At 37.6% G+C, this 144,179-nt stretch overlaps 7 protein-coding genes and 1 pseudogene across 8 annotated transcripts; 2 read left to right on the forward strand and 6 right to left on the reverse strand.

Annotated features, from left to right (window-relative positions):
- Positions 1 to 3,014: 3,014 nt before the first annotated feature.
- On the forward strand, positions 3,015 to 10,182 carry LOC141618471 (uncharacterized). Its single transcript, XM_074435587.1, has 5 exons — positions 3,015 to 3,980; positions 5,652 to 5,846; positions 6,202 to 6,231; positions 7,366 to 8,472; positions 9,117 to 10,182. The coding sequence occupies exons 1-5, from the start codon at positions 3,507 to 3,509 to the stop codon at positions 9,666 to 9,668; spliced, it is 2,358 nt and encodes a 785-aa protein (XP_074291688.1). The 5' UTR covers positions 3,015 to 3,506; the 3' UTR covers positions 9,669 to 10,182.
- Positions 10,183 to 12,342: 2,160 nt separating this feature from the next.
- On the forward strand, positions 12,343 to 16,589 carry LOC141618474 (phosphatidylinositol 4-kinase gamma 3-like). The gene is made up of 3 exons (XM_074435589.1): positions 12,343 to 12,737; positions 13,767 to 15,180; positions 15,934 to 16,589. Exons 2-3 carry the CDS (start codon positions 13,798 to 13,800, stop codon positions 16,318 to 16,320), a joined length of 1,770 nt encoding a protein of 589 aa, XP_074291690.1. The 5' UTR covers positions 12,343 to 12,737; positions 13,767 to 13,797; the 3' UTR covers positions 16,321 to 16,589.
- Positions 16,590 to 16,827: 238 nt separating this feature from the next.
- Positions 16,828 to 18,518, reverse strand: LOC141621911 (putative pectate lyase 22; the record flags this gene model as incomplete). The annotated part of the gene is made up of 3 exons (XM_074438044.1): positions 16,828 to 16,881; positions 17,052 to 17,190; positions 17,848 to 18,518. Coding segments are annotated over 3 exons (864 nt in total), but the record flags the coding sequence as incomplete, so codon positions are not given.
- Positions 18,519 to 19,513: 995 nt separating this feature from the next.
- LOC141618472 (serine/threonine-protein kinase TIO) lies at positions 19,514 to 34,065 on the reverse strand. The gene is made up of 22 exons (XM_074435588.1): positions 33,658 to 34,065; positions 33,488 to 33,562; positions 30,958 to 31,050; positions 30,660 to 30,734; positions 30,417 to 30,509; positions 30,233 to 30,296; positions 30,000 to 30,084; positions 29,773 to 29,845; positions 29,614 to 29,682; positions 29,450 to 29,524; positions 29,245 to 29,350; positions 28,929 to 28,997; positions 28,391 to 28,526; positions 27,468 to 27,636; positions 26,479 to 26,577; positions 25,279 to 25,803; positions 23,663 to 24,805; positions 22,748 to 22,978; positions 21,430 to 21,573; positions 21,252 to 21,332; positions 20,756 to 20,944; positions 19,514 to 19,990 (listed from the first exon to the last, which is right to left on the reverse strand). The coding sequence occupies exons 1-22, from the start codon at positions 33,745 to 33,747 to the stop codon at positions 19,745 to 19,747; spliced, it is 3,930 nt and encodes a 1,309-aa protein (XP_074291689.1). The 5' UTR covers positions 33,748 to 34,065; the 3' UTR covers positions 19,514 to 19,744.
- A 2,752-nt stretch (positions 34,066 to 36,817) lies between these two features.
- Positions 36,818 to 43,637, reverse strand: LOC141618475 (uncharacterized). The gene is made up of 5 exons (XM_074435590.1): positions 42,249 to 43,637; positions 40,064 to 40,976; positions 38,464 to 39,766; positions 38,286 to 38,369; positions 36,818 to 37,524 (listed from the first exon to the last, which is right to left on the reverse strand). The coding sequence occupies exons 1-5, from the start codon at positions 42,916 to 42,918 to the stop codon at positions 36,949 to 36,951; spliced, it is 3,546 nt and encodes a 1,181-aa protein (XP_074291691.1). The 5' UTR covers positions 42,919 to 43,637; the 3' UTR covers positions 36,818 to 36,948.
- Positions 43,638 to 50,019: 6,382 nt separating this feature from the next.
- LOC141618476 (uncharacterized) lies at positions 50,020 to 57,585 on the reverse strand. Its single transcript, XM_074435591.1, has 5 exons — positions 56,278 to 57,585; positions 54,325 to 55,243; positions 52,696 to 54,004; positions 52,518 to 52,601; positions 50,020 to 50,762 (listed from the first exon to the last, which is right to left on the reverse strand). Exons 1-5 carry the CDS (start codon positions 56,939 to 56,941, stop codon positions 50,067 to 50,069), a joined length of 3,672 nt encoding a protein of 1,223 aa, XP_074291692.1. The 5' UTR covers positions 56,942 to 57,585; the 3' UTR covers positions 50,020 to 50,066.
- An 18,270-nt stretch (positions 57,586 to 75,855) lies between these two features.
- LOC141620808 (external alternative NAD(P)H-ubiquinone oxidoreductase B2, mitochondrial-like) lies at positions 75,856 to 112,724 on the reverse strand (annotated as a pseudogene).
- Positions 112,725 to 130,924: 18,200 nt separating this feature from the next.
- Positions 130,925 to 140,538, reverse strand: LOC141618481 (splicing factor SF3a60 homolog). 2 transcript variants are annotated; one of them, XM_074435595.1, is made up of 12 exons: positions 140,165 to 140,538; positions 139,971 to 140,084; positions 138,160 to 138,264; positions 136,416 to 136,558; positions 136,196 to 136,292; positions 134,441 to 134,602; positions 133,868 to 133,939; positions 133,474 to 133,635; positions 133,148 to 133,225; positions 132,930 to 133,058; positions 131,600 to 131,746; positions 130,925 to 131,487 (listed from the first exon to the last, which is right to left on the reverse strand). In XM_074435595.1, the coding sequence occupies exons 1-12, from the start codon at positions 140,336 to 140,338 to the stop codon at positions 131,341 to 131,343; spliced, it is 1,530 nt and encodes a 509-aa protein (XP_074291696.1). In that variant the 5' UTR covers positions 140,339 to 140,538; the 3' UTR covers positions 130,925 to 131,340. The 2 variants fall into 2 exon arrangements, with proteins under 2 accessions (XP_074291696.1, XP_074291697.1); XM_074435596.1 differs by lacking the exons at positions 139,971 to 140,084; positions 140,165 to 140,538 and adding an exon at positions 139,080 to 139,467.
- Between the last annotated feature and the right edge of the window lie 3,641 nt (positions 140,539 to 144,179).

Raw genomic sequence — 144,179 nt, forward strand, 5'->3', positions numbered from 1 at the left:
GTTTGCTTTCCAGGTAGGTTTTCCTTACTCAGTATTGACTACATAAATTTGTTGGTGATTGTTGTTGTGATTGTTGAATAATTATAATGTTGGATTGGTTTTGGTGATGTTGATAGTATATTGTTGATTGATTGTGTAACTGTCTGTGAACTTTGGGGTGCGTCCCTGGCTGAGTGGAGTCACTTGCGGCAATGGCTTCACGCCCTTGATTCGCCCCTTGTGGTTCCCGTCACAAGGGGGATGTGCACATTAATGAACTTGGGTTTATCGCTCGATGGAGATGAGCGGGAATTAGGTGGGAACGGCTGCGATCCCCCACTGGTGGCTAGGAGTACTTGTTGCGATGGGTATTCTGGCAGAGCTACACACTTTAGTGTGTAGTCAGTTGTGTGGAGATTGGAGATGTAGACTGGAGATTTGTTTGAGCTGTTTGTGATATTGTTCCTTTATGATATTTGTTTTATGTAATCAGTACTGACCCCGTTAATTGTTTTAAAAACTGTGGTGGTCCATTCGGGGATGGTGAGCAGTTGTTGAGCATGTATGATGGCTTATGCGAGGGATAGCTAGGATGGAGTCACCACCGGTCTTAGAGTCTTCCGCTGTGTTTATTTAGTTGTTTGAGTACTTTGGTTTTTGGAGAACGGTTGTATTTCCTTTTTACAGTTTTTGGAACTTTGTTGTATCACCTAAACTTTGTTATCATTTCAATACGTTTCGTTATCGTTTATTTGAGTATCATTGCCTCGGGTAACCGAGATGGTGACGTTCTCATACCTTATGTGGTCCTGGTAAGGCACTTGGAGTATGGGGGTGTCACAGTTTTAGAATAAAATGTAGGTTAGATTTCCTTTATGTTATTTACATTCCCTTTAGTATTTCAATATTGTATTACAATTTCTATTCAAGCATTGTTCTTCAATTCCAATTCCATTTCCATTGTTGAGGTAATTTATTTCTAGTATTATTTCCTTATCATTATGTTTATCATTTTGTTCATCATTAGCTTAATTTACATAATGTAAGAGTAATATATCTTGTCTAGGGGATAAAAGAAGCCATGCTAAATAACTAATCACATGTGTTAAAATGAGATGTCACGATATTAAAATAGTTTCTATAACATGTTTGCATTATATTGTTTAATCTTTGGTTATTGGTCGTAATCGTAGATTAAATTTGTTAATTCATTCTATAAGTCGAGAGACACGAAATTGAATTAGACTAAACATGTGTAGTAGGACGACCTAGTCATAAACGAGAGTTTCTCGAGGACCCGGTCTATGTTTGACACTAATATCGATAGGTGGGTGTCTCTAAGCCTAAACAATTTTTCATTATCAATGCATTTCTAAATTAATATAACTAATTAGTAATTTGCATGTGTGACCCGATTTCCCTAGACGCTTTCTTTATTATTGTTTTCATTTTATTTGCATAACCAACCAACCAACAACCGATAAACCGACTTCAATAGAATTCAATCCATATCAACTTGTTTAGCAAACTTCCGTCTCCTTGTGGTTCGACCCCTATTACTACATTTATTTGTGTTTAGAGAATTTATCTTTGCATAGGTGTGCGATAGCCTATCAGTTTGAATGAATTTTATTTAATTTATTAATGCTTTATTTGTTTATTATAGTTTGAAGTTAGCATTTATGATTAGTGGTGATGCCTTGTCGGATGGGCTGGTCGTTAGGGTGGTGCACGGAGGTCAGAGTGGTGCGAGTGTGGTGGGAGAGTCACGGGTGAGGGTCTGTGGTGGTGCTGCGTGACGGAGGAGAAGAAGTCGTCATGTCCGGTGGTGCACGGTGGTCAGAGTTGTGTTGTGTGAAGACTGAAGAGTGGTCGTCATCTGGGAAGAGGGTGGTCGACTGGGAACGTGGCGGTAGCCAGGTGGTGGTTAGCTTGGAAGGGGGTTTGTGAGTTTGTCGTGGGAATGTGGGGATAGTTTAGTTTCTTTTTTTAGTTTGTGTTTAGTACTAATATAATTATATTAATTAATAATTAGACCTTCTTATTTTGTTATTTTTGATTTTTGATTTTTGATTTCTTGTTTTTTTTTTCCTTATTCATTGTTAATATTTCGTTCTTTCAATCATAATTGATCGATGGTGAACGGAAAATTTCAGATCAGAGCGGTGTTGGTGGTGAAAGGAAGAAAAAAAATGGGTTAGGGAAAAGAATGATAAGGGTAAAATTGTAAAATACATATGTGAAAGAGTAAAATCCGTATATGAAAAAGCACGTCCCTTACCAAAATAAGCTACCTTTTTAGTTAGTTTGTCAATTTTTTTTTTTTTTTTTTTAATATAATCAATTCCTATTTCAGCTCATAATTTTCAGTTACATTTACAGGTTTTAGTTACCTTTTTCAGTTTTCAAATACCTTTTCAGGTTTCTGATATCTTTTCAGATAATTTTATCAAATTGCCTAACAGTCTAACACCAACGTAATTGCTAAATCCAACACGCCATTTTATTCGATCCAACACATTTTACTGGTTTTTTCCGCCACTACCCTTTATTTTTTTTTTAAAAAAAACACACACACAATTCCTAATCCCGACAGCCCTTCCCACAGTCCCAATCACCTTCCACCAGCACCAACCTCTTGCCCTCGACGCCAACCTCCCGCCACTATCGGCGCCAACTCCATCCTAGCCTCGCCGTCGATCTAATACCTTCGTCGCGGCTGAAGGTGGATTGAATGACGATTGCGGCTGAGTCGAGGCAACAAACATGGTACGGAGAGGGTGATCGTTGCGGGTATGGGAGCGGGGAGCGGAGATCGGCGCGGGAATAAGGCGGTGAGGACTGGTCGGCGGTGGTAGGGGTGAGGGAGAGGGAGAGGTTGTTGGCTGGTGGGTGTTGGAGGTTTTTTTTTTTTAGTTTTTGATTTTTTCCTGGGTGAGGGTGAGGAATTAGGGTAAGAAATAAAAGGGGTAAATTTGGAAAAAGACGAAAAAATGTGTGGAATTTAGTAAAATTGTATGCGGGATTTAGCACGTCCCCACACCAAACAAAGTTTAACACACTTGTTAAGAATGAAAGGAATTTAAGGAGAAGATAACCATTGACTGAACTATTAAAAAATTGTAATTATCACTCAACTTTTAAAAAGCTTTTTTCAAGCTTTACAAGTTACCTGGGATTCTCCAAATCTAAATCCAATTTGATTCCATTTCCAAATCAATCAAATCAAATCACTGTTTAATCCCTAATTCACATACAAAGTCCATCATTAATTCCAATTAACATCACAATCACAATTTAACTCAATCTTTCACCCCTTTCATCAATCCCAATTCCCAATTTCTCAAACATTCAATCAAAAATCACAATATTTCCCCCAATTTGATTGATAAAACCCTAAATTTTCAATCTTTACAACTTCCAATATCAAATTACAAAAAACCCATATCATAAATTCTTCAAAGATTCAATCTTTTTATATATTTTGATTGTATTAGTTGCATCATTACTGCAGTAATGTTTCTGTAATGCACTCTGTTGAAGCAAACCCTGAAACAAGAAAAACCCTTAAACGTTCTAGATCAAATTCATTAATAATGCCTGTTATTACTGATAATAATACTATGATTAATCAGAAATTGAATGATATTAATGATGATTGTTCTTCATTTTTCCCAATTGATGAAATTGTGCAATACCCTTTACCTGGATATATTGCACCAATTTCAATTAGTTATAGTCCTGATGATAATATGATTGCTTATTTATTTAGTCCTGATCATAGTTTAAGTAGGAAAGTTTATTGTTTTAATAGGGAAAATGGTAAGCATGATCTTGTTTTTAGTCCTGTTGATGGTGGGCTTGATGAAAGTAATATTTCTGAAGAGGAGAAGTTGAGGAGGGAGAGAGCTAGGGAACGAGGTTTAGGCGTTACGCGGTATGAATGGGTTAAGATGGCTTCTTCTAAGAAGAAATTGATTATGGTTCCTTTGCCTGATGGGGTTTGTATTCCAATTCCGCTTTCCTTTTGATTTTAGCTACTTTGCATTGTGCTTGTTTGTTTTTTGATGGAAGTTTTGATGCATCACTTTGGTGAATCAATGGTATTTGTAGATTGTAGTACTCCCTTGGTCCCAGTCACTTGTTTACCTTTTATATTCTTTGTGAGGGTATTTTATCAACGATAAACAAATGATTGGGACGGAGGGAGTAAGTGGCATTGTTGCATAGAAGCTTAAATTTGTATTCATGCTTGCAATTATGTAGTGAATCAATGGTACTTGTATTGAATGGCATTGTAGCATAGAGCTTTAATTTGTATTCATGCTTGAGATTATGTAGTGGATCAATGGTATTTGTATTGAGTGGTGTTGTAGCATAGAGCGTAAATTTGTATTCATCATTGTCATTGCATATAGAGCTTAAATTTGTATTCATGCTTGCGATTATGTAGTGAATCAATGGTAGAGCTTAAATTTGTATTCGTCAATGTCAAGTATGTATGAAGCGATTAAAGTTATCCAATGTCAATATGAAGTGTTTTTTAGGCATGTTTTGTGTGGTGGGACTCCTGGAGTTCTTGTGTACTTGATCATGCTTACATAAATCGAAAAGAAAACGATTCCATAGCCAACATAAACTATTGGCAGTGGCAGAGAGAGTATCCGATTTTGAAGAGATGTAAATTTTTTATCTTTGACAGTGAATTTTATTGTGAAATCACTGAAATGTGACTTGTAACAGTGATAAGTAGTGTTTATGTCTGAGTGGTTAAAATGTCGTTCACTTTTCTTATTTACGTGATTAAATTTGAGACGATCAACAGGCTTTAAAATATTATCGAGCAGTAAGCAGTATCTATATCTTAAATGAATAATATAGTATTCACTTTTCCCCTTTTCTGTGCTCTATTGCCTGATAAATTTGGTAATGGCCTTTCTTGAGAATCGTTTTATGCCTCATTCGGTCGTAACTATTGATTGTACCCTGCGTTAAGTCTCCATTGCTCATGCATATGTTTGGTTGGTAACCATATCTTAGGTTTCTTTGCCTCTTTCTCAACGAACTTAAGAAATCGTCTTCTTTAGTATCTAGCTGCAACAATTGTTTCTATTTCTAATGCTTTTATGGCAACCTTTAATGAAATAGTGTCTCTTTCCCATAGAGTAGGGAAGAGTATGTCTTAGCCTTCACAGTTCACAATTCTTACACGTAGGTCAATCAATCAAAGGCAGCACTTACCACCTTGGATGTCTGTGTCCTAAATTTTATGCTCATTTTTGTTCATTTTCATACATCCTGCATGATGGTTTCTGCATAACTGATCGAGAGGTTATGCCTTTCGTGAGGATGTTACTGCTTTGTTATAGAGCTGTGGCCTGTAGGTTGGCGGGCCCAGCAAAAATTCAACCGGGCTCTAGTCTTCTTCCTGTAAAATAAAGGAGAAAGACTTTTTAAGCTTGTGAAGGATATGAAGTACTCCATCTCACTTATATTATCTTCTTTGACTTTGGTAGTTGTACCGCTATTGTTTTACAATATAAGTCGTTTACAACTTCTGTTTTGATAAAACAAATGTGATAAGTTTAATATTATATCTTTACATAGATTAGAAGATATTAGTGATAAATTTAAAATTATATCGATACTTATAATCTTCTCATGATTTACAGGTCTATATGTATGATCTTTCTTCTTCAAAAATTGATCGTAAGCTCGAAAGCACTCCCGCATCACCAGTTATTGACCCACATCTCTCTCCAGATGGTTGTATGCTTTCTTTTGTAAGAAACTACGAGGTGCATGTTCTCGATCTCCTGTACAACAAAGAGAAACAATTAACATCTGGTGCCAAGGGAAACACGCTAGTAAGATTCTGACATCTCTTATAGATGCTTAAGTTACGTAAAATTCTGTTCATTAATTCATAGAAAAAACTGTGGAAAGGATTTCAAAGATCATTTTTCGTAGGCAGTATCTTACTTAGACTCAAATGGATTCCAAACTTTTATTTGAATCTTTGCTTCGTGATTGTGGCTTTAGTTGTCAAAGATAGATATTCAAGCAACTATACTATGTTCTTACTCCTTTATAAATCTCTAATTTAGGACGTTAAATGGCTTGCTAATCTAAGGTGAACATAGATATGCCGCTGATTTTTTATATTCTTTGAGATCTTCCTCCTCTGGCTGGATGTAAAGCTGCTTTTTTTCTTTGTTGCAGACACATGGTCTAGCAGAATACATCGCCCAGGTAATTTTCCAGTGCCTCTCTTTAGTTTATTCTTACTTGAACTTGTCATTTCTGATAATTGTTCCATATGTGAGGGTTGACAACTAAACTCGTTAGATAAAAATAACTTAGATTTGAGAATAATAGCGTATATCTTCAGTACCTCTTGCACCAAGTTTTTTTCTTATTTTTATCTAGTAAAAAGATTATTAATGCCATGAATCAGGAATATAGGACAAGGTATTCCCGGTTGCAATTAATTACGAAGAATTCCAATTTCATTGAATTAGCTTAATGAAATACCCTGAAAAGCACCTCAGCCTTAGTCCACAAAGAAGCTAAATATGACCTTTCCCACATATAATTTAGAGCATGCCTATTCCTGAGAAAGTATGAGATTGCGCTCCAACCTAATGCACCAAAAGATAGGCGGCTAACTTCACTCACTCTATAACAACCCCCCCTTTTTTCTGTTACTTAAATCATGAAGTTTATTATACATGAACAGTAGTTGATCCAAATGCACCAAAAGATTGCTAACTTCACACATTGCCCTAATTTTTTTATTTTTTTTGTATTACTTAAGCTGTGAAGTTTATTGTAGGGGAAACTATAGTCGAACATGTGCATATCCAATTCTCTTTACGTAATCCAATTAACCTCAGCAGTCAGCACAAAAGAATGAGCAACATTGCGATGAAGGATTATATAACGTTGTCTCACAAATTTTCTAACACCTACTTCAAACATTTAGACGAGGAGTAGTATGAGGTTGATGCCTTTAAAGTTATCATGAGTGTAGTTTTACCCAAAACCATAGTTCAGCAACAATATCCGTCATTTTATGACAATAATATAGTAGAAGGAGCCATGGTTTAAAATATCGGCTGATCGTATCGCCGAGATGTATAGTATTGGAAGAAGCCGATACAAGACATCATCATACATTAGATGGTATGAACTTGTAAGAAAGAAACAAACTATTGTTATCATTTCTAAATAGCTGTAACCGGCGTATTTTGTGAGAACTTATCGGTTGAAGTTGACATTTTTTAACCCTCCAAAGTCAAATGGAGACGATGGTGGATCCCTTATAGGTAGTACTAACCGGGGTTGAGTTTTTAAATATCAAATCTTCTTTTGTACAATTTGTAGGAGGAAATGGACCGCAAAAATGGATATTGGTGGTCACTGGACAGCAAGTTCATTGCATTCACACAAGTTGATTCAACAGAGATTCCACTCTTCAGAATTATGCATCAAGGTAAAAGTTCAGTAGGCCCAGACGCTCAAGAAGATCATGCATACCCCTTTACAGGAGCTTCGAATGTGAAAGTGAAGCTTGGTGTCGTGTCTATTGCCGGAGGTCCGATCACATGGATGGATCTTTTCTGTGGGGACAAAGATGGTTTATACAGTGAAGAGGAATATCTGGCTAGAGTAACCTGGATGCCCGGAAACATACTGACTGCACAAACACTGAATCGAGATCATACTAAATTAAAAATTCTGAGATTTGATGTTAAGACAGGCCAAAGGAAAGTTATATTGGTCGAAGAACACGAAACCTGGATCAATCTGCATGACTGTTTCACACCGCTTGACAAAATCCCAAATGGGAGTTCCGGGGGCTTTCTCTGGGCTAGCGAGAAGACGGGATTTAGACATCTGTACTTGCATGATTTAGACGGGAATTGTTTAGGACCATTAACTGAAGGTGATTGGATGGTTGAACAGATTGCTGGAGTTAATGAAGCGTCTGGGCTTGTGTACTTCACTGGCACACAAAATGGCGCCTTAGAATCTAACCTCTACCGTGTTCCATTGTTGCCAAGTACAGCCCACCCACATTCTCCGGTGAGATTGACCCTCGGCAACGGAAAACATAATGTTGTGCTCGATCATCAAATGCAGAGTTTCATTGACATCCATGATTCTCTAACTTCGCCGCCCAAAGTTTGCTTGTGCTCTTTACATGACGGAAGTTTAATCACTACACTATTTGACCAACCATCGGGTGTTCCAAGAGCTAAGAAGCTTAAGCTTGAACCCCCGGAATTAGTGTCAGTTAGTGCACATGATGGGACTGTATTGTATGCTGCCTTGTATAAACCTGATGAAACAAGATTTGGACCTCCACCATACAAAACTATGGTTAGTGTCTACGGTGGTCCGGGTGTGCAGCTTGTGTCCGACTCTTGGATTGGTACAGTTGACATGAGAGCTCAGTATTTGAGGAACAAGGGCATCTTGGTATTCAAGGTCAGTTTTCATACCTAACTTGCCTCTGATGCTGTTAATACTTCCTCTGTATCATAATAACTTATTTTCATGTAGAATCGGATTTGAACTTTTGACCTGAACTATTATCATTTACTGATCAATCAATGGGCTGGCAGGAGCCAAGTGCTACCTAATGTACTCAAACGTACAGAATATATGCTGATTATATTAGCTTTAGAGGCTCAATTACTATTAGGAGAAAATAAAGCCCTAGTCTATTTGCTTTTCCTAAATATAGGTGATATTCCGACTATTGTTAATTGTGATATCTTAGAGAATGCTTGTGATGTGAGAAGATTTTTTAGAAATTATTCCCTATAGTTCTGTGGAAATGACCATTCTGTTTGGGCACAATTATTATGAAATGCGTCTGTATGGTAGGTCTTAGGAACAAGGTAGGGAATTCTTTGCTTTCAACTAGGCACCTTAACAAAACATGCCTAATATAGAAATGGAACAATTCTAATAATGGGATAAAACTGGAAAATGGGCAATTCTAGAGAACTACAGCGAGTAATTTTATACGCGACCTCCCTTACCCTGCGCATTTACACTGTACTAAATGAAAACTGCAGTATATATTTTCTCTTGGAGTGACCCCTTTTTGCTTTTGCTCGCTGCAGTTAGACAACAGAGGATCATCTAGGCGTGGATTGAGATTCGAGGGTGCCGTCAAACACAGTTTTGGCCGCTTAGATGCGGAGGACCAGGTGGCAGGGGTCGAGTGGCTCATCAAACAAGGGCTAACCAAACCTGGTCGAGTCGGACTATATGGGTGGAGCTATGGTGGATACCTATCAGCAATGGCATTATCCCGGTTCCCAGACGTGTTCCGTTGTGCAGTTGCGGGGGCCCCGGTAACTTCTTGGGATGGTTATGACACGTTTTATACCGAGAAGTACATGGGATTGCCATCAAAAAACCCAACTGGCTACGAGTTTGGCTCGGTCATGCACCATGTTGCCAATGTCAAAGGGAAGCTGCTGATAGTCCACGGAATGATCGATGAAAACGTGCACTTCAGACATACTGCTCGGCTCGTGAATGCTCTTGTGGCAGCCAGTAAAACGTATGAGCTGCTTGTTTTTCCAGATGAGCGCCATATGCCTCGACGACTGAGAGACAGAATGTACATGGAAGAGAGAATCTGGGAATTCATAGAAAGAAACCTGTAAAAGAGCTTCAAACTCATAGACGTGACAAACAGGTGATTCACTCATTCGTATCTGGTACAGATCGAGCTAGTTTGGGGGCAAGATCAGTTTGGTTGTGTTGGGATTTTCTACGTTTCAGGTGTGTTATTATCGAGACATTCTGCTGGGAACGGTTAGTTTGGGTTCAACAAAATTCACATGTGAGACCAACTCAATTCCTCATATAGTCGCGTAGGGTTAATGAGTTGGTCTGATGTCACATAAAAATGGTGGTTCGAGGATACTCCACACATTTCAGGGGAAGATCCCCATATTTGTTGTGCCTTAAAATAGAAACCTTTCTCTTGTAGAACAGAATAAGATCATAAGCTAAGAGGTTACTTCTCCTTCTTGTAATGCTTTCCCTTTAATAATGTTTTGCCTCTTAGCGAAAGCCTTTTCTGTAATTCATACTGCTAAGTGTTTGTTACCTTTCCTTTTTAATATTATTTAAATTGGGTGTGTGGCGTCATAAGCTTGTGACCGTCGCAAGTTAGACTCGGTGTTTGTAAATAGTTCTGCATTGTATGCAACTTTTGAAGCATTACCAATCCAGTGAAGAGCGTATCTCTAAATATTTCGGCATTATAACATTTAGGGTTGTGTATCGGTCCAAATCTTGCTCGGATTAATGAGCTAAACCGAAGAGTTCGTATCTAGGCTGAAAATACATTAAGCTACACATTGATTGATCTACTCACTTTGGATAGAAAAGTTCGGTCTTGAGCCATTGAGGAATAGGTTCAATAACACATCGATGATCGATCTTCAGTTTGGATTGAAATTTTGGTCTTGGGCTATAGATACATCATCGAAACTCTAAAAGTTGAAAGACCTCATAATCCAAAACGGTTAGTCTTGTGTAAGACAATTTTACATAAAGATAATATACGGAGTAAAATGGATCTAACACAACCATATTGATTGGTAAGGGTAATAGAAATAGGGAATTTATAATGTCACTGGCTAAAGTTATAACGCCACGAACATCTTACTAAGGAATTGCAAGTGGTAATTAATTGATGCACTCATACAATTCGTGGCATTAAAGATTCTTACTCTGGCATTATAAGCGTCCTAAAAATATCTATAACTTATATAAAACTATTTTACACAAGTATTCAGGAATTCAAAACAAATGCCACAAAAGTGGATATGATAAAAGGATAAGTCAAGATCATTCTAAGCCCTAATAATGACAACCATTATGCTTAGTCCTTGACTTGTAAGAAGATCCCAAGAAGTTTGAATCAATGCTTTTTACAAAAAATGTGTGATCCAATAAAAAGAGTAAAAGTCTCAACATAGAACCCCCATGAATGAAATACAAAGTATGGACAAGAAGTAATGATCCTAAGGAGGAGAGGAGTCTAAGGGGATATGCTTCCTACATCCTAAACACCATGAACCTTCTCTTCTCTTCATTTCATACCTTTTGTACACCTCTTTTCATCTCCCATGATTATTTCTCCATTTGGCTATTTGACTCAACATTTGTTGCTTTTCATGGTAGCTTGAGTGAGGTTTTTGAGTGAAGGGCTACCTACCAAAGTTGTTTGATCATCCCAAAATTGTACTCTCTCTGTCCGGTCATTTATTATTCTCAATCAATTATTATCATTTCTATTTTAAGAATAAACTTGATTATCAATTTAATCATTCTCACACAATTTGGTCCACTTGTCATTTAATAATTAACACTCTTCTCTTTTTTTGGTATTTGTGCCAAAACCAAAAAATAACAATTGATCGAACGGAGGAAATAAATCTCACAAAGCACATCTAAATCAACTAATTCTAATTAATATAAAAATGTTGACTCGGAAATTTTTTGTTTTACTCTGAACTTGTCACCTTGGTAAAAAAAACGTGATTAATTAATATGCGTAATTTACAGGTTATCACGTACGTTTACACTGTTAAAACACTGTTAAAAGTAATTATAAATTCCTCATCAATATAGAAAAATACAAAGTTAAATGCACAACTTAATCCAATAAGAATGTCAATCTTCAATGTCATGAATAATATATTATGATTACTAATTGAAGTTAATAGTTACTTTTAAATTTTAACTATACACATGCTAAGTCCTTAAGAAATTATCACAAAAAAAGTTTCTAACAAATCATACATTCACACCAACATTGCTTTGCAATAAAAGATCAACTTATTAATACGCACCAAGCCACCAATGATATACGAGTATCAATCAATTTTTACTCTCCATTTTCTAAAATATGAATTGATCCCAATTTGACGTTAGAGTTAAAATCTCATCAATGTCAGAATAAAATTCAAATAAAGCCATTATATATACATAACATTTCCGTTTTACATTTTATATCTCCATTTTTCAACTCTACTGAGTCCAAACATCTTCTTATAACTAATTAAGTTTAATTAACCTCAAAGAGCACAAACCCAACCGATAATCTCCCATAGAACAATCATATCCGTAATAAGTATAAAACGAATTTAATACTATTTTATATAAATAGATAAAATAAGAGTTTATTATTCCACAAACATTCTACTTTTTGCCTCGTTCACCTAATCAACTCATTTTTTTATCTCTAGTCTTAAAAAAAAAAAATCGTGCAAATCGAAAAGGAAAGACGTTTAAAAGGCGGTAAGCATCGTTTAAAAACCTTCCAGAAAATGCCACTAAACTATTCTAAAAACGAAAAAAAAAAGTAATTAAATCCAATCAACAATAATACAAGTGGGTCCCATTACTATAAATACCATCCTATGATCACCATAACTGTCTTCTTCTTCAGAGCTTCCATTTTTTTTCTTCGCTCTCACTCACTCTCTCACTGTTTTCCCCAATTTTTTTTCTCTCTCCTCGTAATTTCTCCGGAAATTAGGGTTTCCGGTGAGAAAATTGTACCGTTGAACGCACGATCAAGGAGATGTAACACTAGGATTGAATCGATTTCATCATGTTTGTAACAAATTGATTTGATTAATTTGTTGTTTTTTGTTGATTTAGTTGAATTTTTCAGGTTCTCGACTTCGAGCTTCGTCTTGCTATCTTTTCCCTTGGTATGTTGATTCAATTATTTACATTTTACTGTTTTTTTTTTTTTTTTGCTTTGATCGTGTTTTTGTTGTTGAATTTATGTGTGATTTGAGTAATTTTGCGAGTTTTAGTTTCGCATTTTAGTGTTTTGTGTTATATTTGTTTGATTAGTCGCCGAAATGAATGTATGATTACCGAAGTGGAAGCGCGTTGTGTATATGATTGAATTTGTGAAATATGTTTAAATTTTGCAATGATTTGAGCAATTATTGCGGTTTTAGTTGTCAAAGTGATTGATTTTCTGGTATATTGGTGAAATGATGATTTTCTATGTGTAAGTAGAGAAATGAAGGAGATAATTAGTTTGCGTTTGTTGTCTGTTGAGGAATTATCATATTCTTTGATATTTCTTCGAGTCTCGTTTGAAATGTTAATATAGGACTATGAACTCCTTCTGCTTTGAGTAGTATTATTATTGTACCTAAGAGTGATTTTAATTGTGTTTCGGAAATTCATTGTTTGGAAAGAATCAAAGAAACGGGTGAATAAATGAAAGAAACAAAGGGAGTAACAAGTTAAAGATTAGTTTTTGTATGTAAGAAATGAAACAGGATAAGTTACTGATGATCAGTTATTGAAATATGTGATTAACTGAATTTCTTTCCTTAGATTTTTCGGAATTAGGTTTAGTTAGAAATCAGTCATGTATTCAGAATTATGCGAAGAAACGTGATAGTTAGATTCTGCTAGGTGATAGTGTAATCCTGGTCGGTGTAATGAAGTTAACAGTAAACTTTTTCTCAACAAGTGTCCTAAGCGCACATGTTCGAAAAACCGTATAAAGTTATTTCAGAGGAAGGTTTGGCAATAAATATCTTGGAAAAATGAAATAGGTAATCAAGTTTTCATTTTTAATGAAGTTATTGTCGTAAATTTCAAGTAATTTTAACATGTGCTCTTAAGATTAGCATGTTATCTTGAGATGAAAATAAGGCTAAATTTATTGTGATGTGATGGCTAGTGTGTGAAATCTTTGTGTTGTGTGGCTGTAGGTAGGGAGGGTTTTGAACAATTTGGTTCAGAATGTCGATGGCAAGTGTTGCTCTTAGTCCAATTTCCAATGATGCATTGACCATTAGGAGCTTTCTTTTGGGCCAACATGGATGTTTGGTAGATGAATCGATCCGAATATACTTGACAGTGGGTGGATCAGTTGTTCCAATTCGTGTACTGGGGTCTGAAACTGTTGCTTCTGTGAAGCTGAGGATTCAAAACCGTAAAGGCTTCTTTATAAAGAATCAGAAGCTGGTTTTTGATGGGCGAGAACTAGCTCGGAACAATTCCCGGGTTTGGGAATACGGGTTAGCTGATGGGACTGTTCTGCATTTGGTCCTCCGCCTATCAGATCTGCAGGCTATTACTGTCAAGACTGTGTGTGGGAAGGAATTTGAATTCCACGTTGAGAGGAGTCGAAATGTTGGGTACTTGAAGAAGCAGATTGCCGAGAAAGGCAATGACCTGCTTGACCTAAAAGATCAAGAATTGATTTGTGATGGAGAGGAGCTCCAGGATCAATGCCAAATTAAGAAGTATTGTAGAAACAATGATTCCGTCATTCACTTACTGGTTCGAAAGTCTGCCAAAGTCAGAGCTAAGCCTGTTGACAATGATTTCGAATTGTGGATTTTGGCTTCTGATCCAAATGCAAAAGAAGCTAATGGAGAAGAGAAGGGTGTGCGCCGATGGGAGATGCAACCTGATAATCCTATGGGTTCGCTCTCTAAGCACATCTGTAGAGATTTAATTTTAGAACCGTTGACTATTAACCCTAAGATTGAGCTTCCACTAGTAGTTAGACATCTAATTAGAACTACTTTTAGTGGGTTGTATGGAGGTAATCAGCCAGTGAGGTCTTCCGAGGGCTGTGGAGGAGCTTATTTCATGTTCGATTCTTCTGGTCAAGAATATATCTCTGTATTCAAGCCTGTGGACGAGGAGCCAATGGCCATGAACAACCCAAATGGTTTACCAGAGTCAAAGGATGGCGAGGGACTGAAGAAGGGAACTCATGTGGGTGAAGGTGCTATTCGTGAAGTTGCAGCTTACATTTTGGATCATCCTCGGACTGGTCCACGTTCCGTATATCATGCTAATAGAGGATTTTCTGGGGTCCCGCCTACTACTATGGTGAAGTGTTTACACGGCAGTTTCCATCATCCTGATGGGTATGATGGATCCACTGAAAATTTGAAGATTGGGTCATTACAGATGTATATGAAGAACATTGGGAGTTGCGAGGAGATGGGTCCCAGTGCTTTTCCTATTGAGGAGGTACATAAGATATCGGTTTTGGATATTAGGTTGGCCAATGCTGATAGACATGCTGGTAATATCCTGGTTAATCGAGATAATGACGGTCAAATCAGTCTGATTCCAATCGATCATGGATACTGTCTGCCAAGCAAGGTAAGACTCATCCTTTGCTTTATTTGTTTGTATATTTATCAGCCAATACAATTCATTTGTTTATAAGTAAATTCTCAGATTGGTCTGCTTCTACCTTGTCTATCAAATTGTTCGTATTGCTCATCTTTATTAGATTAGGAGTTAGATGACATTCACTGTTCTCTAGTTCTCACTTACTAGGGGCACTGAACACGTTTATATTCTGCCTATTCTGCCATGTGTAGCACCAAAATTGTGATTCCGTCGAAAATTTTGTTGTATTATTCCTTGAGATACGAGTGGAAGCAATTTTTTGCGAGCGTACTACAATCACAGCAAATTCAGGTTCCTTAGTACTGAAAGCCTACATGACTACAACACTGAGTACCTGTATGCCTACACTTTGAAGCCTTCATTGTGTTTCTTAGATACGGAAACTGTCGGCCTTTGCAAATTGTAAAGGGTGTCGTGAACTTAGAGCTTTCAATCCTGTGAATTAGTTATTCAAATTTCAGTCATGCATACCAACATACATGAGTAGTTGGATTCTAGCCCTTGCAGTAGATGAGATCTAGGAAAATTTGTGTATGGTATCCTGTTGAAAATTTTAAACCCATTAAGTAAATGTATTTTAATAATTTTATAATTTGTGATAAAAAATCGGGAAATTTGGAAAAAAAAATTGAGTTTTCCCTGTCCAAGGATCCCGTGTCCATCAAGTCGAATTTGCCGATGCTTACAGATTTTCTGACCCATACATCACTAAATATGCAGTTAGAGGACTGCACATTTGACTGGCTCTATTGGCCTCAAGCCCGTCAGCCATACTCTATTGAGACCCTCGAATACATAAAATCCCTTGATGTTGAAGAAGACATTAAGCTCCTGAAACTCCATGGATGGGAGTTACCACCTGATTGTGCTCGACTATTTCGAGTTTCCACCATGCTCTTGAAGAAAGGCGCTCAGAGAGGACTTTCCCCCTTTGCCATTGGAAGTATGATGTGCCGTGAAACCTTGAAGAAAGAGTCTGTGATCGAGCTGATCATCCAAGAAGCCGAGGAAGCTATGGACTCCGGATCTAACGGAACCACATTTCTGGAAGCTGTTGCCTCTCTCATGGATCGCCACCTTGACGAGCTGCCTTCACCAAACCCATGATGGTAAAAATGACTATAGATACAGGTATGTACGATGCAAATATAGCGTGTAACAATCAAATAGACTTGGCTCTCTATCCTATATTTTGACGGCAGTCGAGTGAGTCTATGTAACTGTGTAGAATGCTAAAAGTTCGAGTCCTATCTTGTTACGCCTCTCGCAAGGAACAATATCGTTAACCTCGTATGTTTCTTGCCGGAGATGACTGTGTTGGATAATATGAGGTACAAGTATTAAGTATATGAATAAATAAATGATGGCTATGAATCTAATTATTGTGTTTCATCTTAGTAAGTTTCAGTAGCTAATGAACTCGAACTTCTCCTACATTTTTGTGTTTATTTGAAGGCGAGACATTTATTTAGCAGCATTTGCCAACTTTGCACAAAAGAACACCTGCATCTCTTGTCAATAACGGGACTAGTGAAGCGTGTAGAGCAGGTAAGCTTCTTGCATTTTGATACTTTGTGATTGATTCATTTCCGGATTCATCAAAGTGTGTTCCATTTAAAAGTAAATCGCCTTCAGATCTCCAATTCCATGTTTTCCATTCCTCTTCTGCTGCATTCATATGTTTAGTTACCTGTCATAAGTTGTCGTGGCATTAGTTTTCATAGAACCAAGGGCGTTAGTGTCAATATTTTGATTCGGGTGAGAACAAGGTGATAATTATGTTGAACCAACACGGGGCAAGTCCCCTGAGAGACCGAAATGAAAGCTTATCAGCTTACCGTTTTACTAGCTAGTACATCACTGTTCAGGAATCTATTGCCTTGGCTATAGATCGTTGGAGCTGAGCTTCCACCAATGGCGTATGTCAGCCAGTGAGTGTAGTGATTATTTACGATATGGAAAACACCAAATCTACACCTGAAAAAATCATTTGATAAAAAAAGAACATTGTTAGCCACATTTGAGTTTGTTGCGAGTTATAGCGAGCGAGTGTCAAACTAAGGTATTCTGGTAGCACTAATGGTGGATTGTTTCGGATGAATCATGTCCGACTGCGTCATGTTGGGTCGGATGCAGTTGTAGCTGAACTAGCTTAATTGAATACACCGAAATTTTCTTATGTGCTATAGTATTCATCCGAGGTAGCAACTTGTTAAAATGTTATTTTATTTTGATTAAAATACTTCTCATAATGAATATACAACAACAACAACATCAGAGACTTAATCCCAAAATGGTTTGGGGTCGGCTGACATGAATCATCCTTTATAATCGTCCCTGGGTGAACGCACACCTCAAAATGCGAATAGAAAAGGGAAAAATGAAAACAAAAGGGGGAGCGAAAATGTAATACAAAGTCAAGGTAAACTTACCGGTTTTAAAATTGAATTCCGGATTTCTTTTATAAAAACTTTAAAATTTAAATCGAGAGAAAAGATTAAAACGATTTTGAAAACTGAAATAGAATTAATGATCCGGAATGCCTTAAAATTCCGGATTTCTTTTATAAAAACTTCTCACAATGAATATAAAAGGTAAAAAAATGATTGAGACGGGGAAGAATAGTATGAATACCTTGGAAGTCTCTGATTAAGCCCTTCACCAAAATGGTTGAATGCAACGGTAACTCGCATTTTCTTATCGTCTACATTTTCATCGCTGTTCCCCAAGAGCATGACCTTATTATGATGGGTCAAGTAGTTGTTAGATATGGTTACCATTGTCGAACCATGGACAACATCGAGCAACCCATCTCCGCATCTTGACAATGAGCAATGATCTATCCATATATGGCTCGAGTTGGTAACGGTCATCCCATCTTCAGAGCAGTCATGTACCCGAAGACCGTGTATGATTACATTGGTCACGTTTGTCATGTCTAAGCATGTACTTACGCTAGACGAGATGGTAACTTTAGCTCCTCTGCCATCTATCGTCTTGAATGAATTAATCTGTAATTGGTATTCAAGCTTGATCGACATATCCCTCGCAAAAACGATCCATAATGGTCGATCCTGCATGGCACCGTACCTCAATGTGCCCACTTGAGGGTTATGACGGTCATCCCTCGGGTCTGTGACCACATAGATCGAGCCATTAAAGCCACCTTTCGCCCTCCTGCCAAAACCAATGCTGCATTTAGCCAGGTCTTGTCGGTTTTTAGCCCAGTGACGGTCATAACGCCAGCAATCATCGATTGGGTTTCCTGTCAAATTGTTTCTACACAATTCTAAATCCCTGCAAATTTAGAAAGTTAAGGGTGAAACAAGTGTGAGAACGTCTCACGTAATAATTACCCTAATAAAATAGGGTCGTATAATATAAATACAATATTCTTATATGTATGGTGGTTTCATACTCTTCTCCGGGTGGCGAAGTAGGTGATGTGCATGGCCTAGGAGTTTGAGCTGGAGAAATGCTCAGCTTGGGTCCTTGAACAGGCGAGACGCTTGGCTCAGGTCCTCGGATATGCGGTATAGATGTCGTAAATGCTAGAATTGGTGATGGACAAGTGAAACATATATTAGATAGAACAAACACCAAGAACACAAAAAAGTTCATTTTTCCTATGTTCATTGGGTAAAAAATATGTTGCATTTGCAGTGAAAATACTAGAATTTACTGCCACTGGAAATTACTGTGGCTTAAGATTGAATTTTTTTTTTTTTTTTTTTTTTTGTTTTAACAAATGTTAAGCTTTTGTTAAGAGAAAGACTAAAATTACTCCATGTGTGTCTTAACATCCAGCTACATTAATTAACAAGAAAAGAAGGTAAACTTGTAACTACAGATCTACGGAGTTATATCTTCTGAAAACGTTACTACCATTGTAAGTTGTAACGAAAACTGATGTCATTACGCCTCTAATTAACAAAAAAAAAAAAAAAAAAAAAAAAAAAAAAAAAAAAAACCAATGTTTTACTAACTTTCTTCAAAAACAAGTTTTAAGGACACAAGCTTAAAGACGCGTCTCGTATAGAGATGCGCAAAGGGGTGTAAATGTTTATTTTTTGCAAGCTACTCCTATATCCACCAACAAAATTGACTTGACCTAAATGACGCGACCATAACTCCCCCTGATAGTCAAGCTGAACCTAATATGAAGCTTTCGACTGATAGTCAGCTCAAGTTCTCTGGAACTCATATTGGCCCGGTCCAAAATGAACTGATAATAACACACCTAAAACAAACTAAAACCCGAAAATAACCCAATCACAATTGATGTAATTGCTCATGGATAGAAAGAAACCATTTACCACATCTATTAATACTGCCTTCTTCATTGAAAGCATGAATAGACGATTTTCCATAATAATAAAAATATATATCCATAGAGAAGCGCACAAGTATATGATTACAGAGACGGTATTATGTACACTGAACAGGTTGCATCTGCCTAGCTTCATCGTGTATGAATTATGATTGATCTTCAGCATCACTCTCAGTAGTCCTACTGCAATTCATATTCTCTTCAAACTTCATTTGCTTTACGATAGATTGAGGCAGCATACTTGGCGATGTTAGTGTCAGGTGATTGACGAAGTTGTCCCATGACTGGGAACAACTCTGACGAACAAATACACTGCCTGCAAGAAGAATGTGCACACATCTTTCCTAACGCAAATAAAACGATCTTTAGAGGAGATTCATTTATCGCGTCCTTTCTTGGGGGATTCAATGCTGCCACTGAGCACTCCGAAACCACTTGAAGTAAGGCCTGTGTGGTTTTTAGATAAGTTTGAGTTAGTCTCGTAAGTCATAAGTGATGATCTTCTATTAACCTAGAAACTGATATCAACAAACATATCATTTAGATTCTTCAATATGAAATTTTTTTGGGTTTTTCTACATGGTACCCCTATACTCCTTCGAATTCTATGTGACACCCTCGCTTTTCAAAAATATCCGTGGTACCCCTAAACTTAATGAAAACATCTTAAAATACCCAAAATGCTCTAATCTGCCTCTTTTAAATGTTTATTTTATGCATGTTCGATTGACTTTGTGGCAATAATTTGTCATGTGGTTAACATAAATATCATTTAATCAATCATAAACCTATTTTCTTTACAAAATTTAACTGTTTAAAAACTTGATTTTTAGTAGTTTGGGTATTTTAAGAACATTTTACTAAGTTTAGGGGTACCACTAATATTTTCAAAAATTTAAGGGTACTATGTAGAATTCAAAAAAATACAGAGGTATCACGCAGAAAAACCCAATTTTTTATATGGTTTATACTCTCATTGTCCAGAAAAGATGACCGCGTTTCCTTTTGAGTTTGTTTCAAAGAGTGATAGACGCTTAAAGATATTCTCATTATAGGGTTTGATCAGAATAAACATCTCCGTTAACATGGAAGGGAGTTTTGGTTTTCCCTTGTACCTTTAAAATGAGCTCAAAGCAAAATTCTTCAGTTTTTTTGGGATAGATGAACAGAAATAGTTTTACATTAGAAGTTCAGTATATAAAGACGACAAACCTGGATTGCACCCTTAGTCACCATATCTTCACAGAGCTTGTTGGAGTTGCGAACAAGATTGCTAAGCGCACCAGCAGCATTCGCTTTTATTTTATCTTCCTCCGGTGAAAGTAGCAGTTTAGTTAGTTGAGGTATGGATCTTCTCAGTTCTTCATACAAGAGTTCGTTATGGAAAGCTGCGTTTCCAATCTGAGAGGCCAATGAGAAACAATCCTTGTTAATCTACAGTACTGAAGAACTTCGATGGCAACACTATTGAAGAATATAACATGAATAATCACTGAAATGGTAAACAGCACATAAAAGGAAATGACAAATAGTTTAAGTATGCAAATAAAGCTAAGGTCGTCGTGAAAATGTAGAGAACATATTTTTTAGACAAGAAAGTTGATTATAAATGTCAAAGCTATTTAAGATTCAGAAAAGAAAAATGTACACGAAAGCATCAAAGTACAAACAGTAGAAGATAGATGTCCTTGAGATTGGAGGATCTTACAGCAAAACAGGCGTATTTCCTTGTAGGCTTATCTGGGTCAGCGCATCGATCAATGAGATGACCGATGATACCGTGCCTTGACTGTAAAGAAGAAAAAAATACATTTATGAAGAAATCATTAACAAGTAGAGGGGCTGACAGCAAAAGTAAAGAGCATAAGCAAGAGACTGTGAGTTACCAGAGAATTATAGAAGTAAGAGCTATGCCGACACATATTGCCTATAGCACTACAGGCCTTTTCTCGTAAGGTATGATCTTCACAAATGAGTAACTCCTTTAGCCGCATCAGGATACTTGCCTTGTCAATATACTCGTAGAAACCCTGCAAGCAAACATGACACCTTTAACATACAGGTGTGATGCCTTGGAATCCACATCAGCAGGTGTGATTTATTTTTAAACGACTAAGAAAGGGACTATATGTCAAATGTGGTATGAGGGACAGGGAAACCTTCAAACATTCAGTGACTGAAAAGACCCTAACAAAGAAAACTCTCAATGTGCGCTGTTTATGTTCCAAAATAGCAGTTGGACATTCTTATACAATTTTCATTGTAGGTCATCCGCAAACGATCTCTCAATGTTTCTTTAACATAAAAATAAGGAAGCACTATTTTAGGCGGAAGCCTTTGAGAGCTAGGATAATGCAGTATTAGTTGCTGACTTGCTGTAGCCTGTATGATTGTATGTGCCAAATCTCTAAGATTTGAAAGGTTATTTCTTAAACTATGCACAGCAATGCTATTATACTTGCCTAAAGAAATTCATGTAGAATGTATAATGATTAACTTCATACAAAAGATAGTTAAAGTCTTGAGAGGAGAGACATTAATTTTGAACATAAAATCTTAGGCTACAATGTGCATTAAGAGTTAAAACTCAAGGATGACTCTAGATTTATGATGGAGAGGGTGTTTCTTGGGAAACTGACTTTACCATCTATGGAGTAGTTGCCTCTAACATTATATATGCATTGAGTAATTGGACGGAGGTTAGATATCACAGGCACCATGCACAAAACATGTTAAACTGGTGATACAGAACCTCTTGATATCCATATTCCATCATAGCACAACAGTGCGCATTTCTTACTGAAACATATAAAATTGTCGGCAATGACAAAGTTGTGCCTTTAGGATGCTTAACACAACTACACAAGCCATGGCAAACTGCTAATACATCATCTTATAAAAAAAAAAAGGGGCAGCCCGTCCGGGGAAGGGTCCCACCAGAAGGGTGTAATTGGGGCAAGCCTTCCCTTGCCATTTTGGCAAGAGGCCGCTCCAAGGACTTGAACCCGTGACAAAATGTCATCAATAATCCATCATAGCACGACAGAGCATTTCTTAATTATTACTACTGAAGCATAACAAAATGTCAGCAATGACAAAGTTGTGCCTAAGGAACCTTTAAGATGCTTATCACTATCATATTGCTAGTAAAGAAAGCTATGGCCCTACCATATATAAATACTTTTGCATGGTAAAAATACTGACCTTATCAAAACGAGCAAGATCAGATACTATCATAAGGACATTAAGAATGACATCTCTAGGAGAGGAACCATCAATCAATCTCCTTATTCTGTTAGTTTCTAGTATTCCCTTTCCCACAAGGATTGTCAATCGTTCATAGCTAACCATTTTAGCAAGGAATGCCACAACCCTTCCTGTGTCCTTCAACTCCAAACCATCAGCACATCGTAGAACTCTGGCGGGAACTCCAGCCTGCAAACTCATAGCCATACTAGTTAAAAATATGCAGAAAAATAGTACAGCATAGAAGAAAGAATGTAAATAACAGTAGATCTTATGGACTAGCTTCTGCAGAACATATATGGGAAAACATATATTTGATGCTTCATTACCATCAGTCAGGCAACAATGCAGCAGCAATACTGCGACACGGGCCACGGCTATTACTACTTATCTGACAGCAGCCATATCAGGAACTAATGCCCAACAGTCAACTAGATACGTGTTATACACACAGAAATGCAGGTCAGACAATTTCAATATAATGCCAACCAGTGATCAAGTACTGGTGTCATCCCATTGTGGAACAACCTGACCAACTGACCTTACCCAAAGCCAACTCAAATCCGAAAGTATACAACCCCAACATGAAATTACTCGCACACATCCAAAATGACTAATTTGAGACAGGGACCTTAATAAACAATCATGACCCGAAATGACCCCACCTGTAAGCTGTACCCACTACCCACCAGACCCAAACCGACATTTAGCCAAAATGATCCAATCTGTTATCGCCTGACCTGAGGAGATGTACTCAAAATGACCTGACCTGAATTATCCATTTGCCACATGATTTCAGGAGTAGTAACGGCCAAGAACTTTGGAAGAAAATAATTCATTAAGAACATGCAAAATGAGAAGAGGCCATCTAACCTCTACAAGAATCCCAGTGTACTTATCAACGCTTTCCTGTATAGCTTTCAGAGTATTAAAGTCCTCCTTGCATACTCTTGCACCAGGGGAGCCCACATTTAGAAGAAACCCGCTGCTTACCGAGGCAGTTGGGGACGGAAAACCAGAAGCACTTTGAACAGCGACAAAAGGGAAAGCAAGAAAATCAATCACCACATTTATTGTATCCCTCACTCCATTCTTCCCCCCTCCAGGCCCAAACCACGATTTAAGGAGCCTAAGATGAGCATCAGAAACCAAATCACTGATACATTTGACATGTTCATTCCTCAGAAGTATTTGTCGAAAAGTTAAAGCACCACCTGAAAGACAAAAGCTTAAAGATGAAACGGCCCATGTAACCCCAAAAGGAGACAGCCCAACAGAATCCTTTACATGATTGGTTCCTTGATTTTGGACATGAACATTGTTTCCCAGCAAATCTAGAAGAAATTGTGGGAGTCCACTAGCACAAACTTGCTGAGCGGCTAATGGTCCTCCCTGTTTCAGTTTATACTCGAGCAAGCCAACACATCCATCTCTCATCCCATGCCACTGTGACAGCATACAGTTTGTTGAACAGTTGCTTTCATCCAATTCTTTATGATTTATTTTGAGGTGTTCATAAAGTGTAGTAGTACAAGGGACTAGGGGCATTGCAATATCTGATAGAGAAGCTCCAGAGTCGAGATATACAATAGATGCAAAAGCAAGCATAGCTGATGCACAATGAGATTTAAATAAGCTGGCTCCTCCATCTTTACAAGAAAAAAGATTGGCAAGTGATGAAAGTCTTGATTGTTGGTTTCTTGAAGATGCAGTAAGAATAAACGATGAAGAATTTCTTCCTGCTGACTTAAAAGATTGGGCAATTGTCGTAAGAAGCAGACATGATTGCAAAGCAAGCTCATGAGGATTGGTGAACTTGCATGTCAAGCCCTTAGCATCAACAGATGGTGAGTCTTTGTTCATAGAGAAACCACATTGAGAGATTATGGAGAATATCTCGGGAATAAATGATGAATCCTCGCCACCACTTACAACAGTTGTGACAGGCAACGAACTGGGAAGGCCACAAAGAACACTTGGCATTTTGGTACTGTGTGTGCAGCACCGAACAAGTAGCTGAAATAAAAGTAGTTTCATGTTTATATTAATAAAGAAGATACAAGACAGAAAAAGCAAGAGGGTATAGGTATAACAAAGCTCGGGACTTGCAATTGCAGAAACTATTGCCAGATATATTTCTGAACTTAACAAAAACACGACATTGATGAACCTCAATAAATTGAAGCCCACGTAATATTGCTTTCTTCTTTCTATCAAGGCCAAGATTACTAGATCTGATTTGCTATCATAGCCTGTTAAGCTGTAGCAAGGCCTCCTTGGAAAAATTACATCTACCTTTTTCAATAAACTGAAGCAAATGATGAAAATCATCTTAAAAAAAAGCATGGTTTTAATGTCTCAATCAAGCTTTGTCTGCTAGCTCGGGTGTATTGATGAATAATCAAGAGACAATTTTCCATTGCTAGGCATAAATACCAAAGTGCCAATAATGCACAAAGATGTAAACAATGAAGAGAAGGTAATCAAACCTGAATAGTCGCTAGGAGTACAGCTTCATTACGCTGGCGGAGGCAGTAGTATATCGCAACAAAAACCGGTTTGGATTTGAGGAACATTCCTGTTAGAGCCTCAATAATCTTTTTACAATCAGTTCCAGTATCAGGAGACCAGTCAAGGTCCTTGATGTCAAGTCGAACTAACGAATGGCTCTGATGCAAGGTGAGAGGAAATATCCAAGGTTTAACTTTGTTGGACATATTTTCCAAGGCATCTATCAGAAAACAAAGCGCTTTGCACCCTTCAGAAGCAGAACGTTGAAAAGAAGGCGAACTAGTGAGACCTGTCCCTGCTGTGGCCAGACACATGCATAGGTGATCAACTAAACCACTCGTTTTTGCATGGTCAAGAATTTTCTTTAAGGTATCGATAGTTTCTTTGGGCCCAGAAACATCAGTTGCTTTCAAAGCAGATGAAACTTGATTCAACATAATTGCAACGCAAGAGGTGGACTCATACAGAACTCTGCCACTCGAATCTTCTGAGCTACTAACAACCTGTCATGGTGTTTCATGTGTGTGAAATGTGACGGAAAGAAGATTAACTATCTGAAGAGAGGAAAGTTCAGTATGATAGGAGTGCAAAGCATAAAACCTAGCCAGTCAGCTATGATGAAGTAATAGCCATAAAATACAGTATCTACCCAAGGTTTTTAGTTTGATTGTGATGAATTCAGTCTGCAACAGATATACTCCATAGTGAAATGTGAGAACCGACGAAAAAAAATTATTTAAATTTTCCTGAAAGGCTAGAAGATAGGCATGTGCATGCACACTATATATGACACGGATTATGGACAACGAGCTACACACCTACAAATAGTTCACTAATGGAATGGGGCATCAAAAGAAAATGAACATAATAAAATCCATATAAATGATGCCAATTGCCAAGATCATAGTCTAGTTCCTACTAATTATTGCCATACTCTAAGAAAAACAATAAAAAGAAATAAAAAATCTACAGCTCAAACCAAAAATAAAGGTTGATTGTGGATTTTCAGCTTAACACTTCAGGTTTTGAAGTTTTGAACTACTTAATTACAGTACCTTTCTCAAATATCTGGGCATTTAAAGTTGCAAGTTTTGCACTTGTTCCAGGAATTAAATTGTGCATGTAAATTATATACTTGCAACGAAAAAGTGAAAAAGGAAGAAGCGTAGATATATTACCTGCAAGAACAACTCGACTAGGGTTACCCACTGAGTGAAACTTGAGCTACCATAGTTGTCCCCACCGCCATCAACCAATCTCCTTATGATTGAGAAACTCTGCAGAGTGAAATCGCATAGTAACAATCCACAAAAAGATCTCAACACTCTACACATCACAGATAGCTATATGCAAACTTCTGAAAGCTCATATAAAACTGAGGCTTATGTTTGAATATATAATAGTTGTAACAATCTGAGAAGAGTAAGCTAAAGTGCCAAAAACATCACACAGAAGCAGCGCATGCAATATAGACAAAAAAAACGAATGCTGTCTCGCTTAAAATTGGCCCCTGACTCATTAATGCCTGAACCGCATTTATCACCAGGACTTGGCTGTAATTTTCAGACATCCAAGCTCATACGTTAGAAACAAATCTTGATTAAAATTTTTAGGATAATAAGATTGTTATGTGACTTCCATTATCAAAAGAGAGGTTAGAGGGGAGTTTATTTCTAGATTTTTTCTATAATGATGCTCTCCAGCAATGATACTTATTCAAAAGCAATAGAGTAGTTAAGAGATAATCGCCAATTACACTTGCACGCAAAATAGGAGCGTCAACTCTTACTGATGTTCATGCATTCTACCAATAAGATTGAAAAGTGCATCACCTAGTTGTGTTCATTGAGCAAAGTTGCATGAGGCACTAGGTCTAGAAGCAATTAGTAGCTTGTGGTGGATTACTGTTCCAAGGAAAATTCTTCGCAGGCTTAGAATTACATTGGTGCGGTGGTGCCTACCTAGGCTGCATCTGAGACTTGACTGGGCTTTTTGTTATGCAGCTAGTGACTCAGTCAATGTCATCTTCCTGATGACTCTTATTACTAAAAAGCCTCTCACCTATCAAGCAAATCCGCTCCACACGATACAGAATAAATGAACACACACATGCTCAACAGCTCAAGTACATACACATACGAGAAAGAAAGAAGTTTAAATTGCATACCTTAGCAATCACGTCATAGTTATCAATCTTCTTTTGGCCAAGAAGAGCGGACGTCAGTCCAAGAAGCTCAAAAATAATTTCATCTCGGTTAGCATGTGCAATAGCATCAGCAGCTACTAAGTTTGAAAGAATTCTGAATGATTGATTTAAACGAAGAATATCCTCCTTCCTAAGAAATACGGGGGGAAATAATGTTAAACTCTTGGTAGCCAACTTCATAAGCAATTCAATGATTTCAATCATTAATTTAACCTGAAAAACAATGTTTCATTGTCTTTAGGTACCTGTTTTCTACCATAAGACTAGTCTACAGAGGTTTCTATTCTGATCTAGTAATCCGTCACTACACAGGGCAGATGTATAATACATTCTTTGATGATTCACTGAACATCACATAAATGGAATTCCTAGAACTACATCTTCCCCTTAGCAATTTCATACATATTCATGAGTATTGCCAATGCTATTTTTTATAAATCAAAATGTTAACTATCCTTTCAATGTTTTAATCTTTTTCCTGCAGAAAATTAGCCATGGCCCTTTTTGCATGGTTTAGTGTAAAAGTCAACATTCCGCAGACTAATCATAATCGTATGATACATTAACATGTCTTTTTCTTCATCATTTTTTCCAAAGATTTTAAAGCTTAAGACTTAAATTCACCACCGACCCGCCAAAATATAGCTGTTGATGAAAAAAGGTGTAAAGGACAAAGGCATATGGAGCTTTTTTATTTGACATAGAAGGCAAGTGGTCATGAAATTGCCGTGACCGGATAAATTTTGCTGAAAATGACCTAGAACAATATGTCATATCTATTTCTGGACTAATGCAACTTTGAAAGGAAGCTCACGTAGATAATTCAGATTGCTAGTTATCAAACATATGTCATCCATATTCAAAAATTGACTATGTTCATTCACCTGCCCGAGTTGATGCCTTTAGATAAAAATCTAACTGGTTCCAGAATAAGAGCCAGCGCCTCTTTTTCTTGGCCTAACAACTTTGCACTCTTGACAGTACGTGAATTACTTTCAAGTCGATCCAGGGGAAGGCTTCCTGAACAAAGGGTTGAAACTTGAAATAAGTGAACACTGGTGATAAATTAACAATGTTAATACATGCTGTGACAAATACAGCCATATAGGTGCCAAAGAATTCAGAGGGGGAGAGTACTCAAAATGATAGCAAGCTATGATGTCCTATTTAACTTGTTAAGCCAAAAAAAACTTGGATATGAGAGTACTTGCTTCAAATATTAGTTATAAGGTGTGAAATTGCCCGTTGATCCTACTCCATATAAGCATTGAAACTCAACATGTAATGGATTGAAAAAGAAGACATATTTGAAAATCAAGAGAATGAAACGTTGATATGATCAATAATATTTTGCCATGAAATGTACAGGAGATTAATCAAATGCGCAAGACGATACAATGTGATTGGCATTGGTTCGAGTACCTGTAACTCCAGTTACCTCCTCAGTCAGAACTATCTCAGATGCACTGGGTTCAGAATCACAGTGACCGCCTGAGAATCACAATCAGAATAAATAATGGTCATTAACTCAACCTCAATTCCGTTCACGCCAATGACTCACTGTTAGTTCTTTAACTGTAAAGTACTAGATTAAACGATCCAAGTCTTACAACAATTTAATCATGAGAACCTCTTTGTTGCTGACATTGGGGTAAGAGTATGAGACTATGAGATAGTATGCTCAGAAGTATTTAATATGCTTATAAACTAATTATTTAAGATACTGTTGAGGCCTTACTACTAAGAGTAGCATTGTTGGGGCGAACAGGCAAAGGAATTTTCGGAGCTTCTACTTTACATGCAGCTTCACACCTCGTTGATGACTTTTCAGAAGAATGCAACCCCTGCGAAAAATCGGAGTAGACGAATGAGCTGCTAGACAGTTGATGCAACAATTTGTTATAAGCACTCACTTGTTTACAGAATTATCAAATAACGCTTGCCTGTGTGCCTGCAGAAGTTTCTTTAACAAAAGGGTGCTCGAGAAGAGCTGGCCAAGAAAGTCTCTGTTGTGGGACCTAATTTTTAACAATTTAAAAATTGATTAGCATCATCACGATAAATTCATGAAATGATTTAGAAAGCAAGAAAGAAATTTAATAACAACCTTGTTCAGCAGTCCCTTTAAGAAGCTTTTGAAATCAGGGCTGATGTTTTCCGGATATTTAACTGGGTCCTGCAGAAAAGATAAAGCCAAATCATTCACAATTATGAAATTCTCTGTTCTGTAAACTTTTTTACTTTTAGGAGCTCGTTCTGTATGTACCTTAATAATATGCCTAATAAGTGCATAAACTGAATTCGTATAAAACGGAGGTTGACCGACAAAAAGCTCATACCTGCATAGATATTAGCAGCATAAGTATGAATGAATGGTGCATTATGCACTTAGTATTCTTACAAACTTTAAAAAATATCTTACATATAATCTAACAAACATAAGTAATTTTGTACTTGCAGTGACAGGAGCAATATAATGCACAAAGTACTAACAGAATTACTCCGAGAGACCACAAGTCAGCGGTGTGGTTGTATGGCTGTTCACGAACAAGCTCTGGAGCCATGTACAACGGAGTACCTGGTACAATTTTTAACATAAATAAAAATTAGACAAAATTTGGTGTCCTTCTCTTCCTGAGACTGTAGAGAAGTTTGTTAGAAAGGAACAAAAGGAACTTTACTTAGAAAACAACTTGTGAAAATAATGTACAAAACAACAGGCTAACCTTTGATTGACCGGAGAACAACAGTGTTCATTGACATGGCACGAGCGAATCCGAAATCACAGAGCTGAAGTGAACACGCACAAAAGAGATAAGACAAAAGGTTAAACGGCAAGGAATATGTCATAAATTAATGGCAGTATATAAAATAAATTGTGGAATAAATGAACACTTGAGTCGATTCAACCTTAACAACAGAGCCTGAGCCAATGAGTATATTTTGTGGCTTCATGTCCCTGTGAATGATTCGGTTGGAATGCAAGTAATGCAATGCTCTAACCTGCAGTTGCAGATAAAACCATATGAACATCAGGAAATTTCATATAGTAAATGTGTTGAGCATCAAAATCATAGATTGTATGCCAACATTGACAACTAGTTCTAAAAGATCATAGGAAGATAAAAGATAACTTGATCAGACAGGATTTACCAATTGCTTCGCAATTGCTCGTACTTGCTCTTCGGGTAGGCATTTATCATCCTCGAGAATCTCAAATAGTTCACCCTAGAAGACGAATTTTTTTGTCAGATCCGCATAAAAACAATGTTGACACTGAAACATCCCATTTGTTAAGTGCTTTATTTATTAAACTACACTAGCTTGCATTAATTAAGGTCCAGAAGTGACAGTCTCTCTAGAGTACCACATTTTACATAGCCTAATAGGCCGGTGACAAGCACTTTCAGTTCAGCCTTCGAGAAGGTAGTTAGAATGGAGAGAAATAAACCTGGGCAAATTCAGTTACGACACAGAATTCTTGTGGAGTCTCAAAGGAGTCCAGCATTTCTATTATATTTTCATGTTTCAGCTTTCGGAGAATCTGCATTTTGAACCAAACAAAAGTAAAATAAATAACGGATTATCACCTAGTGACATAAATAGTGATTGTAGAATATGTAAATAGCAAAATGAAGAGTCAAAACTATCAACTTGAAAACATATACATAGAAACCCGCATAAAAATACATAAAATATCCAACAAGTATTGTCAAATACACTGATCTCTGACTCAGTGGCATTTTCATGTTATCAATCTCAACTAATTTAATGAATAAATAATTGAACACACAAAACTCTAGGGAGTAAGACAAATGGCTATTCATATTTTCACGGACACAGATTCTAGTTTCCTCTGCAATAGGCCTTCCTCTCAAAGTGAAGTTTCGCACAAACCTATGCAGCTTTACTAGAGATCATAGGCCTTTTCTCAGTTTTTGTAGTCACCCTTTAAGGCCTTGGTGGATTTCCTCCAGTATGATGTATAGAATTGATCTTGATTTGGTATGTGGTCTCTACAGCAGAATTCTCAAATTCCAGCTTAAAATCTGACGAGTGTAAACTGTAAACTGTAAAGTCTTAGTGTCTAGAAGACTGCCTTTTACCGTAGAATTGAGGGGGGAAGGAAGTGTTCCTAAGAGGCAAGACCTATGTCACATGACTCACATCAAAAAGTAGTTCTAAAAGTAAGTCCAAAGTCCCACTCTAGGAGCGTGTCTGGTTCATGATCATGATCATGAAGGGGAGGTAAGAAAAAGGAAAGCAAGAGAAGCAGTGTTTCACTTGTTTGGTCCAATTATCAGAAAATAGATCGTATATGGAATGGAAGAATAGAAAAAGAGAAAGAGATGGAGAAAACAAAAGAGAATCAGTTTTTCAGCTGTTTGGCTCAACCAGCCGTATTGAAGGAAGGTCACTTAGTTAACTGATCATAAAACTAAATAGACAAAGGAAGCCTGAAGTGAAGCGAGAGGAAAGCGAGGAGAAGCAGTTATATGGTTGTTTGGTACAATAAACATTAGTTGAGGAAATCTCTTTGTTTGGTTGGTTGATCAAACAGGGATTAGAACATAGAGGATCCTAAAAAAGCTCTTGTGTTGTTAGATTTCTTTCCATCTAAAATCATCCAATCTAAGAGGAAAAGAAATTGATACTCCCATGAGAAGGCTTTTTAAATCCTATCCGTTCCCCAAATCCGATTTCAACCAGAAAAAGGAAAATGTTCTAGTTCCTCCCTCTATCTTTCCTTTCACTCAATATATCCCTGCCAAACTGCTTGTTGGCCATGCACACTTCTAACTGTAGTGTTAGAATCCAAACAAAATATACTTGAGTAATTTCTCATCCACATTAGATTTGGAACAGAATCTTGGGGATAACCTTGCTTCAACAATTATACGGAGTATGTTGGGAGCAAGAATCCACCAAAGGAAGGGGCCTAAAATAGAAACTAAGGCATCCATTCCAAGATGGTAAATAAATATCGTCATATATTGGAAACTTTTTCAGCAATTTCCAAGCTGGTTTTCAAAGTCGGATACATGCAATCATACTTAGGGTGTGTTTGGATAGCAAAAGTGGAGAGAAAGGGAGGGGAGGGGGAAGGAGGGAAGGGAGTGGGAGAGAAGGGAAGGGGAGGGGGAATGAGATGTGAGTGTTTGGATACAATTTCCCTCCAAATCTTGCCTATTGTGGAGAGATTTTGATTAGGCTTGGAAGAGGTAAATTGGATCCCTCCAAATCTCTCCCCCTCCATTTCCCTCCACCCTCATTTGCTATCCAAACAAGGGATTTTAAATCTCTTACTCTCCCTCCCTTTCTTTTCCCTCCAATTCCCTCAATCCAAACATACTCTTAATTAACAAAAGCTACATCCTATTAAACCAATTACTGAGTACTACACTAGTCCTACTTAAATCAGCAAAATCTGCATGCTGCTGGAACAATCAAGATCTTGTTACAAAAGAGAACTTGAACATTCTTCACCATGCTACTGGATTAATCGTATATTGCAGATATCAACTACATTTAGCTGATAGTTCAAGTCTTCAAGATTATTTCCCAGAATGTTATCAGAGTAGCTACACTAGCTAGAAACAACTTAAACTCTCCCCTCACGTACTAAGCAAAAGAGTACAGTACTACGCATACTTTCCCAGTAAGGACGAGTACAAGATTCATGAACAGGTGGTTCAAGATTACTCCAAACAGTCGTGACACAATTTACAGCACAATTCAGAGTTCAGAACACGAACAATCCACCTCACAAGTTGTACTACAGCCAAAACCTAAATTGATTAGGCAAAAAGACTTTTAAAGTCCACACCGCCTCACTTTAAGACCGTCTGACCCGAAAACAAACTATTTCCTCCAATTTCCATCACAATACAAGCTATCTACCCTAAATTTTCAACTAATCAACATCCAGATTTAGAAACTAAACAAAAAACAATGCAATCAATTAAACATCATTAAACGACCTCGATTTCCTGACGGAGATTATGAAGATCTTTATCACTCTTTCCATGCTTCATTATAAACTTCATTGCAACTGTCTGAAATTCCAAATCACAAAAACATCAATCCTCCAAAAAATTAAACACATACAATAAATGAAGTAAATGACTGTAAAATTGAACGATGTATTTACCTGTCCACTAAATTTTCGCCTTCCTTTATAGACCTTACCAAATGAACCTTCACCAACAAGCTCAATTACATGGTAATTTTCAACCCCCATTTTTTTGAAATTTTTCGATTTTTTTACCTAGAATTAAACCGTTAAAGTAAGATTTAAATACTTTAAACTGAAATTGAAAGTTTCAATAATTGTTGAACGATTAAATCGCGGCGATTAATCAGCTTAGGGTTTTGAAATTGGGGAAAAAATTGAAGTTGAGAGAGAGAGAGTGGGTGTGTGTGATGTTTGGAATATGCTTTCCCGCTCGTACGTTTTGTTTAGATTTGGTTTTTGAAAAATAGTTCAAGGTTTACGTTAGGAAATGAGTCAAATGACTCAATTTGAAATCGACGGGTTTTGAACTCGGGCTTTTTGTATGACTGTTGTGAGTTATTAGCAACGATTTTATAGCATTTTGTGAGAAAAATACTTTTTTTTTAATACCTTTTTATCTTTAATAAATTTCTTATAAAGGATAAAATGAGAAATTAACGTTCATTATATGTTATTACACTTTAAAACTAATTGGTAAAATAGTACGAAGTAGTAGTTCATTGGTTGAAAAAGTATTTGATTCTTTAGTATTTCGTCGATTTCGAGAGACAAACATAGAACACCCATCAATCAATATTAATTGTTTTTTATGAATTTCAAACATGCCTCAAAGCGAATATTTTTATCTTGTATCATCTTAACTTAGGAGCTTGAAAATCTTCAGTATTTGCTCATTTCAGTTACAAGCTAAGTCGATCCGTCAAAATCCAATTTCTATTCTATGGAGCCAGTTTATTTGCATCCTTAACCTTATCAAATCTATATAGTAGAGGCATTAGCTCCAAAATTAAGATTGAATATCAAATAGAGTATGTAGTTTTTATATTCTTCTTGAGTTCTCTAGGCTTCCATCAGCTCCATCCAACTACACATAATTGTTACATGATAAAAATTGCGGTAAAACTAGAGTTTGTTAACAACCAACGACATCAAGAACAATAAAACTTTTCAATACCGGCACTAAAGTTGGAGGATTGTGACCAGGGTTGACTCACCTGATCTTATTGTCATCTGTTATCGCTAAAAAATTTCCGTGTTTAGTAAACCCGAAAAATTTATCGACACACGTAAAACCAAGTGGTTCCCAATACATATTAGACAACTTAGTCCATGACTCCCAATCTCCATACTCTTTTAGCATCCTAAGTGTAGTCATTGCGAAACTAGGTTTTTTCCCATATCATACAAAAACCATATAGGGGTATATTGAATGGTAGCTCTACTTTTTTGAACACTTCTTTGACCAAGTCGAACCCGAAAATGATACAATTGTCGGACCTAGACTCGGTCTCCCAATGCAACGTTTCACTGACCAATAACGCTGAAATTCCCGAATATTTCGGAAAATCTTGTTCACTAAATTGACAAGCTATTCTCCACTTCTTAGAGTATAAGGAGTACACCATTACTAGGCTTCTATCCCCCCTGAGAGCTCAGACCGACAATAACAAGCTTGTAGTCGTCAAGAGACGACACGTATCCAAACCCGAATATGAGATTGCACCCTTCGTAATTTAAAACCAAGTACGGGTCAGGAACTCGGTGGGACTGACCCGTACATGGGTTATAAACGTGAATGTCACACTTTTCAGAATTTTGGTCACGATCAAGAACGCGCCTAAACCAAAAGTATTAGACCCAGAGTGAACTAATGAATTAGAATCAATACCTATACTAGTATCAAAGGTATCCTAGTCGAACATAAAGATAGTTTCAGAAGAGATGATCAAGGCGCATTTTGTTAGAACACTCGGGTCAGACATCCAACGACTATTGTGCATTTGGATGAACTTGGGACTCGAGAAGTCGAGATGAAGGAATACCATTTCTTGCAAACCAATTTGAATCGAGCTAGAGTTTTGACAGGCAACAAGATTAAAATCTCGGAAAAAACAAGTTCGTATGGAAGGTGAGGCACGATGCTTAAGGATGTCATGGCGTTGTATGCAGTAACAAGGAAGGGAATGATTTTGAGACTAAGTTGCACAAGGCTTAAGACGTGCCTGTGATGCGCAAATTTAGGCTTTACTTATATACGAACGCAAAAATGGCAGAACACTGAACACATGATACAACCGCAACGTAAATCAGAGTGAAAAATGTGACCCAACTAACACTAGCTAGCATACGATATATGTGACCCTGGAATTACCGAGTGTGTGGCCATTTCACGCAATAAAATAGGCCATGTACTTATCGGAAGAGGACTAGTTAGTAGCGGATCCAAAAAAACGATTAGATGAAACATTTAGAGTGAAATTAAAATCATTCAAAATTTACAAGACAATTCTGTTCAAATTTTGTGGTTGTATTATTCATTTGATAATGATGTTAACACACATTCCACAGACTCGTTATAATCATACCTCCAAAAGCTAATTCCACACGGATAATCAAACCGAATAGTCATAACAATATGTAAAATTAAGTTAATTGTGTTCTAAATGTCAAATAACGTGAAAGCGATAAATTGATAACGTGAATATAGCCACTGGAAATGCACGACGATCATCTCCATTTCTTAAAAAAAATTGAGGCTTCATTACTCTAATATGATAAATGTGCGACAAGTGAATTTCTCATTAATTTCAGGAAAAATGTGAACACTAGATAAAATTAAATACTGTATATTTTTTCTGGTTCATTTATATGTACTCCGTTACTCTATTAAAAACTTATACAGAACACAAGAAAAATCACAAGTTTTCGGTGATAACGACAAAAACAGTACTCGACAGTACTCGTACTATTTTGACTGATAAGCGCATAAACAAAAAATAAATAAATAATTTACTCCTTATTAACTTCCAAGATTGAATTAAAGGAGATATTTAAAAAAAAATGGTAACTAAAAAGAAGTTCGAAAAAAGATCCAATTGTGTTAAACGAAAGTACGACGCAACAGTGAAAGATTCATACTTGTTGATATATGCAGAATAAGAGAGGTTTCAAACAAGTTTTTAACCAAAAGGCCAAAACATAAGGCTCGTTAAGACTTAAGACCAACTGAACAAATTCAAACTTAAACCGGCAGTCGAAAGGTCAGCCAGCAAAAGAAATGAAGGAACTATCTCAATGGAGGAAAAACACATTTTCATTTTATTACTTTGACAACACCCTCATCTAAGGGTGAAATGCGATGGGAAGGAGGGGAGAGAAATAACTCGGAATATAAAGCAAATTTTAAAAAAAAATAGCAAAATTGTTTTAATGTGTACTTTCAGGAGCATGATGTATCCGACTTAAAACAACTGACTCCGACTCATTTGACACCGGGATTAAACCCTCACAATCCTTAACAGCATCATTGAAAATAATTAATGGACCACTTACGGCATCATCAAGCTGCTTTCCAGAATCAGAATTGTTGCCAACAATCTTACCATCATCGACAACAATATCTTTCTTAGGATCTGAATGATTCGCACCCGTGTAGGTGCTATCGATACATCCTTTATCAGCATTCCCTGCCATCAACTCAGGAGAGCTTTCTTCCTCTTTTTTCTCTGCATCAAAAACTGGCATCTGTGTTTCATCGCTAGCATTAAGCGCCAAATCAAGTTTCTCCTCGTCCCTTTCGGGAACAATTTCTTCTGGATGCGCCGAAGTGGGGTCTTCTAGCTGGATACTGCTGCAATCAGCAGGAATAACTACTTTTTCCTCTAGAACCAAATTTTGTTCTACCTCTTCCTGGGAAGGTGAATGATTGCAAATCTTATTTCCGTCAGGTACCATAGGAATGATCCTGTCGCTGATTTGTGTCTTGTACAAATCCATTGCTCTCTGAAAAAAAAAAACATATAACATGTACATGAGAAGACGAATAGATAAACAACAAAGCCCCATTTCCCTCAGCTCTTCAGCAGTGGCCCACGTACCAAACATAACTCGAAAGGTTAAAAAAATGAAAAATAATCATAATCATCAATCTCCAATCCATGTAAATGATATCTACGTGTACAGAGAAACGAGGCACACAACGTTGCGCTTCAACAGATTTATAAAGCCTAACAAGTTCACATTTTGATGGGTATCAGTCGCATTTATGAGACCACGGATCAAGTCCAAATGACAAAATCACCATGAAACCTCAAATCGAGATTAAAATTCTTGGCTATCCCGTGTTATTAACATCCTCAGTGAGAGCATGCACTAAGAAGCGACAATTGGACCATAAAAAGTTTGACACACTTACATCAGGAAGTAGAAAGTTCAGAAAGGCTTCCCAAGATGCCGAACAAATGTAAATGCGTTTGTTGTGCATATGAGGTGACCATTTCAGATTCCAGATAGTACTGGAATCATGAATTAACCCAGGGTGAGAATTTCAGCACAAAACAATTAATAAAAATGACTTGCAGCAAGACCCACTTAAGATGCCAAAAATAGAAGACTGGATGTTTGAGTCTCTCTGTCATAAAAATCAATCAAACACCCCAAGTAGGCAAGTACCGAGCAAGAAACAAGAAGACATCCAAATTCCTAAATACTAGAGTTCTAAACCCAAGATTTGCTTCCGTTGGATTAAAAAAAAAAAGCTTTACCTGAAAGATATTATCTTCTACAGCAGGAAAAGGCTTCACGTCCACAGTTAAATTTGTGATCTCAGACTCCACATCAGTCTTTACCTGAAGATAAGAGAAAAAGAAAGTAGACATGGTGTACTTAGTTTAATTATTAACTCTCAATATTGCACAGAAAGGGTTGAAAAAAATTCAATACCTCCATAAATTCAAGATCAGCTTCATCCTCTATATACTCACACACTCCCTTAACTGCCAGGCTGCATTGATTGTACAGTTCTGGATCAACCAGATCCATTGAGATATCAAGTTTAAGGAGATATGCACACGTAGACCGTGCATTATCATCGGCACCAGATGACTCGGGAGTCTTGTCAGTAGTCCCTTTAGCCGGTGTTAATGGAATTTCCTTCATAGGTGACAGATCACTTGATGCGTCCTTAAAGCTTGTTGCCTGGTCATCCGGGCAACTACTTTCAACATTATGCTTTGAAGCACCATGTGCAGATGACGCTTCATCAGCAGATGCTTTACTAGCAGGCACATCTTTCAGAGACCCAGATACAACCTCAGTATTTATGTCCCCATTTTGCTTCCAATTATCTATATTCATTTCCATTCTTTGAGCAAATTGACCAGGCCCTGGACCATACATCGCTGGATCAGTCCTATGTGCATTCCATCCATGAAAAGGAGGCAACAACCCTTCTGCCATATTCGGCCAACCAATAGGCCGTCCATGACCCATAAGCCGATCTCCCTCAGCCAGATGATAAGGTATCCCCTGGTGATTAATATCCAAAGTGGGTCTAGCCCCATAAAAGGGAGGAAATTGGGGTATAATAGGAGGAAAGCCCCCGTGATGTTGTCCAGGAGGGCCAGGTGGAAACGGCATGAATCCATTAGGTAGTGGAGAAGTCCAGTTAGGTAGACCATTCCACGCATTTCCAGGACCCCTTCCAACATTTGGATCAACACTTCTCCTATAACGATTCCCAGGGCCTCTGTTATTATCACCATATGGAGCACCAAAAGAGGGACTGTCTGGTCTAGACCTGAAGACAGATGGACCAGGACTATGAGAGGAAACATTACCCTGGCCAGTTTTATGATAAAATGGCGATTCTGCTGGAGGATGATCTTCCGCCACAGAATTCCTGGAAGGCAAATCTCTTCCCTGTCTATCCTCGGTCACATTCGTATCTCTGATGTCAATAGATCCACTACCCCTCCTCTCGGTATCATTCGCTTCAAGACTCCCTCTCATTGTATTTCTTCTTGAAAACCTACTGCGATCAAAACTCGCTGAAGGAGACCTTTCTTTCACAATTGCAGGTGGCACTTTGTTGTTTGGAGACCTTTCAGAAAACTCTCCAGTACGACTATCATCAAACTTAGATCGCTTCTCCCCTGTCTGATATTTGACGGGATACTCAGCTGATTCGGGTATACCAGTATCTCTCAAAGAATCTTCATACTTAGTTTCATCTTGGATGCCCTCTCTGCAAAGAAAAATTTGAAGGAATAAGAAAATTTTCTGAACAAGGTTCTACCTTCTTTTTTTCTTTAGTACAGGATATCAGGATTGTAGTGTTCATAAAGGAAACCAGGGGTGACACCCAGCTTCAATAAGACACAATGGGTGAAATCCATAAACAATAATTGTGACACATAGCCTCGGACTACTACTCCTTCCAAAGAAAGGAAAGAGAGCAGTAGACAAGGCACTGCCGAAGTGGTAAAATAAATAATTAAAGAAATGAAAACATTCAACTTCAGGCTAATATAAAATGCATCACCTATAATTATCTTCGCCAACATATGCCTTGGAGCTCGGCGAATCCCTATGCCGACTGCTACGTGTACCACTGTCCACATTAGGCTTGCGTGAGAGAGATCTTTCCTTGTCCGCCTCGGTTTCCACTCTTCTCAGTTTATCACCCTGATAACCTTCATAATTATCCGGAGATCTACGTCGCCCTCTGTCATCTTTGAATCTAGAACTTTTCTCATCTATATGAGAGGTATAATCATGGTCATGATCGAAATCCCGTTCTCGTCCTCTTTCCGGATCACGAATCCCGACCCTATCTCTAAGTTCTCGACGATATCGTTCCCGCCCGTGATCCCTAGTTCGTTCAAGTCCACGATCTCGATCATGGACACGTTCAAGGTCCTCTTGTTCTCTATCATGGACAAGGTTATGATCTCGATCGCTGCGCTCCCTATCATGATCGAGTTCAACTCGACCACGTTCACGATCTCTGTTACGAGCTCGCTCACGATCATGTTCACGATATCGTTCTCTATCACGATCTAACTCGCGATCATATTCACCACCGTGAGGCTTAGAAAGCTTATGTGACAAGTGCAAATCCTTGTCGTGTCTTAAATGCTTATCATCAGAGTAGCCACCAGTATAATCTCTTGTAGACCGGCTATCCCTCTTCTTTTCATCTTGACGCGCTATGTCCTTGTCTACATCTTCTACATATCTGTCTTTATTTCTCTCATCCTTATGACCGTCATTATTATTTCTTCCAGACCTGGCAATCTCCTCTCTAGAAGAACGCCCTCTATCGTCTGTGTCTGGAACAGCACTATGATGCCTGTCAGCATCACCATCACCAGAACCATCTCTCTTCCTTCCAACTCTTCTGTCAAGATCTCTTGCTGGTTCTGGGTTCCTAAAATCCTCTTGAACTTCATAATCTGAGAAAAATAGATAGCATATATATTTAAATTTCAAAAGGCGCCAATGCCATGGAAAAGGTCTAATATACATGGGAATATAGTCTCCTAACTGACGTTGCCGAGAGTATTAATGCCTAATATGATAAATTCAAAATGCCAAAGGATTTGATCAAACATTAATTAATTTCAAGCAAACTTTGTATGATAATTACAAATACAACAAAAAAAAAAACAGATATGGCAGGGATCCCAGCAAGACCCTTGACCAGCCACGTCAGAAATATGGCGGGGCCGCAGCAAGACTGTTGACCAACCTTCACTATCACCTAAATTATTTGACTTCAAACATTATAATTTCTCATGAAGGACAACCTTCAAACACAAGATCCACGTTACACAGAAAAGAAGGGACCGTGTAAGATGTACGAATAAGAGCATCAACATAGCACAGGAAAAAAAAAATAAAAAAAACAGGACTTGATCACTGCAAAAACAAGTCTTATAAACACTATACATGTTAAAACGCAAATTTCACATTAAGCCGGCTGCTGACAATCCGAACTTACAAATAAAGCACCTTTGCACTATCCAAACAGCAGAACACGGAGCAGTGTAAAGTACAAAAATAAGTTTGTCTCCCCATAAAACTTGAAAAGTGCTCGCTCAATTAACTTCTCACTGCAAAATTAAAATATCTGAGATAATGCAAGTAAAAAATGGGAGTATGATGAACACAGATAAGATGTTCCTTCTTTTCCCCATCTTAGACTGATCATAAATAAAAATACAGGCATGTGCATACATATAGTCACAAAAACATATGATGCTCCAAAATGATATCATAGCTCAAACACCTGACATTCAATGTTTCTCACTTTCTCTGACAATACCAACAATCAAACAGCTTTCCTCCAGCAGAACATTTGTATAATGACTAATTGTGACCAGTTCGACAATTGCGCCAAATTTCCACATTTTGCACTAAAATGAATCCCTCAAAATCCAGTGTTTTCACGAATTTGTTGCTATAAAATAAGCATCTTTATCGCGGTTTCAGAGGTAGCCAACAAGCATTTTTCTAGGTCAATTCATAACAGCAACATAGTAAACAACCACAACAATTAACCATACACCTCTGACCTTGAAAAATGGCTTTCGCTCAGCAATGTACAGATTTCCATAGTAAAAATATACCAAGAAACATTTACAGCAACTATATCACACACTAATAAACATTATACCATCAAATTAAGCATAAATAAACAGAGACACTGAAACAGGTTACCTTACCAGTATTACCAAGACTGTGTTTTCTACCACGCTCTTTATCAGAACCACTTTGTTTCTTATTCCCTTCAGTGCCCGTATTCTCACTCACCGAAACAATATCAACCAATCTCTCACTCTTATCGCTTCTACTGCTCTTCCTTTCACGGTCTGAACCCCTTTCTTTCTCGCCCCTCTCCTTCCTCTCAGATCTATGGTGCTTACTCTCAGTCTTACTCCCACTTTTCTTTACTTCTTCCACATCAAATCCCGAAACACGACTTCCATCCCTTCTACTAGATCTTTTTGAATCTGCCGAGCCCTTTACCACCTCTTTCTCTTTCATTTCACTTTTCGACATCTCGTGATCATAACTATAGTCCCCTCCAACCCACCTATCATCAACTACAGCTTCCTTCCTCTTTTTCGAGGATGAAGATACACCACCCCCATATTCATCATAGACTTCAGCATTACCACGATCAACCGTATCCTTGCTCAAACCACCCGATTTTGAATCAAGCTTACGTTTTTCACCCGACGACACATCCTTCAAATGTCTGCTACTACCACCACTTCCACCATCTTCCCTCCCTTTTTTCTCCTTCAAAACACATTCTTTCTCCGAATCCGAATACTCCCTCGCATCTCTCGTACTATGCTTGCTCGATTTATGCCTCGAACTCCTCGGCATTATTCTTACTTAATTAAATCACCAATTAAACAACACTAAAACAAAACCCTACTTGCTGAAAACCCTAAATTCTTCCCTTTAATTCAATTCAAATAGTTTATTAATTAATACCAATAATCGCAAAACCAACCTTCCAAAGCAACGGCCACTTAAATTCACCCCTCAAATCAAGTTTAAATTCAAACCCCCAAATTGAATCCAAACTTCAAATCGGAAGAACCCTAATTACTCAAACCCCTAATTTTTCTCTATTTTCAATTCGTAAAATTAAATAATAATACAAACCCAGATAACAAACCTTCCACAGCAAGCTAAACTTGACGAAACTATTCAAATCTGGTGTCAATTCGAAGCCAATTGAAATCCCAACTTCAAACCACAAGAACCCTAATTTCTCGAATTCGTCCGACAACAACAATACATCAAATCAAGTTGTCGGAAATCGATTGCGACGATAGATAAAGAGGAGAGAGAAATAAGAGAGAGAGAGAAATAAATTGGGGGAATTGCGAAAAGAGAGAGAAAGACGACGGTTTGTCAATTGAAAGGGAGTCGACTTTCCCCCTATCGATAATGCCTAATTTTTTCCGAAATTGTTTTGAGAAAAATATATTTAATATTTAATATTTTAAGTGGAAATTAAATTTATTTATCGAAATGATGTTTAGTACCGTTGTAAAATCTTAAATCTATTTAAGACACGGTAGACACGCGTTATTGCCTGTATCTAGTGTAACTCCTTGAGCATGAGAAAATGCATATCTAACTACATACATTGTACACGTCTCTTCTTGGTGATCACGTTTTTTCCGCATCCAGTGATACAATGTATATAAGGTTTGTTTTTTCGGTAAGTTATTGACATTGGTAAAGGTAAATTATATCCTACTCCCAGGAGTAGGGGGTAGGATACTCCTAGGTAGTTATTAAGGAAAAAAATAATAAAAATAAATAAATAAAGAATAATAAAAATAACTACCCATTATGTTACCACTCACCACTTCAATTAAACTTCCTCCCCTTTAAAATACTTGACAAAAACGTTGTAATAATCCCTACACAAATTCATAAGTTGCATATTTTTTTGGCAAAATTAAATTGCATTATGTGCTTTGTTATGGTCTCAATTGATTTGAGTAAGTCTACAAAGGGAGATATCGACATTCATAAAATATAATTAACTATTCACATGTTATATATTGTGAATATGTGGTTTATGTTTTATGTATATGTAATTTATAAGTGCTGAATATGTAAATAATATTTGTGAATATACATAATTTATTGGTGTGAATATATAGCTATACTTTTGTGAAGTAGCTATATTCTGTTTGGGTATTGATAATCAACTCTATGAATATATTTGTTATTGTTATGAATATGTATTTGTAAATATGTTCATTTTATTGCGTAAATATCGTTATTAATTGGGTGATGTGAGTTTTATTTTGATAATATGATGTTTAATTTACAAGACTTTGTCAATTATATGATGTGAATATCTACGTGAATATGTCAATTATGTAATATGAATATCTCATTGTTATGAATACGTCAATTATATGTTGTGAATATGCGAGTAAAATTAAAATAAATGCCAAAATATATCAAATGAGATCTATAATTATAGAGGAATAAAAATTATGAATAATGATGCAAATTTTATTATTTTTCAATTTATCAAATTTATGTTATAGAACTTTTAAATATTAGAATAGAGGAGGAGTATAATGTACCATACACCTGGGTGTATGGTATAAGAATTGCATTGGTAAATGTACAAATGTTGCTCTAACAACACATCGATAAATAAGCCGTCATCCAAACCAAGTTATGTATTTTTAAGTATATTATTTCGAAAAAAAAGTATTAGTATAAACATCTAACTAAATGAATTAAAAATTTTGTCATGCACAAAATTCATGTAATAAAAGTAGAAGATATAAAAATGGTTCTGACCTACTCTCTTTTCTCTTCAATGAGTTTTTGTTTGACTTACTAATGTGTTTTGCTACCTATAATATGACAACGAGCTTAGCAATTCATGAGTTTGACTTAATCACTTTACTAGTCTAGAACTCTAAGTCCTTGTAATGAATGTGCAGTATATATAGAGTGTTTATTTTTAACTGTATCAATTATCTTATCTATATTAATGCAAAAGACAATGCTCAACACAGGATGCGCCACGTCATTCATCCAATTTTTCTTTTTCTTTTTTTCTTTGGAAAATTTAGGTAATGGTAGGTCCCGTTTACGTGGAAAAAGTTTATTTCTTTAAATCGTCTCTGACAAACATGCGACAAATTATGTCATTGAAAATATTTTATGAAATAAATAGATAATCGGCAGAAGTAAAATTAATTGCATATAAACGGAATGAATTAAAAATCGAAATAAATGAAAATAATTACATATAATCGGACTGAATTACATAGTTACTAATAAAATTACATAATTATGTGAATAAATTACATTTACTTACGGGATTGAATAACAAATAATGTGAATATTTTACAGAAATTAATGAAATAATTCGTCTTTGCCTTTATGCTTGACGAATATAGGTGTTCATACCTTCAAGAAACTTGGTGATTACGGAAAATACGTAACAATCAATGTCAAATCCCCGAGAACTACTATCATGAAAATTTTCAATTTTTAGAATAGTTTTCCTATGTTAAAGTTGATTATTAAATTATATTTCTTTTTTCGGGATGTAAAATTTTTTATGTATGCAAATTTTATTTACAATAGTATATTACGTTATTTCCTCTTAAACCATTGCATGTGAACACGTATTTGAAAGAAGTGTAAACATTAATTATGTAGATCGTTGATTTAGACCAACTAGATAATTACAAAAAAAAAAAAAAAATACATCCAAAAACATTAATACCGGCCGAAATACATACCCGTGCAATTTTGCACGAGTTTAAAACTAGTTTGTTAAATATACAAGTAATTAATTTTCATCACTAAAACTTGGAAAAGACGGTCTTTTAATAAGTTATTGAGAGATCAGTCTTCCGTACTCTTTAATTTGTATTTCGTGGCTCTTTTGTTATTGATAGGCACATAGTAATTTTGTACCTATGTACATAATAAACATACCCATGTTATCATTAATCATGATTTGTACCTATTTTATTAACTTCAATAACACTTTTTCTTAAAATTGTAAAGTAGTTTCTCAATAAACTTAACATGCTCTTAGGAGACCTACTCAATTTTCATATTTCCTACTCATTTTTCATATTTCACGCCAATGTATTTTGATTTGAGAAAAAAAAAATTGATATGCAAAAATAATTAAGAAAATTGAGTAATGTTATGAAATGTGTATTTTAATGAAAATATTTTACGTTTATACCAATTTTATTTTATTTTAATCAAAATATTATAGTTTAGAGTTTAATAACAAAATTATAGTTTGATGGAAAAATTATATTTTAATGAAAGAATAGTGGTTTGATGAAAAAAAATCAATTTCATTTGTTTACATATTTAAGGAGTGCTTTTAGAGGAAAATCATTTCAAATTTCTTTTTTTTTTTTTGACAACAATAAACTTTGATAAATAAAATAGTTCAAACTACATAGGTAATCTTAAAGTACAAACAAAGGAACAGAACCAAACCTAAAACTACTTGATACCCAAGTAACAGAAGAAACAGTACAAGTAGTTTCAAGCGAAGAAACAAGACGACTCTTTTTGAACGGTGGATGGTAATGGGCGTCGAACTCGATAAAGTGGACTCCCTTCCGCTTCATTCGCATAATGGCAATTGTACTTCGGGTGTACTGCAAAAGAAACCGACAACATAGACCTTTTCTTGAAGTGGCGATTGCGCGACCGTGAAACCTTTAGTGAGGGAACGATCCTTGGAAACCGTGGTAAGTGAAACATCTCGACGGATGAACGAACTCGAAATGGGTGATGAGATCTTAGTAGGATAGGGAGAGTCGGAATTAAGACGAGTTTTTTTATCAACTTGTACGTCAATCTCCTCCTTAACCAATGCATCATTTTTAGGCTGGTCAACATTACTAACATGAGAAAAGCTCTCCTGTGGAGGAGAGGTGTTGGGAACTTCTGTCGTCCCGTGAACGACGTCATGGGGAGTTCCGTCTGGATAGTTTTAGAGATGAGGGACGAACCCTCATAAAAGACATAGACCTTGGGTGGTAGAAACCCAAATTCGTGCCATGTAGCAAATTTTCGTAATCTTGAGATGATAAATGAAGCGTGTTATGAGATCGTTTCTGGTTGGTGAAGCTGAAATGAGGAGATTTTGTGGTAGGAGAAGAGGAAGAATTACAGACCTGTGTATCATTCGAGGTTTCGGCGTGATCACGGTGCCACTATCGAAACCATGGGCTCATCGGTGAACTAGAAATAGGACAAAACAATGCAGGAGATGAAGTGAATACGATAAGGTCATCTTGCCAGATGCTTCAACTTCAGAACAGAGCGACGATGCATTAGTTACAGACTCGGTTATCTTTTCGGCCACTTCAGCAAATTGTGGTTGGGTAGAAGAAACTTTTTCCGGAATATGAAGAGAAGAAACAAACGACTTTCTGCCCGAGCATCATCGTGACTAAGGAGTCCATGACAACTCGCTTACCATTTTTGTTTATCACTAAAGACCGCTTAATGTCCTCCAGCTCATGTGTAATATCTTTATTATTAGGCTCAATCGACATTGCCTCCTCCAAAGTAGAACATGCCTCCGATAACCTGTCCAATTTTTTAAGGGCAGCAGCCTTACGAAAAAGAGCTTTAGCATGGCGTGGGAAGAAGTTCAAAATCATTGAGCAATATGTCAAAGCCACCTCAGGAGCTTGAAGCTTATTCGCACACGCTGCCAAATTTAAACACAAAGAAACAGCGAGCGGCAAAATTGCATTTAAATCAAGTGCATTTTTTGCTTTGAGAGACGAACTGAGCAAACGACATGCCTTATCATAACAATCACCGGCCTGATCAAACTGATGCTGACGAAAAAGGTTATTACCCAAATCTTCATTTCAAATTTCTTATTCCGTTAATATATAGGGGATGGGGGATTTAAGGTGTGCTTTTGGATGAAAATCATTTCACATTTCCTATTCTTTTACCCTAGTATATAGGGTATTCTACTCGACTAAAAGACGGGTTACAATTAACTACTCACTCTATTCATATCAAATACATCACTACCTTCTTTGACATTATTTATGGACAAAGAGAATGTTCAATATTACTTGCAATATACTCCTATAAGAAAAAATATAATCATGCCGAATCTTGTTTGATTCGCCTTTACACCCACATTAGGAATATCAAACTTTTACTCGTACATTTTTTTTAATAGTGTATAATAAAAGATACTTATGCTATAATTGTAAATGTGTAAAAGGAAAATGATTTTAGATACGAATGGAGTGAATACGTGAAATAGCGATTTTTTTGGCAAATAGGTGTTGATTAGCAAAATAATTTGGGAGTTGGGGTTCATTTGAAACTATTTTGCTCAATGGTGTCCACGTCATCAGTTTTTATTTTATTTTCCAGTTTTTATAGTAAGCCGCTAAGTTTTTTAGCGGCTTAATTTTATTTATTTATTTTTTTTTTCAAAAAAAAAAATGACAAGGAGACAAAGCCGCTAAGAAACTTAGCGACTTTGCCTAAAAATTGAAAAAAAAAAGGAAGTGATGACGTGGACACCATTGGGGCAAAATAGTTTCAAAGAAACCCCAATTTCCTAATTATTTTGCTAATTAACTCTAATTTGCCAAAAAAATTCTAAAATAGCTGCATACAACGAAATCGCGATAAGCTAGTACATGGTAAACTCTTTGTCACACCCCTAAACACTTCGCCTTACCATGAATTTGTTACGATGTTAACTAAGAGCGAAGACTCGCAATATCGACTATAGTTTACCACAAAATCTCATTGAAGACGGGCCATATCCGTCACAAGCTTGTGACGGATACCGTTTCCTCTCACAAAATACCCATTGAGTGGTGAGTGGGAAGCACATGGGGGATGCCCCACCTTGTCCCCTCTCCCTTTTTGTGAGAGGTCTTCATAGTTTACGTATGATTATATGAAGACTTGTTGAACAACTTTGTGAAGACTTGTTGAACAACTTTGTGAAACTAGGACGAGCTTCTAAAATTTTCTCAGACTTAATTTTCAACAAGCAACAAAATTCTGCTTCATTAGTTTGAGATTACAATTTTTCTCCATCCGCGGTGTTTCTAGGCTTGAGACGGAGGAAATGTAAAAAGGATTTTAGACACAAATTTGTTGTTTAATAAATAAATAAATTATGGGGACAAGAAACACGTAATCAATCACAGACTTTAATCTTTCAAAGTCAATAATATGGTTTACCAAAACTAATTTGAACTACGAGTAGTAACTTCAACCCGGGTTGGGACAGGGTTGATCCTCCCTGAACCAGACCTCAACCTGCCATTTTATCTTTTAACGCCTTCCAAAAAAAAAAAGTGTACGAACACTGCCAGCAACCTGTCCCGGGGCCAAATCACAGTCACTCAGTCAGGCCTAGGCGTTAGTCAACCTAGCTCATCCCTCCTCTCCCTTAGGGCTAGGTCAAACTGCATTGTCTAACCCTGTCCCACAACCCGGTGTAGCCCGAGCCAGCTCTACTAAAATGTCACCAAACGAGGCAAAGGACCTTCTTGTGGACCATTGCCATTGGAAATTAAGGCATGTACATTGTTTAAAATGCTTAAGAATGTGATTTACCAAATATTTCAATTAAACTATCAGCTTCTCGGACGAAAAAAAAAAAAGACGACTTAACAATCACAAGGCGAGCAGAACAGAACCAATATGGCACTACCCCGCACAATGAGATGTATTGGCAGTTTGGCACCAAGCACCAAATCTCGCTGCCTTCGGACTATGTACATCTGAACAGAACACAAATGTCCAAAATGCCTCAACCAAATACAAGCAAAAGGTAGACCAGCAAATGAATTGGACGGATTTTCTCGATGGAGGAAAAACACATTTTCATTTTATTACTTTAACGACACCCTCATCACAGGGAAAAATGACCGGAAGGCGAGCAAACAAAAATAACTCAAAATATAAAGCACATTTAAGAATTATAAAGCAAAATTGTTTTAATGTGTACTTTCAGGAGCATGATGTATCCGACTTAAAACAGCTGACTCCGACTCATTTGACACAGGGAATAAACCCTCACAATCCTTAACAGAATCATTGCACAAAATTAAAGAACCACTGACGGTATCATCAAGCTGCATTTCAGAGACAGGCTCGTCGCCAACAGTCTTACCATCATCGACAACAATGTCCATGTCGGGATTTGAAAGAATTGTACCTGGGTAGGTGCTCTCGACAAAGACATCACCTTTATCAGCATTCCCGGTGAGTAACTCGAGAGAGCTTTCTCCCACTATTTTCTCGGCATCAAAAACTGGCATTTGTGTTTCATTGCAAGGCTTAAGAGCCAAATCAATTATCTCATCTTCCCTTTCGGGAATAATTTCTTCTAGATGCACCGGAGCTGGCTCTTCTTGCTTGACACTGCAATCAGCAGTATCAACCTTCTCCAATAAAGTTTGTTCCACCTCTGGCAGGAAAGGTGAAGGATTGTAAATCATATCGACCTTTTCCATTGGAGTTTGTTCCACCTCTGGCTGGGAAGGTGAGGAATTGTAAATTTCATCGACCTTTTCCATTAAAGTGTGTTCCTCCTTTGGCTGGGAAGGTGCAGGATTGTAAAACTTATCTCCATCAGACACCAAGGAAATATTTCTCTCGCTAATTTGTGTCTTGTACGAACTCATTGCCCTCTGCAGAAAAGCAAAAAACAAACATGTACATGAGAAGACAGTATTAGCCGAACGCCTCGAAAGGTTCCTGCCTAGCCGAACGCCTCGAAAGGTTCCTGCCTACCTATGGCTAGGTAAAGAGAGCTGGAAGTATGCATCATTTACCCTAATGATAAGAATACAGAAGGTTGCTTCTAGATAATATATTAATATATTAAGTATGCATCATTTACCCTGTCTTGTGTTAGTCTAATGATAGAAAAATAAATAAACAAATACAAATCAGGGAGGAGATAAGCTGCTTAAAGCTCTCTCCTTGACCCTGGGAGGTTCGAGTCTCATCTCATGCAGAGTGAGGAAACCCATAACATCCCCTCTCGCTATCCCTCACCATTCAATTAAAAACTAAAAAGCAATCAGCAATCCATGTATCAACTTTCAACCATCTAAGGGTTTTAAAAAACACGAAAATCTAATATAATCATGAGCAATCTCTACCCCATGAAAATGATGTCCCGCCAAATTAACAACCTGTGTGTGTCAACATTAGATTGCTAAATTAACTTAAAGTGACGATGGTTCCTACATAAAACAATAACTTGTTCCTTTTTCCAGTTTTCTTCCCACTTTCATCTTGGGAAAATATTATTTCTCCCCACTTTTTTTTCATTCCTTTTTTTTGGCAAGGTTTCTGCTTTTTTTACTATGAAGACTATTGTCCTCATGAACGAACTGACTTAAACTACAAAAAATATCCTAATCCCAAATAATAAAATATAATCGCTGCCACCACCATTACCACCCACTACATTTCAATGCAACCATAAACTAACTCACAAACACATGCACCACTATCACTCTCCTAGGACCTTCTCTCTCATCACCAACCACCACAACCCTTCCCCAAGCTCAGCCCACTAGACCGGAAAGCACCTTCAACCACCATAAAAAAAAATCCAAACACCCTGAAACCCCATCTCCAAACTCCGTAAACCCATTCAAAGCCCACGAAACCCCTCCCCCACCCACAAAAAACTCTAGATCTAAGATTTTGTGGGTGGAAGAGGGGGTTCAGTGGGTTTGGGGTGGGATTTCAGGGCTTTCGGGGTGGGGTTTCATGGGATTTTGTAGGTAAAATGTACGTGTCTCTGCGCCGCTGCTCTGTCGCCATCAGCCATCTACGTGCATGGTCCTGAGGTGGCCAAGGAGGAGGGGGCGACGGTGGATTAGACCCTCGACGAGGTAGTCAATGGTGAGGGGTTTTGTCTGTCGTTAAGTGGTGTTTTTTCGTGGGTGGTGAGATGGTAGGTGGTGTAGACTGATACTCGGTTGAGTTGGTGTGTGAGAACCAAGATTGGTGTGTATTATTGTCAATTTGTCATTTACATCCATTTGTTCAAAAGTGCCAGAAATGAATAGGGAGAATAAAAGAATGGAGGGAGACGGGGAGTAATAAAAATGAAATAATCACAAAACAAAATATATGCAAGCAATCGCCACAAGAAATCTGTTGCAGCAAAACCATCTTAAAAGCAAGATTTTTGGGAAATCCCTTTAATGCCCTAAAATCAGTCCATTGGTCAAACTTGATCGATTAATATTAGACTCGTTGATTTTAATTACCCTATCAATTTAATTACCCTATCGCGAAGAAAAAAAATGTAATTAACACCCCCAATACCATACAAATAACTGGAGGAACCAAGAAATGAGAAAAAGACATTGAAAGAATTAATACAATCAAGATAAATTGCTCCTTGTACTAAAAAAAATTACCTGAAAGATCGATTCTTTGGCAGCAGGGAGAAACTTCACATCCACAGTTGAACTTCTGATCTCTGACTCCAAATCGGTCTTTTCCTAACAAAAAGAAAAAAGGAAAGTAGGCATGGTGCACTCACTTTTGAATATAAACTCTCATAATGCAAAGAGAAGAGTTGAAAAGGTTCACTACCTCCAAAATTCCAAGATCAGCTTCATCCTCTACATACTCACATCGTCCCTTAGTTGCAAGGCTGCATTGATTATACAGTTCTGGATCAACCAGATCCATAGAGATATCAAATTTAAGGAAATACGCACACACAGACCGTGCATAATCATCGGCACCAGATGACTCGGGAGTCTTGTCAGTAGTCCCTTTAGCCGGTGTCAACGGAATTTCCTTCATGGGTGACAGATCACTTGATGCGTCTTTAAAGCTTGTTGCCTGGTCATCCGGGCAACAACTTTCAACATTATGCTTTGAAGCACCATGTGCAGATGACGCTTCATCAGCAGATGCTTTACTAGCAGGCACATCTTTCAGAGACCCAGATACAACCTCAGTATTCAAGTCCCCATTTTGCTTCCAATTATCCATAATGTCCATTCTTTGAGCAAATTGACCAGGCCCTGGACCATACATCGCTGGATCAGTCCTATGTATACTGCCTGCATTCCATCCATGAAAAGGAGGCATCAACCCTTCTGCCATATTCGGCCAACCAATAGGCCGTCCATGACCCGCAAGCCGATCTCCATCAGCCAGATGATAAGGTATCCCCTGGTGATTAATATCCAAAGTGGGTCTAGCCCCATAAAAGGGAGGAAATTGGGGTATAATAGGAGGAAAGCCCCCGTGATGTGGTCCAGGAGGGCCAGGTGGAAATGGTATGAATCCATTAGGTAGTGGTGAAGCCCAGTTAGGTAGACCATTCCATGCATTTCCAGGACCCCTTCCAACATTTGGATCAACGCTTCTCCTATAACGATTCCCAGGGCCTCTTTTGTTATCACCATATGGACCACCAAAAGAGGGACTGTCTGGTCTTGTCCTGAAGACAGATGGACCGGGACTATGAGAGGAAACATTACCCTGGCCAGTTTTATGATAAAATGGCGATTCTGCAGGAGGATGATCTTCTCCCAGAGAATTCTTGGAAGGCAAGTCTCTTCCCTGTCTATCCTCAGTTATACCTGTATCTCTTATGTCAATAGAATCACTACACCTCCTCTCACCATCATCCGCTTCAAAACTCCTCCTTGTATTTCTTCTTGAAAACCTATTGCGATCAAAACTCGTTGAAGAAGGAGATCTATCCTTCATACCTGCAGACAACACTTTAGTATTTGGCGACGCCTCATAAATCTCTCCAGTGCGATTGTCATCAAACTTGGCTCGCTTCTCCCCTGACTGATACTTAGGGACTTTCTCAACTGATTCGGAGATAATACCATCTCTCAGAGTATCTCCATACTGAGTTTCATCTTCGATACCCTCTCTGCAAAGATAAAGTAGAAGGAATAAGAATAAGAGAACTTTTGTTAACCAGCTTCTATTTTTTTTTTGTTTTTTTTAATGATAAGCTTGAGATAGTAATATTCATTGAAGATACCGAGGGTATGATCCCCAGCTGCAGGAAAAAAATGGGGTGACACCCATACAAAAAAAACATTTTGACTCATAGCCTTATACTACTCCTCCCTCCAAAGAAGGGGAAGAGAGGAAGAGATAAAACCATGAAGGCAGTGCCAAAATGCCATCACAAAGAATCAAAAGAAATGGAACAAAGCATTTCAGACTAAAATAAAAATGCATAACCTATATTTGTGTGCACCAACATAAGCCTTGGAGCTCGGTGAATCCCTGTGCCGATTGCTACTTCCACTACTGACTACATTGGGCTTGAGTGAGAGAGATCTTTCCTTGTCCACCTCAGTGTCCAGTCCTCTTAGTTTATCTCCGTGATAACCATCGTAATTATCAGGAGATCTACGTCGTCCTCTGTCATCCTTATATCTAGAACTTCTCTCATCAACATGAGAGGCATAATCATTTTCATGATCAAAATTCCGTTCTCTGCCTCTTTCATGATCACGAACCCTGGCCCTATCTCTGGGTTCTCGACGATATCGTTCACGACCATATTCCCTATTCCGATCAAGTTCATGATCTCGATCATGGACACGTTCATGGTCCTCTTGTTCTATATCATGGACATGGTCATGTTCACAATCTGCGCGCTCCCTATCACGACCTCTGTCACGATCAAATTCAAGATGATTACGTTCACGATCTCTATCACGACCTCGCTCACGATCATAATCATGATCACGATACCGTTCTCTATCACCACCTAACTCCCGATCATATTCACCATCGCGGTGCTTAGAAATCTTATGTGATAAATGCAAATCCTTATCGTTTTTCAAATGCTTATCATCAGACTTGTTATCGGTATAATATCTAGTGGACCGACTATCCCTCTTCTTTTCATCTTGACGCCGAATGTCCTTGTCTATATCTTCGAGAAACCTGTCTCCATTTCTCTCATCCTCAGGACCATCATCATTATGTTTTCCATTTCTCTCCTCTCTTGAAGAACGCCTTCTATCATCTGGGTCTGGAACAGCATCATGGTGCCTGTCAGCATCACCAGAGCCATCTCTTTTTCTCCCAACTCTTTTACCAAGATCTCTCTCTGGTTCAGGGTGCTTAAACTCAACTTGAACATCAAAATCTGATGAAAAAAGAAAGGATATTTGTTCAAGTTTCAGAGAGCATGGAAAAGGTCAAAATTATACATATGAATATAGTGTTTTACTCCCTATGGCATTTATGGCTACTAAGATCAATTTCATATGCCACAGGTAATCCATAAAACATTTAACTATAAGCAACGATAGTAACAATTACAGCAATAGTAACATCAATAACAAGAGCAAGAACATTATCACTATAATAACATATAAGCCATGATAATAAAAATAATATTATACGTAAACAATAGCGATTTTAAGGATATAGTAAAGACAACTGTACAGGTTGTAGAGGTGATATACCACATGATCATCGTGCGTGGTGATTACGAGTGTATTATAATACGTCACATCAGAAATTTTGGCAGGGTGTGAAGGTCTCAACTAAGGAAAGATCTTGACCAGCGTTCACTATCATCTTTCATTCTTTAACTTCAAACAATACAAATTGTCATGAAAGAGATCCTTAAACAGAACACCCACATTACGTAGAAATAGACCATGTAAGATGAACGAATAAGATTATCAACTGACAAAGGGAGTATACTGATCCGAGTTAAGATGTTTCTTTTCTTCCCCAGCATAGATTGGCCCGGTAAAAAATTGTGCCCCTTCACGTTAAAAGTCCCGCAAGGTGCACACATAATACACACAACAAATTTGAGCAGAAATATTATCATAGCTCAAATCCCAAGATTATAATTTCCCTGGACATATCAACAATCAAACTTCTATGCTTGACATTTCCCTCCATCAGAATATCTATATTTTACCTACTTGTGACCAAAGCTTTGTGAATGTACCCACCAAGCAACTTCCGCGATAAATTAATAATCGCAACAAACTAAAAAAAATAAAATAATAATAAGCACAGACCGCTGACCACAAAAACATGGTTTTCTCTCAACAATGTAGAGATTGCTCAAAGTGATAATGTACCAAGAGGTCCAAAAACATTAATAGAAACTACCAGGCAATAACAAACATTTTAACACACTGAAACAGGTTACCTTACCAGTATTACCAACGACATGCTTTCTACCACGCTCTTTACCCGAACCGCTTTGTTTCTTATTCCCTTCACTACTCGTATTTTCACTCACCGAAACAATATCAACCACTAATTTGTCACTCTTATCGCTTCTACTACCCTTCCTTTCGCGCTCTGAACCCCGTTCTTTCTCACCCCTCTCTTTCCTCTCAGATCTATGGTGCTTACTCTCAGCCTTGCTCCCACTTTTCTTCATTTCTTCGACATCAAATCCCGAAACACGACTGTCATCTCTTCTACTAGATCTTTTCCCATCTCCTGAGCCTTTTAACACCTCTTTCTCCTTCATTACACTTTTCGACATCTCATGAGCAGAAGTATCATCCTCTACAACCCACCTATCGTCAACTACTTTCTCTTTTCTCTTTTTCGACGATGAAGACAGCCCACCCCCAAATGCATCCTCAAATTCAGCATTACCCAAATCAACTATCTCCTTGCTCAAACCACCTGATTTCGAATCAAGCTTTCGTTTTTCACCCGCGGTTATATCCTTCAAATGTCTAGTACTTCCAACACCTTCCCTCACTTTGTTCTCCTTCAAACCAGGTTCTTTTTCCGAAACTGAATACCCTTTGGCATCTCTCGTACTATGCTTGCTAGATTTATGCCTCGAACTCTTCGGCATTATTCTTAATCGTTTCTACAGCCAATCAAACTAAACCCTAATTCACTACTCAAACAAGAACCCTAATTTTTCTATACTTTCAATTCGAAACTTTGCTGCGCTTGATAAAACTCTCCAAATATGGTTTTAATTCAAGAAAAACGGAATCCCAACTTCAAATCGGAAGAACCCTAATTACTCAAAACCCTAAACTTTTTCGATTTTCAATTGAAATTTTTTGCTAATACCATAAACCGCATCACCAACCTTCCTCAGCAAACTGCACTCAATTAAAATCTTCTAATTGCAACTTCAAATCATAAAAACTCTAATTTTCCTCTATTTCCAACTCGAAAATTTGCTAATTGCTAATAAAATAAACCGCAACACAAACCTTCGCAAGAACCCTAATTTCTTCAAATCTGAATTCAATTTGAAGCCAGTAGAAATGTAAGCCGGCAAAACTCGTCGGAAAATGTAATGCGGCGGCGATAAATGGAGAGGAGAGAGAATGAAGGTGGTGAAAATTGGGGAAGATTGAGAAAATTGAGGGTTTGTCAATTGAAACTTGAATGGAGGCGACTTTCCCCCGTACGATAGTGCCCGATAATTTTTGAGTGATTTTTATTCGATTCGGTTTATTTTGGTCATAGTATTATCGTCTTAAGACTCCCATAATTAAATCCATTGATAAGGTATTGTTATTAGAGATTGCGTTTTTTTTGTAAGCCAAACTAGTTAAAAACAAATAATGAAAAACAAACTAGAACGGAAATAATGGAACAAAACGAAGTCATGCAACCCCGCCCATGTCTTCCTGAACAAGCTAAAATAACTTAGTCGGTAGATTGGTATGATCGAAGCGGTATATCTTATGGGCTTGTTGAACACCGAGGTTCGCCATCCAATCAGCACAAGAGTTCGCTTCACGATAGACATGTTGAATCCTAACTTGCCAAACTGTATCATTGATAAAAGCCTTAGAAATTTGCATCAGATGTGAATGAGCAAATGGGTAAGCTTGGACCGTCTCCGTTATGTTAGCAACCATCAACGAGTCCATCTGTATGATAAGTCTTGGAATTTTTCGTTCAGTTGCTATCATTAAATCTCGTCTGGGAGCCATAAATTCCGCTCTTGTGGTCGTCGCAACCCCCAGTTTTTCAGCAAAAGCCTCAATAACATGATCAGCCGAGTTATGGAATATTCCACCTACCCCGATAGTCCTGTGTTACCTTTTAAGGCTCTGTCAATGTTCAAAGTCACCCATTCAGTCGGAGCTGCAACCCATCAAACAAATATCTCCCTGCTTATTCATTCCCTCGATCTAAGACCCAAGTCCGTCACCTCCTTAGCATTAATAACTTCCCATATACCCGCATAATAATTGTGAACAACTCAGTTGGGACGGTATCATCTCATCCAAACACCCTACAATTTCTCCAACGCCAAAGCCACCATACAATTACCGTGAAAGTAGTCGCCCAGGAACGAAGTTCAACACACCCATTGTGTTTTAAATTAAAGACAACCCATTCTCTAACTTCCATAATTTCAAGAAATTTTCGATCTTTAGTGCTAACCTTCATGAGGTTCAAGAGGAAAAACTTTTAAAAGTCCTCAAGAATCATAGAAAGGCTTTGGGTATAATATTGATGACATCAAGGGATTAAGTCCAAGTTTGTGCATGCACAGAATCACCTTTGAGTAGGGAAGTCGAACACGATCGAAGGTCTAAAGAGATTAAACCCGAAAATGGCGGAAATTGTCAAAAATGAAGTTTTGAAATTGCAAGAGGATGGGACTTATTTATCTACCCGTCCGGTGACCGGGTGGCGGATGTGCATAGACTACCGGAAGTTGAATGTCGCCACCCTCAAGGACCATTCCCCCATCCTATTTATAGACCAAATGTTGGAGAGATTGGCGGAACATGCCTATTATTGTTTCCTTGATGGTTACTCCGGGTTTTTCCAAATAAACATTCACCCGGATGTCCAGAGAAAACAACATTCACGGATCCCATAGGAGTATATGCTTATAAGAGAATGTCATTCGGGTTGTGTAATGCACCCGACATCTTTCAAAGGTGCATGATGGCTATCTTTGCCGGTTACTTATAGAAGAGTATGGAGGTCTTCACGGACGACTTTAGTGTCCATGGAGATTCATTTGATCATGGTCTAGTTAATTTCTCTAATGTCTTGAGTCGATGTGAGGAGCACAACTTAGTCCTCAATTAGGAAAAATGCCATTTTATGGTGGAGGAGGGAGTTGTGTTTGGTCATGTCATTTCCAATAGGGGAATAGAAATTGACGGAGCCAAAGTGGTGGTAATAGAGAACTTGTCACCCCCTACAAATGTGAAGGGGGGTGAGAAGCTTTCTCGGCTAAGTCGGCTTCTATAGAAGGTTTATCAAAGAATTTTCAAAGATTGCAAAATCGTTAACTTCACTTCTCCTCAAGGATGCCCCATTTGTATTTGATCAACTTTGCCTTGAGTCTTTTAATAGGTTGAAGCTCGCACTAGTGACGGCTCCCATCATTCGAGCACCGGATTGGAGCATCCCCTTTGAAATCACGTGTGACGCTTTCGTCTACGTCGTGGGGGCGGTCTTAGGCCAAATCATCGACAAGAGGCATCATGCAATCTATTACTCAAGCAAGATCAAGTCCAATGCAATTATTCTACAACTAAGAAGGAAATGTTAGCTATTGTCCATGCCATTGAAAAATTCCGACCTTATCTTGTTGGGTCCAAAGTGGTTGTCTACACCGACCACACCGCACTTCGCCAATTGATGCTCAAGACCTGCAAAAGTATATCGGGATGCATGAGAGACCTACAGTTGACCTAATGGAGTATTGGATGGACCAAGTGAGTGCACACTAGACCTAGTAGGGCAGAGCACGATTCGGATATCCGATCCGAAAGCGCTTTCGGATCGGATATCCGTATCCGAAAATCAAACTTTTTACTATCCGTTATCCGATCCGAATGAATCGGATATCCGAAAATTAATATCCGAAAAAAGCGGATGGGATATCTGAATTATCCGATCTTACTTCAATCCTTAATTTTTTTTTTTTTAATTTGTGATGCCTATTAAGTATGTAGTTGTATTTAAACATTAGTGATGCCTATTAAGTATGTAGTTGTAATTTAATTAGCATTTTTCTTAATTAATTGTAGTTAGGGTTAGAAATTGGGGGTTTTGTTAAATTGTTAATGTCATATTAGTATTATTGAAGGCAGTAACTTAGTTTTAGTAATATTGAAGGTAATATAGTGTTAGTATTGTTGAAAGTAGTATAGTGTTAGTATTGTTGAAGGTACACTACAAGGATAACACGGCATAGTGACAGAACAGTAGGGACAGATGAAAATCCCGTCACAAAACACGGGTTTGTGACGGACTTGTGACGGCTTTGTGACGGACTGACATTTGTGACGGACTAGCCGTCACATACCGTCACAGGAATTTGGCGGGTTGACAAAAACAAGGGCGCCAAAGGCTGTGACGGATTACCCGTCACAAAAGAGGAACTTGTGACAGAAAGTCCGTCACAAAAACAAGGATTTGCAACGGATATTCCGTCACAAGTCCACTATATGTGACAGATATTCCGTTACAAAAAAAGTAAACTTGTGACGGAAAATCCGTCACATAGTCAATTTAAAACACGGGAATGGGACGGATTTGTGACGGATATTCCGTCACAAATTTTCTTTTTCTGACACACGTCACTTCTTGCAGAGGGAATCTAAAAAGTACACATGTGACGGAATAAATATAACTTGTGACGGATATTCCGTCACAAAAGTCTAAACTTGTGACGGATATTCCGTCACAAAAATTGAAAAACACGGGATTGAGACGGAATTTGTGATGGCTATTCCGTCACAAGTTCCTTTTTCTGAGAAAACAAAGCCGTGACCCATTTACCTTTCTCATTTCCCCCAAATCAATTTCCCTAATTATTTACCCCAAAATATCGACCACCACCATTGTTCACCCCATCAGCCACCGTCACCTGTTAAGACTGCCGCCGCCATCTTTATCCGCCGCTGCCGCCACCCTCCTGCCGCCGCCGCCACCTATTCCCGCTGCCATTGTTTTTAACCACTACCATTTTCAGTTTTAGTTAATTAGGTAATCTTTTCTTACTAATTATCTTTTTAAATTACTAATTACTATTTAAATTATGCTAATGAATCTAGGATAGTAGCCATTGTTGTTGTTGATGTAGTTGTTGTTTATGTTGTTATAGTTGATGTTTTGTGTATTATTGTTGTTGATATTGTTAAAGTTAATATTTTAGTAGAATATTAGAAATTGGTTTAAAATGTTGGAAATTGGTTAAAAATGTAAGTTAGAAATTGTTATGTTTGTTAGAAATTTGTAGTATATTAATAGTTTATAAATTGTTATGTTAGTTATAAAAGTTAATATATTAGTAAAATGTTGTAAATTGGTCAAAAACATTGCAAATTGGTTAAAAATATAAGTTAGAAATTAGTAGTATACTAGTAGAATATAAATTGTAAGTTAGAAATTGTTTTAAAAATGTAAGTTAGAAATTGTTATGTTAGTTATAAAATTTAATATATTAGTAAAATGTTGTAAATTGGTTAAAAATATAAGTTAGAAATTAGTAGAATATAAATTGTAAGTTAGAAAATTGTTTAAAATGTAAGTTAGATATGATTATAAACTAATGTCAAATGATGGAAATTGGTTTAAAATGTCATTTACAAATTGTTATGCTAGTTAGAAATTAGAAGAATATAAATTGTAAGTTAGAAATTGGTTTAAAATTAGTAGCCATTGTTTTTATTGTTGATGTTCAAATTATTGTTTGTTTTGATGTTGATCGACCTAGTACCCGTTCAAGAATTTCTCATTAGGAGCAATTCTTGAATAATCCCCGTTTTGGGACTGTCTTTGTACGTTTCAAGTCACTTAGGTAGTAAACACGTACTTGTGAATAATGACGTAACGATTCCTTTAATGTTCTCTAAATACATATGTGGAATAATTATTTATTCTACATTGTGTATTTGGAGAACTAAGGGGAATTGCTGCTGAATTTTCTTCTCATTAATAAATAACAGGTGTGTGTTTACTAGTGACTTGAAACGTACATTGACGGGTTTAGGTTGGAGTGATAAGGACCCAATTCGAAGATGGAGTACTTGTTGACAATAATTATATATTTGTATGATATGGAGTAATATTTATTGTGTATTGTTGGTTGCTATTATTCTTATTTTACTATTATTTGTTTATAACATATATATATTGAAATGTAGATACATAACATGAAAAGATTAGAACGAGCGTGGATGTATGAAAGATTAGATGAACAAAAGAAACCTAAGGTTGAATTTGCAAAGGGTGTGAGGGAGTTTATTGAATTCACGGAACAAAGTATCGTGTATAAAGATGTAGGTGAAATGAAGTCTCCATGTAAAAAATGTAAGAATATAGCTTATAGAGGAAAGAGGGATGTTCTAAGTCATATTTACTCGTATGGTTTTGCCGATAATTACTATGTATGGACGCACCACGGTAAGAAGTTGCCTATCCAAGAAAGTACGAGTAGCGTAGTTAGTGGAAATCCTTACCGAGAGATGGTAGAAAATGCATTACGCGATAATATTGAACAAATATTGGAAGATCAACTTAATCCCGACGACCTTAGCGATGAAGAAGTGCGTTATGAAACCCCAAACCCCCAAATTTCAGGCTTCTTTAAAATGCTAGAACAAGCCGAACAACCAGTGTATAAGGGAAGTAATATGAGTCTGTTGCAAGCGGCCGCTAGGTTGGCAACACTCAAATGTGAGAACAACATATCTCTTAGATGTGTTAATGGTTCTATGTCGTTCGTTGGTGACATTATTCCAAAGGATAATCAAATGGCGTACAATTTTAATGAAGGTGCTTAAGGGATTGCAACTACCCCATGAGAAGATTGATGCGTGTCCTACTGGATGCATGCTTTTTTGGGAGGAAAATGCTAATCTTGAGAAATGCACAAAGTGCCATGCAGATCGGTATAAGAGTGCAAAGAATTCAAGTGGGAGACGAATTCCTTGTAAACCACTAACTTATTTCCCGCTTGCACCAAGGTTAAACGACTATATGCAACCAAGCACATAGCAGGTGAGATGAGTTGACACTATAAAAACTCTAGATTAAGAGAAAGTGGGACAATGGCACACCCAAGTGACGGAGAAGCATGGAAACATTTCGATAGAGAACATCCAAAATTTGCAAGTGAGCCTCGTAATGTTCGTCTGGGTTTGTGTACAGATGGATTTGACCCTTTTGGGCAATTTGGGAGGAATTACATATGTTGGCCCATGATTGTCACTCCGTACAACTTACCTCCTTGGTTATGCATGAAGAGACAATTTATGATCTTATCTTTGCTCATTCCAGGTCCTAATAACCCTAAGGCAAATTTGGATGTATACCTCCAACCGTTAATCAAAGAGTTGAAAGAATAACTTTGGGAAATTGGCGTGTACACCTATGATGTCTCTAAGAAACAAAATTTTCAATTAAAGGCCGCATTAATGTGGACGATCAATGATTTCCCTGCATATGGTATGCTTTCCGGTTGGTCTACAAATGGGTACCGTGCTTGTCCTTATTGTCAAGAAAAAGACCATAAATCGTTTTGGCTAAAACATAGTAGGAAGGTTTCTTGGTTCAATTGTCACCGTGGGTTCTTAAAACCTGATCATCCTTTCCGCAATAATTGTAAGCATTTTTTAAAGAAGAAAACTGAAACCCGCATAGCCGCAACGAAACTAACCGGTGACGAGGTGTGGGATACGGTAAAAGATTTACCAAAAGTAATTGATGCTTCTGATCAAGAATTAAAAAGATTGAAAGACAAGAAGAAAGGTTGGTGGAAACAAAGCATATTTTGGGAACTTCCTTATTAGAAAACGTTGTTGATTCGACACAACTTAGATGTTATGCACATTGAGAAAAACTTTTTTGAACAGATTATCAACACGGTGATGAATGTACCAAAGAAAACTACATTTGGACCTAAAGGTAAAGCTGACTTTATTGAAATTGTTATAAACGGCCTATAACATCTAGGTTTGTTTTAACAACTGCTGAAAAAAAGGCTTTGTGTGATTGGGTTTGTTCTTTGAATTTCCCGGATGGTTATGCTTCGGATTTGAGTAGGTGTGTCGATCATGTGAAGTTGATCTTGCATTCGATGAAACGTCATGATTGTCATGTCTTTATGGAGCGTTTATTACCTGTTGCTTTGAAACATTTACTCCCGACGGCTTCTTGGAATGCAATAACGGAGATAAGCCAATTTTTTAGAGACCTATGTGCATCTACAATTAAGGTTGAATCTATGGAACGTTTAGAGTCAAACATTGCGGACATAATATGCAACTTAGAGAAGATATTTCTCCCATCTTTCTTCAATTCAATGGAGCATTTGCCCATTCACTTACCTTATGAAGCGAAAGTTAGAGGACCTGTTCAATATCGATGGATGTATCCATTTGAGAGGTAATATATCACTTATTTACTCCTTTAATCATTTATTTCGGATTGAAAATAATAACTAATTATTAATTTACAAATTCAATATATTTTTAGGTTCCTTAATCATTTGAAAAAAAAAAGATTACCAACAAAGCCCGGGTGGAAGGTTCCATATGCAACGCTTTTTTGTTAGAGAAAATTTCCAATTTCTGTTCTTTATATTTTGAAGATCATATTGACACAAAAGCGAAAGACTTGGATGTTGGTTTGAATTTAGAATACCATCTAAATTCAAACCTACCCACGTTATTCAATGATGACATGGGAACTACAACCGGGAAATGTATTGAGAGATTCTTGGATGAGAAATAGTTCGAAGAAGCTCACTTTTATGTGCTAAGGAATTGTGAAAAATTGTTAGAGCATTATGAAGAGTAAGTTACGTCTTCTTTACTAAATTCATTCTTAATTATTATGCTTGGCTTAAATTATAAATAATATATAACAAAAATATGTTATTGATATAGGGAGTTTGAGACACATATCAAACTAACATTTCCCGACGTTGTTTCGTCGGATGACGTTTAGAGCAAACGTGACAAAAGTTTTACGCAGTGGTTCAGAAATGAAGTAAGTTATACATTTTATTTAAAATAGACAACTAACATATTGCTTATTTAAGAATGATAAAATTATAACACGTTAAAACATTTCTTATTGAATAGGCTTATAGATTGAAGGATCCTTTAATTAAGACTCTAGCAATGGGTCCTAGTAACATGGTGAGGACTTGGAGACGATATTCTATCAATGGTTATAAATTTCGTGCTTTTAAGAAGAAGGTTGATATTCCGAAAGCTACCTTAAGCAATGGGGTTTGTGTAAGTTCTACAGAAGGGTTGGACTACTATGGAATTCTAAATGAAATAATTGAGCTTGCTTATTATACCGGTCCAAGGATTTATAGGGTCATATTGTTTAAATGTGATTGGTTTTATAATTCTCCACAAGGACTCAATATCCATAAGGTTTACGGACTTGTAGATGTAAACCAAGCAAAGAGACTTCGTGGACATAATCCTTTTGTGTTAGCCTATCAAGTCGATCAAGTTTGTTATTCTCCTTATCCAATCACTAAGCAAGATAATCAATGGTCTGCGGTTTTTAAAATCAAGGCTAGATCACATGTCGACGCTCTTGTTAAAGAAATTGACTTTCAAGAAGATGTTGATGTTGTCAATGATCATTCCATTTCACCAATTTTGGTGGAAGACATCCGGAGTGAAGATGAATACGAAGTGGTTATAAAAAGCGGCGAAGAGGATGAAGATAATGATGAAGAAAAAAGAAGAGGGAGAAGAGTGGGAAAATGAGGAAGAAGTGCACGAAGTCGGAATGCTTTTTTCAGGAGATGAAGCTCTTTTAATTCGTAGTAATTTTATTCAGTTTTTTTGGTTAACAATAATGTTAATCCATTTGTGTAAAACTATGATCTTTATTTTGAGTTACGGTTAATTTTAAGACAATTTATTGTGTGATTTATTTTTGTTGACTTTCTTGTGTGATTTAGACATATATTGCGTTATGTATCACATATTTGACTAACAATTTGGAATGTTTATAGTTAGTAATTATGGTAGGTCGTGGCATAATGAGACGGATGTTTGGAGGTGGTAGTCGTGCACGACGTGACCGGGAGGAGGAGCAGGAGGTAGAGGAGAGCGCTACTGACCACACCACGGCGGCGGCGGCGACGAGAGGACATGCAAGTTGTTCTATCAGAGGATCCTGCCAGAGGATCCTGGTAAGTAATGCTTTCCTTTTTTATTTTTTATTGACTTTCTTGTATATTATTTAAATAATGACGCATTTCAAAATACTACCCATTATAGTCCATATTTTTCAAAATCCTATATATTATACTTTGAAAATATAAGTATAATATGTGATATTTTGAAAAATATCAACTATAATAGGTCACATTTTGCAATTTTTCCTTTAATAATTTCATTTTAAATCACCTGATCTAATTTATGTCATTTATTTCAAGGTGGGAGGACAAGCCGATCCGCGAATATTTGACCAAGTCATTCACTCATACGTACGTGGAGTACGTCACCAATTGGAGTGAGATGACTCTTGAGCAGCGAGAGAGGATGTGGCAATATTTTGAGGTTAATTCTTTAATAATATTTTTATTCTAATAATAATTTAATTCTTTAATAATATTTTTATTTTTTAATAATATAATTAAATTTATTTATCTACTAATAACAATTCATTTTTTTTAATTTCAGGGTAGTGTTCGGGCTGACGAACCAGGATATCCCCTTAGGACTGAGTGGGAGAGCCGGATCAAGAGGCGTATTACCCAGTGTATCACCCATGCCGTCATCGCAAAGAAAAAGTCGGAGTGGCTTACCGTCACAAATTGGGAGAAATTGAAGAAAAGGCCAATAGAGAATCCCGAATTTGCTAAAACTTCAAAGTCGGGATCGAAAGATGGGAAAGTATTAACAACCCACACTCTCGGAAGGAAGAATGCAGTTTTGGCTTTTAAGGAATTGGTAAGTACATTTGAGTTCCCAAATTTATAAAATTTCTTATTTCATTAAAGTATTTATTTTTAGTGTATTTCATAACTTTGTTTTCTCATAACAAAGAATTAACGATTATCGATCTATAATACGGAGTAATATTTTTTTCATATAATTTTTCAGTCTTTGAAGCCACACCGTACAAGCTCATGGAGAAGTTCAAGAAAGATAAGCATGGCAACTGGATTAACCCTCGAGCAGAAGAGACCGATGTAAGTTTATTTAATTAGAAAAATCGATTTAATTGTTATTTTATAAATTAGTAAGGTATTATTCAATTTAAATTTTAACCAACACTTTTTTCCTACTTATTACTTTTTCAGGTTGGTTACTGTCGACTTATGAACCAGCCAATGCCCGAGGGAGTGGAACCAAAACCGGATTCACTCGGCCCCGATCGGGGTGGCATGTACCCGATCGGGGTTTGCTTGCTCTCGGATTTTTACGTTATGCCCCTATTTCACTATAAATAGGGGTCTTAATCCGTCACTGTAGGACATTTTTCTTACATCATTTTTCACTCTTTTAGCCTTAAGCACACAAATTCTCTCTTAGTTTTCATATTAGTTTTAATATTGTTAAGCATTTGGTTGTGTTAAACAATTTACATTTGGTTAAGCTTTTGGTTCTTATTTCAATAAAATCTTTCCTGTGAAGTTCATTTGGGGTTTTTTATTCTCGTTCAAGCTTCAAGTTCTTGTATCATTAATTTCGTTTCTAGTTTATTACGTTATTGCATCTTCCATTATTGTTAATTCACGATTTACAATTTAGTTACTAGCATTTCATATTAGTTTGTTATCACATTTTATTACCAAGTTTATCATTAGAATTTCCTTACTATATTTCTCATCATTAGTAATCTCACTTTCCATATGTTGTCATTACTTAGTTTATTTATAATTTATACAATTTCATTTAGTATATTTACATTATTAGCATGTTTATTATTTCATACATTGTTGTTAGTTTCATTTTCAATATGAGTGAGTAGTTCCTTTTGTTTAGGGATTAGGGAAGCCATGCATGATTAATATTTGTAAATGTAAAATTAGGTTAATGTAATATTGTCTATTTGTTTCTATCAGATGTTTGCATCGACATGATTAATCTTTGTTTAGTGGCCATATTCATCGATTAAGTTTGTTAATTCGTTCTATAAGTCGAGAGGCACGGAATCGAATTAGATTAAGCATGTGTTAGTAGGACGACCTAGTCATAACGAGAGTTCTCTAGGACCCGGTGTAACACCCCCACATACCAAAGTGCTTACCAAGAACCACCCTAGCATGAGAAATTGTTACCATCTCGGTTGCCCGAGGATAGTATATAAAAAAAACCATTCCACAACATTTATTAAAGTATAATGTTTAAACGATTACAATGTCTTAAAATAAAACCAAATGAAAGTGTATATGAATCTCAACAACTGAAATCAAAACAGCTAAACCCGTAACAGCGGAAGCTAGACTCGAAGTGATGACATCCCATCTCGTCCCCATAACTAATGATAACCATCACCTGTCACAATCTGCTCACCATCCCCGAATGGATCACCACAGTTTTACAAAACAACAATGAGGCCAGTTCACTGTATAAATAAGATAAACTATACAAAAGCAATGGCAGCTATTTCGCAACCGTTCCACATTCCCAATCATGTCTCAATACTGACAACACATTAGGTATGTATTCCTGCCAGTGGGGGACCGCAGCCTTGACCACCTAAGCCCCACTCATCACAACGAGTAACAACTCATGTTTCTTAATGAGCACATCACCTCTTATGGCGGGTTCCACAAGGGGCGAATCAAGAATGTGAATCCACTCCCGCAAGTGACTCCACTCAGCCGAGGACGCACCTCACCATCATCATCAATCCACCACAACTCAACAATTAGGCATACAATTCAACAACACTACTTATCGTATTAATTAAATCACATCATCACAACTTAAATCAATTATACAATCAACTGAGTAGGAAAACCCTACCTTAGCACATATCCGATTACGAGTCAACACAGGAACCTAGAATTGCTCTTCTACAAATTCTCCACCTAACAACAATCATAGAATCCAATTACCACATGAAATTATCCCCTTCCCCAATTCCCAATACTAGGGTAAAACCCTAAAAGACAAAACTGACAAAAGGTATAAGACTAGTGACTTACCGACACAATCGACGCAATAGAGAAATGAACAAGGACTCACGAACAATCAAGATCTTGGAAGAGATTAGAGATTATTAGAGTACGTAGAATGTTTTAGATTTTGGTAAAAATGAAAAGTGAAATTGTTAATCGTAATTTATAACTCTAATCCTCTTTAATCAAACCGCGAAAATAATTACCGTCAGACCGGATACTCGGTCGAGTATAGAGAATACTCGGCCGAGTATTCCCTACTAGGAAGAGTATTCCTGGACAGTAGCCTGACCAGAAACACACGACGCATTACTCAGCCGTGTAAGCCATATTCGGCCGAGTAACAGAACTTAGAAAAACATGGCATTACAGTCTTCCCTCCTTAAAAAGAACTTCGTCCTTGAAGTTAATACCATACAAAAAAAACAAACATTCAACACAACGCTAACCGATCAAAGACGACAACACAAACTACCCAAATGTATCAACAACTCTAACACTACATGACAAAACACTCAACTCGAACTCGAAAGATGACAAAAACACAACTATGTTAACCTCAACTAACTCAAACAAGCATGCGACCATCTCCTACCCTCCTTAAAAGACAACGGTTATGTCCCCGTAACCAAACATACCTGATCGAAAAGGTGAGGAAAATGCTTTCTCATCGACTCCTCTGGTTCCCATGTGGCCTCTTCCATATTGTGATTTGACCAAAGCACTTTTAGTAAGACGGTCTCACTGTTCCTTTTTTTTGCGCACTTTCCGGTCGAAGATCTCTTTGGGAACCTCCGCATAAGTTAGAGACTCATTTAACTCTATGTTCTCAATCTCAAGCACATATGATGGATCGCTCATATACTTCCGAAGTTGCGAAACATGAAACAGATTGTGCACCCGAGCAAGCCATGGTGGTAAAGCTAGCCGGTAGACTACTTCACCTATGCAGTCTAGGATCTCATACGGACCGATAAACTTCTGGCTCAACTTCCTTTTCTTGCCAAACCTCATCACCCCTCGAATAGATGACACTTTCAAAAGGACCTTGTCACCTACTGTGAACTCAATGTCCCTGCGGTGAAAATCTGCATAACTCTTTTGGCGATCTTGAGCCGCTTTCATCTTTTGATGAATCATGCGAACTCGCTCAATCATATCCTGCACCATCTGTGGTCCTAAGACCACTGTGTCAGCATTATCATCCCAATATATCGGAATCCTGCACTTTCTGCCATACAAGGCCTCAAACGGTGCCATCCCAATCCTGGTGTGATAGATGTTGTTCTATGAAAACTCGATCAAGTCCAGCCTATCCTCCCAACTCCCATCAAACTTTATGGCATAAGCCCTGAACATATCTTCAAAGGTCTTGATAGTCCTTTCAGTCTGACCATCTGTCACAGGATGAAAAGCTGTACTCATCTTTAAGGTCGTTCCTGTAACACCCCCGCACACCAGGATGCCTTACCAAGGACCATACCAAGGTATAAAGGTGTCACCCTCTCGGTTTCCCGAAGTAGTAGATCAAATAGACAATAATAGAACATTGTTAAAACATTAATGTGGCCTTTACAACGTAACTTGATACAAACACTTATACAAAAGAGGAATACTACTATAATTCATTATACAGCACTTCTAGATTGGTAGCGTGATAACTCGATCCCTCCCATCCTAGCAGCCACAGGGCAAAAACCAACTGTACCTGCTAAGTAGGGGAGTATGGATCAGATATCTGATCCGAAACCGATTTCGGATCGGATATCCGTATCCGAAACTCACAAATTTCATTATTCGATATCTGATCCGAAACATTCGGATATCCAATTTTTAGTATTCGAAAAGTTCGGATCAGATATCCAAATATCCGTTACCTATCCGAAAAAATCAATTTCGGAATTCAAAACGATAATTTTTATTACCTTTTAATATCCAAAACGAATTTAATATCCAAGATAATTTTCATTATCAATTTCAGAATTCAAAAACATTAATCAATTATAAATTAAATATTCAAGTGTGTTGAATATGAACAATCAATACACGCTCAACACGGATGGTGATTCGATTGCTGAACTCTGGTGGTCCGCGGTTGCTGGGCTCGGTCAATTGGTGATGATGAGCTCGGTTGATGCGGCGTCGGCGTTCGGAACACAGAGCAACTTGTTGACTTGTTGCTGCTGACGACGGAGTCAGGTCTTCTCCTGGTTGCAGATGTAAGACGGAGTAGCGATGACGCCTGAATTGCTCGTGATTGATTTTGTTGTTGCTCGTGATTGGTTTTGTTGCTCAGTCGGTGGTTGGGTGGGTGAGATGCTGATGGGATGGTGGTTAGTGATGACAGAGATGAGAGGAAGGAGATGAGGGAGGCAGATGGGGAACAAAGTAAAGAGGGATTGAGGGATTGAATTTTTAGGGTTTTGTATTGGGTTGGGTGATAAGGCTAAAGTCGTATCACCTTAATCAAAGTAAACCTAAACTACTACTAACAAGATAGCTAGTGGTAAGTCAGGGTCGAATCCACAGGGAGGCGGTGATTATCTAGTTTGTTTATATTTAAATCCGTCTTAAGTTAACCAATTTTGGGGGTTTGATTATTTGTATGCTAATCAACTAATTGCAAGTAAAATAAAGATGATAAACAATAATATTAAAAGTCTAGGATTTCCGGTTCACTAGGTCAATTATATGGGGTCTATTAATCAATTGCTAGATCTACCAAGCTGTCTAAGGTCATAAGATCGGTCGACTCTATTATGCCCTTTAGATCGATTCTAACATGCGGTCGCTATAATTAGATACAATCTATTTGATTATCGCAGCCTATATTAATTCTAACCCGGTCGGCGAAAGGATTAATTTGCTACACTAATTAACAACTCAGGCCTAAGTTAATTAACTAGAAGAAGAACAATAATCAAACGGCAACTTAAACGATTTCACTAGCAATTAATCAATTTCCCCTTTCTAATTAACCTAGATCCCCTTCATCCTAGATGAGGAATTTAGCTACTCATACTAATTATAATAACAACAATAATAATAATTAAAGACATGATTAAGAATATGCAACAAGAATAACAATTGAAGAACATAAACTTGAATGATTAATTACTAAGGAAATATTAGTACCGTAGTAGGGAAAGATTAAAGCTAGCAAGAGTATATAGCCGTCTCAATGTAAAAATAAAGCATAATAACTTAGGGTACGAGTTTTGGTATTTATAGCAATACATAACCGACTTAAGGAAAGTTGCGGGAATTATAAAACTGGAAGGTTCCTCGATCGAGTCGAGAGTGACTCGATCGAGGCACCAAAGTTCAAGAACACCCAACTCTCGACATTGCGAAATTTAGTTGATTAGGTTGGTTCCTCGATCGAGTCGAGAGTGACTCGATCGAGCATGAAGTTCCTCGATCGAGCCAAGGTTGACTCGATCGAGGCACCAATTTCCTGCTTCGCGCACTGAACTTCAAACGGCCGTCATTTCTTCGTTACTTGTGAGAAACAAGCGATTTTCGCGGCGTTGGAAAGCTAAGAGGATAAGCTTTCACCTCCAATTGGAATCACTTGAAAATATATTGTAGAACTCGAGATATGGCTCTTCAAAGTAGGCACTTGTAATAAGAAGCTCTTTTCTTCGTGTTTTCTTCTTAACTTCTCTTCCTTCGTTCTTATGGATTCTCGTGCCATGCTTCGTGTATCCCTTCATGCCCACTCCACGATGCTCATTTCATTCCTTTGCTCCTCAAATGCATCATTCCTGCATCAAACATCAAAAGGCGGAAGTATCGACATTCTAACATAAAAGGCATGTAAATGATATAAACTAGCACGAAAACCCTATCAAAAGCAATTAAGGGGAGGCATAAATATGTATATAATTATGACTCATCATTGGGTGAATGGGCTTTATTACGTCAAAAACAAAGACCCACATCCATCCAAACAACCAAAATGAATGTTTTTTTACTTTTGGTTTGGATACCGGATATCCGAAATTTTGAGAGCTGATATCCAATATTTGATCCGTATCCGAAAGTTTCGGATCGGATATCTGATCCAAATTGCTTTTCGGATTGGATATCCACTTTTTCGGATCGAATCCAGATCAGATATCGGATCAGTTCGGATAATCGGTTTATTTGCTCAGCCCTACTGCTAAACCAACTGTTCACCATCCCCGAATGTATCACCACAGTTTTGAAAACATAACACGGGGTCAATTACTGAGCAATCAAAATAAGACAAGCACGATAAATAACCAGCTGATCATCCACCAACCCCGGTCACCCGACCTCACACAGTAACTGACTACACACCAGAGAGTGTAGCCCTTCCAGATTACCCATTGCAACAGGTAATCCTCACCGCCAGTGGATGACCGCAGCCCATCCCCACCTAGTCCAACTCATCAATGAGCGACTAACAATCCATGTCCCTTAATGTGCACATCCCCTCCCGTGACGGGTTCCACGGAGGGCGAACTAGGGTGTGAAGCCACTCCCGCAAGTGACTTCACCACAAACACACACACACAGCATCACAGCTGCCACAACACCATAACCGTCGCAACACACCCACACCAACATCATCACCACAACACTCAACCTCCGATGATCAGCAGATGACAATAATTACAACAAACACAATCTTAAATCAATTGACAGTAACCTGAGTAGGGAGACCCTACCTCGTCGCAAATCGTGAAACACATCCATACATAGCCAAGCAAGCCTCCAAAATGCATCCTATAACCATAGTCATCCCCTATTATATAGCTATTCTCAAATCTATCAAAGAAGACACAAGGCAGAGACTTACCTAATAACACGCATCGACGCCGTTGTAGACAACAACCACGCACGCAACCTTCCTAAGTGAATCCCGTCTTTCCCCATGGTGGAGGTGTAGGCTACCTTATGAGAGTGTATAGAGATAGGTGTGATAGGAGAGAGATTGGCAGGCTAGGGTTAGAGAAAGAGAAACTGTCGAAGAAAATGAGGAAATGAAATGAATCTCGCGAACTTGCGTTTTATATTAATACGTCGACAGCAGCACCGAGTACTGGAGTACTCGGCCGAGTAGGCTCTACTCGGTCGAGTATAGGCGATACTCGGCCGAGTAGCCTCTGGTTGGTTGAGTAAACAAATCCTATAAGGCTCATGTTACAAGCCCGATCCCTCACCCGTTCCTCCCTACGGTCTATCTTGGTCAACAGGGTCGATCAACAGAGTCCTTGAATATCCTGGGTATTAAAGTCTTCCCCCCTTAAAAAGAACTTCGTCCCCGAAGTTCAGCCCACACGTCACTCACCACAAACTTTGGCCATCCTTGATACTACCACCACACCACATTATTCAAACAACAATCATACCATCACAACTATTCTTCCATGTATTATCGGCCAACAACTATCACACACAAAACTTACGGGAAATAATCCCATCATAAATTCATAGCAAAATACGTTCTTATCCCATACCACATGTCTTTCATCTACCATCTTAGTACAAGAAACACAACGACCAGTAACGATACACAACCACAAAAGTACACGTCCCACACACCCCTACAGAGTTGTTCAACGTACGTTCATATCACTTAAAATATAACATCGATACAACTTCAAGGAAACGTAAATGTAACTTCAATAACATGTAACATGAATGTAATTCCGAATACTAACATACATATCATACATGTGATTTCAAGTATTACAGACATAATTTCATCATTTGTTTCCGCGACATTACTCTTCCCCTCTTAAAGGAACTTCGTCCCCGAAATTCACCACTAACCACTTCCCGTACCCACAATTAACACCTACATCATAACTGTGACATTACTCACAAACTGTAAATGACCTTAATTCATGTTACAAAACTTGATCTACGACATTACACACTTGTGTACATAGCAACAGAAAGTGACGGCAATTAAGTGTTCTCTATACATCTAAAGATGTTGTTATCAAATGATAACAGCTTTATTCATTATCTGTTATTTTAGTCGCATACTGACCACCAGTTTCACTCATCCAGTTGGACCCGTTATAACTGTAACCAAACATTGACACCACGAAAGGTTACATTAAATAACCAAACATATATACGTATAAAACTTGTGACAGCTACAACACTTTCCTTGTTGTTGCGTTAACATTCACCTATCATATATAGACTCATGCAGCACCTTGAACAAGTGAAGTTCCTTCATTTCAACCACGGCAATATGACTAACTTTCAAAAATCGATATGTTATCCAAGCACATACGCACCTGTAACGTGATCATAGCCCATTTTTGGACAATGGATTACGCTAAGCGACACTATAAAGCACCCACACACTCCGTCATACAAATGTTCACATAAATCTTACAATTCGTAATTATCAAACACATATGGTCCCTGTAACAGTAATATTAGGCCGAGTATAAATGGCTACTCGGTCGAGTATAATTGTATACTCGGCCGAGTAAGCTCTACTCGGTCGAGTTGTGACAGGCAGAGAGCTTTTGATGCAGTTCTCACAATGCATTCACGAATTCACCTGCAACCAAACTCACTACTACAATACCAAATATAACTAAATCCAACACGTCTCCACACGATAAGCTAAACATAAGTAACGGCCTTATAGCCGATTACAGTCATCCAACAGTAAGAAATAAATCTGGAAAATAAACATCCAACACAAAAGAAACCAATCCAGGAAATACAACAAAAGATCAAAAGCCCGGACCCTCCTCCATGTTATCGTCATCACCTGCGCCATAAGTACCTGCACCTGAGCTACCTGCTCCTGGAAAACCTGCTGCTGAGTAATCCCCTCCTAGCTGGCTGCCGTAGTTGGCTCCCCGCGGTCCCGCGAGGCAGCCAAACTCTATCTCCTCCGGTGGTCTCCAGAAACCAGGATCAACTCCGTAGCTGTAGAAGACTCCCGTGTCCAATACAGGTCCTCTCCACCAGACAGACTGTGCTAGCTGTTCCCCTATGCCCTAGTTATGGGCCATCTCATGCAGGTTGCGGAGCACCAAAGTAGTGGAGATCCGCTCAGACAAGTCACTCGGCTGCATCCTAGGGTCATGCACGGTGGGATAGGGCGAGTAATGGTAAGAGTAGGTGTCGGGGGCTGAGTAGCAAGGCTCGGTCATAACCGGGTCTGCTCTAGACTGTCTGACCCTACGACGCTCACGTGGTGCGGGAGGTGCCTGCTGCTGTCCCTCAGGCACGGTGACCGGCTCAGGTAGGTCCAAAAGAATGGTAGGATCTATCAGATAGGCCTGGGGCTCAGGCCTAGGTATAGCACAGGGTTCCCACTCAGCCAAGTGGTCAACAACAGGGAGATGGGCGAGGTCAGGAAGTACCATCCACATAGATCCCCTCACCCTCCAGGCATAAGACCCATCATCCAACTTCCTCAACCATCTGTTCTGACGCCAATACTGGGTGTCCATGGTAAGAACAGTCTCCACATACTCATCCCCCTCTGGAGGTGGGGTCTCAAAATCAGCCAGACGCTGAGCTAGGCAGGTCACTATGTCCCCGCAAGCAATGTGTCGGGTCTCAGACTGTGCCATGCGCTCCAGACTAGAGCACACTATCCCTGGAGCACTATAATAAAACGGCTTCCTACGGTGCAGGTTAATGTAAGACATAAGTAACATGACTTCATGAGAATTAAGTTTACTCACATCATCTCTCGCATATAACAAACAAGTCATCATCCTCAGGAACACACGAAGGGAAACATGCTGCACATCATTGATCAGCATAGCACTGGCACTAGGGGCAGGTCGGCCGGTCAGAAAAGGAAGGTAAAGAGGGGCACCACTATTCTTATCCACGTCACTCAGGTATCCCGTTCCCTCCTCCTTCAAACCCAGATGGCCCGCAAACTCATCCAAAGTCAGCTCGTGATCCTCATTCATGAGGTGGAAGGAGACGGTCTTCTCCTTCTTATCATACTCGTACGAGCTCAAGAATTCTAAGGTCAGATGGGGGTAGGACTTCTTCCTTAAATGGTATAACCCCTCAATTCCCAAAATCTCAAATATATGAATTATGTCTCCCTTAATCCCCAAGGTCTCTAAAATCTCGGGGTTCACACCCAGTAGGTCGGAAAGGACGCCTCATCAAGGCTACAAAGGCCTTGCGCTGCTTGAAATCAGAGAAAACTACCGATGGATATGCTTCCACCGGTGGAACTACGGGTTCACTGCTTGACTGACCCGTCTCAAGTTGGACGTTAGGACGGGTCCTCTTGTTGGGTAGACCTCTGGTTTTCACCATGCTGCAAAAGACAAGTCTTTAACAAAGGTACTAGGCACACCAGAACTTTACAAAAGATGGATTGTTTTTACTTGTATAAAAATTTTGAGACGAACATTTAAGGAAATTTTCTCAGCAAATCACCAAGTATTTTACTCAAAACACCAATACTTTGCTCAAAACACCTTTACCAACATCAAGAGGCTTAAGACAGTATGATAATCAAACAAAAGATAAGGTATTTCGATTTTAGCAAGACCCTAGAACTCAAAATTCCAATTTAAACCAAGAAATTGCTCTAATAACAGTATAATCGAGGTTTATATACAATTAAATCCAAAGAATAACATGAAGAAGACTTAATTTCAGTTACTTATGATGAAAATTCGAAATCTTAGCAATATCATACCATAACTTTGAAAACAAAGGGATAAATTGAGTTAAAACCTTACCTTGAACTGATTTGTGGCAATCAAGAACAAGTTGAATGTAATACTCCGTATTTATAGTCTTGGGGGTACTCTATAGAGTAGCCCTTACTCTGTCGAGTAAGGGTAAGTGTCGCAGCAAAATAGTTTCTGACCTGTTGGGCACTCGATCGAGTAGCTCGGGCACTCGATCGAGTAGGGGGTACTCGATCGAGTACCTTGGGTACTCGATCGAGCGCCCGGTTTTACGGGGGAGTTTTCGCGGGTTTTGTTAATTATGCGATTAGGGTATTTAAACCAATTCGTCTTTGTTTTAAAACACTTTTACCAAAACCTAAAACCTGTTTAAGAGAGAAAGCAGCAGTTCTTCTTCCTAATCGCATCCTTAACGATTCCGGAGTTCGACGGTCGATTCTCGTTGTTTTTCGTGTTGTTGGATTCCTTGCGTCGAGGGTAAGCTTCTAGCATAATTTTTATAATGTTTTGCTAGTTTTGGTCAAGCCCTAATTTAGGGTTTGGGGATTTTATGAGTAGGAATTGAATAGTAGTCTTTATGTGTTATGTATGATAGGAGGAGAATTCGTAGAGGAGCCGTTTTGAGGCAATTGTTTAGATCGTCTGCGTATTTGCTTTCCGGGTAGGATTTCCTACTCGGTATTAGTCCCATAATGGGATATTGGTGATGTCTTTGTAGTTATTTGTTTGATTGTGATTGTGATTGTGATTGTGATTGCGGTTGGTTGTGATGGTTCTCGAGATGCGTTCTCGGCTGAGTGGGGTCACTTGCGGGAGTGATCTCACGCCCTAGTTTCGCCCTTCGTGGAACCCGCCACGAAAGGGGATGTGCACATTAATGATACAGGGTTATCGCTCGTACGATGAGCGGGGCTTAGGTGGGAACGGCTGCGGTCCCCCATGGTGGTGGGTCCAAGTGGACGGTCGGTGTTGAGATGATGATGGGAGTTGGTGTTGTGTGTATGTGTGTGATTCATTTGTCTGTTTGCCTTATTGTTATTATCTATTTTGGTTGTGTGATTAGTCGACCCGGTGTTGTTTTGTAAAAACTGCGGTGATCCATTCGGGGATGGTGAGCAGATATTGAGCAGTATAGAGATGGTGCTGGATAGTGGGGATGGCCACGACATGACGATAGAGTCTTCCACTGTAGTTTAGTATTTATTTACATTTCATTTGAGAAACGATTAGTTGGAATAATGTATTGTACTTTCGATTGGTTTGAGGATTGTAACTTATTCATTAAATTACTTATAATAAATGTTGTTTCTATTTTGTCTATTTGATTATCATACCTCGGGCAACCGAGATGGTGATGTCTCCATACCTGAGTGGTCCTGGTAAGGCACTTGGAGTATGGGGGTGTTACAAATGGTATCGAGCGACGATCCCAAAACTCGTAACCAATGAACTTAATGAACATAGGGAGTCAATTAAAATGAACCCGGGGTAAAAGTCGTAGGAGCTAGTGCAAAGGCTTGGGAGACGTCCTAAAGTCGCAAGGGGTCGCCCTACAGCTTTGAACCGGTCACGTGGGGTAAATATGTGTTGAGTCATGTGTGTGCTTAGTAACTTATGTAACAATGTGATGGAATGTGATGATGGATGGATGTTTAAATTGAAAGTTGATGAGATGAAAGGAAGGTGATGATATATATATAAACATTGTTGATAGCATACGGAATTTTTATAACGTGGCAATTAATAGCATGAATGTTATGATGTAATGTGATTTTATAAAGTTATCATGTTAGTATATGACGTAATATGCGGGTAGCTTTTACGTATTAGTAATACTTGATCGAGTAAGACTGACTCGATCGGATAGGTTTTTGGCGAAATTGAGTCAGAATCGCGTTTTGGGGCACTCGATCGAGTAACTAGGGTACTCGATCGAGTAGGGGGTCACTCGATCGAGTAGCCTATATACTCGATCGAGTGGGTTAGTGTGAGAAAGTCCGTTTGGTTCTGGAGTTTGGGTACTCGATCGAGTACATAGGGGCACTCGATCGAGTAGCCTGTCACTCGATCGAGTGGGTTTGGGTACTCGATCGAGTGGGTTCTGGGCATCGTGTTTTCGTGTTTTGAAGTTTAGTACGTATGTTCATATCTACCCTTTCTTATATATGTTTAGTTTCAAGATGCCGCCCAAGAAAAATGCCTTGTACGCTAGAGCAGAGCTTATGACTACGGATGACATCGTTAAGATGTTAGAGCACCAGGACGCTCTTACTGAGACCCTGAAGAGAGTGAATGAGGACAAGGATAAGAGTAAGGAGAAGGAGGTTGACCATGCTAAAGTCAGCCTCTATATTGCGAGGTTTAACCCGAAGGAGTACAAGGGAGTTGAGGAGCCTAACCGTCTTGATAGTTGGCTGAGGGAGATGGAGAACATACTAGATTTAGTCCCTTTGTCCCGATGAGATGAGAGTGGATCAGGCTGCATTTTATCTGAGGGAGGCAGCTGGCAAGTGGTGGGATTCAGTGAAAGTAAGTGCCAAGGAGATATATACCAACCAGGAGTTACCTGCTATACCTTGGGAGGAGTTCCGTAGGGCTGTGAGGAAGGAGTTTGTGCCGGAACATGTGAGGAGTAAGTTGAGGGAGGAGTTTGATAAGTTTAAGATGATCGCTTTGAGATGTCCGTGGCTGAGTATTACAGCGAGTTCAATGAGAAATCTAGATATGCGAGAGGACATGGGTTTGAGCGATGAGAATTTGGCCTTGAGGTTTGAGAGTGGACTAACCACGAAGATTATGGACAAGTTACCCGTGGGAGTCCTCACTGATGTAAAGGAAGCGTATGAGAGGGCTGGGAGAGCTGAGAGACTAGTGGAGATGGCGCAGGAGAGGTCGGGTGGTGAGAAGAGGAAATCGGAGAGCGAGGGTGGTGGCCAATCTAATTACAAGAAAGGCAACCACAATCAATCTAAGGGGTTTTCTTCTGGATCCGGGTTTAGTCTTTGGAACTTCCTTTGGGAGAGGTCGTGGGAGTGTGAGCAACAGTGGGGAGTGACTGCTTTGGGTGTGGTGGCGTAGGCCACAAGAGGCATGAGTGCACGAGTGCACCGGGATCTTTCGAGAGACCGCACGAGCTTCGCGAGCAACAGGCCGGGCTGGATCATGGCCAAACCGAGGAGGCCGAGCTACAGAGTGGAGGCAACCGCAACGGCGGTAATTCTTATCGAAGACACCGACGAACAACAACAATCAAGGGTCGGGTGCTAAGCCGACCGCATCGGCTAGTAATCTTGTCCCGGGAGGTGGGCGCGAAGACCGATGGCAAGTTGTTCATGATGGAGAAGAAGGCGGTGAGGAGGATGCGCATGTTATCAGGTACATTCCTTGTTAATGGTATTCCTACGTTTGTTTTGTTCGATTCGGGGCTTCTCAGTCGTTTGTGTCTTCGAGTCATGTAAAGCGGTTGGGTCCGAGAGTATATGAGTCGGTTAAGGAGCAAGTTTTCATACCCTTGGTGAGTCCGTATCGTGTGGGAGGTTGTTTAGAGATGTATCTTTAATAGTTGGGCAAGTCGATTTCCCTGTAGACTTGCTAGAGTTTCCTTTTAATGGTTTTGAGATGATAGTTGGGATGGATTGGTTAGGAAAGTATAAGGCTAAGATAGACTGTCATCAAAAGAAAGTGCCCCTAAGAGGTCCTAAGGGTGTTAGTGTGTCTTACCGTGGGTTTTTAGTCAAACCCAAGGTTAAGTTGATTCATTTGTTACCTTGAAGTCTTATCGAGGAAGGGATGTCCTTTGATCCTGTGCCATGTGAGAGATGATCGGATAGCGAGTCCAACAGTTGATGAGATACCCGTGGTGGGAGAGTTTGCGGATGTCTTTCGGAGGAGATTCCGTGGTTGCCACCGAAGAGGGAGATAGATTTCACCGTTGAGTTGAAGCCAGGGACGGGGCCAATCTCTAAGGCACCGCACCGTATGGGTCCTAAGGAGATGGAGGAACCGGAAGCGGATTGGACGATTTGATAGAAAAGGGTACATTAGACCGAGTGTATCGCCCGGGGGAGCACCGATTCTGTTCGTGAAGAAGAAAGATGGGAGCTTGAGGTCCGTGCATAGATTACAGGAGCCGAACGTGTGACGATAAAGAACAAGTATCCTTTGCCAAGAATAGATGACCTGTTTGATCAGTTGAGTGGTGCAACAGTCTTCTCTAAGATTGATTTGAGGTCGGGGTACCATCAGGTGAAGATTAGAGATGTGGATATACCGAAGACGGCTTTCACGTCGAGGTATGGCCACTATGAGTATGTGGTGATGCCGTTTGGATTGTCTAATGCGCCGGCAGTGTTTATGGATTTGATGAATAGGATCTTGACGTTCTTGGATCGATTCGTAGTGGTGTTTATCGATGATATCTTAGTCTATTCTAAGACTAAGGAGGAGCATGAGGAGCATCTGAGGATCGTGTTGCAGACCTTGAGAGATCATGAGTTGTATGCTAAGCTGTCCAAGTGCGAGTTCTGGTTAGAGGAAGTTGCTTTTCTGGGGCATGTAATCTCTAAAGATGGAGTAGCTGTGGATCCGGCAAAGATTGAAGCTGTGACAAAGTGGGAAGCACCGAAGAATGTCGCTGAGGTTAGGAGTTTCTTGGGTTTAGCTGGATATTACAGACGGTTCGTGAAAGATTTCTCCAAGATAGCTAGACCGATGACGGCGTTGATGAGGAAAGAGAACAGGTTTCGTTGGGATGAGAGTTGTGAGACGGCGTTCCAAACCTTAAAGGAGCGTTTGACCCACGGCTCTGTCCTAGCATTACTGAAGGGAGCGAGAATTTCGAGGTTTATACGGGACGCTTCAAGAATGGGTTGGGATGTGTGTTGATGCGAGAATGGTAAAGTAATTGCCTATGCTTCTAGGCGATTGAAGCCTTATGAGGAGAATTACCCTACTCATGACCTGGAGTTGGGTGCAGTGGTGTTTGCTCTCAAGATTTGGAGGCATTACCTTTATGGAGCAATCTTTAAGGTATTTTCGGATCACAAGAGTCTCAAGTACATCTTCACGCAGAAGGAGTTGAACATGAGACAGAGGAGGTGGATGGAGTTGATTGGAGATTATGACATGGAAATCATCTACCATGAAGGGAAGGCCAATGTTGTTTCTTGATGCTTTAAGTAGAAAGAGTGTGCATTCTTATGTACAGCTCTATCTTTGATGAGGTCAGGGGAGGAGGTAGCGAGTTTTGGGATTCATATGATGCGAAAGGAGATGCTATGGGTGATATGACAAGACATATGGAGTTTTATGATGACATTCGGGATAAGCGGTGCTTTGGATCCTAAGATAGTTGAGTGGAGAGTGGAGTAGAAAAAGGGACGGTGTCCCGATTTTCCATTCATACGATGGTAGTTTGAGGTTTGATGGTAGGTGGTGTGTGCCTAATGATGAGGAGTTGAAAAAGACAATCATGACAGAGGCTCATTGCACACCATATTGATTCATCCAGGTGGAGACAAGCTATATAAGGACTTGAAGAACACGTTTTGGTGGCCTGGGATGAAGAAAAGAGACAGTGAGTTTGTGTCCCGTTGTTTGACATGCCAGAGAGTTAAAGGGGAACAGAGAAGACCACAAGGTAAGATTGGTCTTTGGAGGTGCCGAGTGGAAGTGGGAATCCATTTCCATGGATTTCATTGTGGGTTTGCCGAGGAGTCAACAAGGTAACAATATGATTTGGGTGATAGTGGATCGTTTGACCAAGTCAGCTCACTTTGTTCCAATGAAAGATACATGGACTAAGGCACAATTGGCTATGGCCTATCGAAAGAACGTGCTTAAGTTACATGGAGTCCCTAAGGACATAGTGTCCGACAGAGATGCGAGGTTTATATCGAGGTTTTGGAAGGAGTTGCAGGAATCGTTGGGAACGACTTTGAAGATGAGTACAGCATTTCATCCCGCGACAGATGGGCAGACAGAGAGAACAATCAAGACCCTTGAGGATATGTTGCGGGCCTGTGTGATGGATTTTGGTGGTAGCGGGATCGAGGTTGGATTTGATAGAGTTTTCATACAACAACAGCTATCACACCAAAGATAGGTATGGCACCGTTTGAGGCTTTGTATGGGAGGAGATGTAGGAGTCCGATCTGTTGGGACGATAGTGCTGAGGCAGTGGTTTTAGGACCAGAGATGGTACATGAGATGGTAGAACAGATTAAGATGATCAGAGAACGGATGAGAGCACCCCGGGATCGGGTAAGAGTTATGCAGATCTACATCGTCGGGACATAGAGTTTCGGGTTGGGGACAAGGTTCTTTCAAGGTATCTCCGATGCGTGGAGTTATGAGATTTGGGAAGAAAGGCAAGTTAAGTCAGAAGTTTATAGGGCCTTATGAGATCTTAGAGCGAGTCGGGGAAGTTGCTTATCGTTTGGCGTTACAGTGCATTGGAGAGAGTGCACAATGTGTTCCATGTATCACAATTGCGGAAGTATGTGAGCGACCCGTCACATGTGTTAGAGGCAGAGAGCTTAGAGTTGGATGAGTCCCTATCATACCTTGAGGTGCCTAAGAAGATCCTAGACCGGAAGGTTAGGAAGACCAGGAGTGGTGAGACAGTGTTGCTTAAGATCCTTTGGTCTAACCACGAGACTGAGGAAGCTACATGGGAGGCAGAAGATATCATGAAAGAGCGTTACCCTTTTCTCTTTGATCAGGTATGTATGGTTACGAGGACGTAACCTTGTTTCTTTTAGGGGGTAGGAGAGGATCGCGAGAGTTTTTAAGAGCTTTTACACCCTTCTTTTTCATGTTGTGTCGGTATGTTGTCGGGATAAGTTGGGTTAGTGTCATGCTTTACGTCGTGTTTTGTTTGACCTTCGAGTCGGGAGACTTATGGGAGTACCTTTGTTTGGTAGTGGTTTGAACTTCGGGGACGAAGTTCCTTTTAAGGAGGGAAGACTGTAATACTCCGTATTTATAGTCTTAGGGTACTCTATAGAGTAGCTCTTACTCTGTCGAGTAAGGGTAAGTGTCGCAGCAAAATAGTTTCTGACCTGTTGGGCACTCGATCGAGTAGCTCGGGCACTCGATCGAGTAGGGGGTACTCGATCGAGTACCTTGGGTACTCGATCGAGCGCCGGTTTTACTGGGGAGTTTTCGCGGGTTTTGTTAATTATGCGATTAGGGTATTTAAACCAATTCGTCTTTGTTTTAAAACACTTTTACCAAAACCTAAAACCTGTTTAAGAGAGAAAGCAGCAGTTCTTCTTCCTAATCGCATCCTTAACGATTCCCGGAGTTCAGACGGTCGATTCTCGTTGTTTTTCGTGTTGTTGGATTCCTTGCGTCGAGGGTAAGCTTCTAGCATAATTTTTATAATGTTTTGCTAGTTTTGGTCAAGCCCTAATTTAGGGTTTGGGGATTTTATGAGTAGGAATTGAATAGTAGTCTTTATGTGTTATGTATGATAGGAGGAGAATTCGTAGAGGAGCCGTTTTGAGACAAATTTGTTTAGATCGTCTGCGTATTTGCTTTCCGGGTAGGATTTCTACTCCGGTATTAGTCCCATAATGGGATATTGGTGATGTCTTGTAGTTAGTTGTTTGATTGTGATTGTGATTGTGATTGTGATTGCGGTTGGTTGTGATGGTTCTCGAGATGCGTTCTCGGCTGAGTGGGGTCACTTGGGGAGTGATCTCACGCCCTAGTTTCGCCCTTCGTGGAACCCGCCACGAAAGGGGATGTGCACATTAATGATACAGGGTTATCGCTCGTACGATGAGCGGGGCTTAGGTGGGAACGGCTGCGGTCCCCCATCGCGTGGTGGTCCAAAGTGGACGATCGGTGTTGAGATGATGATGGGAGTTGGTGTTGTGTGTGTGTGTGATGTGATTCATTGTCTGTTTGCCTTATTGTTATTATCTATTTTGGTTGTGTGATTAGTATCGACCCGGTGTTGTTTTGTAAAACTGCGGTGATCCATTCGGGGATGGTGAGCAGATATTGAGCAGTATATATAGAGATGGTAATGGATAGTGGGATGGCCACGACATGACGATAGAGTCTTCCGCTGTAGTTTAGTCTTTATTTACATTTCATTTGAGAACAGTTAGTTGGAATAATGTATTGTACTTTCAGTTGGTTTGAGGATTGTAACTTATTCATTAAATTACTTATAATAAATGTTGTTTCTATTTTGTCTATTTGATTATCATACCTCGGGCAACCGAGATGGTGATGTCTCCATACCTGAGTGGTCCTGGTAAGGCACTTGGAGTATGGGGGTGTTACATTGAACCCCAAGAATTTACCTAAAAAGCTTGAGGAAGGAGGAATATGGAGTTTTTAGAGAGAAGGAGATGAAGAGTTGGGAGGCGGAAATAGGAAAGAATGGGACGAAAATAAGGTTTTTGTATACCTGGTTAAGTCCCGATAAAGCAGTACTCGGTCGAGTACTGAGTATACTCGACCGAGTATTGACTACTCGGTCGAGTATTCTACTTACTCGGTCGAGTTTTCGAAAACAGTAGCGATTTTAATTTCTACAAAATTGGCACTCGGTCGAGTACCTTCATACTCGGCCGAGATGGTCTATTCGGTCGAGTACGAATTTCTACTCGGTCGAGTTTTCAAGAATTGAGACGGAATTGATTTTTTTTAATGTTCCTGCAAAATAAATAGCATAGTTCGGAGCTCCGTGCAATCGGCTCGTCACTGTTAGTGCTTACTTCTACCACATAGACACGCATCAATACGAATTTCTTTGCACATCCATTACCAATTCAATCATCATCTCTACCTACATATCTTGCTTTGCTATAAACAATTTACATGTCAACCTCAGCACACGTAACTATTAACCACTGTACCTGCAAAGTTAAACTCACATACCACATCCTTACACATCCTGCTAACCCCATTACACTTACCTTAAATCAAACATTTACAAGATAGAAATCATCACATAACACAACCATTATCAAGCACATCAACTGACTTACCCCTGGTCACACCTTGCAACAATTCATTCACAATTTCTAGACTTTCCCACGCACATAGAGACACATCATCCTAACCTCAAATGCACACAACGACCATCACAGAGTAACAACTCTTACTAGCTACCCTTTTTCCCGTGTCTGGCTTAAGCTCGATGGGGCCATGATTTTGAAATGAGGGCGCCTACTCACCCAAAATCTAGCATCGACTGGGACTCCCAACGCACATACACCAGGTTCATTTTAGTTGACACCCTACATTCATTAGATTCTTTGGTTCAGGTTCCAAAATCGTCGGCTCTGATTCCACTTTGTAACACCCCCGCACACCAAGATGCCTTACCAAGGACTATACCAGTGTATGAAGGTGTCACCATCTCGGTTTCCTGAGGTAGTAGATCAAATAGACAATAATAGAACATTGTTAAAACATTAATGTGGCCTTTACAACGTAACTTGATACAAACACTTATACAAAAGAGGAATACTACTATAACTCATGATACATCACTTCTAGACTGGTAGCGTGATAACTCGATCCCTCCCATCCTAGCAGCCACAAGGCAACAAACTGTACCTGCTAAACCAACTGCTCACCGTCCCCGAATGGATCACCACAGTTTTGAAAACATAACACGGGGTCAGTTACTGAGCAATCAAAATAAGACAAGCACTATAAATAACCAGCTGATCATCCACCAACCCCGATCTCCGGACCTCACATAGTAACCGACTATACACCGGAGAGTGTAGCCCTACCAGATTACCCATCGCAACAGGTAATCCTCGCCGCCAGTGGGTGACCGCAACCCATCCCCACCTAGTCCAGCTCATCAACGAGCGACTAACAATCCCTGTGCCTTAATATGCACATCCCCTCCTGTGGCGGGTTCCACGGAGAGCGAACTAGAGTGTGAAGCCAGTCTCGCAAGTGACTCCACCACAAACACACACACACACAGCATCACAGCAGCCACAACACCACAACCGTCGCAACACATCCACACCAACATCATCACCACAACACTCAACCTCCGATGATCAGCAGATGACAATAATTACAACAAACACAATCTTAAATCAATTGACAGTAACCTGAGTAGGGAGACCCTACCTCGTCGCAAATCGTGAAAGACATGCATATATAGCCAAGAAAGACTCCAAAATGCATCCTACAACCATACCCTTCCCCTATTATACAGCTATCCTCAAATCGATCAAAGAAGACACAAGGCAGAGACTTACCTAATAACACGCATCGACGACATTGTAGACAACAACCACGCATGCAACCTTCCTAAGTGAATCCCGTCTTTCCCCGTGGTGGAGGTGTAGGCTACCTTATCAGAGTGTATAGAGATAGGGGTGATAGGAGATAGAGTGGCAGGATAGGGTTAGAGAAAGAGAAACTGTCGAAGAAAATGAGGAAATGAAATGAATCTCGAGAACTTGCGTTTTATATTAATACGTCGACAGCAGCACCGAGTACTCGGCCGAGTAGGCTCTACTCGGTCGAGTATAGGCGATACTCGGCCGAGTAGCCTCTGCTAGGTCGAGTAAACAAATCCTATAGGGCTCATGTTACAAGCCCGGTCCCTCACCCGTTCCTCCCTACAGTCTATCTTGGTCAACAGGGTCGGTCAACAGAGTCCTTGAATATCCTGGGTATTACAGTTCCCATCAAATCCTTTAGCACACCATGTAACTGAATCATATGCTTCCTATAACCCAAAACTAACTGTATCTTGGTCCAAGTGTCCTTCATTGGAATGAAGTGAGCTAACTTTGTTAAACGATCGACGATTACCCAAATCATATTTTTACCTTGCTGAGTATATGGGCTCATTCTCTATGTTTCCCTCAATATCCTTTTCATTCTTTAAAACAGTTTCTATGGTCTCACCCACCCTCATCCAGGTATGGCTGAAATGAAAAAGTGGGTTTAATACATTCAATAGCAAGCTATTCAAAGAAAGAAAGGACATCTTCAATATTCTTACCACCAAAATCTCCCATACCTATGGAGTCAATATAGGCTTAGGTTTGTCTGTTCATACCTTTTATGATGGTAAGGCACATAGTAAGCCGTGGAATTTTGGCCTCGTAATTCCGGGAACGAATCCAATCATTCCATCTATGCATGTAATCATGGAAGTTGATACCCGTCGTTGTGAGTACCAAAGATAAAATTTATAATCTCCTATTAAGACTAACCTAGGCTAGTGGTAACAGGGTCGAACCACAAGGAGGCAGTTGTAAATTTTAGTTGATTTATGTTCAGTCTGAGGTAACTATTGTGGGGGTTGAATTGAATTGGTCTACAGCTAAATGTGAACAAAGATAATAAACTAAATAAACGAATTAAACAGATAAAAGAAGGGTACTAGGATGATCGGTTCATTATAGCTTCGGCGGCAGCAAACTAAGTCGGTCTGAATCAAACACAGGTAAGGCGGGAGATAAAGAGGTCCTCTCGGTCCACTCTTAACAAATAGCATCTTTCGATCTCGCTATAGGTCCCTAATGTCACTAATACTAACTTTCGTCCTGAAAAGTGACTAACGGTCTAAACTATATCTATCTTTCGATCTTAGCACAGTTTAGTCGATTTAATTGATGGTCAAATAACTTTCCCTATCTTTCGATCTAATGGGTCGGTCACAAAATAGGTATCTAACTGGTCGCATGCATTCGATTCGTTAAACACAAGATTAAATTCAATTAAAACGAAAATAAAACCCTACGAGGTCGGGTCGATCGACCGACAATGTTAGTCGATCGACCAACACGCGAGACATAGTGTAAAATCTATTGCCGCCTATGCCATAAATCGCCTACATCCTAGCACTATAGAATTAGCTACTCATGATGAAAGTGATAACAACAATAAAACTAATAACGACATGAATTCATGCTTAAAGTAAATAACAAACAGCGATAATACGATAATTGGCTTTTGGGATACTAACTAGCAAATCTATACTAATGATGAAAGTAAAACAATAAACTGGAATTAGGGCAGAAGGAATACCGAGATTTCAGAGGAAAGATTAAGAACAAGAACAGAATTCCAATGCTAAAACGATGATCCAAACCCTAATTACTCGAATGAATAAAACTGAAAGTTACTGTGTGAAATTGTGATAAAAACTTCGATGATAAACTCAATGTTTTATGTTACGTTATATAGCAAATAACGTAACATCTTATTTCCTAAACCTAGCATCATGGGCTTGCGCTTTATCGGTCTTCTAATTCTAAATGCGGAATAGCAATCTAGTCGATCGATCGATAAGGTGGTCGATCGATCGCTCCTCAAAGAAACAAGTAGCTTCTGGAACCCGAACATTGGTCGATCGACTGAGGGAGATGGTCGATCGACTAATGGAGCTGCTACTCGACTTCTTGAAACTCGTGGACTTGTCTTTTGGGCCTTGGATTGCGCACCAAGCTCGTTCCTTAAGTGATTCCTTTACGTCATTTGCAATGCAGTTTACTCGGGGACGGATTTGGCTTGATTTCCCGTTGAATTCTTCACATTTCTGCAATAATGTACAAAATACGGAAGTAGACGGAAATAGGGAGAAGTGTAGCATAAACTACAAGAATGAGCTCTGAAATGCGTGTAAAATGGGATGTAAAACATCATATAAATAACACGCATCAAACTTCCCCAAACCAAACCCTTGCTTGTCCCCAAGCAAGAACTAGACTCGATCTAATGACCTAATGGAACGAGTTCAATCTCAGAGCGAAATGCAAACTGTTAAGCCTAAACCAATTTAATGCACAACCAACAATCAACTAGTAACGTGAATCATGCAAACGAGTTATGAGGTCGTTAGAGACTGCTGAACCGTCAGCCGTAGAGACTTATCAAATTGGACTCTCGCGGGTCGCTCAAATCACTCAATAAGCACAGGTGATATAAATGTAAGATAGAAGGAATTAATTTTGTAGTGACTCTCACCTAACTACGACCTATGAAAACATGCCAGCAATAAAATATGAAAATGACCTCTACGACCGTACATACGCATTCCAACCAAACAGATGACCAATGACACATGCCGAGGTATATATGGGATATGTGAGGTATGGGTAAGAAGAGGCAAAACATTTTATGGTAAAGTGGAGGTACAGGTGATCAAGCTAGTACCAAAACGGAACCAAGTGGCAACATCCAGCTTCTTGCTCATAATCAAGCGAAACGGTGCTATAGCAAGCACAAAACTCACAATCTCCAAACTATCAAATCAATAAACTCCCATAGGATATAAATGAAACATGGGAGCAAAAATCGCCAAAAGATAAGGATTAAATTATGCGAATTGACTTCTTCCTCGAATCTCGGTCGATCGACCATATTTGCGATCGATCGATCGCTAAAAACAAATCTGAGAACCTCTTTTTTCATTTCTTTTTAGAATCATTTTTTTTTTTCATTTTTTTTTCTTTCTTTTTCTTTTGTTTCTTTCTTTCCTTTTTCATTTTCCAAACATCATCTCAACAGAGCATATGCCCCCAAAAACGAGTAACAACCCCAAAAACACAGACTACTAGCTTGACAAGGGACAAAGCTAATTCAGGACGTAGTAATGGGACAAAAAGGCTATTTTTGGCAGTGTGAAGCTTATGGGTAAAATGAGAAAAGGCAACCTCTACCACATGTGTCAACAAACCACAAACCGAATGCATACAGGTATTAAGTAGATCAAATTCATATTCATGCAAATTAAGGAAACATGTCTCATAAGGAGTACTACTCACATTCCTAATTAAACCGGTCATGAATGTCACCAGTTATAGGCTCTAATTCTCAGAAATATGATGTAGTTTGCCAAAAATCAAAGTCAAGTCTCAAGTTCAGCAAGAATGTAACGAAAACTCGTAGATATGCATTTACGATTCTACTAATAACATGTTGATCTAGCAAGGCTCAGGCGAAACAGGTGCAAATGCAAAATCATCATAGAAATACTACCGTTCCGACTCGACCTATATGCTAAAATAAACGTGCATTTTATGGAATTTTTTGAAATTTTTCAATTTTTTTGAATTTTTCTGTATATATAAGAGAAATGAAATAAACAATGCAAAACAAAATTGAACGTGAATGCAAGCAAATGATATGCGACGCAAAACCCTTCCCCAAACCAAATCGCACAATGTCCCCATTGTGCAAAATCATGTAATGAAGGAAAGAGAAATGGGAATTTGCGAGAAAATAAACAAGCAAGACACAAAGGAAAGATATGGAACTCACAAGACTTTAAGCGCAGCAAAGGAAACCTCCCCAAACCGGCGTGAGCTAGGAGGTTCGAGTGAGCTATGATGCTACCAATAAGAGTGCACGAAAGACAGAAAATACCACGCATAAGATCGAGAAAACAATTTTTGGAACGGTAAAATTGTGCACAAATAAGAAAATAGAAGAGATAAATAATTTGACGGAAAATAAAGTGGAGTAGAAAACTCCCTTAAGTCCGCAAATCGACCAAACACATGACAGAGAGAGAGGTCGTGAGCAGTGCAAAGAAGTGTCCACGGTCGATCGACCTATAAAGCGATCGATCGACTAGATGAACAGAACGAAGCTCCTGGAAAGCGCAACTCGTCGATCGACCATGATGGTCGATCGATCGATTGAAGAAAATCTTCTTTGTACTCCTTATTTCTTCGTTTTTGCTCAATGATTTGAGCTAACAAGCTCTAAATACCTGCAAGTACACAATAATACGTGCCCAAAATTTCGCAAAACCCAGAAAAAAAAGTCTAAAGTACTTGAAAATCCTAAGCAAACAAAATAAAAGCGAAGTTTTCGCGCACACAAAAAACAATAAAAATGTCTTAACAAAGCAAATAAAATGAAGTTTATAACGAGATCGATCAACTAATAGTTGATCAAGAAGGACCACGGTATGGCCCACTTCACGGCGGCTACTAGAGGTAGCCTCAATGGTGCTCATCTCATCACCGCACCCTTCTTAGCTTCGACAAGTCGGAGGGCTCAACGGATCAACTTTGTTAGCTCCCCAATCAAGAATTTCGTTGGGTTCAACGGAATCCAAGTCAGACCGTCCCACCTTGGTTGGCTCATCTTCCACATCCTCATCAGTCCCATAGCTTAGGCATCCAAGGCCTCCTCTTTGAATGATCGGCTTCTTTACAAACTGGCACAACTTGTAGCACTTCCTTCCCCAAACCAGCTCCAGCATTATCTAAAACAATGATTCTTCCTCCTTCTTGCTCCCAACTGGGGCGGAGGGGTTAACACAAAGAAGTAGTGATAGGGACAGCAATTCGGGAAGCACAAAGTACGATTTCTTTTCGAGACCGTATTACAAGTAACAGCCACATGGGATCCTTCTTTTTAGCAGGTTGGGCAAAAATGATAGAATGTTTCCCAACTTTGAAGGTCAAAGTTCCGGAGCCTACGTCAATAATCGCACCGGCGGTGTGCGAGAAACGGCCTACCTAGGATGATCGGTATATGGGCATCCTCGGGCATGTCAAGGACAACAAAGTCAACAGGAAGAAAAACTTCCCTATTTGGACGGGTATGTCCTCTAGGACTCCTATAGGGTCGACTGCAGATCGGTCACCATCCGAATCTGTCATGTCCGTGATAGCAAACCGGGTCAACTTAAGCCTCCTAGCTAAACTCAAGGGCATGACGCTTATGCTGGCCCCTAGGTCACACAATGCCTTCTCAATTGAGAAGGTACCTATTTTGCAAGGAACAGAAAAAGCTACCGGGTCCTCTAACTTATGGGGGCGTGAGAGAGACAGATAGGAGCAAGACTCCTTGGTGAGTGCGACAGTGTGCATTGTCTCAAGTGACCGCTTTTTGGACAACAGTTGTTTCATAAATTTAGTATAAGCGGGCACTTGGTTAACTAACTCAAGGAAGGGGACTTGTACATTCAGACTACGGATAACTTTCTCAAACTTACTGAAAGATACCTGTTCCTTCGTCGGCACGAGTCTCTCCGGATATGGGGCTGTGAGGAGTACCTTAGCCCTCTCCTCCAATTCACGCGCGCTGGCGTCCTTGGACTTAGGCTGAAAGTCCGTCACCTTCTCTTTGTTGAAGCTAGACCCTCCTCAGACCGTCTCAAATGAGAACCATTGACCGTCATTGGGTCGAACTTCGGGACCGGATCGATCCATCAAAGCACTCGGGTCTTGTCCTAAAATCTTCGGGACCGTGGTACCCCGAAACAAGTGGTCTCGTAGGTTATTTGGCATTAAAGGACGAAATTCTTCAAAGATCATCAAGCGATCTCGTCGATCGACCACTCTCCTCATCGATCGACCGAGATGTACGATTCTAGAAGCTCCGTAACCCGTGCTTGATCGATCAACTAGGTATATCGATCGATCGAAATACTGGCGACGTCTTTTCCTTTGATTTGTTCGTTGAAGCTTTCTCTTGACTTGTTTCCGGCTCATCTTTTTCAACCGCGTCCTCGACCATGGCAGGACCATCAAGGGTGGACCCGCTCCTCAAAGTGATGGCATTTAGGGTCTCCTTTTGTTCCGGTTGAGTAGGTAAGTGTCCGGGAGCTCGAGTGTTACTTTTGCTAGCTTGATTGAGCAATTTGGCTCTCTAGTAACTTCATCCCGCCTCTCTAGCTTGGGACTCCTTTAGCAACAGGTTCTTAAGCTCAGAAAATTCAGAATTCTGCGATTGTTTTCTTTTGTGGCACATAAGGAGGTTTCGATATTGTTGTTGCTTTTGATGAGGGGGTATATAGGGTTGTTCTTTGCGGCGGAGCTTGAGTTGGGTTAAGGACATTTTGGCTCTTCCAACTCAAGTTCGGATGGGTGTTCGGCTCATAGTAGGTGTTGGTCTGCCTATAGTGTTGAAAGGAAAGCATAAGATTCAAAGGGACTAGGGCAGTTTTTCGAGACATGGCCCTCACCTCCACACCTTTCACAGACGAAGGGACCGTCGACACAAAGATTGACTTGGTACATCCCACCCTTGGAAGCTCCTCCTAGCTCATACTTGTCAAATCTCGCGGTAAGAGCCTCAAGCGCAGCGGACAGAGAGGAGGATTCAGCACTCTCCTCGGTTCCCTCTAGAATTCCCATATTCGACCTTCCGGGTAGCTAGATCGTCAATGATCTTCCACCCCTTGGTTGCTCCCAAATTTTCAACAAATCTCCCGTTGGTGCAAAGATCCAAAATGGCCCTCCGATCGTCGTACAACCCATTGTAGAAATGATTGCACAAACTCCATTTTTCGAACCCATGGTGCGGTATGGTTCGCACCAACTTCTTAAATCGTACCCATGCTTCGTGGAAATTCTCATCTGGCCCTTGTTTAAAGCCCGTGATTTGAGCTCTAATAGCGATCGTCCTTGAAGGTAGAAGTACTTCTTGTAGAACGCCAATGCCAATGTATTCCAATCGGTGATCCTTGAACGGCTCGGTCCGGATCTCTATACCACTCCCTTGCAAAGCATCGCGAAGGGAGAAGATGAACATAGTCTCCTTGATCTGGTCTTGGGTCACGCCACCGCCTGGTGGGGGTATGGAAACAATGAGAGTCAATAAAGGTCTCCATATGCTTAGTTGCATCTTCATTTGCAGCTCCCCAAATGGTTTCTCTCAACCATAGTGATGTAGGCGGGCTTTGGTTCGAACTTCCGGCATCACCTGGTAGCTCGAACCCCTTATATAAGTTATCATTTGTCGGCTCAGAATAACTAGCTATACTTGCTTCCTCGGCCATGACTGGAATTTCCGGAGAAAAATCTGTCTGTCTCGGTGAAGAAGTGGAAACGGGCGAAGATGGTGGATTATCTTCGAACAGTTCGTTCTCGTGATAGCTTGACAGAGTACTCAGCTCTTTCTCTGTCGGTAGTACCCTTTGTGTTCGTCTCAACTCGCGCAAGGATCTTTCAAGCTCAGGGTTCAACGGTACTAATTCTCCACCCTGTGACCTGCGCATAAGAAGAAACTACAAAAAGAATATGAGAAAAGTTTAAGGAACTGATGTCCCTTAAACTAAGAAAGACTAAAAATAAAAACAACTAAAATTAGGACTATTGCCTCCCAAGAACGGCGCGCCAAAATTTGATACCCGTCGTTGTGAGTACCAAAGATAAAATTTATAATCTCCTATTAAGACTAACCTAGGCTAGTGGTAATGTGGTCGAACCACAAGGAGGCGGTTGTAAATTTTAGTTGATTTATGTTCGATCGAGGTAACTATTGTGGGGGTTGAATTGAATTGGTCTACAGCTAAAAGTGAACAAAGATAATAAACTAAATAAACGAATTAAACAGATAAAAGAAGGGTACTAGGATGATCGGTTCATTATAGCTTCGGCGGCAGCAAACTAAGTCGGTCTGAATTAAACACAGGTAAGGCGGGAGATAAAGAGGTCCTCTCGGTCCACTCTTAACAAATAGCATCTTTCGATCTCGCTATAGGTCCCTAATGTCACTAATACTAACTTTCGTCCTGAAAAGTGACTAACGGTCTAAACTATATCTATCTTTCGATCTTAGCACAGTTTAGTCGATTTAATTGATGGTCAAATAACTTTCCCTATCTTTCGATCTAATGGGTCGGTCACAAAATAGGTATCTAACTGGTCGCATGCATTCGATTCGTTAAACACAAGATTAAATTCAATTAAAACGAAAATAAAACCCTACGAGGTCAGTCGATCGACTGACAATGTTAGTCGATCGACCAACACGCGAGACAGCCGTGTAAAATCTATTGCCGCCTATGCCATAAATCGCCTACATCCTAGCACTATAGAATTAGCTACTCATGATGAAAGTGATAACAACAATAAAACTAATAACGACATGAATTCATGCTTAAAGTAAATAACAAACAGCGATAATACGATAATTGGCTTTTGGGATACTAACTAGCAAATCTATACTAATGATGAAAGTAAAACAATAAACTGGAATTAGGGCAGAAGGAATACCGAGATTTCAGAGGAAAGATTAAGAACAAGAACAGAATTCCAATGCTAAAACGATGATCCAAACCCTAATTACTCGAATGAATAAAACTGAAAGTTACTGTGTGAAATTGTGATAAAAACTTCGATGATAAACTCAATTTACTCGGGGACGGATTTGGCTTGATTTCCCGTTGAATTCTTCACATTTCTTCAATAATGTACAAAATACGGAAGTAGACGGAAATAGGGAGAAGTGTAGCATAAACTACAAGAATGAGCTCTGAAATGCGTGTAAAATGGGATGTAAAATATCATATAAATAACACGCATCAGAAGTTTTCATCTTCACCCTGTAGAAACTCGATGGAAAACATTAGAACGGTCTAAAGGAACTGATGTTCCCTCAGAAAAAAAACAAAGTAAACAAAAACAAACAGAAAAATTGTTGCCTCCCAGGCAACGGCGCCAAATTTGATAAGGCTAAAGTCGTATCACCTTAATCAAAGTAAACCTAAATTACTACTAACAGATAGCTAGCAGTAAGTCAAGGTCGAATCCACAGGGAGGCTGTGATCAATTATCTAGTTTGTTTATATTTAAATCCGTCTTAAAGGTAACAAGTTATGGGGTTTTGATTGATTTTATTTCTAACAACTTATAACAAATTAAATAAATATAATAAACAATAATATTAAAGAGTCTAGAGATTCAGGTTTACTAGTTAGTCATCCAAGGGTAGGATTTAATTCATTGATTGAGCAATTTATATTGTTGAAAGCCATATGATCAGTCGATTCTAATATGTCTTTTTAAATCTAACTTAACATGCCATCGCTATCGTTAAGTCGGTCTAATTCAATTATCGTGGCCTATACTAGTCTTAACCCTGTCGGTGATAATCCTAGTTTATGCGATACTAATTAATCAATTCTGATCAGTAATCAACTAATTAGAGGTAAAACAATAATTGAACAAAAATAGAAAACAATTTAACAATCAATTCATAGTAATCCATTTTCTAACAACCTAGATCCCCTTTCATCCTAGATGATAAGTTTAGCTACTCATACTAATTATAATAGCAACAATAACAATAACATAAGGCATAATTAAGAACATGAAAGATGAACAAGCAATTGAAATTATAGATATTGAAAGATTAGAAAAATACCGTAAAGTAGCAATGTTTAGATCCGGAAGGAAGAACAATACAAATAAACTAAACTAAATATTTTAGAAAGTTTTTAGAGTAGCTATACTAAACCTACAGAAAATAAAGCATAAATAAGCAAGGGTACGAGTTTTGGTATTTATAGCAAAACATAACTGACTTAAGGAAAATTGCGAGAATTATAGAAACTGGAGGTTCCTCGATCGAGCCCTTGGTGCACTCGATCGAGTCACCACTTCCTCGATCGAGCATGGTCTTACTCGATCGAGGCACCAAATTTCAGGAACTCCAACTCTCGACATTGCAAATTTTAATCGATTAGGTTGGTTCCTTGATCGAGCCACACTGTACTCGATCGAGGAACCAAGTTCCTGCTTCGCGCACTGAACTTCAAACAACCGCCATTTCTTTGTTACTTGTCAGAAACAAGCGATTTTTGAGGCGTTGGAAAGCTAATAAGATAAGCTTTCACCTCCAGTTAGAATCACTTGAAAATATATTTTAGAACTCGATATATGGCTCTTCAAAGTAGGCACTAGTAATAAGAAGCTCTTTTCTTCGTGTTTTCTTCTTAACTTCTCTTCCTTCATTCTTATGAATTCTCGTGCCATGCTTCGTGTATCCCTTCATTTCCACTTCTCGATGCCCATTTCATTACTTTGCTCCTCAAATGCATCATTCCTACATTAAACATCAAAAAGCGGAAGTATCGACATTCTAACATAAAAGACATGTAAATAACATAAACTAGCACGAAAACGGTATTAAAAGCAATTAAGGGGAGGCATAAATATGTATATAATTATGACTCATCACAGACCGGATACTCGGTCAAGTATTACCATACTCAGCCAAGTATTCCTGGACAATAGCCTGACCAGAAACACACGACGCATTACTCGGCCGAGTAACAAAACCTAGAAAAACGTTGTATTACACCCGGTATATGGTTGACAATAAGGCCGAGAGGTGGTTGTCTTTAACCTAAACAATTAACAATGTTTATTTTTTCGAGTTTAACATGAACATCTATATACAATTGCATGTGTGACCCGACTCCCCTAGACTCTTTTAATCATATATTTTTACATCACTTTATTTGCTAATCACCAAACCAATCAAACAAACAATCGTAATCGACCTTGATAGAAGTCTATTTATAGCTTTTCATAACGCAATTCTCGTCACCTTTTGTTGACCCCTCGTACTACATTAATTTGTGTCTAGGAAAATTTATCTTTGATTAGATGTGCGACAAAGCCTAATCAGTATTACATAATATTGGTTTATTTAAGTTTATTACTTCGTTCATTTTAAGAGAATACCATTTATTCCGTTTTAACGAATTACTTATAATTCCACCATTTTCTTTTCCGAGTATATTTTTGTTAATAAAATCGCCTTACATTATTGGTGAAAGTCGACCTCGCAAAAAGTTCGTTCAGTATGTTTGATTTAAATTAGGTTGACCTGATTTTCGTTCAATTTGATCGAGTTCATTTCAGTTAGTCACTTTAATCAATTTCTGCTATTTCGAATCGGGTACGGTTTGGGTCAGATCAATTTCGGTTTAGCTCAATTTTGGGTTAAATATGTTTTATTTAAATTAGGTTGACCTGATTTCCGTTCAAATTGATCGAGTTCATTTCAGTTAGTCACTTTAATCGGTTTGTGCTATTTCAAGTCGGAAACGGTTCGGGTCAGAACAATTTCAGTTTAGCTTAATTTTGGTTCAAATTTTTTTGAGTTAACGGTAACAAAATTAGCTTAAATGTCTCTTATACTTTTCAATTTAAAAGTAATTGTTCGTTTTACAACAAAATTCACAAATTTTTATTTCAGGCGGGAAATGCCTCTCTAAAATTAAGAGAGACAAAATGTGATCATTTTATGATAAAATATAAATACTTTCTGATAAAATTTCACCATCAATTTATTATTATAAAATGATAATTTTAATAATAACATTTTATCAATAATAATTGCTTATGTTAGGATCGTCTCAAGAGATACTTACTCTATACAAATGATAGCAATCAGCATTACAGAAAAACTAAAAAAATCAAAGGCAATTTAATCTATTTTATACTATAACACCGTTCAAATTATAACGGCTTTTCTTTAAGAGGTCCTTATTTGCTTCCTCTAATAATTGAGATCCTTAGTGTCGTTTACTCCTTTTCCACGGGTAAATTAGACAAACCCAAACAAAATAAGTTGTAAAACCCTAAACAAAACCCAAATCCCTAGGTGGGGTAAGCTTTGCCTATCATCGGCAGTTCGAATCCAACAAAACCAGTTTAGAACATCGTGAATTCTTACTCATTCTGACTTTATTGTCGTTCACTTCTGGTCTAACATAATCTTTATACCATTGCAGGTTGCACAATTGTTTGACTACTATAGAGTAAGTCCTCTTTCAGTCCAAATCTTCTTCAGATGTAGTAGACTGTGTTTGTATTTTTCGACTGTAATAATTCGACTTTGTCATAAATATTTAGGGCTTTTAACTTTTGTCTAACGAGACATTCAATATGGTGAATGTAAAAGATTGATAGGTTGCCTTTTTCAGATCAAAACTTACTTTGTTGTTAACGATCCTGCTATCTTTTCTCAAATGTTTAGTTTTTTATGGGGACTTCTCATATATAGATAATAGAGCATTTTTAGTTCAAATATCAAAGATTAGTAGGTACAATATTAATCTGTTTGCATAACATCCTGATTTGACACGTTATATTTCACAATTTATTTTCGAGGGGAAAACCCAGAAGGGAATTACTTCATTTAAAAATAAATCAAACAAAGTAACCGAGTTTGCCAAAGATGGTTACACATTCGACCACATATTCGTACTAGTTATCCAAGTCAACGCATGAGCCAAGACATTAAAAAATTAAAACTACAAGATTGATATTTTGTACACAAATCATAACTAATCTTGTATATTAGCATTAAATAAAAGGACGGCAAACGCCAAACCCCTCACTATTCCATCGGGCACTAAATTCAAATTTACTATATAATTCATCGTTTCTAACATTAAAAGGGAAAAAAATTTGGCTAAACTTTGTATAAATAAACTAGTTTTATCACCCGTGAAATTCACGGGGATAGCTATGTTGTCATGGTGGTGGTGTTATACAAAGCCAGATTTGCGATAACACTGGGCCCTACGGACAAAACGGACTCGTAAGAAAAAAAAAAAAAGTAACCAATATGTATATTGGCATAATATATCATCAAATATATTTATTGTTATGCATATGGTCACAAGTTACTAAACTTTTGCCACAGTTTATTATTATTTTGTCACGAATATTGTTACGTTTGTTAATGTTTTGCAGCGATTATTGGTATTATTGTTTTCTATTTTTTTTCCTTTTTTTATTATTATGCTCCTTCCGTCTCGGTAATTTTTTTACCTTTTATTGTTATTTCATTAAAAATAATCGATTTATGTAAATAATTTAACTTAAAAGAAATTTTTCAAAATAGAAATTTCTATATTTTTGATTGCGAACTATAATTCAAGGTAGATTTCTGTTGATAATCCTAATGTTAGCACATTGAAACTGATTGGGGTTTACCTAATCATCGGAGCATGTACGGTAGTTTTCTTACTCACAAGAACTATTGGTTACAGAACGTGCATGGAAGCATGTAGGTCCCTATTTCAAAATTGTTGAATTCGCTATTTTGCGCTCCAATGTCTTTCTATGATTCTACACCTCTTGAAAGGACACTGAGTCGAGTTAGTATGATTTTTTAAACTTGTTGCGTGCCTATGAACACGGTTCACTTCTTGGCCTAAGTTAATGTTATGAATTCTTAATAGGTTTGTGTTGATTTGAGCATAGTTGACATTGATCTCCTATTCAGCCTTCTTTTTGCGATAGGAGTTTCTTTAAATGCATACACAAATATGAGAGCGTTGGCTGTGATTGCTTGGCAGCCTCCAAAGCAATTAATGACGATATCAGCATAAACAAATTCAAACTCACTAGATCAAAGTGCTTTAAAGGCTGCTTGTATCTCGGCCGAACATGCTAAGCAATCACAAATCACCACATCTCTAGTACGTCCGCTGACTTGGTTCCTGAAACAAAGTTAACTTACTATTTAGTAATAAATGACATAAATAGTAAGAAGACTGGAAGAGGTACGAGTTTGGGTACCATGCATACATCAAGTACCAAAACCATTTCGTGATGTGCCCAACAGAAACCCGATCTCCAGGTAGATGTGCAGCTGCTTGCTCTCCTCCCAACTGGGCAGATGAGTGATTCTGTATCGAGATTTAGGTAAACTTAGGCTTTACCTGAGCAGTTGCTTGAAGAAGTTTCATCTGAGTGTCGACTATCGAAAGGCATTTTTTAAATTCTTCAATGTTTAATCCCACTTATTCTTTTTTTACATTTCCATTGGCATCTTTCATGAGGTCAACAATAATGTTCATTTGTTTCTTATTGAGATAAATTTCAATTTGTGGGTATCCTTCGAGCATATCACTAACGAATTCTTGTATTTATTTCACCAATAAAGTGCCAGAGTGATCCTTGTCTGCTTTCTCGTAGATCTCGGCAATATCATCCTATAAAAAGAAAGGCAAGCTTGGTGAAGAGTGGAAGGGCAACTATAAAACAAATACTTATAGTATGATTATTGTAGAAGCCAAGGTTTACCTACCATGACTTTTCTTTGTATGACAGTTGCACAATCACCGAGTGTATATATGTCACGTGTTCCCTCCACTCTCAGCCACTCGTCAACTGCAAGGGTGTGCCTGTTTGCCTACAATTGAAAGTAACTTATGGTTTAGATTTCAGATGCCCAAACAAGCTTTTGAACAGTTCAGTGACAAATTCAGATTAGCAATCAATTGTGACATTACAACCAATTCTAAACATGAATTAATCCTAAAAGCACATATATGTCCAACTTTATTCATGAAGTCCCTTATCAAAGGACGATTTCCAATTCCAGTAGAAATTTCATACGAAAATGATATTACTTCACCACCATCCTTGACTGCTTCAGTTGTTATTTATTTGTCATTCACATTCACAACCATTGAACCTGTTTTCAGGTCTATAACATCTCTGTGGAACTTCTCTTCAGCAAATGCGGTAATTCTTTCGTCAAACCTGCAGCAAGTATACAAAATTTTTAGGGCATCATCCACCTCCTGTAAATGTGATTAAATAATGTGAGTAGAACCTGTGATTCAAAAAGACGGCAAAATAATTAGTTACACACCCTAAATATTTATACCTTCAAAAAGTACGCGTTCTCCTCTACACCAAGGATGTCAAACATGTTGGGTCTGGTTCCCACTGCAATGACAAGGTAGTCAGTCATAACCAACCTGAAATTCAGCCTTCCCATTCTGTGTATCTTGACAGTTGACTACCTTGTTAACGGGATCTATGCTGATGCACTCAGCTTCGGAGAAGTGCACAACACCTTTCTGAAAAAAGAATAAAAATATATTTCAGAATCAACTAGTTCTGTAGCCCGTGAAAATCACGGGTCTTCTATAATTTACTTATTTTTGAATTATTTTTCATCAAATCTCGTGTAGACTTAATCTATAGTGTACAATATAATTTTATTTTCTATTTGAGGGGATTTAAGAAATAGTAATTGAAGAGAGAAAATTGAAAATCCATTTGTTTTAACCCAAAATTAGTAAGGAGGAAATTAGAAAAAAAAAAGACTTGGACTTTTGTAAGACGGTTTTACACTAATAAAAACATGAATACAAATCTATCAATAAAAGCGTTTGCTAAAAAATCTCATTCTACAATAAATTTATGTGATGTCGCCTTAGATAATTATTATGTGAAAGAAAACAAAAAAAGACAATAAAATTGAAGCAATACCGTATTTCTCACATTCTACAAAGTGTTTTAAGAGAGTGCGAGATATTTACATAATCATATAAACGAAAAGCTAAAATGGATATTGTGCGATGACTACCAATTTTACCATTTCCCTTGGGCACTATCAAAGATCGGTTCTCCTGGATAAAACTTCCAACTTACAACAAAAAATAAACCTCAAATAAACGTCATTTTGTTATCAAGAATTTCAGCAGTCTATCATAAATGAAATTATACAGTAAATCTCAAAAATCCGATTACTACTAAAATAATATAAAGGATTAATTGATAAAAATATTCTAAACTATGGGTGTGTTGCTCAAAATACTCTAAACTATGTTTTAACTACCAATAAAACCAACAATTACACCCATTCGCTTTAAATAGAATTGGTGTCTCTTTAACCTGTTGTAGTAGGTTATTTTAGCTTGGGCCCACTCTTATCCCTAACATACTTCATTTTCTTCCTACAAACCTGGAATACACTTATACACACTGCACACGTAGGGATGATTCAAAGGAAGAATCGGATCATCCGAATTTGTAAGGATGAGCCCCAATCTTCCTTAATGTACAAACTACCGAAAACCCATATCTTAATAAATTCCATACGTTTGGAAACCATATTAACCGATAGAAGTTGCGCTAAATCCAGACTTACACGTAAACAAATTTCACTTCAACTGAAATTCGATTAGAAATGGAGCAAACTAACCACTAAAATTAAAAATTGAGCAAAGTTACCCAATTAACTATGGTTAGAACATGACACTGAAATTTGATTAATTATTGAGCAAGCGAACCATTGTTTTTGTCTAAGATGTAGAACAAACGAACTTGTAATTTTCTCACCCATTTAATCACATCTTACTTGATCAAAGATGATGATGGAACCTTCAATTCTAGCAAAAATAATAAAAGCCTCAATTTTCTATGAGGAAAAAAAAAGAACGAGAGAACCAATTAATTAGACATGCCAAAAGTATAAAAACAAAGAGGTCCTCAACTCAAGCACTATTAGGAAGCACTAACAATTTTTGGACATTTAACAATAATAGAACATGAATTTAAGAATTTATCAATGAGGAATAATAATGAGGTTCATCAATGGCATCTTGGGGTGGTTTAGGTAATAATGGAGATTAGGTGACAAAGGTAAGAGAAGAGGTAATTTACAAGAGAAAAAGAAAAGGAGAGGTTGAAGGAGGTTTAAAAGGAAAGGTGACCGCCTTATCAGGTCGTCAGTTAACCTATTATAATATATGCGAATAGGTATAATTGTTCGGTGTATTGATAGTTAAAATATAGTTTAGAATATTTTGAGCAGTACACCAATAGTTTAGAGTAACCCTATCAATTAATCCTAATATAAATCATCAATTAGACTCAATTGTACTACTTTCAACCCCATGTTCATTGATGAAAGGGGGAAAAAACAAATTCTCATTTGTGACGGCTGATATCCGTCATAAGCTTGTGACGGGTCAAATAAAACCCTTATGGGAGGATAAAGACAAGTCATTTGTAATTCCCTATGCATTCTAGTTTTTGTCGTATCTACCCATGTGAGTGATATTTGACCCGTCACAAACTTGTGACGGATATATCTGTCACAAATGAGACCTACTGGGGGGGGGGGGGGGGGACATGGGGTTAGTTGAGTGAGAAAGAGTACACAACTCCTAACTCCAAATTGTATACTACTTGTACCTAATAGTGTACAACCTAAACCCATATTACAACCTACATGTCAAGAAAAGATTTAAGAGCTATAATTCTTTGTTAAGGAAATACTCTTAATACTCTGATACACCTAGTATAAACAAACTCACCGGTGAATGTGGTCGATTAGCTTCAAAACATATTATTTTCGTATTGATTGTTCTCGGTTTTCACTCTGTGTGTGTATCTTAATGTTCAATCAAAGCTAACTACTTACATTTCACGGGATAAACGACTGAACGTGTTACATCACGTCTATAACTGCAAAATTAAATTTTTAGATATAAAGACTATTAGTCAAACATGATTTAGAAAATAAAGCTAAGTTTGTGGAAAATGTTCGAAATTGCTTCTTGCAATCATCATTCATACATACTCCCTCTGTCCAAATCATCTGATTACCTTGCTTATTCTTTGTGAGAGTTTTTTTATTCAAAAATGTAAATAAAATGATAGGAACAAAGGAGTATTTTTTTCCAAATGCACACATGAGATAGTGAGTTAGCTCAATAATTTGATGGCAATCAAGAAAATGTACATGCACCACATAATAAAAAGGATTAAACCTACTCATTGCAATAAGGGAAACAAAATTACTGCTCCAGGAGAGATATCACTTGATATGGATTTGGTCGGTAGCCTAATAAATCAATCGGATGACCATTAGTTCAGAATTCACAACGATAAAATGATAATGCCTTCGTCTCATCCATTTGTTTACCTTTGATTAAAATACCGCTCACAAAGGTATAAAAAGGTAAACAAATGATTAAAACGGAGGAAGTCGTATCCAATAATTAATCCAAGCTTTACTAACTCAAATTAATCAACTGAGAATAAAAATGGAAAGCAAGAACACAAACTATCTTGCATTCGTACCTGGATAAGAGAGGACTATTATCTTCATATCCATCATACCAAGCACACCAAAAGCCTTCTTTTTCCTAGCTAACCATATACCAAAATCTACCATTATCACCAAATTAAAAATTAGTCACAAAAGAATAAAAATAAGCAACAGAGCAATTCAATTAAAGAATTTGGCTCAACTAAAATGCATGAACATAGTTAACCGTATAGGTACCCCAATTAAGAAAAACAAATCTAAAATATTTCAAAGTTCCAGTAAGAAAAATTTAATTTGTATTGTTGATTTTGAAAGAATATGGGGTGAAAGTTTATAAACATAACAAAGCTCCAATGGGAGAAATTAAACCAACAGAGGAATTGAAGGTAAACTCTTTGGCTATTGAAATTCAATGGAGTTTATGAGATGTAATTCCAATTTATGAAGAAGAGTGATTATTGAAGAACTTTTATTGTTAGGAAGATGAAGGGAAATTTTTTTAACATATAATCGATCGATTTAGAAGGCAATGTAAGCATTTATTTAGTGTGAGCTGATGTAATTATGTAAACACTATAAAAATATGACGTGGCATTAAATAGAGCTTATCCAAACATTACAGAAATGTGAGATGCCATTTAATAGAGCTGATGTAAGCATTTCAATAATGTGACGTGGCATTAAACGGATATTTTGGTTAGCCTTTTAATAATATTTTATAAAAGTTGCAGGAAGGGGGAATGCCATAAACCAACAAATTAAATCATATAGTCGGACGTAACCTATTTAGGAAGACCAACGGATGAGAATTATATGTAATCAATGTTTCATTTAGTAACCAAATTAAAATGGGAAATGAAAAGTTGCAATCGGTAAAAGCAATACCTCACATGTGCTGATAAACGTTAGCCGCCACAATCGCCTAAGTGAGTAAGTGATAGTTCCTTTGACAGCCGAATACAATCAGGAATGAAACGCAGCAAGTCGACCAGTGAAGTGGGTCCTTCCGGAAAACATACGAGGGAGAAATGAATGACTGAAAGGGATAATATGGTAAGGGTGAAGCATGATGTGAAGGTGCAGTGGAGTATGGTGATGGTTGGTGTGGAATGACGATCGACGCATGACGGAATGAGCGGTTGTCGGGTTGGAGGTGATATCGTTGTCGGTTTGAAAGCTCATATGAGGGACATGGTCATTGGGGATATTGTATTTGTGCCATTTGATTGATGCTGCTGACATTTCGTTTGATTGCTCGTGGTTTTTTCTTAATCCTACATGGCTTTATCTTAATCCTACGTATGACTCATTTTAGAGTTGTCTTTTAATTATATTCTATAGATTCATCACATAACTACACAATTACGAGAGTTTTAATGAGTACCTTCTTAAGAATGTCTCTTATTGGCACAACGATACTGCTGGCCTCCAGGGTGCCACAACTACCACTCTTAAGCAAAGGCATGAATGCAAAGTAATTACGAGGACTAATTATTTCAACATCATATGACGAATGCTTGAGGTTTTTTAAAAAGCTGGTTGCAGCATATCCAGTTCCGAGAACTACAACATTCTTCTTGATTTCGGGGGAAGCGTTATATGATTTTGTGTGTGAAGAATCCAACAGACCTCCGCCAATACTTCCACTATCATAAACAAACGAAATTAATAATCAGACATAGTTTTAACGAATTAAGCAGACTAAAATGCGGCCTTGAGCACACATAGAGTTATATAATTTGATAATAAAGTTATCGAATTATTGGAGGTTCTAACACTTTTTCATCACAAGGTTAACGTCATCAGATACTGTTAAAATCATCAGCTTAGATTGAGATAATGAAGTACCCAGAAAGTGGTTCACACAAGTAATTATTAAATCTATTAGTTAAAATCAAGAAGAACTCGTTTAAAATGAACTTATTGACATTTGAAACTTAATCAATTCTATAGATGCAAACGTGAACTGAGATCTAACACTATGAGGTATACCTAAGAATTCCTCGATAAATCAGATACGGAAAAGGAGATTTAACACTACGACGTATACGGTATACTTAAAAATTTCTACATAAATTAGACGCATGTCGGCGAACATTCAATACTCACGGAAAAACGCAATGTATATTTTACACTGCATTTAAATTGCCAGATTTTAACCATTTAGGAAATATTTTACAAAAAAAAAGGAAGAAGAAAAGTAAGAAAGATTACGTGACGGTAACAATAAATATCAGCTTGGAATGGCGAGGACGAGGACGGTTGCGGAAGCTTCTACATACTTTTTCGAAGAAGTTGTTATATCTCATTTTTTGAGAAATTTGGTAGAAAATTTTGGGAGAAATTTGAGCGAGAGAGAATGGGTGAAGGTGTGAAGTGAAGCTTCCACCGACTTACTGGAGAAGGGGGTTGAATGTTACGGAAAAGGAGTAGAGTATTTAGTACCTCCATTTTTATTACTCGTACTAATCTTAAACCCATTTAAATCATTATTTATATTGCATAATAATTAAATTTTATATCAAGTAATTTTGAGATTTTAGCTTTAAATAATAATTTCATTACCAATTAAGAGATTGTACATAACTCTTTTATAACGTAATATGGAGTATTTTATTCGAGGGGACTTTCCAATTTAGAAAACGATAAATTTGGTGTGCCTCCCGGTTAAAGCATAGTGGAGGTGGCGGAGGAAGATTGCGTTCCTGCTTCTGCTCCTGGTTTCCTCTACTTTGATCTTTCTTTTCTGCCTTTGGATTTGATCAGATCTTTTAGGTATCCAGCCTTCAGCAAGTAAGCTACCACTTTCCTTAGGGTGAATCAATCTTCCCTTGTATGCCTATGTCCATGTGAAATTCGCACCACTTGGAATGGTCCCTCCTTGGATTAGGATTTTCGACTTTCTTAGGCCATCTAACTATTGATCCCATGTTGTCAAGCCCCTGGATCAAGCCTGGAATATCAACACTGAAGTTATGCGCAGAAATAGGTGGGTGAATTTTAGCCTTACCTTTTTGTTCATATGCTAGGTTGACTTCTGAATGGTCCGGCCAGAAATATGGGGTAGATATGTAGCTGCTGCCTTTGCCACATCTCTTTCTATTTGGCTTTTCATACTCCTTAGAGTCGCAGGATGCTCTAACTTTGTAGCTTTTGTCCTCCTCTAGCCTGATATAAGCTAGGCCTGAACATCTTTGAAGGTATGATAGAGATACTTAGTGAGTTCAATATAAAGATCACTATTTGGTAGTAATCCCTGCCTGAATGCTTCCAACGCAGTTCCAACGTAACACCTGGGAATAGACACCTTCTATTTGTTGAACCTGGCAAGAAATACCCTGAGAGTCTCATCTAACTTCAGGGTAATCCTATAAAGATCACTGGACCGCTTCTCCAACTCCCGGCTACTTGCAAACTACTAGTTGAAATTGTTGATAAAGTTGGCAAAGGATTGGATGCTTCCAGTTGGCAGATTGATGTACCACTGTAATGCAGGACCGGTCAGGGTCGTTTCAAACCCTTTACACATGCAGACCTGTGTGGACAGCGGGCCGCCCACGGGGGCGCTTGGTGAGAAACGGGGAACAAGCGTTTGCATTTTGTATGGAGTCGCCACCAATTTTTATGGGAAATTGGAACCGTTCGAGTACCTCGTGTCATGTCAAGACACAAAGTAGTGACATGAACACTAAGCAATCGTTACCCTTAGCATTCTATGTCTAGAATGACTCTCGTGGATGCCAATGAACACGGGTGCTCACGGAGATCTGGAGTAAGGGGTGAGGGTACGTATTAGGAAGCTCTTTTGATCGAACACCTAATCCCGCCCGCCTCGATAGCGGCCTCTACTAATGATTATGGAGTTTATTCGTACTTGATATATCGTCGGCTATATGCATGCAATGCAACATCCAATAGATTAATCCTAGCATGTGAGAATTTAACTAGGTCGGTTGACACGTAATTAGCATACAATTGGGTCGAAGTTGGAATTTAATGCTCATTTACATGTGAGAAACATACAAATGATAAAAGAAATACAATAATGAAAATTACAATAACGAAAATTACAACAATTACATTGGAATAGGCGATTTATGTCGAAAATACCTTTAAAACGGATGATTTGAGAAAAAGGAATAAAAGAATAAATTAACGAACATAAATTAGCGATATTACGGATATTAGTTAATTAATACGTAGCCTAATTAATTACGTCAAGGCAGAAAAGGAGTTCAGGGGCAGAACTCATCCTGGAACAGGCGCAGCAGGACTGCGCCCTCTGGAAGAGGCGCAGCAGCGATTCTTTGCGTCTGCATTCAAAGGGTGAATTCCGGGCCGTGAAGCCGAAGCGCAAACCGTTAATGTCGATTGGTGAATTTAAAGATTGATTAGATTATTGACTCGGATGAAAGTGATTTAATGCATTAATTACATATGAATTAGTCATAAAAGCAATAAACATGGATGGGACGGAATTAACGAATTAATTTACAAGAAGGAACGATGTTAATGAATGAGTCCTCTACTGAAATCAATTAACTAGGTTAGATATGACGATATATGACGAATATACAATGAACATGTGAATAAACAGATGAAAACTATATCAAAGACGAATCCCAAAAACCCAATATGAACAAATTGAATCTCTACAACCCGGAATTGAATTTAATGACGAAAACCCGCGAATATTGGATTATAAGGGATTTAAGTCGGATTTGAATAATTAAAACATGTTAATGATGAAGGAATTATGTGATACAATATACATGTGAATATTAATGATGATGAACGAAGAATTTAAGAAAACAAGTGAAAAACAAAGACGAATTACAGAGGACGAGGAAGAAGAAAAGAAGCAGAGGCTGCGGCGGCCCTCACGAAGAGGCGGCAGCAGCGCGCTCCTTCGAATAGGCGCAGCGATTGCTTGCGTCTTTTCTCGACGTCTCGTCTCTTGAAATCCGCAAAAACGAGGTTTTAACAAAGGGTTTTAGAAATCGGCTTTAAAAGTGTGTTTTCGACATAAATCTTACAACGACGTTACGATAAATAAAATACAATAAATAAAAGAGGATTATACACCCTCGGACTTACATGTTGTGAAACGAGATGAACTAAGATATCGACTAGTGAATGCTCGACGCGAATGCAAAGAGAGTGCCCTCGTAAGAGGAAAACGATTGATTAATTAAAGTTGATTGAGTGTAGTTGGTCAAATTGGTCGGTCATGCAACGGAGAGGTGGTGCCGGAAAGATCCGAGCTTACGTGGTCGGAAGTCCAAGCACGTAGGCGCCAATTAGTAAGAACGAAGTCTAGAATGCAAAGGGAGAAGAGAAGGGCGGACACTCGCGTGAGAAATATGAGGAACGAAAGCTCCTATTTATACTAATCACGTGAAGGAATAGGGTTTCGGAGACTCTTTGGAAGTGAATCTCGGAAAGATATGAAAAAGATACGTAAATCATGCAAATAAGGGCCTGGGAAAAGGCGCAGCAGCCACTGCGTCCCTTGGAAGAGGCGCAGACCTCTTGCGTCTATTCCCGGAGGTTTCCTCTGTTGAAGAAAGATTTCAGCGTTTGAGTTATGGTAGGACGGAAATAATTCGATTATCTTGTGAATATTACGGGATATTATTTGCCAAAAGATAAAATTTGTGAAATATGGAATAGAAATATCCGGAACATTCCAGAACATTCTGACTCGGGATTTAACAGTTATCAGAAAATGGAGACGGTTTTTGACCCGGACTCGAATGTACTCTAATTCTCGCCAAAACGACCGTATCAGGACGTAGATGACAACTAAGAGGTCGACATTAATATTTGAGCAATCACTTGACGATAATCTTACGAACTGTCACAAATCGTTCCGCGAATCGAACACGCGGCCCAATCATCACCGGGTGGTTTGCGGGAGGTGCAGAAACGAGGTGTCTACAACCTGCCTGAACTCACTTAGGATAGATATAACTAACATTTTCTACTTCTAGAGGGCTACATGGTTTTGTGGATCTGTGGTCCCATCATAGATTTTCATGGACGGAATCACAATTTTTTTTTTGGAATATCCATTTTGGCTATCTCATCTACGAAAGGTGAGTTAACATAGCCATCAGGGGCAGCTTCCTCCATGGTGGCAAGCACTACAGGTATTTGTTTTCGAATTTTTCATTTAAGTTTTTAATTTTCTGAACCACTGCCATCATGATGGCTGCTGCTGACTCATCATGCTTCTTTCCATCATCCTTAGGGTCTTCATCTTCCTCCATGTTTATGGATTTATTGGTGCCACTTGGACTCCCAAAATATGAGAAGTCAATATGCTTGATGATCGATGAGAACGGAGTTCCTGGCTGGATCCTAGAGCCGCCTGCTCCTTGGGCTTTTTCTAACTTTAGTATCAAGGTTGAGTCGGATTTTTTCAGCGGTAAAATTTCAGCCTCATTCTCATCAACTTTGTCTTTGAAGCCCTCCAATTCTGCGATTTGCTGCAAGGCAGTAATCAATTGCTCTTAAATGGTGGGTTGGACCATTTCTGTTGGTTTCTGGGGGTTTTTTTTTGTGAATAAAGGAAAAAAATATTTTAATGAGCTAGATGCCCCACGGTGGGCGCCAATTGTTTTGTATGGATTTTGCCCAGGGTTAAATCAGGTCAGGGTATAGTCTAGGCAGGGTTAACTAGCTCAGATTTATCTATGTGTTTTACACTATGCTTTTCTGGCGTCCCGTTTGCAGTCTGCAGATTTGCAGGCTAAGCTCCTACGACCTTCTAGTATTGTAGATGTTGGTCCTACTTTTGACGATGCCTTGCTGGTGTTTTTTGAGACTACAGGTTCTGCTTTATTACGTGATCCTTGTGAAATCGCTGCTCCTAAACTTATGAAGAAATTGGTAGATATATATTTCGCAACGGTTGTTGCTGCTTCAGAATCCGTTTTCTCTTTGACACCGCGTCATGCGTTGTGGAAGTCTCAGCAGGGTGTCCATTCCTCTGATTGGTTCTGTGCGGTTCCTATCTCTGGGTTGAGTCAGACTATGAACGGGAGGACTTACCGTAGTGTACTTGGATATCGACTGGGTGTTCCGTTATTCACGGTATCTAGGCCTTGTCCTGCTTGCTCTCGGGTTTTTGCTGATGATATTTATGGGGACCACACTGTTTCTTGTACTGGTATTGTGGGTGTTAAGCATCGACATAACCTCATTCGTGAAACCTTATTCGACATCTGCTATAGGTCTGGTATTTCTACGTGTAAGGAGGTTGATATCGGTTTGGTTGACAGACATGGTGGATCTCTTTGTTCTGCGGATTTGCTGCTTTATTCTTGGGATAGAGGGTGCGTGATGTATATGTCGATTTGACAGGGTCTTCCCCCTTGACTCAGACTGAGATGACCGATTTTGTGCCCGGGCGGGTTGTCACTGATGCTGCTCAGCGAAAGTGTGCTAAGTATGGGGATTTATGCGCGACATGCAGCTGGTTATGGTTTGCTTCCCTTCTCTTTCTCTTCGCTTGGAGAGATGGGTTCGGATGCTGTTGCCTTGCTCAAGTGGATCCAGAAATTCTCGGTATCTCAAGATGCGGGGGCTCGGGTGGGCACTTATATTTTTACTAGACTTAGTTTTGCTGTTGCTAAGGGGGTGGGGCCCAGATTGTCTCTCGGCTCCCCACCAATTTCATGTAAACTTTTATTTTTCTATCTATGAAAGCTGCGCGCATCCTTTTAAAAAAATAATAATAATAATAATAATAATAAGACAAAGAAATTTGTACGTGAAAAACTCTTAAATGGGAAAAAACCAAGGACACCAAGTCAGGAGAGGATTTCACTATGATTTCAAGTAATTAGCACAATTTATGTAGTATTGTCTAAGTATAGCACGTAGTGTAGTAATATGAGATTGCTCGAATAGTTGTTGTCCCTTCAAATGATCTTGAGCTACTCTTATATAGCCAGGCTGGAACGACTGCATAATTCTCCATCAATGCGTAATATTCCCTCTTAATAACGCTATTAATTGCTTTAATGTTATGCTTAATTACTCACATAAATGCTCGATCTTCATTGCAGAATCTTCCTCTTATATATCGTTATTAATACCCGGATATATGTAATTACTAGATAGTATCCCCTGCTTCGCACGGCCTATTTTAAAATTTTATTATTATAATTGAAGAAAAATAACATAATTTATATATGACCTTTAATATTTTTACTTATAAATAAAAATAGATTAATTTTTCTCAAATTTATTTTTTTTAGATTTAACTTCAATGTTTTAAAATAAAATACATACAACTTTAATTAAAACTAATAAGTGATAATTAATTATGCATGATCAACGTTTTATCAATTATTTTGTGACTGATCAAATATCATATTAATTAACTTTAGAAAGCACTAATGATTCTTGCAAAGGGAGATGAGAGAGATTAGGGATGAGAGAGATTTTAGAGAGATGAAAACCTCTAAAATCTAATTAGGGATTTTAATTAATGCAATGGCAAAATTTAAGAACCCTAAGTATAATAGTCCTAAATCAAATAACATTAGTAATAATAATAGTTCATCATCTAATAATAATACGTCACATAGTAAATCAAAATCACAAAAAAATGACTCTGTTGATACATCTGTTGCTAGTACAAGTAAAGGAAAATCGAAGGTAACGCATTCTGCTCGTAAAATCAATCTTAAAATCATTCCAGTTGACTCGGAATTGGATGTGATTTTGGAGGACGAGTGGCGGAGGAGGAGGAGGAGATTCTGAGTCGACACGAGCAGGACGACTCGCGTCTAAGGTTAACGATCGAAGATGTGGAAGGTGAGATCAGTCGGTCTTGTTTGTCTTTTGTTATATTTTAGGTGCGAATCCTCCTAGCAGCGTTATTTCGGGTTTTATTAAGCGTGTGTGGCAATCTTATGGTGTTGATCGAATTTCGTTCTTACCTAATGGTATCTTCTTAGTTCGATTCAAATCTAAAGACAAGCGGATGGAGGTTGTAAACAATGGTCACACGATTTTTGATAACAAGCCTGTCATTGTGAAAGAGTGGAGTCCTGATGCTGAATTGATTAAGCATAATGTGAAATCAATTCCTATCTGGATGAAACTTCATGGTCTTGATATTAAATTTTGGGGAAATACGAGTCTCAGGAAGATAAGTGGATTAGTTGGCAAGATGATACGATGTGATGATGCTACACAGCACCGTATGTTCTTGGGGTATGCCAGGATAATGATAGAGGTCCAAATAGGGACGAGTTTCCCTCTCGAACTTGAGTTTATGGATGAATTGGGTAAAATTCAGAGGGTGACTGTTGCCTATGATTGGTTACCATTGTCCTGTGACAATTGTAAGGGAATGGGACACATAGCTGAGCATTGTAGGAAGAGTGAAGGGGCACCAAAAAAGGTCTGGAAACCTAAGAAACATCAAGGTCCACCTAAAGTGGCTGCTCCTAAACCAAAGAATGTTCCTAAACCAAAGAATGTTCCTAAACCTGTTACTCCAGTAGTTGTTCCTATCCCAGTAGTTCAGGTGGTTACTCCTGAAACTCCAGTAGTCACCCCTGCTGTTGGTGTGGGACGTTCTGGTACTGAAGTGAATGCAGGTGAGGGGGGTCCTTCTTTCCCAAGAAGATTCATCAGCAAGATGCTTAGGCATGATAATGGGGAACCTAGGGTCTTTACTCCTAGGGGACTGAGCTTTATGGATGCACTTACCCTGTCTCTGCAGAAAGCTAGAAATGAGAGTAGGAAATTGTTAACTCCTGACCTTCACACTGACTATGGATAAGGTGGGGTTCTGGAATGTGCGGGGTCTGAATAGCTATAATAAACAAAAAGAAATAAGGTGGTTCTTTCACCAGAATAATATTAGGCTATTTGGATTATTAGAAACCAAAATAAAAGGTAGTAGTTGGCTAAGTGCTAGGAATAATATGTGTGAAGATTGGTCTATCTGCACCAATAATAGTTACCACAAAGGGGGAAGAGTATGGTTATTGTGGGATCCTCAAATTTTTCAGGTGGATATTCTGGATATTAATGCCCAGTGTATTCATTCTAAGGTTTATGATAAAGTTAGGAAAGTTCAGTTTTGGCTGACCATGGTCTATGGCTTTAACAAACTTCAGGAACGTGAGTCTCTCTGGAATGTTTTGAGAAGTTATGCTGGTTTGATTAATGGGTCTTGGTTGGTGTGGTGATTTCAATAGCATCACTCACACTAATGACAGAATTGGTGGCTCAGAGGTATCTTGGGCTGAGATGGCCCCTATGAGAAAAATGCTAGATGACTGTCAGTTGCAGGATTTGAAAAGTTCAGGGTCATATTACACCTGGAATAACAAACATGAGGATGGGACCAAGGTGTATAGTCGTATTGATAGGGTTCTGATCAATGACAAGTGGTTTCAGCAATTCCCTGAAGCTGTGGCTACTTTTCTTCCTGAAGGCCTTTATGACCATTGCCCTTGTCTTATCAAATTTGTTGAGGAACCTGTTAAGAGGAGGAGTAACTTTAAATACTTTAATATGTGGGCTTTATCTGAGGACTTTGGCAGTACTGTAAGTTTTAGTTGGAGTGAGGATAAGTGGGGTTCTCCTATGTTTAGAGTTGTGAGGAAGTTAAGGAGACTGAAGGCTGCTTTCAAGAGTTTGAATAGAGGACAGTTCAATGACATTGAGAACCTCACTCATGTCACTGAACTTGCCCTTCAGCATTTCCAACAGCAGCTCTCTAAAGACCCTCTGAATGCTACTTTGTGTAGAGCTGAGAAAGACTGTGCTTCTGATCTGAGGAAACTTCTCAAAGCTAGAACTAGTTACTTAGCTCAGAAAGCTAAGGAAAGTTGGATCAAGGATGGGGATGAGAATACTTCTTTTTTCCATTCTAGCATCAAGAAAAGGAGAATGAGGAATAGGGTTTATCAGGTCCAGGACATGGAGGGTCAGTTGTGTACAAGTCCTGAGGATATACAGGCTGCTTTTGAGAAGTATTATAAGCATCTCTTAGGTACTTCCCTGCCTGTTACACCCATTCATAAGAAGGTAGTGCAGAATGGTAAGATTTTGACTGATGCTCACAGAGAGAGCCTCACTAGTCCTCTCTCAGATGAGGAAATAAAGAATGCAATGTTTTCCATTCCTGGAGACAAAGCTCCTGGACCTGACGGGTTTAGTAGCCAGTTCTTCAAGGATGCTTGGCATATTGTGGGGAAGGATGTTTGTTCTGCTATAAGGAATGCTTTCCAGGCTGGGAAGGTATTAAAAGAAGTTAATAACACCATCCTCACTCTTATACCGAAAACCGATTTTGCGATAGTGTGTCGCAATTCGGGCCCATTACTGTTGCAATACACTGTATAAATGTTTGACTAAAATCATATGCAACAGATTGAGCCCAATTTTGCCTGAGATAATTCACCCTTCCCAGGGAGCTTTTGTTAAGAATAGAGACATAGTGGGTAATATTCTTATATGTCAAGACCTTATTAAGTTGTACAAGAGGAAAGTATGCTCTCCCAGAATTATGATGAAGATTGACTTGCAAAAAGCTTACGATTCCATTGAGTGGAGTTTTTTGCAGGAAATGTTAAGTGCATTAAACTTCCCTTCTTGTAGTATTGCTCTCATAATGGAGTGTGTTTCTTCTCCTTCCTATTCATTGGCTCTGAATGGGGAAGTGTTTGGTTTTTTCCAAGGTCGAAGAGGGTTAAGGCAGGGGGATCCTCTCTCCCCCTTGCTTTTTACCATTTGTCTTGAATATCTTAGTAGACTATTGGGGATGCTGGACCGGTGTAAGAGTTTTAAGTATCATCCACTATGTGCAAAAATGAAGCTCAATCACTTGTGCTTTGCTGATGATTTGCTAATGTTTAGCAGAGGTGATTTGCAGTCTGTCAAGCTTTTGCTCAGGGCTTTTGAGATCTTCTCTTCTTCCTCTGGTTTAAAGATGAATAATGGCAAGTCAAGTTTTTACAGTAATGGGGTGAGTGAGGCAATTGTCCAAGGCATTGTGGAGGCTTCTGGCATGAGAAAAGGGGGGCTTCCTTTCAAATATCTTGGAGTTAAAATTGTTCCAAAAAGATTGGGGATACTTGATTGTCAGTGTTTGGTGGATAGGGTCACTGAGAGGATAACCAGGCTAGGGGCTAAGCAACTCTCTTACTCTGGAAGACTCATCCTAATCAAATCAGTATTGAGTACTCTTCATATGTATTGGGCAAGGATTTTCATTTTGCCAAAGATGGTGATATCTAACATTGAGGCAATATGCAGATCTTTTTTATGGCATGGCCAGAATGCCAAGGAGTCTCCTGCTTTAGTCTCTTGGAAGTCTATTTGTCAGCCTAAGAGGAAAGGGGGATTGGGATTGAAGAATTTGCACTTGTGGAATGTAGCAGTAATGGGAAAATATGTCTGGTGGGTTGAATTGAAGACTGACCATCTCTGGGTGAAGTGGGTTCACACTGTTCACATAAAAACTGCTCAATGGCGTGATTATGTACCTACTGTCAACACTAGTTGGGCTTGGAGACGCATTTGTCAGGTAAAGAATCAACTGCAGTCTTGGATTTTTGATGAGACTTGGAGGAATAGTGGGTCTGATTACTCTGTAAAGTTGGGCTATAGTTGGCTGGTTGCAGAGGCAGCTGAGGTAGCTTGGTATCCCTGGGTCAATAACAGGGTAATGCTGCCTAAACATCAGTTTTTTATCTGGTTGGCAGCTCAGAATCGGCTATTGACTCAGGACAGGCTGGTGCGAATGAGCATTATTCAGAGCAATAGTTGTTTTTTATGTGAGGACGATGAGGAGGATCTTAATCACCTCTTTTTCAGCTGTCCTTTTAGCAGACAATGTCTTAGCTCTTTGGAAGATTGGTTGCGGTATGCATTCCCTGTCACAATGTCATTGAATGGTGGATAGTCGAGAGATAGGTCTCTTTTAAAGAAGCAAATCGTGGTTTTGCTTTGGTGGTGATGTACCTGATCTGGAAAGCTAGGAATTGTTGTAGATTGGAGTCTGTAATCCCTCTCCCTGTTGGCATTATAAAACAGGTGAAGGAGACATTGATCATGAAAATGAGAGTTAGTAACATTGTTGTCTGTCATAGAAGTACTGAAGAGTGGTTAAATAGGCTTGGATTGCGATGTCAGTAGCTAGTGTTTTGTAGCTAGCTCAAATGTGTAAGTTTGGAGATCTTAATATATATACTTACCTTTCCCAAAAAAAAAAAAAAAAAAAAAAAATTTAATTTAAATAATGCAACAATCAACATTAAGTTCTCAAATTATATCATTTCACGATTCGTTATGTTCCAAATCAATTAATATTTGTTCAAAATGATGTGAATATAACTTTATGTAATTTTTAATTTTTTATGTATAACGTGTGATATTTATCTATCAAACATATAGAGTTCAAACTCAACTTATTCAAATATTTTAAGCGTGTCTTGCATGTATTAATGTATTATGTGTCAAACATATCTATTCTATAAGAATTGCATCTTTTGTATTTTAAAACAACTATTTATAAATGATGTTTTAGAATTTACCTGTAAATAAAATAGGTTAAACTTTCTCAAATAATATTTTTTGAGGTTTAACTTCAAAATATTTAAAAGATAACATATAAAATATTTACCTAATAGTAATATTTAGCTAGTCATAAACTCATAATCAATATTTATACTTGACGTATATATATTTTAATTGAAGATATTAAAGTAAAATGTAACGTTTTTTTCTATTTTTTCATGTCGTTTATAGTACAGTATATATATTATTTAATAATCATTACTTTTGTTTTGTTTATTCAAATGCACTCGCGATTACTACGTACATACATACTCGTTATCACATTATTTAAACCTATCAAAATCTCATATGTATTCAATTTCTCGCAATATATTTTTTTTCATTGTCATATAAAATCTTATCTCTTATTAGTTTTCTTTAAATTATGTTTTTAAGAAAAACGTTGTCTAAGTTCTATAACTTTTTCAAAATATCTTTGTAAGTAACATAAAACATTATGAGACACTTACTTTAATCATCTCTATAAATAAAAAATATTTCAATAAATAAAATGAAATTATACTCTATTTGATAAAAATTCGCAATAAACATAATTATTTACATTTTAGAATTTTTATATTTTTTAATAAATTTAGAATCAAATCACTGTAATTATTTAATGTACTTTTATAATAAAATTTATTAAGATATAATTAATATTTTGCTGAAATTTATACAACAGTAATTATGCTTGTATTTAATGTTCTGTTATAATTAATACTTTGTATTTATCTTTGGGTTGACACGTGGCGCATCCACATCGCTTCAACCCAGTTTTTATATATATATATATATATATATATATATATATATATATATATATATATATATATATATATATATATATATAAGAGAGTCCACCTCTTACATTTGAGTCCATAAGTTCCCTTTAGAGCCATTGGATGAGGAAGATGGAGGGTTGAGATTGAAAGCAAAAAGGAGGGATTAAAGCTCATTAAACCCACTCTCTCACTACCTATACTAATTAATCACTAACTCTTCCTAATTAACTACTAATTTAATATACGGATAATTCACGCGGTACCCCTAAGGTTTGCCACTTTGCACGAAATACCCAAATTTTTGATCCGAAAATCTTAAAGAGGTCATAACTCGTGTTTACGAGTTTCAAAAGTGACGAATTTTTTTTCCAAATCGCTCACCTTTCCGAGGACTACAATTTGAAAAAAAAATTGTCGCTTTTGGATTCCGCTACTAGGAGTTATTGTGCGTCAAAGTTTTTTCGACCGAACAAACTTTGAGTGAGCATATCTCCTGGTCACGAGTTCCAAACTCGTCAAACTTTTTTTTCAAATCGTAGTACTCGGAAAGATGATCGATTTGGAAAAAAAATCTTCACTTTCTGAGTTCGTAAATACGAGTTATGGCCTCTTTAAGTTTTTCGGATAAAAAATTTGGGTATTTTGTGCAAAGTGGCCAACTTCAGGGGTACCGCGTGAATTATCCGTTTAATATATATACTTTTCCAAACACCACTTCTCTCTCATATCTCATAATTTCACTCATTTTTTATCTCTCAAAAACCTCTCCTCTCTAAAAAACCAAACAAATTCAAAAACAAAAAAATCAAAAATTTCCCCCATTTTCTCTCCAACCCAACCCACCGGTACCACCGCCTCCCGCCACACCACCACACAGCCACAACCCACACTCCCCACACAGCCGCACACCCCCCACACCCCACAGCCACCACACCGCCGCACACCCTACACCCCACAGCCACCACCGCACACACGACCACCACCTCCTCTCCTTCCTTCCCGCGCCCCCAACCCCCTCTTTCCACCAACCCCACCGGCCAAAGCTGTCTCCTCCCTCTTCACCACCACGCACCATCCTCCAACTACCACCACAACCACCGCCTCCTCCAACTAACTACAACAAACACAACCACACCCCACCGCGACAACAACATCACCACGCACCTCTCCTCCACTGCCTCACCACCACCACCACCGACGACTCACGACCCCACAAGCTGTCTCCTCCCTCTTCACCACCACGCACCATCCTCCAACTACCACCACAACCACCGCCTCCTCCAACTAACAACAACAAACACAACCACACCCCACCGCGACAACAACATCACCACGCACCTCTCCTCCCCTGCCTCACCACCACCACCGACGACTCACGACCCCAACATCACACCTTCCACCGCCCTCCCATTCTCTTTATTCCAGATCTGCCGCAGTTTTGCATTTTTTTTTTTTTTTTTTTTCTTCTTTTTTCTTCTTTCTTCAATCTCACGTGAATGTGAATGTGGGTTTGCAGTTTGTTTTATTTTTGTTTTGTTTTTTAGTTGTAGATGTGGGTGGGTTGTTGTAGATGTGGGTGGGTTGTTGTTTTGTTTTTTTTTCTTCTTTTTTTTTCTTCTTTCTTCAATCTCACGCCCCATTTGTTTTTTTTTTCTTGTGACTTTTTCTTTGCTTTTTTCTTTTTCAGATCTACTTTCTTTTTCAAATATGAAATATTTTCTTTATATTTTTTTTCTTAGTTCTTATTTTTATTTTGTGAGATATTTTTATTTTAGTTTTAGATGTACAAAATAGATCTAAGATTATTTGTTGATTTTAATCTTAGATATATTTAAAATATAGTCTTATTTTTAAGGTATTACACTTTTTCCATTAAAATTACACTTTTTTTTATTAAAATTACACTTTCTTTTGCTAGAATAACACTTTTTTCGGCTAGAATAACACTTTTTTCTGCTAGAATAACACTTTTTTCAACTAAAATTACACTTTTTCTGCTAAAATTACATTTTTTTTTTGTTAGAATTACACTTTTTTCTGTTAAAATCACACTTTTCTCCATTAAAATTACACTTTTTTCTGTTAAAATTATACATTTTTTTGCTAGAATAACACTTTTTTTGGCTAAAATTACACTTTTTGTTGTTAGAATTACACCTTTTTCTGTTAAAATCACACTTTTCTCCATTAAAATTACACTTTTTTCTGTTAAAATTACACTTTTTTTTGCTAGAATAACACTTTTTTCGGCTAAAATTACACTTTTTGTTGTTAGAATTACACTTTTTGTTGTTAGAATACACTTTTTTGTTGTTAGAATTACACTTTTTTCTGTTAAAATTACATTTTTTTTTGCTAGAATAACACTTTTTTCGGCTAAAATTACACCTTTTGTTGTTAGAATTACACTTTTTGTTGTTAGAATTACACTTTTTTCGGTTAGAATTACACTTACCTCTATTGGACTAATGTTACACTCTCCATGGACTTGGTTATATTCTCATATTCTCATTGGACTAATGTTACACTCTCAATGGACTAAAATTATATTCTCGATTGGTGAAATTATATTTTTCTCGGACTAAAATTACACTTTTCTGGACTAAAATTACATTCTCTTTGACTAAAAATAACAATCTCATTGGACTGAAATTACACTTACCTGGACTAAAATAACACTTTTTATCATTAAAATAACACTCGTAAAATGCTAAATTACAATAACTTGTGATAAAATGACAAAAATTCAAAATATTATTCGTTAAAATCACTCGGAAAAGATTGAAGTTAAACTTGTAAAACGCTAAATTCTCGAAAATATTCCTTAAAATTACGAGTTTTTTGTTAGAATTACACTCGTAAAATCCTAAAATGTCGAAAACTTGTCTCGAAAAAAAAAAACTAAAAAAACGAAACAAATAAAAACTTGTCTCAAAAAAAAACGAAAAAACCGAAACAGGAAAAATGTTAACAAAATTTTCATAAACTTTGAAGTATAAGACAAAATATGGTGTTAATTGTGTATGATAATGAATTAGTGAATGTATTATTAAAACTAGAGAGAGAAGTGAATTAATTAGTGTTAAGTGTGTTTTTTTGCTTTCAATCTCAACCTTCCACCATGCATGATCCAAGGGTTGTGGGAGGGACTTATGGACTCAAAAAAAAAAAAAGGGACTTAGAAGAACTTTGCTCTATATATATATATATATATATATATATATATATATATATATATATATATATATATATATATATATATATATAGATTGAATCATGTGAGGCACCCTTCTTAGGATGAGGCGGCTGGACCTATCTCAACCATTCAAATTAATTACAATCTAGGCATAAGATCGCGACACGTCAACTATGTAAAATAAACCCAAAACATTAAATTAAAGTTTCATTTCCTCGCACAACTTCTTCTCCCTCCTTTGCAACTTCTCTCTACTCATCGTCTTTCTCCGCCATTCTAGCTCCGATTTTCGCACAATTTTCGTGTATTTATCTCCGTTAATCACAATAAAGTATACTAATTTCTTTTAATGTTCATATTATTTTCCTGATTTTAATCATTGTTCTTAACGTTTTTGTGTAATTCCTCTTCCTTATGATTTCAATTATTATTATTTATTGAGAAATCTTGTATATTATATTAATTCGGATTGCATTTGTGAATTGTACTGTTCCATAAATTGCTTGAATGCATAAAGTTGACAGTAGAGTATTACATTTGCAGTGTTGATATCTGCATTTGATGTTAGAACCTGATCAGTAGTAATATGTCATGAGCAAGAGTTCATTTTTTGTTAATTAGTGCATGCCTATAGACTGCCTGTGCTTCTCCAAGTTGGTATATCATGTATTGTCAGTTGTTAAGATGTTGATATATGATAAATGGATGTGACTTTTGAGTGTTAATCTGTATACATCCGCTGGTTTTTTCTCGCGAGTGAATTCAATATTGAACTATTAATTTGCTTTTATCAATAGAACATCGTCTTTGTGCTAGTTTGGTGTGAGCTTGTGAGTTATTTTTCCTATAGTCTATGAGTTCTTAGAAAAGTTGTTGAACAGGTGCCATCACTCATGCTGCTATCACTCGTAAAAAAGAGGTGGTGGTTGACAATAGGTCAAAAGCGATTTTCGAGGATGATTCCGCTAATGAGAATGAGGATGACAATAGTGTTGAGGAGGATTAGATGATAGTTGACACGGATGAGGTATGTGATAGTAGAATGTTAGTTTAATATCCAACATTTTACTTGGCATAGTCAAAGCTAAAGTTCGATTTATACATGAGAAGGCTTGAGGCTCTACTGTGATATGTAATGTGTAGTCCCAAATGGTAAACTAGAACAAGAGAACACCTCCACCTAATTTGATTCACGTACTTATCCCGATAAATTCATTGCATACACATGGTGTTATTATCCTTACTAGTTATAGTGTCTAAGGTTCACAAAAAGCATGGTCAGATTCACAAAAACCAGATCCATGTTTCACAAAATCATGTCTAATGTTCACAAAATCAGATTGAGGTTTCACAAAATAAGGTACAGCTTCACAAAATTGGGTCTCATGTATGTGGATTTTGATAAAAGTCTGATGCATGCCAGTTGTTTGACGAAATGTTCATGTGAAGTAGAAGTTAGTTGATACAACCATTTGAGAGATGCAAATAACGGGGAACTCCACCGGGGGTTGGATATATGATTCAGTCCCAAACCCACCATAAAAGTTTTCAGGGTGTACAGCAGCTTCATTTTTCAGGTCCCTAGCTCCCTTAACAAATAAGGGCATCCCTACAATTGCAAGGACAGTGATGATCAACAGCATTGCCTTAGAAATCTTCTTTCCCATAGTTGGACTCACCATTTTTTTTTGTTGCAAATATCACAGTATTTTGTTTGTAAGTTATGTTATAAGGATGCCCTAGAGTTACGAGGCAGGGTCCTCTTTTTATAGGACTTCAGGGGCGCAGCTCTGTCTTAAGGGTACTTTACTTGAGGGTTTAATTTGTAAAATCACATTTATTGTTATGTACTTAGTTGTTGAAAAAACAGAGGAAAAAAAGGGACAAAGCTTATATTTGGAGGATTTGATATAATGTTGTTTTTCCCTGGTTAGGTAAATTTATTCTTGCAAATGATCGAAACTCTCTGTATGTGGATTTGTGTATTTTGATCTTAGTGGTTAGTGGCAAGCTGCTTTATTTCTTTATTTGCCATGACGCATCAGTATCCTATCACTCTGTGTAAGCATTGGGTGGCTTATGCACTTTGAGATGCAAATCCATGTTTTATTCGCTTCCCCTTGACTTTAATGAACCATAAATTTAGGGAGTCAATAGTCACACAAATTTTCAAGTTGTCATTATGTAATTTATTGGTGCCTGTTCTCTTTTCTTTGCATCAGTAAGTGTTCTTTGTTAGAACATTTCGTCATATATAAAATGAATTAAGATTAACGATTGCTTTCTCCGTGTTTGAGTTCTTGCTCTAGTCTTCGAAATCTGTCAACATTGTCTCTGCACTTTCAACCTTTTCCACTAGTTATAGACAGTCAATTTAATCTTTGTTATGTACTCGTATATCTTAACGGCTATTAGCTCAAATGGGAGAGCAATGTGCAAATCTTGCACAAAGGTATGAGTTCGAATCTCATATAGCCTAGTTAATTTAAGAATCTAGTGTAAAATTGAGGATGAGTAGAAGAAGCTGAAACTTAGATGCGCACAAACGGCGTGCATAAGCCAAACCGTCGTGCAGAGCCACTAAAGGAGCAAAGGATTACAATTTTGAGTCCTTTGTAAAGTCAAAGTTAGAAATTATCTAAATTGGGTGCAATTGGACATGACAGAAAAGGCCAAAACCCAAAAGTCCACTAGAGAAATACCAATTAGGCTTTGAAGTAAAATAACCAACATGGGAGTCGAACCCACACCTTGTGCATTGCACAACGCTCTGCCATTTGAGCTAATTGGTTTTAAAATAATTAAATCATACCCCTAATTATTTTAACCACTTATGATGACCAAGTTTCACAAAATAAGGTTTGAGATTCACCAAATAAGGAAAGAGCAAAAAACGTTATTTTAACCACTTATGATAACCAAGTTTCACAAAACAAACTCTAAGATTCATTGAACAAGGTCTAAGATTCACAAAACAAAGTCTGAGATTCACCTAATAAAGAAAAGAGCAAAATAGGTGATTTTAACCACTTATGATGATCAAGTTTCACAAAACAAGCCTTAAGATTCACTGAATAAGGTATGAGATTCACAAAATAAGGTCTGAGATTCACCAAATAAGGAAAAGAGCAAAAAAAGGTGATTTTAACCACTTATGATGACCAAGTTTCACAAAACAATCTCTAAGATTCACTAAACAAGGTCTGAGATTCACAAAACAAAGTCTGAGATTCACCTAATAAAGAAAAGAGCAAAATAGGTGATTTTAACCACTTATGATGATCAAGTTTCACAAAACAAGTCTTAAGATTCACTGAATAAGGTATGAGATTCACAAAATAAGGTCTCAGATTCACCACATAAGGAAAAGAGCAAAAAAAAAGGTGATTTTAACCACTTATGATGACCAAGTTTAACAAAACAAGCTCTAAGATTCACTGAACAAGGTCTGAGATTCACAAAACAAAGTCTGAGATTCACCTAATAAAGAAAATAGCAAAATAGGTGATTTTAACCACTTATGATGATCAAGTTTCACAAAACAAGTCTTAAGATTCACTGAATAAGGTATGAGATTCACAAAATAAGGTCTGAGATTCACCAAATAAGGAAAAGAGCAAAAAAAGGTGATTTTAACCACTTATGATGACCAAGTTTAACAAAACAAGCTCTAAGATTCACTAAACAAGGTCTGAGATTCACAAAATAAAGTCTGAGATTCACCTAATAAAGAAAATAGCAAAATAGGTGATTTTAACCACTAATGATGATCAAGTTTCACAAAACAAGCCTTAAGATTCACTGAATAAGGTATGAGATTCACAAAACAAAGTCTGAGATTCAACTAATAAAGAAAAGAGCAAAATAGGTGATTTTAACCACTTATGATGATCAAGTTTCACAAAATAAGCCTTAAGATTTACTGAATAGGGTATGAGATTCACAAAATAAGGTCTGAGATTCACCAAATAAGGAAAAGAGCAAAATAGGTGATTTTAACCACTTATGATGATCAAGTTTCACAAAATAAGCCTTAAGATTCACTGAATAGGGTATGAGATTCAGAAAACAAAGTCTGAGATTCAACTAATACAGAAAAGAGCAAAATAGGTGATTTTAACCACTTATGATGATCAAGTTTCACAAAACAAAAAGTAGTACTAAAAGTCCCCATGTACAGTAACTATACTAAAAGTTTGATCATGTATATATATAATATACATCGTCTAGTACACTAGTTCTACAGTCAAAACTGAAACAAATTTGTGAATTAATTGGTCCATTTATCAGTCATATAAATACTGCTCAAGAGGATGCAAAATTCACAACTAGAACTTGCAGTCATGTGTGCCTCAACATCATTTAGTTTATTTTATTAAGTAATTCCAATATATCATTGTGTATAGGTGACAGGTCAACACCTGCTCATTCATTTCAAGGATCAACTGACAAACAAAAGTCAGTGCCCTAAAGCCACTTAAGCTGTAGGTCTTTTATCCAACTGACTTAAGCAAACTCGACTATGGGTCATATATGCTGAATGGCAAAACCTTCACACTAAACAACTGCTCAAAACAGCAGAAAATGACTGAGCAACCTAACACAAACCGATTTAACAAAATTGCATTTCCTTACAATGGTTAAGCGTGAATTAGCTAGCTTTATTTTCCAATTTGCCCTCATTCAAGACTTGGGTCATAACAACTGACGGTTCAAAGTTCCTCCTAGCCATAATTTAGCTATCTTTTATGTTGCTCCACAGCAAGAAAAATACTTCCTTTTGCAATTCCATGACAGGCAATCAAAAGACAAACACACCTTCAGCTACAGAAAAACAACGTTAATATACCTTATGACTAAAAGTCCCCACTTATGATGATCAAGTTTCAAATCGTCTAGTACACAAAATTCATCCGAAAACAAGAAAATCAATCGCACATAAACAATTCCACCTACTAACTATCTATAGCACAATATTACCTAACATAAATCAACAAACAGTATCTCAATATGTTTTGGATTATTATTTATTACCTGCGATCATTGTGCTGAATGCTGATATTAAACTGATTTATTCATGCTTCTTTTTGTCTGCAATCTATGTAGATTTCTCTATTAATTTTGTTTTTTGTAAAGGCTAGGACTGACCGCATTTACTTGTATACTAAAGGATAGGAATTAGTCCATTACAAGGTCATATCAGGTTGTTTATTTTCAATGTTGGAAACATTTTGCAGGCTTGAGTGATTGTGATGATGTACTTCCAATTTATGTTGGAGACGATCGCACTGATGAGGACGCATTTAAGGTAATTGCGGATCAAGTGTATTAGAATGAGGTCAAACCATGTTTTTCCCCCCATAAAATCAACATTTACTGACCAGGAAATAATTGTTTAAATCACAGGTCTTAAGAGAGGGAAATAGAGGGTATGGCATTTTTGTATCTGTTGTTCCGAAAACAAGAAAATCAATCGCACATAAACAATTCCACCTACTAACTATCTATAGCACAATATTACCTAACATAAATCAACAAACAGTAAACAAAAGGACAAACTGAGCGATAATTTAATTGAACTTGATTAAAAACAGCTAAACCTTTCGATTTTCGGCGTCGTCTCCGAGAATTAAAAGCAACGAAAGCGAAGTTAAGAGCGACAATGAGAATGGCGGCAGATTCCAAAGGAACGATGACTTTCCTCCCTTTACTTCCGCCATTGTTAACACTTCCTCGAGAAGCTTCCTCCCATCGATAATGGCGGTCGTCGTCTTCTTCTCCTCCCATTTGCAAATCAGAATTCAATCGTAATTATTACTCCAAACAGATGTCGAAGATCAAGCTGCTAAGATTTCCGTCGAAGAACAAATGCAAATCACTACTATTCACACTCTTGAAAGTGATCTCAATTCTGGTTTGTTTCCTCAATTTTTCGTGTTTTAGTTTAGAGAGAAGCAGGTAAAGAATTTGGGCCTGTTTTAGTTTAGAGAGAGGAACTATTTTGGTCTAAATGACCCCAAATTTCCAGCCCAATGAACAATTGGAAATCAGTCCAATGTAACAATTTGGTGAGTCCGCCGCCCGCTTATAATGAGGTGCCTCACGGATCCGGCTTTATATATATATATATATATATATATATATATATATATATATATAATGGGATCATGTGAGGATACACTATCTTTTTGAGGATTGAGGATTTCGTTACAATATCACAGGTTGTTCAATACAATATCACGGGTTGTTCGAAACAATATCACAAAAAAAGTTGCGCAAAAAAAAGAAATTTTTTTTTTTTTTTTATAAAAAAAATTTTTTTTTGGACAAGTCTGATTTTTTTCGTGATATTCAATACAATATCACAGGTTGTTCGAAACAATATCACACGAAAAAAATAGTTAAAAAAAAAAAAAAAAAAAATTTTTTTTTATAAAATTTTTTTTTTTGGACAAGTCTCGATTTTTTTCGTGATATTCAATACAATATCACAGTTGTTGTTGAAACAATATCACACGAAAAAAATAGCAAAAAAAAAAAAAAAAAAAAAAAATTTTATAAAATTTTTTTTTTTTTTGGACAAGTCTCGATTTTTTTTTCGTGATATTCATTGAAGAACCCGTGATATTGTATTGCAATCCTCAATCCTCAAATATTTAGCCGTCCTCACCGGATCCCGCCTCTATATATATATATATATATATATATATATATATATATATATATATATATATATAAGATATAAGATTGACCGGAAATTATTATTCTTGAATAGGTCAAATATTGTCTTTATAATTGACCAATGTCCTCTCCCTGCCTGGTTCCAGTCGACGATTTTGTACCCTGACAGATGGTTAGGGTAGGATGTTACCCTGAAGTATCTACGAAATTCCAGGCTTAACACAATCCATGTTTTTTCAATTTGCAATTAAAAATAACAAAATATACAAAACGGACATGCCAAGCATGAAATACTACCTAGTGATGTTATAATTCCGGGGCTGCAGGTCTGACTACTGCTGACTAAATTGCTGAGAGAAACGTTCTCTTTAAATATTCCAAGCAGTTTAAAAGTTGCTCCATAAAACAACATAAGCAAGTCATGCAACACATTACGGAAGAAACCAAGTCATATAACGTTCTCTTACATGACAAGCAATTATCGATTAGATCAACCCATGGCGTTGTAGATCAGCGTATGTTTTTCTTGTTATAGATGTTACCCTCCTGATCTTCATATTCTTCCTCGAGGTCTGGGTGCCATTACCGAAGAAAACAAGTCATAGAACGTTCTTTTACATGACAAGCAATTATCGATTAGATCAACCCCTGGCGTTGTAGATCGGTGTATGTTTTCTTGTTATAGATGTTACCCTCCTGATCTTCATATTCTTCCTCGAGGTCTGGGCGCCACTTATGCACTCCTTGTCTTGCTTGAATTTTCTCCCAGAGCTCTTTCGCATCCTGATAAGCACAAAAATATTACTCAGGCAAAATCTATCACAGACCTCGCTAGACATACACAAGTACTTAGGTCATAAGATGAAGCTCAAAGACGCAGAACTAACAAGCATACCTGAATAGAAGTAATTTCATTGAAATTCTTTGTGTTTGGAATACCAAGACAACGCATTCCATGCTGGTGACGCCATTCCTTAAAATGCCTCTCAAAAGCTCTACGGCCCCAGTAAATATGATTTCCACAAATTTCACACTTGAATTCCTGAAGTACAGAAAAGAGAAAGGCAACAGAATTCAGTGTCTTTTAAGTACAGACTACAATTTTCATTGACAAGGATTCACATGCAGGCATAGGATTAGAACAAATGCAAACAACTACTCCCTCCATTTCTTTTTTTGTCGTTCCCAATTTGTTTTGAGCACAACTAACAAGAAACGAGCACATTATATAAATATCAAAATTACTTTCAAAAGTCACTTCCGACATCTAAATACCACCGGAGGTCAACAAACACACTAGCTAATCTTGTTCGAAGCTTTTTCCAATTATGGCATATTTTATAGTTTTGCCCCCATTTCCATATTGGGCAATTTTTGAGGATGAAATTAAAAAACCGTTCTTCCAATTCACTTCATTATCAAAGTTTATCCTAATGAATGGATGAGTAAAATCAAATTAACGACTACCTATTCACCCATTTATTACTCTCACTCAACATTAAACCTGATCCAACTCACCTATTACTCCCTCATCCGTCGAAATACTTAACTTACCCCGAATTAAAAACCCTCTCCCACCCCCATTATTCCCTCAGCTTCTATCTCACCATCATGAACCAGGCACACCTCATCGACATTTGCACTACATAAACCGATATATGAAAATGAGTGGAGAGAAGAGAGGTGGTGATAAACGGTGGTGTGAGGCGGTGGTAAGGCGGAGTGGTGTGGATGAACGAAGGTTTCAAGCCATGGTGGAGGATGTGGGTTTTCGAATTGAGGACTTTGGTGGCCTAAGTTGTTCTCTGTTGGAGAGGCCTTGTGAAAACTCCTTGGTGGCTCTAATGGAGTCATGGAGGTATAGGGCGGTGGAGGGTATGGAAGTGCAAGGGGTTGCCAGTAGGGCAACTTTTTAACTTACACTAAAAACTTACTCAAACAGGAAATGAAAGATATGCGAAGAGCACTGCGAAATTGCAAGGAGGAGAAGCGGGAAAAACATTGTAAAAAGGAGTAAAATCTTCGGTTTATTTTCCCTGATTCAGAGATATTTAAAAGCAATCACATTGAATAAAAGTAATGCTTATACCCAATATTCTACAGCAAAACTCCAAGGAGCAAATGAAGGCATCATCAAAGAAACGCACGGAGAAATGTCCAGTCCCAGACTCCCGGACACCAAAAAACGACCACCCCATATAAGCTATTTAATCAATGTATTATACCTGTCCAAGACCATGAAGCTTATACAACCAATATGGTATTGGTTTGCCATCCCAGCCAAGTGGCAACTTCAAGGGATTGTATATAGTTTCGTTTTCATCATCACTTTCAACGTCAGCTTGTGTATCCTCCTACAGGATACATAAAAAGCAAAATCATCAAAGTTTACATCATAAATAAACAGTATAGATGATAAGGTAAGCAACAAATTAAAACTTACGTCCTCTAGCTCCTGTAACAGTTCCTCATAAGTCATTCCCTGTTTCTTCTCAGCATTTTCTTTTGTTCGGACTATGTTCTGGAAATATTGGAGAAAAAGAGCCGGTAAGGATTAAATAACACAACAGTTACAGTAGAATAAAAAAAAACAGAATGACAACAACTTTGACCACGGAGAGTGGAGAGAAAAGAGGGCCAAAAATGCTCATAGCAATTGAAGGACACAAGTAATATAAAATAGAATTATTCAGATAAGGTTAGGTGGGGAAATAAAGAAGACGCTTAGCTAATGTTGACAAAAACGAACAGAAGTAATATACATTGTACCTCTTGTAGCAGTTCACAAAGCTTTCTTATTTTCACCTCCATCAAAGCCAACTCCTTGACATCTTCTTGCTTCCTAGATGGCACATCCGCGTTACCATTCTGCTCTGGCGCACGTAGAGACTTGGCAAAATGCTTCTTATCCAGCTTTTCCAGAGGGGTGTTCTGCAGAAATAATACAGCAAGCCATGCAGAGATTAACGTTTCTGAAATTAATGGCTCTAGAAATCACAGGATTATCATACTATGAGCGTAAACTAAAAAGAAAAGTTTACAAAAGTTCCCACAACGCCCTCTAAAATTTCTCGTTAAGGATAGTTTGTTATGCAAAAGAAATGAGAAGGGTTTATACGTCATTACGATTCACCAACATACAAGCAAATGTTCAAAAGCATACCTTAGTAAGAAATAACCTCTCTGCTCTTTGTTGAACAGTACCACCAGATTTTAGTCCTAGAGCAGCCAAGGCCTGCGAAGCAAGATAATAGCCACTGATAGATCAAAGGACTCAAACAAAGGACAAAATTAATAAAATTAGGGAAAGACATTAAGCAGATAACAGATTACAAATTTACAACAATCCTTTCAGGGGTGGTGGGTTGAGTGGGTTAGACGGGTCAAACTGTTGGTGGCTGGCACTTTTCGAGGGTTGTGGTGGGTGTTTTCGTGGTTGGATGAGGTGGGGTTGGGCGGGGGATTGGAAAATCAGAGAAGATGAGATAAGCCGGTTTGTGTATGGTTAGTATGAAGGGTCTATATAGTCCTTCGAATCTATTCTTAAATGTTGTGAGAATGGAATGGGGAATTTTAAAAAATGGAGATAGTAGTTTCTAACTTTCCAATAAATTGTACAAGACAAGACACAAGAGTAACCTAACCTGATGCTAATTTGCAAACTTTCAAACAAAATTTATTATCTCTGACTATGAATACACAATATAGAAGACTTGGAAGAAAATAAGAGACTAACCTCTTTCAACTTTTCAGGGCCTACTTCAACTAGCTCTTCCACTGTAGTATAATAGTCGAGATCAATTGTAGAAGCCTGAAAGTCATGTCGATTCTCTTGGCCCTCATTTTCCCATCCTTCTACTTTGCCACTTGTCCATTGCTCTTCAAATTCAGATGCTACCTATGAGCCGAAGACATTATTATTTATCAGTTACAAACATATAGAGCTTCTAATTACAATTTTAAAAACTTTGGAGAAGTGCATGCACTAACAGCTAGGATTAAGAAATTTGGAGGGCTAAAATATAAATTGAGAATCTTAAAGGGGTGGATGTGCAAGGCGATATATGACAAAATCATGTATACATATATATATCATATATCATTGTTTATGCGGCAACAACCCCTTCTATTTCCCCTCGCTACACCACTGAGTACTAGTACTAGTACTAGTACTAATCTCCCTTATACTAAAAGAATAAGAAAACTGAAAATTTTCCCGCCTAAATGCTTTTAGCTAGAAATTGGGCCTAACTTTATCTAAATATGTATTGGACCTAATATATGGCTTTTATGTGTCATAGTATCTTATCAAACACCGCAACTTTTATAGTTGGGCCAAATGTATTTTATTCATTATTATCTCATTAGTCCAATATATATACGAAGTATATCTTAAATGTTGTAAATATTATATTTAAAACGTAGGTAGATTTTACTCATATTATTAAAATCAATGTGTGCTTTTCCCTTTTTTATTCTTTAATTTTTTTATTCCCTTAAATTGTTAATCCGTATATTGTAACAAAAATTACAAAAATAGTTATATGCTTCAAATGCGTAAAAATAAGCATAAGTTTTTGTAATTAAACTAACAATCTTATTTTTTTTAATCATATAAACTTATTCCAAGTAAAAATGTAAGATTCGCTCTATTTTAGCTTTTACGAAGTAGTATTTTTGCACATTAACAATTGTAGATAATTAAAAATAAAATTCAAAGTTCATTTATATATTATTATTAGCTCTAATTGTTAAGTTCTTTACACATGACAATCTAAAATACCGTGCATTCGCACGGGCTCTACACTAGTACTAATACTAATACTAATAATACTAATACTAATACTAATACTAATACTAATACTAATAATACTAATACTAATACTAATACTAATACTAATACTAATAATACTAATACTAATAATACTAATACTAATACTAATACTAATACTACTACTAATACTAATACTAATACTAATACTACTAATACTAATACTAATACTAATACTAATACTAATACTAATACTAATACTAATACTAATACTAATACTAATACTAATACTAATACTAATACTAATACTAATAATAATAATAATAATACTAACAATAACAACAATAACAATAACAATAACAACAATAATAATAATAATCTAGAATATAGATATCATTTGTGCCTACTAAAAGCCCAATTGTCATGAACAACCATAAAAAACAAAAACTTAACCAACTAAACAAAAACTCAGCTTTTTCACACAATAATCACAAGGTAAGTTTTGACGTCATCAAGTTTGGAATCTAAGACATTAATACCACCACTCAATAACTTAACCAACTAAGCTATTCTACCATTTGAAGTAAAAACTCTAATCTGAATGTGTAAAAAACAAAATGACAAACAAGAACTTAGTGCCAAGTGTTTCAAGCCATCCTCCAAGTGCAATTCAACAGATCAACAATGAAATACCACGTAACTCCAGCTCAGAGATCTAACCTTGGTAAATATTCTATCAAGATCTTGTAATGGCTCTGTCCGCTCAAAAAAGAATATGAGATACTCCAGTAGCTCAGTTATGTACTCTCTATACTGCCTGTAGGAGCTCCATACAGATATAAGTCCTGAGCATATTTAAGCTACTATTTGGTGAAAGAGGAAGGAGAGCTTCAAACCATAACATGTATAATTAGTGAAAGAAGAATAGGAAAGAGTTTACCTTGTCATCTTTCGTTTGCGAGGGATCAATTGTGGCTGCGAGAAAACATTCAGATAAGCAATATACTCCATTCGTTCACCAAACTTTGAATTGATGTATCTATTGTAAAATTCATGAAGATCCAAGTACCGACCAAATCCTTCCTGAAATCATAGCAACCATAACATGAAGAAATATTATCTGAAAAAAGAAAACAGGTTCAAAAATAAACGGTAACAGCAATACCAAACACTCCACAACAACAACGACGACATCAGAGCCTTAATCCCAAAATGATTTGGAGTCGGCTGACATGAATCAGAACCGTCCATGGGTCAACGCACACCAGGGTTTTAAATCTCGGTATCGGTCGCGATCGCGGTGTCACGTAATCGCTCCTGAATCGCTTGTCGCGGCCGATTTTTGTTTTACAGTGTTTTATATCTTTTTTTTTATTTATATATGTTTTAGATGTTATAATATGACGAAATATGTCCACAAAAACATTTTTAAGTACTAAATGAAAATCTCGGTGTGCATCGGTAAACTGGCTGAAGCAGGTTAAAATGTAAATGAATGATTGAAGGAATTACTTAAAAGTAATTACAAAAATAATGTTTAAAACAAAAAAATTAATTAAAAAACAATAAAGTAAATAGGGTAAGAGTTGTCACACATAGAGTATTGAGTACACAAATGACTAATGGTGTCCCATTAGCCACGTCTCACACCCCATTGCCACATATTATAAATTAATTAATAAAAGAAATTAAAATACTTAAATATACTTATAATCAACTCCCCAAACCTAATTCCTAAAACATTATGACTCATCACCCATCTTCATCCCTGTCAAAAATTTCCCTCAACCAACCCAGAAAATTAACACTAAAATAAGATTATCTCGTCTGAATTATCCTCTGCTCGTCTTCCTCCACAAAATTTAAAGGTAAGAATCTATGAGATATATCATCTTTTCAGTTTGGTGCGGTCATATCGGGGTCATATCGGCCGAGTCACTCGATACCCGAGTTGACTCGGTCTACTCGGCCGATTTTTGCCCTCTTTTAAACTAGCCGATAAAACTCGCCGTATCGTGTATCGGCAACCAACGAGACCGATACTTCTTGGCCGAGACGAGACGAACCGGCCGAGTTTTAAAACCCTGGCGCACACCTCAAAATGCGAAAATATAGAAAAGGAAAAGTGAAAAACAAAAGGGGAATGAAACATAATACAAAAGCCAAGGTAAACTTATAGGTTTTAAAATCTAAGTCCGGATTTCTTATATAAAAACTTAGAATTTAAATCGACAATAAAGATTAAACCGATTTTGAAAACCGAAGTACAACTTAAGGTCCGGAATACCTTAAAAGTGAACCAAGTATTAATACCAAACACTCCACAAAACCCTTAAATTCATATGGATCATCAGAAAGACAAACAATGCTAACACTAAGGTTTAGCCACTTATAAACCCTTTAATTCTCAAGAAAGTATTATTTTACTATTTATATTATTATAGATGAACTTTACATAGTTGAACTCACTGAACTTTCAAACCTTTGAATAACCATGTCGAATTGTTAAAGATCAGCGAACTTTCTTGATCTTTCCACAATCCACGAAAAATAACTGCATAAGCTTAATAGATGCAGAGAGAAAACACTCTCAAATCCCTCAAACATGCACCCGAGCCCCCCTCCATATCTCCAACTACAACAAATATAACTATCTACAAGAAGTCAAGGTTATTGAAAAGTACCTCCCCGCTGAAATCAAGGACAGGGTCCTCTTTAAACATCTGCTCATACTCCTCATCTGCGTCAACAGCCCGCACAGCTGGATGCCTCCTGTGGTAATCACGAATCTGCACAAAGGTTCAAATTTATCAAACAATTTACTCAAAAAATATTTCTAGAAGATAGCAGTCATAGCACACAGCATACATACGATGCATAAAAAACATTGAATAGAAGAAAAAAAAAAGTAAACAATCTCCTCACTTCCTCAGTCCATCAGCTCCCCTCCCCTCATAAAATAACACAATTTGTTTTCAGCGCCACTAGTTGAAAGCACAACTTCTAAAACAAAATATTGGGTATATACTTCATCAGCTCTTCCAAATAATCTGGATATGTGATGTAACTGAAGCAGGCAGTGCGCAACTAAAATGCTTTCCCAATCCAATTTTTTGTTGTTTTGTTATCCAGTATCTCCTTACTAGCTATGCATAAACTCATACTCTCTATTAAAACAGTAATCAAAGTTATATGAATCAATTGCGCTGAAGGCTAAAGCTCTCCTCTATCTGCAAATGTTCTTTACTCTCAGCATAAAAGTCTACAATTGCGCAACAAAAACTAATTCAAAATTATCAATATTACTGCTTAACCTGATTATCTTCGAAATAAGCTTCATTAACACTGATTTCAACTCATTGGTATGTAAAGCAGTATACCTACTTCAATATCATCTATTTTTTTCTTCAAAATTGGTATGTAAAGGCGTAAAGCAGTATACCTACTTCAATATCATCTATTTTTTTCTTCAAAATTGGTATGTAAAGCAGTATACCTACTTCAATATCATCTATTTTTTCTTCAAAATTGGCTTTCTGAAAACTAAATCAACACAAAACTATTTCGCATATAACAAAACAACGACAGAATATTGCAAATATACCTCCTTCGATCTACCATAAAAGGCGGTAAACACATTGGTACGGAAAGCAGAACATCCACGAAGCGAAGCAATTTCATCCTTTATAGCTTCCTTAAGGCCTTGTTTGGATACCAAAAATGGTGGGAAAGGTCGGGAAGGGGGAAAGAGGAAAGGGAAAGGGAAAGGGAGGGAAGGGGAAATGGTGGGTGACAGCTTTCCCTCCAAATCTTTCCTATGTTGGAGGGGAAACATTTTGCCTTAGAGGAGGGAAAGGGAGGGATCCATTTTCCCTCCCCTCCACCCCCATTCTGCTATCTAGACAATGGAAATTGCTTTCCTCTAAATCCCCCTTTTCCTTCATAATCCTCTTATACAAACAAGGCCTAACTATCAACAAAAACTATATTGCATTCAACTGATTAACAACCAAAAATTCTAAATATACCTCCTTTAAGTCGATCAAAAGGCGCTAAACACATTGGTACCAAAAGCAGTTTACCTACTAACCTACCTCAATGTCACCCTTTTTTCATCTTAGCAAGCTTCCGTGATACCAAATTCAACCGGATATAACCAACAATTACAAATACACCTCCTTCAACCTATCATAAAAGGCGCTAAACAAATTGGTACCGAAAGTAGTATACCTAATTCAATTTCACCCATTATTCTCCTAGAACAAGCTTGCCTAAGACTAAATACAGCGCAAATTATACCGCAATTAATAAAACAACAACAAAAGATCACACACATACCTCCTTCAATCTAGCATAAAATGCGCTACACACATTAGTACAAAAAGCCGTATACCTACTTCAAATTCACCCATTTTTCTACTTAACAAGCTTCCTTAATAGTACTAAATTCAAACTATACCCTAATTAACAAAACAACAACATATCACAAACATACCTCCTTCAATCTATCATAGAAGGCGCTAAACACATTAGTACCAAAAGCCGTATGTCCACCCAGCGCCGCGATTTCATCCTTCCTAGCATTATCTTTATCTTCATAAATCTCAACCTTCACCAAAAAAAACACCAAATTAGAACACAATTACATCAAACAATCAATCAATTAAATTACAGAAACAGATAGATTACAAGTTTATGCGAAGTATTGATGATTTGATCAAGCATAAAGCGAACACGATGACTTTGATAAAGACGATCTTTGGAAGAAGTAGGATCATTTGTGAGTTCTTTAGCAACTAAACGCTCTAATCTCTCTACTTCTTCGTGAGATGATCGCGTTACTTCTAGAAGCGTCGACGACATTGTTTAGCTGCTGTAAATCCCTAAAATTTGGGGATTTGGGGGAAATTAGGGTTTATCCTCTGTGGTAAAATTTGGGGATTTTGCGATTTTAGGGTTTATATCTTCGTGATTTTAGAGGGAGGATAATTGGGCGGTGCGAGGAAGGATATAGACACGAACCACCGGAGGTTACAACTCGAGTAGTCGAGTGTTCCTTTTTCTTTTTTCTTTTTCGGTTTTTTCCCGAGTTTTTAATTCATACATAAAATTGGCAGATACTGACTAGTCCAAGTAGGGATAATAATGAGACGAGACAGTTCGTACGTAGTCAAAGCTCGAGCTCGGCTCGTGCGAACTTGACTTGAGCTCGATAACTTAACAGGACAAGTCAAGCTTACATTGCCTCGGGTTAAAAAGCTAGCAAGCAGGTCGAACTTCTATGACAAAAAATTAATTTCAGATTCAAATCTCGTCAGCATTATATTTGCCCTTATTACACCTTTTACCCTAGTAGACACCTAGTATAAAAAAAATTATAACAAATAAATAAAACCCGATAAATTCACGGTTGTTTTAAAATTTGTTTATATTTTCTCCATTTTTTTATCTTCTCATCTGCTTTTTGAAGACCAAAATTTCTGAACTTTAATCGTAAATATGTTGAAAATAAAATATTTACTTATTGTCAAAATGTCTTTTGTTTAAGAATTTTTTCGACAAAAAACAAAAACAAATAGAAGTCGAAAGATATGGTCAAAGATCTGTTTTAGAGGCCATAATAAAGCAAATGAGAAGATAAAAAAATGGAGAAATTATTAAATAACGCAAATAACATTTTTAAAATTATTTTTGTACTTTGTACAATAATTAGAAAAAATAGAATTTAAAGTTTGATCTTCCCCCATTAACAAATTAAGCGTTATTGGTCTAAATAGTATTATGTAGATCTGTCAAATTGACTAGAATTGCAAATATGTCTGAACCTAAACCGTTTTTCTGTTAGAAATCTATATCTCATTATTTAACATATTCATATATGTTTCAAATTAATTTAGTCATAAAATTAATTACAAATCTTATGCACGCAAACTAAATAAGAAGAGATAAGAAAATCAATTTCTCACCATCTAATTTTCGGTCAAATGGGCACCAACAAGATCTTCTTTTTGTTAGTTCTTGAGCTTTCCAATAATAGATGAACATTCATGACTTCAAAATAGAAGCCCTCCAATTAGTAGCACCCAAGACTATCTCTTAATCCCACAAACTAACATGTACTAGATGTTTGTAATGTGGTTTACCTTAAAATTGATTACTAATACTCATATACTACTACTAGTATTGTTAGTAATTGATTTGTACAAATTAGATTCATAAAAATGAATTTTATGAAGAACAAGAGAGAAGGTATTGTTTTTATTAAACATAAGAAGAATGATAAAAATTGAGAAAAAACTCTCTCAATCCACTCCTCAAAAACCGGTGGCTTCATATGGTCTTATGACCAATTTTATTTTTCTTTTTGTCTTCACAAGACAAAAGTGTAAGTCTTTTTCCATGGTCATGTCACTATCAAGTGTTATGGACAAAATGAATAAGACAAATGGAAAAAGACAAAACTTCTCATATAGCCCACCAATTTCGGTTTCTATAGTGTAATATGGAGTCCATTTTATTTTTGTCAATTGTACAATTGTATGTCATGTGACATGTGACATGTCTTATGTCATGTTTTAATTTAAAATGCATATTTAACAAATTAAATATCATTTACAAATTTCATAAATCATATTTAACAAATTGACTAGTAATTTAAAATTACTTTCTCATAAAATGGTCATTTAATTACTAGTTAGTATAATTCACAACATCTTGTAATTATAACTGACTTATCATTCTCATCTCGCGTGTTTCGCAAACACCGATTAATTTTAGTAATATAACTTCTTAAATTACTAAATAAAATCTCATTTCACATTATAATATGATGTCATTTTTTCTCTTATGATAATAATTTGTTCAATTTTAAGGAATTAATTAATCTGTATCGGCATACAACTAATTAACCTTTTCAATTAAGGGAATCGTCCTTTAGGTGTGACCTCAAAGGATCAACTGATCACCACGGTCGCACGACAGTAATGTCAAACTCTAGTCAGCCAATCATTACCGATATGTGTGGACCAGTTGACTATATATATAATGTATCATCCCTTCCGTATTCTTGTAATGAGATTTAAATATGTGATCAATATGATCGACAATTGTGATCGCATTATTGTCGGAGGACATATATTCCAACATTTTCATGGTCATAAACCCATAAATATTGAAACGCTACCCAAGACTAAGTTACAACAAAACAACTTGCTAATTTAGGACCAACACCTAGAGGTGTTAAATTTGATCCGACATTTAAACCTGATCTGCCTGATCTATCTTTTCCAAGGTCAAGACCCCTAAAATCTCAACACGAGACCCGTTTAACCCAAACCTAAAATAACCCGTTAATTTAGGGTCGAAACCCCATCCGAAATGACCCGTTTAATACAAACCGAAATGACCCATTAATTTAGGGTTAAAACCCAACCCGAACGAATCGACTTGTCAGATTAAAGATGATTTAAGAATTTTATTAAAATATTAATAATCTATATTAGTTTTTATACTTTTGAAAGATAATTTGAAATAATAATAATAATAATAATAATAAAACATTAGTTTTTATAATTTTAATTATATAAAAAATTTAAAAAATAATATTATGAATTTTGTAACTTAATAATAAATAATAATTAAAATAATTTATATAATTGTGCCAATATAATTAATACTTATATAACTATTTAATATGATTAAAATATTAATATTAAAAATGTTTTATTTTTAAAAAAAATATTTTCTCGATTTAAAAATAGTGTTAAAAAAAGGCGTTCGACACCATATTTTGACCATAATCCGACTTATAACCCATATGACCTGACATGTATTCTGACTCGACCAGTATGACCTGGCTTACGTTTTCACTCGTCCGACCGGTTTGAAAAGTCTACCAACTCTATACGGCATGTGAGCTCAACCTTATACAAAAAGATTAGTGAAAAATATTTACTTAATGCACCTAAAATTAATTTAAAGTGATCATAATACCCGTGATTTGCCTGGTGAATCACAATTTTAATAAAATAAAAGGCATTTATTTGACAATATTAATTAGGATTGGTCTACTCCGAATAACAAAAGTTACTTTAAAAAAAATTCATGTATTTATTCCCAGGAAAAAAAAGTATTTTATTTTACATCAACTTTTTTATATAGTGGTTTCAAAGAGATCTTAGTTAGGAATAGAATGATTTTTATTTTTTGTTAGAATAACGTTTTTTTTTCCCTAAATAAAATCTAAATCTATTAACGGTTTGATATCTTACAACGTAATTAATATATACAATCAATGTCATTAAATTAGGAAAGAAATTTAGCAATATATCATTTTTCTGGTTTAAGATGCTCTTATTTACCTATAAAAGGACATGTCATATTTGGTAAAATTATATGATGCCATGTCAACGGTAAAGTTAGAAGATTAATATATATATATATATATAGATATAGATAGATAAATAAAGAAAACAAAATTGACCACATACAAAATATTGTGAAGATTGTTAATAATCTTCAAATCAACTTTCGTATAGAGATCTAATCACAAATTTAAAGCAATTTTTATAATGCATGATTGAGTTTTTTAAGATATAAGGAGAGTTAGTTAACTAATTATGGGATTATCCAATATGCAAACAAGGTTAATATACAAAAAATGACAAATGAAAAAAATGTGTAGTATAGAGAAGTTTATATCTAT

This window comes from Silene latifolia, chromosome X (genome assembly GCF_048544455.1).
Source record: "Silene latifolia isolate original U9 population chromosome X, ASM4854445v1, whole genome shotgun sequence".
NCBI lineage: Eukaryota > Viridiplantae > Streptophyta > Magnoliopsida > Caryophyllales > Caryophyllaceae > Silene > Silene latifolia.

Bases quoted from the DNA above. Each gene is read 5' to 3' on its own strand.
- LOC141618481 (XM_074435595.1), bottom strand. From the start codon at position 140,338: ATGTCGTCGACGCTTCTAGAAGTAACGCGATCATCTCACGAAGAAGTA. The intron at 134,603-136,195 runs GTTAGATCTCTG...TTCGGCTCATAG, and splicing joins TTGATAGAATATTTACCAAG to GTAGCATCTGAATTTGAAGA. The intron at 131,488-131,599 runs GTATGCTTGTTA...TGTGCTTATCAG, and splicing joins ATGAAATTACTTCTATTCAG to GATGCGAAAGAGCTCTGGGA.
- LOC141618472 (XM_074435588.1), bottom strand. From the start codon at position 33,747: ATGGGGGTTGAAAATTACCATGTAATTGAGCTTGTTGGTGAAGGTTCA. The intron at 30,735-30,957 runs GTTTATTTCTCT...TTCGTCTTCTAG, and splicing joins TCGTAACTGAATTTGCCCAG to GGTGAACTATTTGAGATTCT. The intron at 30,085-30,232 runs GTTAGCCTGTTG...AAATTGTACCAG, and splicing joins TGTTCTCCGGTCAATCAAAG to GTACTCCGTTGTACATGGCT.
- LOC141618471 (XM_074435587.1), top strand. From the start codon at position 3,507: ATGCACTCTGTTGAAGCAAACCCTGAAACAAGAAAAACCCTTAAACGT. The intron at 3,981-5,651 runs GTTTGTATTCCA...CATGATTTACAG, and splicing joins TGGTTCCTTTGCCTGATGGG to GTCTATATGTATGATCTTTC. The intron at 6,232-7,365 runs GTAATTTTCCAG...TACAATTTGTAG, and splicing joins TAGCAGAATACATCGCCCAG to GAGGAAATGGACCGCAAAAA.
- LOC141618474 (XM_074435589.1), top strand. From the start codon at position 13,798: ATGTCGATGGCAAGTGTTGCTCTTAGTCCAATTTCCAATGATGCATTG. The intron at 15,181-15,933 runs GTAAGACTCATC...CTAAATATGCAG, and splicing joins GATACTGTCTGCCAAGCAAG to TTAGAGGACTGCACATTTGA.
- LOC141618476 (XM_074435591.1), bottom strand. From the start codon at position 56,941: ATGCCGAAGAGTTCGAGGCATAAATCTAGCAAGCATAGTACGAGAGAT. The intron at 55,244-56,277 runs GTAAGGTAACCT...TTTTTTCATCAG, and splicing joins GCATGTCGTTGGTAATACTG to ATTTTGATGTTCAAGTTGAG. The intron at 50,763-52,517 runs GTAATTTTTTTT...GCTTTTCTGCAG, and splicing joins CCAAAGAATCGATCTTTCAG to AGGGCAATGAGTTCGTACAA.
- LOC141618475 (XM_074435590.1), bottom strand. From the start codon at position 42,918: ATGCCGAGGAGTTCGAGGCATAAATCGAGCAAGCATAGTACGAGAGAT. The intron at 40,977-42,248 runs GTAAGGTAACCT...TATTTTTCTCAG, and splicing joins ACACAGTCTTGGTAATACTG to ATTATGAAGTTCAAGAGGAT. The intron at 39,767-40,063 runs GTGATGCATTTT...TTTTCTTTGCAG, and splicing joins GTTGGCGAAGATAATTATAG to AGAGGGCATCCAAGATGAAA.